The sequence below is a fragment of the Somniosus microcephalus genome, chromosome 11, assembly GCF_052327205.1.
Source record: "Somniosus microcephalus isolate GS21.2 chromosome 11, FLI_Smic_1.0, whole genome shotgun sequence".
NCBI lineage: Eukaryota > Metazoa > Chordata > Chondrichthyes > Squaliformes > Somniosidae > Somniosus > Somniosus microcephalus.
The window spans coordinates 208617036-208761214 of NC_140997.1; the positions used below are offsets into that span (position 1 = coordinate 208617036).

General features: G+C 45.8%; 1 long non-coding RNA gene across 1 annotated transcript; it reads right to left on the bottom strand.

Moving 5' to 3' along the window:
- Window positions 1–23302: 23302 nt before the first annotated feature.
- Window positions 23303–60065, bottom strand: LOC147111167 (uncharacterized). The gene is made up of 4 exons (XR_015080054.1): window positions 59266–60065; window positions 40079–40193; window positions 28040–28147; window positions 23303–24659 (listed from the first exon to the last, which is right to left on the bottom strand). It is a non-coding gene; the product is annotated as an uncharacterized LOC147111167 (long non-coding RNA).
- Window positions 60066–144179: the final 84114 nt, after the last annotated feature.

A 144179-nucleotide genomic window follows, 5' to 3' on the forward strand; every position in this document is an offset into this window, starting at 1 on the left:
ATAGAAAGAAAAGAAAGAATTTGCATTTATATAGCACCTTCCACGACCTCAGAACATCCCAAACACTTCACAGCCAGTGAATTACCTTTGAAGCATAGTCACTGTTTGACTGTAGTGAAATGCAGCTGCAAATTTACACACAGCACAGGTTCCACAAACAGCAATGAGATAAATGATCAGTTCAACTGTTTTAGTGTTGTTGGTGGAGGGATGAATTTTGGCCAGGATACCAAGAGAACTCCCCTGCTCTTCTTCGAATAGTGCCATGAGATCTTTTACGGTCACTTGAGAGGGCAGATGAGGCCTTGGTTTAACATCTCATCCAAAAGACGGCACCTGTGACAGTGCAGCACTCCCTCAGCATGGCCCTGGAGTGTCAGCCGAGATTATATGCTCACGTATTAAAGTCCCTGTTTTGTTTTCATTAGATACATTCATTTTTTGCTCTGAGAACATAATTTTACTGTCATTTTCTCCTTGTCACATATTACATATATTTTTATTCACATATGCTTTATCATAATTTTAATGTTGCTGATGGAAATGTTCATGGTTATTTCTCATAGAGCAGCGCCGTCACAACCTTTGCTAAATTACACTAGAGGATATTACAGAAAGTGACTAAGCTATTTGATGCTGATTCTAATTGACTGAAGAAACATAGCTTAATAGTGTAAAACTCGTTCCACATTACTGGCATTTTTATAGTGGGCCATCTTAAAGTATCAGCAACAGAAAACTGTTGTCCAAACAATCCAATTACGAAAAGGCCACCAATTCTCCACACATCGAGCTTTCAGTCAGGTCATGGGCGCAGGTGCTGAGTGGAAGAATGGAACAAAAAGTAAACTTTGGGATACAAGGGGCTGGATTTTTCCAACCTCGGCGGGTCCGGGGCGGACAACGTCGGTGGCGTGGGGGAACCTTGCATCTGTGTCGATCCCGCCCTCTAACAAGATATTCCAATGATTGGCCTTGTTAAACCCGCCCTGCGAGGTTCCTGGCCAATTAATAGGAAGTGGGTCCGACGATGCCATTTGATGACGTGTCATCAGCCAGTTTCCTTAAAGGGGCCATGTCCAAATTGATCTTAACAGTTGTGCTGTCAGTATTCTACAGCATTGAGGTGCTGCAAACACTGACAAGCACTGCACAAAGGTCCACGGCTGCACCCAGGCTCTCCCATGACTCCCTCCATATGTTTATGGAGGGATCACAGCATGCAGGGAGGTTCTCTTCCCTTCCCATGGGCGGAAGAGACCTCCCCAGGAGATCAACGCAGCCTGGTTGCACATTGCACAGGAGGGAAGAAGCAGGGATGTGGTCAGGAGGACCAGTCTGTAGTGGCGCAAACCTTTCAATGATCTCAGTAGATCATGAAACGTTACTGCAAAGCCCCACTCAACCTCATCCTGCTGCGCCACTCATCACATCAGTATCACTCTGCCTTCCCTACCCTACTCCTGCACATCTTTACTCACACCAAGTTACCTTGTACCTCCACCCATCCCTCTCTATCTACATTATCACTTTCCTATCTCACTAGCCACCCCTCACACCAACCCTCAACCTACTGCAAGCATATGAACTAACAACACACAAGGGTAGGCACCTGGGTGGTTTCTATTAATGTGTTGGCAAACATTGAAATCTATATTTTCAACACTTTACCTTTTGGACAGATCTGTGCTCACCTTTGGAAGTGTCTTAGTGAGTTCCAGTGAATGTTGAGACATAACTTCCCCCCCGCCCCACCCCCAATTGTGATGAGTGTGAAAGGAATGGCTTGAACTTTGTAGGGATGCTTTATGATGCTGGTGTGGAGTGGTGGCAACCTGGCACATCATGTGGCAGCCAGGGTGTACAGCATCAAGTAATGTAAATCTGGCCATGGTGAGGCCATCGCTGGCCTCCCGGCCAGCAATGTTGTTGGGTGCTGATGCACTGTGTCCTATGCAGCATCAGGTGATTGCGGAGAAGGTTGGTGTTGTTGTTGGTGATGTTGGTGTGCCTGGTGATGTTGGTGTTGGGGCTGATCGTGGAGGGATTCAGAGGACCAAGGTGAGATTTTTTTCAAGGGCACCGATGTTGCTGGAATAGATGGCAGCTGAAGTTGAGATGGCAGAAGCGATCTGGCAATGGTGAGAGAGCTTGCTCCAAGGGGGTGACAGTGGAGAGAGAGTTTACTCCAAACACTTCCAAACTGCATTAAGCTCAAAAGTGTCTTCCAAGTCCTGAAGACTCAAGCTTCTGACATTGGAAAGTGAACAGCTGTGAAATGGTAGCTTTCATACCACTTTTGCAGCTGTCACCTATTCACAGCCATGGGGAGATATAGAGAACCCAACCTACTTACCTGACATGATCTCTGAACGACGTGAACCCCGTTAAAAAGATGGTAAGTAGAAATAGGCTGGCAAAATAGTAGTTAACAAGCGTTTAACAAGCATTTAACTATCTTAAATGCCTCCCTCGCCGCTTGGTGTCGGGTCTGTTCTGAAACCGCAGACCCGACACTTTGGAAACTTACATGGAGGTGGGTTCGGTTTTGATTCTAACAGCAGACCCGCCTCCAAACCCGCCCTCTAAGCACCGGCAAAATCGCAGCCAAGAAGTTTCGCCCAGTTTTATGCACCTTCAACTCAGTTAGAGACTGCCATTGACAAAGGTTTGGGAGCAGGTTGTGTCTTCTTATTCAATCAACAAAGAGTGCTTCCACGGGGCAGAACGGGATGTTACCAAATAATAACATAACATATATTCAATTTTAAGGTGTCACAATTTTATTTTCAGCTACATATTTGAATGTTTTTCTCCATATAAAATGTGTTTTTCACATCATTCCCCGTCAAGCGGGGTAGTCAAGTGCCTGATCCCGGGGCTCTCCAGTGCTGCTGTTGAGCAAGTTGTTGGGATGCATTTGTGAGTGGCCAAAGGTCGCACCATTAAAGGTTAACAGTGCTATAGCGGCGTCTTCTCTATGATAAAGGAAGATTACACCTTCTGCAACACCATTTTTCATTTTGGAAGTTCCAAGAAAAAGCACTTTCTCGACGTCATTTACTAGAACAGTGACAGCTGTTTTCTTTGACAAAATTCACTTGTGGGAACGTTTTGTACAATGATGAACATTGTGCCATTTATTTCCATACTGCGCATTTCAAATATAAATTTAAAATAATATAAAAGCAGTAGCATTTTTAAGAAACCTTTCAATTGGATGTTTTGTGAATAAAATCACACTATTGTGGCGGAGCCACCAAAGGACTCAGAGCGGTTGTACATAATTCCTTTAACAGCAATGTAGTTACTGTCTGTGCCTGTACCTTTAATTACACTGTTTGACTGTACAATGTCTAGTTACCTTTATATAGTGTATGTACCTTTAAGGGGAGAACTACTTTTTACAGCTCCTGTATACTGTAGTACCGGCAGTGACCACACCTGTATATAAACCCTGAGTAGGGATCTGTATAGTTAGTTTTAGAGTAACCCTCATCCAGTAAACACCTGTTGATTGTTCCCTGCAGTCTCTTGTCTCATTATTGAAGGAAATACAACATCAAGATACACGGATCTAACAGTGGCGACGAGGCGATTCAAACCTACCTGCAACTCTGCATCACCTCCCAGGGATTTGCTCCTGGAGAACAGTGAAAGAAGAAGGCCGAGTCCAGAAGCACGGGCGTCGACCATCCAGCGGAGATTTGAGCATCGCAGGGGAGGCTGTTGAGAGCTGGGCTTGGTTCTCCAGTCACGGTGGTCCAGCTAAACGGGCTGGCAGCAGGTACGGCGCAGACCCTTCCCGGACAGCGGCGGCTAGAGCCGACCGACGGCACAGAAAAGGCCGAGCAGCGTCGACGGGAGAAGAGAGAGGGTAGAGCGCACAGGGCGCAGCCGGTGTTCAGGACCGAGCGGCGTCGACAGGAGAAGAGAGAGGGTAGAGCGCACAGAGCGCAGCCGCTGTTCAAGGGCCGAGCAGCGGCAAAGAGAGAGAGAGGCGCACAGGAAAACGCGCAGAGCGCAGCCGGTGTTCAAGGGCCGAGCCGCAGCAGAGAAGAAGGGAGAGCGCGGGAGACGCCATTAAGAAGGCAGAGCGCGGGAGACGCCATTTTGAGCCGCAGCAGAGAAGAAGGGAGAGCGCGGGAGATGCCATTTTGAGCCGCAGCGGAGAAGAAGGGAGAGCGCAGGAGATGCCATTTTGAGCCAGTCTAACCACACCCAAAAATGCCAAAGAGTGGCAGTATCACAGCATTCGACAATGAAGTCGAAGATTGGACGACATATGTCGAACGCATTGAAGTATACTGCAAGGCGAATGAAGTGCCAGATGACAAGAAAGCGCTGGTATTGTTGAATTCAATGGGTGCAAAAACGTATGGCTTACTGCGAAACCTGGTAACCCCAGAGAAACCAGCGGAAAAGAATTTTGAAAACATAGTGTCAATCCTACGGGACCACTTAAACCCCACACCGCTGCTGATAGCAGAAAGATTTAAGTTTTACAAAAGGAACCAGCATAAAGATGAAAGTAATGCTGAGTATTTAACAGAACTGCGCAAGCTATCGAAACACTGTCAGTTTGGAACGGGACTAGCAGATACTTTAAGGGACAAGTTCATGTGTGGGCTTCAAAGTGAATGAACCCAGAAACGGCTTCTATCAGAAAAGGATCTTACGCTGGACAAGGCTTTCAGCATGGCAGTATCACACGAAGCAGCAGCACGGGGCGTGGCTGAGATACAACGGAGACCGCAAGAATATGGCACAAATGAAATGGCATACGGAACAGTGAAGTGCTATCGCTGTGGCAGAACAACACACGACCATAAGGATTGCTGGTTCAAGGGCCAAGTGTGCAGACAGTGTGGAAAAGTAGGACACATAGCAAGAGTCTGCAGGTCGGAAAAGAAAACCAGCAGCAAGAAATCTCCACAGGAGAAGTACAAGAAGGTACATAAGGTGACGCAGAGTAGTTCAGACGAACAGAAAAGGGATACAGACTCCGGAAGTAAGGAGCTGGGTTGTCTGAAACTGCATAATATGATCAAAACGGAGGATCACCAATATATCTGGGTCACGCTCAAGATAGCCGGAGTCCAAGTGAAAATGGAATTGGACACAGGATCAGCCCTAACAATTATAAACCGAAGGGACTACAAGCGGCTATTCTCACATATACCCTTGAGAGATACAGAGATCGTCTTGAAGACGTACACGGGGTAAAAAGTCTACCCCAAAGGAAAAATAAGGATGAACGTTATATATAACGGCAAGGAAACACCAAAAATGGACCTATATGTATTGCCAGATGGAGGACCACCACTACTAGGACATGAATGGATCCAGAAGATACAGCTAGATTGGCATTCCATACAAGCACTGACTGTAGATGCCAAAAAGGATGACGACATCACACCTGGACGACTGTCAAAAATGCTAACTGATGCACAAGAAGTGTTCCAGGAGGAACTCGGAACACTAAAAGGCATAACAGCGATGATCAAAATAGAGGAAAATGCAAGCCCAAAGTTTTTTAAGGCCAGACCGGTGCCTTATGCGATCCGTCCAGCCGTCGAAGCAGAGCTGGAAGGTTTGGAACGATCAGGAGTACTGTCCAAAGTGGACTGGAGCGAGTGGGCTACACCCATCGTTCCTGTAATGAAGAGGTCATTGAGTAATACGCCTGGGGAACCAAAGAAGGTTCGCATCTATGGGGACTTTAAGGTGACAGTGAACCCAGTCCTTCACACGGTACAATATCCGCTTCCGCGGATTGAAGATATTTTCGCCTCGCTATCTGGAGGGAAACGCTTCACTAAGATTGATCTGGCCCAGGCGTACCTGCAAATGGAGGTAGAAGAAGCCTTGAAATAGTACCTCACGATCAACACTCATAAAGGTCTCTACCAATACAACCGGCTGGTGTTCGGGGTAGCATCAGCTCCGGCTATTTGGCAAAGGGCAATGGATCAAGTCCTGCAAGGGATTCCAGGGACCCAGTGTTATTTGGATGACATCCTGGTCACGGGCGAAAATGACAGTGATCACCTCGCCAACCTGGAGCAGGTGCTCACTAGATTGAAGGAATATGGGCTCCGAGCTAATCGCCACAAATGCGAGTTTTTCCAGAAGCAGACCTCGTATTGTGGCCACGTTATTGATGAAGAGGGGTTACATAAGTCCCCTGAAAAGATTGAGGCAGTAGTCAAGGCTCCAGCACAAGAAAATGTGTCACAACTGAGGTCGTTCCTCGGGCTGGTGAACTACTACCATAAGTTCTTGCCAAATTTGTCTACCGTACTACACCCACTGAACACCCTACTGCAAACGGGGGTACCATGGAAGTGGAATGACGAATGTAAACGAGCTTTCCAGAAAAGCAAAGAATTGATCACATCAAAAGAGGTGTTGGCTCATTTCAACCCAGCACTACCTGTAGTGGCGCTTCTTAGTTTCCAAACAGGCAGGCCACTGGGCTGTGGGGCTTTTAACATCGAGTAGACGCGTGTCGAAATAAAACGTTCCCAAACGTAGCTTTGTCTTTTAAACGGTTTACTATAATACTTAACAAACAGAATTACAAAGCAAACACGTATAAACGAACATGGTCAAAAACTGTACTGCTCCAAACCTCACAGCTTCTGCCTCTTTCACCACGTGCAGTTTAAAACTGTAAGATGGCTGCACCCATGTGTGGCTTAGGGACTGTTCTATTGTGGCAAGAATGAAGGGGGTGTCGGACTATACTACTGGAGCGAGAAAATAGGGGGTTTCTTAATACAATAAGTCGTTCAGGTAAATTAACTGTATTATGCCATTTAGCCACTATTTTAAAGTATTTTCTTAAGCTTTTATGGCTCTTACATTCCGGCCCCTAATTGACTAGGCACATGAAGCATATCAATTACTCAAACATTAAGAGTCATAAACTAATGAGTTCAACATATTTACAATACAAGTGTCCACTTTTTTCTTTCGTTCAGGAGCTTTTCACGCTGCTTCTTGTAGCAGGCAGAGCTTTGTGATCGGTCTCTCCAGGGTACTGGTCTTGGTTTGCAAACAGACGCGACGAACGACGCCTCTGGCGTCTGGCATGGTCTTAATTATTTTTCCCATCAACCAAGAATTTCTAGGGGCTGAATCATCCACAATTAAGACAATGTCTCCGACGATGAAGTTCCTCTTTATTTTGGACCATTTTTGACGCTCCTGTAGCAGAGGTAAGTATTCTCTTGTCCATCTGGTCCAGAAGAGGTCTGACATATACTGAACTTGCCTCCACTTCCGACGGGCATACAGATCTTCCTTTTTGAAGACTCCCGGGGGCATGGCTGGCTGTGTTTTCAACAACAACAGGTGGTTCGGAGTCAGGGCTTCGAGGTCATTGGGATCATCTGATGTCTTAGTTATCGGTCGGTCATTAATGATGGCTTCGACCTCGCACAGAACGGTTTGGAGTCCCTCGCCGTCCAGCGCTTGCTGCTTCAGTACAGAACTGAGTAGTTTTCTTACGGTGCGTATCTGTCTTTCCCAGACACCTCCGTGGTGGGATGCAGCCGGAGGATTGAAGATCCACTTAATTCCTGTTGGCATCATGGCTTCCTGTATTTTAAGCTGATTCCAACCTTCAATAGCTTCCCGTAGTTCTCTCTCCGCTCCGACGAAATTAGTGCCATTATCAGAACGCATAATGGACACCTGTCCTCTTCTACAGACAAAGCGCCGCAAGGCGTTAATACAGGAATCAGTGTCAAGCGTGTGTGCCACCTCAATATGAACTGCTCTGATGGTCAAACAAGTGAAAAGCACACCATATCTCTTGACAAGGCTCCGTCCTCGCTTTACCTCGAAAGGCCCGAAATAGTCCACCCCTACGTTTGTAAATGGGGGCTTGTCTGGTAACAAACGGTCTTCAGGCAGGTCTGCCATTTTCTGCTCCCCAGCTCTAGCGTGTAACCGTCTGCAAACAATACATTCAGAGAGTATTTTTCTTATTACGGAATTAGCTCCTGGAATCCAGTATCTTTGTCTTAGCTTCGCAAGCACGTGATTCCTCCCACTGTGTCCAATACTCTGGTGTATATGCTGAAGAATGAGAGTAGCAACCCGGAGGTCCTTAGAAAGGATAGCAGGATGCTTGGCCTCCTCTGGCATAGCAGATTTGTTTAGTCTCCCTCCCACCCTCAGTACTCCATCTTGCAGTGTAGGGTCCAGCTTGTAGATATGACTACCTTTCTTGATTGGAGTATTTTGCTGTAGAGCTTCGGTTTCTTCTGGGTATCTTTGTCTTTGACTGAAGCAAACTATCTCCTTCTCAGCCTTGGCCAAATCCTCCACGGTCAATGAATTCTTGCTCAATGTGGTCTTGTGCTGATGCATATACTGCTGTAGAAGCATTCTCTGCTTATCAGGGTTACTTTCAGACTGACTGATAGTGGCTCGGTACTCTTTTCTCTTACCGCTCAGGTGTAGCAGCAACTCTTTCAACCTTAGAAACCATGCAACTGCTTTCCTCAACTGGTGCCATCCTGAGAAATGGTTAACAAGCTTGTTCACTGTGTCAAAGTTCTCTTTCGTAGTTATGAAATTTACTGTGACTGATCTCTTGACTTCGACGTCGTCTTCAGTAATCTGACTTGGCATATCTGGTCTTTCTGGCCATGATCTCTCTGTTTCCAGCAGATAACTTGGGCCTTGTATCCAAGTTTCACTCCTCATGAAGTTTTCAGCCTTCAATCCCCGTGAGGCTTGATCTGCTGGGTTTAATGAGGTGTTTACATACCTCCATTGAGATGGTTGTGTAGCTTCTCTAATGGATGAGATTCTGTTTGCTACGAAGGTCTTGAAGCGTATCTTCTCATTCTCTATATACTTCAGCACCGTCATGCTATCCGTCCAGAAGACAGATTCTTCTAATGGGAGCTGTAACTCTTTACGCATCACCTGGTCAACTTTAACTGCAACAACCGCTGCCGTCAATTCCAGTCTCGGGATGGTGACCTGCTTCAGCGGAGCCACCCTGGATTTTCCCATGAGGAGGACACAATGTTTCTGGCCCTGTTGATTTGTCAGCAAGAGGTAGGTAGCCGTGCCATAGCCGTCCTCACTGGCGTCCGAGAAATGATGTAGTTGAGCCGTCTTTGTAACTCCAAAACTCGCGGGCTTGATGCATCTACTGACGTTGAAGCTAGAAAGTTGTTGCAAATCTGTCAGCCATCTGTGCCATCTCTGAGCTTGACCTTCTGGGATATCTTCATCCCATCCTCTCTTGTCTCTACACAGCTCTCGTAGCATCAGCTTCACCGGCAGAATGAGTGGTGCCAGGAATCCGAGAGGGTCGTAGATGGAACTGACCACGGAGAGAATCCCTCGTCTTGTGGATGGTCTTTCGTTCACCATTATCCTGAAGTTGAACGTGTCTGACTCGATGCACCATTGTACACCAAGAGCTCTCTCGATAGGAAGGACATCGTGGCTCAGGTCCAGATCTTTGACTTCAGTGGCTCTTTCCTTTTCTGGGATAGAAGCTAGAACTGCTCTGCTGTTGCTTATCCGCTTAGTCAGATGGAATCCTCCATTCGAACACAGAGTTCTAAGGTCTCTTGACAGTGCAATGGCATCGTCTTCTGTTGACACGGACTTCAGACAGTCATCGACATAAAAGTTTCTGAAGATTGTCTCCACAGCCTCGGATGGTGCTTTGCCCTTGCCATCTTCTGCAGTTTTTCTGAGAGCGTAGCTTGCACAGCTGGGAGATGATGTGGCTCCAAACAGGTGTACGGCCATTCTACATTCCACCATCGCTTCACTAACGTCGCCATCTGGCCACCGAAGGAAACGCAGAAGATCAGCATCTTCGTCAGGGATTCTGACTTGGTAGAACATTGATTCTATGTCTGCCATCATGGCAACGAGCTCTTGTCTAAACCTAGTCAAGACGCCAATGAGGGTATTAGTAAGATCAGGACCTTGAAGCAGCTGGTCATTCAATGAAGTTCCTCTGAATGAGGCGGCGCAGTCAAACACTACACGGATCTTTTTCTTCTTTGGGTGATACACCCCGTGATGAGGAATGTACCAGACCCTTCCATCGTCTCTGTTCAACTGTTCTTCGGGCACTTTTACAGCATAGCCTTTCGCTATGATGTTTCTCATGAAGTCTTTGTAGTCTTCGTGAAAGTCGGGGTTCTTGTTCAGCTTCCTCTTTAGATTGATGGCGCGTTGCTCTGCTATGCAGCGATTGTTCGGCATCTTCGCGGTCTGTCTTCTCAGTGGCAAACCAATGTGATAGTGGCCATCAATGAACTGTGTAGACCTTGTCATCAAACCCATGAACTGATGGTCTTCTTGTGACATCTCTGTCTTTTCCTCACAGCTGCGTTCTGAGAAGTCTGCGTTGAACTGCTGTATCAACAGCTCTTCAATGCTTGCGATAGAGATGCGATTAACTGTGACGTTTTGTCGTTCCTCCTTGTTCGACTTGTGGCCATCATCTCTCCTTACCGGTCCATTGATTACCCATCCAAGGGCTGTCCTGACGGCGTAGGGTCCGTCATCCTTGCTGTTTATCACCTGCCATGGCTCCATAGTTTTGTAGGCATTGGTTCCAATTAATAGGCCAATTTCTGCTTCAATGTATGGGAGACGCACCTTTTCTAGGTAGGGCCATCTATCCACATCCTTCTGCAGGGCTAGGTTCCCTATTCTAACAGGAATCTCCCTCTGTGTGAAAACATTAGGCAGGTCTATGAAGTCCTTCTCTTCAAGTCCACACACTTCTAGGTCTGACAGGATATAACTTTGCATTGACTTCTCATGACCCATGGTGCGTAATAGGATTTCTGTTCTTCTGCCTCTAACGTTCAGCTGTCGCATGAGTGATTCTGTGCAGAACGTTGCTGAACTACCTGGATCCATGAAGGCGTAAGTCTCCACAACCTTCTCACTCCTCTTAGACTTGATCCTTACTGGTACGATGGCAAGGATACAGTCACTGTCACCGGCCCCAGTGAGTCCACAAGTCTCTGGTTCTAGCGACACCAGAGCACTTGAAACAACCTTCTCGTCGGTATTGTTTTCTTCACTCTTCTTAGGGACTTGTTCTTCTTTATGGATATGCAGCAGACTGGGATGTTTCCGAGTGCACTCTCTGCATGTTGTTCTTTGCTTACAGTTTCTACTCAGGTGCCCCTGAGAGAGACATCCAAAACATAGGCCGTTGTACTTCAGGAATTCGATTCTGTCCTTATGTGGCTGTGCTTTGATGTCGCTGCAGAAATCCAATGTATGATTCTTCTGGCAGAATAAGCATGGCTTCTGAAAGGCATTAGCAGGCGTCACTGTGCTGCTCTTTTTGGGAGATGAGTTCTGGGGCCTTTCTTCCTCGGCCTGAGTGACGATAGTTGCAAAGCTGCTTCCCCTGGAACCACCTTTCCTGAGAGTCTTTGATTCAGCAGGCTTGGCTTTCACTCTTCCATCGGTGGTCGGGCTGACATCCTGGATGTTTCCAAACAATGGGTCCCTAGCAATTTTAGCCTGTTTGTCTATGAAATTCACTAAGTCTGCAAACCTGGCTCTACTTTTCCGTCTCTCCATTATCTCAAAGGCTGTTCTTCTCCATTGTTCTCTCATCCTGTAAGGAAGCTTAGAGATGACGATTCTCATAGTCGTAGGATTGTCCATCTCTTCCATGAATTCAACATCCTCCATGGTGTTGCGACATCCTATGAGGAAGAGAACATATGCGTTCAATGCCTCTCTGTCTTCCGATCTGATCTGTGGCCACTTGGTAGCCTTTTCGATATATGCAGTGGCTATCTTCAGCTCGTTACCATAGTGCTCCTGCAGCAACTTCCTGGCTTCTATGTATCCCCGGTCCGGTCTCATGTGTTCACAGCTTCTGACCAGGTCTTGTGGTTTACCACTGGTGTACTGTCCCAGGTAGTACAACTTATCACTGCTGCTCTCTGTCTTGGAGTCAATGGCTTGTTCAAAGGATCTGATGAAGGGCTTATACTTGAGTGGGTCGCCTTGGAACACTGGTATGTCTCTTTGAGGGAGTCGAAACAGATTCTGTTGTTTTACAAGCATCTCTGTAATTTCGTTCTGACGTTGCATCACTCGGTATAGGCTTCTCCCTGTGTCTTCAGGCCTCTGGTGGTCATCAGCAGGGTCTAGTCTAGACCGTCTGACGTCTGGGGTAGCATCACGTGCTCCTGTTAGTGGAGAGGCCACTCTTCCACGCTGTAATGCCGGGGAATTGCTTTCGGGCTCTGTTGTAACTCTTGAAGGTGCCCTGGATCCAACTCTATGTGGCAACGTTGACTGGCAGTGGCTCCCGCCGTCCCGTGAGCCTTCATAATCTTCGTACGCACTCAACCTGGCATCTGAGACCTCGATAGCTGTTTTCATCTCCAGCCGTTCTTTCTTTGCCTGCACCTGGGCCCGCTGGGCCTGCACTTGGGCCTGTTGGGCCTGCACTTGGGCCTGCAGTTGGGCCTGTTGGGCCTGCAGTTGAGCCTGCAGTTGGGCCTGTTGGGCCTGCAGTTGGGCCTGCAGTTGGGCCTCTTGGACCTGCAGTTGGGCCTCTTCCCGTTCAAGAGCTTGCTTCTCATCTAAAGATGCTGCGCGCGCCATCAACGCCGCCCGTTCAGCCTCCGCTCTCATGCGTCGCGCCGAGCTTGTGGTAGAAGCGACTGACCTGCGTCCAGAAACAGAGCTACCTTCTTTTCGATTTTTGCTCGGTCTGGCGGAAGTCTCTGAAATGCTATCGTCTGGTCCGACTTCATCGTCAACCTTATCTTTCTCTGCTGTATCAGCATCTTGACGAATTTTTAACATCCACTGCTCCGTGGCCTTGATATAGTCCTTAATGCTGGTTGATTTAAGATCAAACCAGTCGTGCTGATCAGTGTTTCCCTCTTCTTCAGACAGAAGTGCTAATACATCTTCATTGAGTATATTAAATTCTTCATGCAGCTTGGAGAAATCGTAATACATCATGTCTTCAGCTTTCTTAATATTACCATTATCTTCCATGAGACGATCAATTATCTTCATTTTTCCAGTTATCTGAACTAATTTAGCCTTCCTTGCACCTATGCTTCTATGTAACTTCTCTTCCCTTGCCTTTGGGGTGAGCTTTATTTCCCTCTTTTGGCCAGCAATCCTTCTGGCTGGGGGAAGCTCCTGGCTCCTTAAGGCCTCGGCCATTTTACCCGCAGCTCTTATTTAGCTTCTCAACAGAATGAACAAAGCAAGTAACAGTCACTGTACCTTCGCTTTCTTAAATTGTCGTCTGGCTCCGTGACCATTCATGTATACGTTCGCCGACGATTCCGTCCCTTCCTTCTTAGGGAGCTAGTTTTTGACTAATGTAGTGGCGCTTCTTAGTTTCCAAACAGGCAGGCCACTGGGCTGTGGGGCTTTTAACATCGAGTAGACGCGTGTCGAAATAAAACGTTCCCAAACGTAGCTTTGTCTTTTAAACGGTTTACTATAATACTTAACAAACAGAATTACAAAGCAAACACGTATAAACGAACACGGTCAAAAACTGTACTGCTCCAAACCTCACAGCTTCTGCCTCTTTCACCACGTGCAGTTTAAAACTGTAAGATGGCTGCACCCATGTGTGGCTTAGGGACTGTTCCATTGTGGCAAGAATGAAGGGGGTGTCGGACTATACTACTGGAGCGAGAAAATAGGGGGTTTCTTAATACAATAAGTCGTTCAGGTAAATTAACTGTATTATGCCATTTAGCCACTATTTTAAAGTATTTTCTTAAGCTTTTATGGCTCTTACACTACCAATTCGGTTGGCGTGTGATGCATCACCCTATGGCATTGGAGCGGTGCTGTCACACAAATTCTCAGACGGCTCAGAGAGGCCAATAGCCTTTGCGTCACGATCACTAACCTCAGCCGAGCGTAACTACGCCCAGATTGACAGGGAGGCCCTCAGCCTAGTGTGGGGAGTGAAAAAGTTCAACCACTATCTGCACGGGCAGAAGTTCACCTTGCTGACTGACCACCAACCACTCGTCTCCATCTTTAATCCAAAGAAGGGCGTTCCGGTGATGACGGCGCAACGGCTACAAAGATGGTCCCTTTTTCTAGGGGCGAACCAATATGAAATCGAGTATAAGGGCACGAAACAGCATGGAAACGCTGATGGGCTATCACGCCTGCCACTGCCTACTGCGGAGGAAGCACCAGCAGTGGACCCTGTCGAAATATTTCATTCGACTATAATTGAATGCTTGCCTGTAACTAACGCTGAGATAGAGAAGGAGACCCGAAATGACCCGACACTGTCTCGGGTATATGACTTGAAGGTGGAGGGATGGCCAACACATGGCGACTCACTGTTGCCAGCATTCTCATCCAGAAGAGAACAGCTGTCAGTATGCCAGGGGACCTTGATGTGTGGATCCCGAGTGGTAATTCCACCCAAGTCAAGGGAGAGAGTGCTCAATGAGCTTCATGAAGGCCATCTGGGAGGGGTGAAAATGAAAAGCCTTGCTAGGGCTTATGTGTGGCGGCCGGGGATCGATCAGCAAATCGAGGACCTGACAAATAGCTGCTCAGGATGCCAGAAGGTCCAAAATGCACCACCACATGCCCCTCTACACCCATGGGAGTGGCCCTCATCTCCATGGCAACGGGTGCATATTGATTTTGTTGGTCCATTCATGGACTCAATGTTTTTAATAGCCGTGGATGCGCACTCGAAATGGCCTGAGGTGATCAAAATGTCCTCCACCACCACGGAGAAAACTATTGCAGTCCTACAGACCATATTTGCCAGGAACGGCTTGCCAGAGCAGATTTGCTGTGATAACGGACCACAGTTTGTGTCCGAGGAGTTTCGAAGATTTATGAAGAGGAATGGGGTAAAGCATTACACATCCGCCCCGTATCATCCAGCCACAAGTGGATTGGCTGAGAGGTTCGTACAAACCTTTAAGAAAGCAGTAAGGGCATGTGCGATGACGACATTCCACTACAGCACAAGGTGGACAATTTCCTGTTAGCCTACAGAAATGCGACACATGCAGTCACCAACCAGACCCCGGCCATGATGTTCTTTAACCGAAGGTTGAGATCTCGTATGGATTTGCTCAGACCAAATGTACAAAGAGATGTTGAGAATAAGCAATTCCAGCACATCAATGAGAAGCTTCAATGTAGGGCAACCAGTCTTGGCCCGCGACTACCAAACAGAGAAATGGCAACCAGGAACGATATGCACACGGCAGGGGCCACTAATGTACACAGTGGATGTTGGGGAGAACATGGTGAGACGCCATGTTGACCAGATCCTAGAGTCTCAGGAACGAGTCAACCCCATGTCTCACCCATATGTACCTGGTGATGAACCCGACATACCGGTAACATCTACCCCAGAAACAGTAGCATCGGAAGCTGATGAACCAACCGACGACAGGGGGCCAGAATCGCCTCCGCACCAAGAGCAAGACACTCAGGAAAGGCGCTATCCAGAAAGGACCAGGAAGCCTCCCCAAAGACTGAATTTATAAATAGACTATTTTCAGTTAATGTTGCATGTTAAAAGTGTTAATTGTAATTTGTTGATATTTAATTGTTAAATGAATGTTATGGTACTGTTAATCTAAAAAGGGAGGAATTGTAGTATATGTACCTTTAAGGGGAGAACTACTTTTTACAGCTCCTGTATACTGTAGTACCAGCAGTGACCACACCTGTATATAAACCCTGAGTAGGGATCTGTATAATTAGTTTTAGAGTAACCCTCATCCAGTAAACACCTGTTGATTGTTCCCTGCAGTCTCTTGTCTCATTATTGAAGGAAATACAACATTAAGATACACGGATCTAACACTTTACAGCGCGGTTTCAACGTGATGACGTCATGCCGTTAGTCACGTGATGCCCCAATGGCGAGAAGAACGTGATGACGTCATGACGTCAGTCTTCTGACCAGAGGATCAGTCCTCGTGGAGCCCTCAAGGAGAGCAGACCTGTAGTTGATGTATTCCAGCAGTTTCCAGTTAAAACCTGTTTTGTTCCATTAAAGTTCATCGTTTTAATTGCCTGAGTCAAACTCAGTCTTTTTGATAGGAACCTCCGTTCCTACATTGGTGACCCCGAATTCTACGAACAACTTTAGTGGAAGATTCATCATGGACACAAACGCCGTCACGCTGAAACTGCCACAGTTCTGGGAGCAACAACCAGACGCCTGGTTTATCCAGGCTGAAGCCCAGTTCGCCATTAGGAACATCGTCGCGGATCAGACCCGTTATTATTACGTGGTCTCCGCCCTCGACAGCACAACCGCCTCACGGATCATCAGCCTCATCGGTAGTCCTCCTACTGACAGCAAGTATGATGCGATTAAGGCGCGGTTGCTTCAGGTTTTCGGGCTCTCAAAGTCGGAGTGCGCTCGTCGGCTCATCACGCTGCCCGGCCTCGGGGTCTCCAAACCGTCCGAGCTCATGAGCCAAATGCTCACGCTCTTGGGTGCCGAACCGGAATGCTTCCTCTTCCGGGAGCTTTTCCTCTATCAAATGCCTGAACAGGTTCAGGCTGCCCTAGCCAGATCCGACATTACAGGCTGCGCCGAGCTTGCGGCTGAAGCCGATAAGATTTTCACGGTAACCCAGCAGTGCTGCGCGGCCACGAGGCGCCCATCCCCCACAGATGCGGTTCCAGCTCCTCCTACAGCGGGCTGGTGCTCCTACCACACCCGTTTTGGCGCGAAAGCACGATGCTGCCGTTCCCCCTGCAGTTTTTCGCCCAAAAACAAAACACCAACAAAGCGCCGGAGGCGTCCCTGGTGAAGGAGGACCGGGTCTAACGGGCGCTCCGTGGTGGCAATGGCCGTTGGATCTAAGGGGAAACGCCTTTATATCACCGATTCCCTATCGAGCCGCCGTGTTCTTTATGACACCGGGGCGCAGTGTAGCATTCTACCTGCGTCGAAGCTCGACATGCAGACTGGGAACCTCGTTTTTTCCCTCGTAGCGGCTAATGACGCAGCAATTCGAACTTTCCGAAAGCGGCGGGTCGAAGTTTGTTTCGGCGGTCAGCGCTTCTTCTGGGAATTCGTCACGGCCACAGTCTCACAGGCCATCCTAGGGGGGGATTTTCTGTGTGCCAACAGCCTCCTCATCGATGTCCGGCACCGCCGGCTGATCAATGCGGCCACCTTCCACTCGATTCCATGCTACCATGGTACCTCCGTGTCGTGCTCTATTGCCTGCGCATTCCCTCCTCCGGATGACTTCACGCGGCTCCTCGGGGAGTTTCCGGAGCTGACAAGGTCCACTTTCTCCTCTTCGGCAATGAAGCATGGTGTTGAACATCATATCACCACTACTGGCTCCCCGGTTTATGCGCTGGCTAGAAGGCTCGAACCCAGCAAGCTCGCGGCTGCGAAGGCGGAGTTCGACACGATGGACCGGCTCGGGATCATTCGGCGATCCAATAGTCCCTGGTCCTCGCCTCTCCACATTGTGCCGAAACCAGGTGGCAGCTGGCGGCCATGCGGTGACTACCGACGCCTGAACAACGCCACCACTCCAGATCGGTACCCGATTCCGCATATCCAGGATTTCTCGGCCCATTTGGCAGGAAATTTTTTCTTCTCTAAAGTCGACCTCGTCCGTGGATATCACCAGGTTCCAGTGCACCCACACGACGTCCCGAAAACCGCAGTCATCACCCCTTTTGGCCTCTTTGATTTCCTGCGGATGCCGTTTGGCTTAAAGAACGCAGCACAGGCGTTCCAGCGTTTAATGGACTCCGTTCTTCAAGACCTGCGCTTCATCTTCGTCTACCTTGACGACATTCTCATCGCCAGTGCCAGCAAGGAGGAGCACATCTCCCATTTGCATTCCCTCTTTACGCGCCTCAGCCAACACGGTTTAATCATCAACCCGGCCAAGTGCCAGTTCGGCCTGCAACAGATCGATTTCCTGGGACACCGCATAACATCGGACAGCGCCGTCCCCTTAATGACGAAGGTGGAAGCGGTTACCTCTTTCCCGCGGCCGTCGACAGTCAAGGCCTTGCAGGAGTTCCTGAGGATGGTCAACTTCTACCACCGTTTTGTCCCCAAGGCAGCTCAACTTATGCAACTTTTGTTCGGGGCCCTCAAGGGCAAGTCCGGTAAGGATCCAATCAGCTGGACGGCCGAGATGGTCCAGGCGTTCGGCAGCACCAAGAGCGCTTTGGCCAACGCAACCATGCTGGCACACCCACTTCCAGGTGCCACCATCGCCCTTACCACCGACGCGTCAGACTACGCCATCGGTGCAGTGCAAGAACAGTGGGTCAACGGCACGTGGCAACCGCTGGCATTTTTCAGCCGTCAACTACGGCAGAATGAAAAAAAGTACAGCACCTTCCATCGGGAGCTACTGGCCCTTTTCCTCGCCATTTGCCATTTTCGGTTCTTATTGGAAGGGCGTCCCTTCACGGCTTTTGTCGACCACAAACCCCTTACGTTCGTCATGGCCAAGACCGCCGAACCGTGGTCCGCTCGTCAACAACGTCACTTGACGTTCATTTCCGAATTTACCACGGACATTCAACATATGTCTGGTAAGGACAGCCTGGTGGCGGATTGCCTCTCCCGTGTGACGGTCCACGCGGTGCACCTGGGGATCGACTACGCCCTCATGGCTGCAGATCAGGCCTCGGACTCTGAGGTCCAATCATATAGAACCGTTCCCTCTACCTTCCAAGCAACCGACGTCACTTTCCAGGCTGCAGGTGCCGTGCTCCTTTGCGACGTCTCCATGGGCTTTCCACGACCTATCGTGCCAGTCGCATGGCGCCGGAAGGTTTTTGATGCCATACACGGGTTGTCGCACCCTGGGATGAAGGCTTCACAATGGCTTATGTCGGCGAAGTTCGTCTGGAAAGGTATGCACCTCGATTTCCGTGACTGGGCTAATACCTGCGTCGTCTGCCAGAAGGCCAAAGTCCAGCGTCATGTTAAAGCTCCAGTGGCTGCGTTCGCTGTTCCAGAGCGTCGTTTCGACCACGTGCATGTGGACCTTGTGGGGCCACTTCCGCCTTCTCAGGGTTATACTCATCTCCTCACCATGGTGGACCGCACCACTAGGTGGCCAGAGGCAATTCCTTTGGTTTCCACCGCTTCGGCAGACGTTGCTAGAGCTTTCATCTCCTGTTGGGATGCCCGTTTCGGGGTACCGGCGGACATTTCTTCTGACCGCGGGCCACAATTTTCCTTGGAGCTTTGGAACGCTGTGGCTCAGGGGCTCGGCACCAAACTTCATCGCACCACCGCCTATCATCCACAGGCGAACGGCCTTTGCGAGCGATTCCACAGGTCGCTTAAAGCCTCTCTTCGGGCCAGTCTTCAAGGTGCAGGATGGGTGGACAGACTTCCATGGGTCCTTTTGGGTCTTCGTACGGCACCCAAAGACGACCTGCAATCGTCTTCAGCTGAACTCGTCTATGGCCAGCCGCTCCGAGTACCAGGGGATTTCCTCCCTTCTCCCACAGAGCCATGGTCCGCCTCCCAGCAACTCGTTCGCCACCAGGAAGCAGCCAGATGCTTCGCTCCGGTGCCTACATCCAATCACGGTTTTGATGTGCCAAATAACTGCCCGAATCCGTGAAGTTAAAGCTTAAGACTGAAGCCTTTTATTAAGTAAGAATCATGGTAGAGTTAACAGAGTTCATCATTGACCGAGCCCTTGGTAGAACATACCAGAAGAGGGGCGGGGCCAGGGAGGAGCATTAGTGGTTCCCCCTGGTGGAACATTCCAGACATTACAAGTACAAGTACAAATATCAGAACACAGTTATTTCATCACATTCACCCCCTGCTATAGATTCAGTCTGTCAGGAGGTCTGATAATCCTCTGGGAACGACGTAACTCTTGCTGAGGCTCCTCCCAGAGTACTAACTCTGGTTCATTCGAATTCCCAGAATCATCAGTATTTTCCACACTGAGGGTTTGTGTCTCTGAAGGTCCAATACTACGATTGAAAACTCTACTCTCAGAGTCGAACTCTTTTCGAGCTCCAGCAGGTGCAAGATCTTTAATAGAGACCGTATCCTCTCGCCCATCCGAATATTGAATATACGCATACTGGGGATTAGCATGGAGGAGTTGTACTTCCTCCACCAGTGGATCAGTCTTGTGGCCTCTCACATGTCTGCGCAACAACACAGGGCCCGTGGTCGTCAACCATGTGGGTAACGATACTCCATTAGTAGCTTTTCTTGGAAAACTAAACATCCTTTCATGAGGGGTGGCATTCGTCGCTGTACACAAAAGAGATCTTATGGAATGCAGCATGTCTGGCAGGACATCCTGCCAGCGAGAGGTCGGCAGGCCTCGTGACTTCAGAGACAGTACGATGGCCTTCCACACTGTCGCATTTTCTTTCTCGACCTGCCCATTACCACGAGGGTTATAGCTGGTAGTTCTACTCGTTGCAATCCCCTTCGATAGCAAAAACTGTCATAATTCTTCGCTCATAAAGGAAGAACCCCTATCACTATGTATATAGTTAGGCATGCCGAACAAAGAAAACAGTTGGCAGAGGCATTTAATTACAACAGCACTAGTCACATCTGGACAGGGGATAACAAAAGGGAACCGAGAGTACTCGTCTATAATATTAAGAAAATAGACATTACGGCCGCTCAATGGAAGGGGACCTTTAAAATCGAGACTCAAACACTCAAATGGTCGAGTTGCTTTAATAAGATGAGCTGGCTCGGACGGCTTATCGAAGCGGGGTTTGCATTCAGCACAAACATGACAGGTTCTGGTCATTGTCCGGACCTCCTCAATAGAGTAGGGTAGATTGTGGGACTTAATGAAGTGGTTCATTCTGGTAACCCCAGGGTGGCAGAGTGCGTCGTGGAGACTTTGAAGCTTATCTGTACCTAGACTAGCACATACTCCTCGTGACAAAGCATCCGATGGCTCATTAAATACTCCAGGCCTGTACTGAATATCATAGTCATATGTTGACAGTTCTATTCGCCATCTTAAAATCTTATCATTTTTGATCTTGCCTCTCTGCTTAGTGTTGAACATAAAGGCCACAGATCGCTGGTCAGTAATGAGCGTAAACCGTTGGCCAGCGAGATAATGTCTCCAATACCTGACTGCTTCAATAATTGCCTGTGCCTCCTTTTCCACTGAAGAATGTCGAACTTCTGGTCCTTGCAATGTACGAGAGGAGAAAGCTACTGGTCTACCAGCTTGGTTAAGAGTTGCTGCCAACGCAAAATCAGATGCATCACTTTCCACTTGAAATGGGATCTTCTCATCCATGGCACATACCACTGCCTTCTCAATGTCCCATTTTATATTAAGGAACGCCTCCTGAGCTTCCGCCGATAGCGGAAAAGACGTCGACTTAATAAGAGGTCGGACTTTGTCTGAGTAGCTAGCCACCCACTGGGCATAGTACGAGAAGAATCCCAGACACCTTCTTAAAGCTTTTACAGTGTGAGGTAAAGGTAATTCCTTAAGTGGGCGTAATCTTTCAGGGTCTGGCCCGATTACCCCATTCTCCACAATGCAACCAAGAATACACAAACGTGTAGTATTGAAGGTACACTTGTTTTCGTTGTAGGTCAGGTTTAACCTCTTTGCAGTCTCTAGGAACTTCGCAAGATTTTGATCATGCTCCCGTTGGTCACGCCCACAGATGGTAACATTGTCCAGGTACGGGAATGTTGCTTCCAACACGTATTCATCCACCATACGATCCATCTCCCGTTGGAAGACGGATACCCCATTCGTCACTCCAAAGGGCACCCGAAGGAATTGGTACAGGCGCCCATTAGCTTCGAAGGCCGTATAAGGTTGGTCTTCTATTTTGATGGGGAGTTGATGGTAGGCAGACTTTAAATCAATGGTGGAGAACACGCGGTACTGAGCTATCTGGTTCACCATCTCAGAAATACGAGGCAAAGGATAGGCATCTAATTGGGTATACAAGTTTATAGTCTGGCTATAATCGACCACAAGTCTTTTCTTCTCATTAGTTTTAACCACCACCACCTGGGCACGCCACGGGCTACCACTGTGTTCAATGATTCCCTCCCGTCCCGTTGAAGTCTTTCCACTTCCTCTTTTATAAATGTTTTATCTTCTGAACTATACCGTCAACTCTTAGTCGCTATAGGTCTACAATTAGGAGCAAGGTTCGCAAACAAAGAAGGCGGACTTACGTTTAAAGTAGAAAGGCCACAGACTGTGAGCGGAGGCTGAGATCCACCATACTTAAGGGTAACGCTCTCATGCTGACACTGGAAGTCCAAGCCTAATATTAAGTTCACACACAACTGAGGTAATATGAGGAGTTTAAAGTCCTTATACTCCGTATCCTTAACGGTCAATGTGACTTTACAATATCCAGTTACCTCCGAAGTAAGGGATTTGGACGCCATCACAATTTCACTTCGAGTAGGATACACCTTCAATGAACAGGAGTTAACAAGGTTGGGGTGTATAAAACTTTCAGTACTGCCACAGTCTATCAAACACCCAGTAGGGCGACCATTAATCTTAATGCCCATCATAGATTTTGACAAGGAACACGGTATGGTCTGGTCAACCGTAGCCGAGGCTAGAGTAAAACGATAGGCGGCAGCAGAGAAGACATCGGGTACAGGATTACCCTTACACACTTTACTAAAATGTCCCCGTTTCTTACATTTAAAACAGGTAGCCACTCTGGCTGGGCAACTTTGCCTGGGGTGTTTAGGTTGGCCACAAAAATAACACTTAGACCTACGGGGCACAGCCGCAACAATAGGATTAAGTGGGGGCTCCATTGGTGTTATGGATGCCTCCATACTCGGAACACACGAGGCTGAGAGAGATGCATGGGCTGATGCATACACTTCTGAATTCTTCTGGGCTACATCTAACGATCGAGCAGCAGCGACGACCGTTTTTAAAACTAACGAGTCGTTCTCGAGGAGTCTCTGTCTAATATAATTAGATCGGAGGCCAGATATGAAAGAATCGTGGATGGCTTCTTCCTGATACACTATGGCAGAGACAGCCTTGTAGTTGCAACCCTTAGCCAAAGCCTTAAGGTCCTGCAGGAAATCATCCAGAGATTCCTCGGGTAATTGCCTGCGAGTAGACAGGAGATACCTGGCGTATACTTCGTTAACCGACTTAAGGTACTGGGCTTTAAGAGCTGCGAGGGCCTCTTCATATGTAGTAATATCTTCAATTATAGAGTAAGTTTGATGACTTACCAAGTTGGTTAGAAGACCCAACTTGTTAACCGTCGGATCGGTCGATGAAGCGATGAAGTGTTCAAAACATCGGAGCCAATGCGTAAATTTCTTCGACGCATCTGCCGAATGGGGATCGATATCCAGACGCTCTGGTTTCAAAAATCGATCCATCTTCCAAAAGTTGTTACTTAATAAAATTGATGTGCCAAATAACTGCCCGAATCCGTGAAGTTAAAGCTTAAGACTGAAGCCTTTTATTAAGTAAGAATCATGGCAGAGTTAACAGAGTTCATCATCGACCGAGCCCTTGGTAGAACATACCAGAAGAGGGGCGGGGCCAGAGAGGAGCATTAGTGGTTCTCCCCGGTGGAACATTCCAGACATTACAAGTACAAGTACAAATATCAGAACACAGTTATTTCATCACAGGTTTGCAGAACTCCTACATTTCGCCGGGACTGAAGAATGCGGAGTATGTATTCATCCGACATGACGCTCACCGGGATCCGCTCAAGCCCCCTTACACTGGTCCTTTCCGCATCATCGAACCAGGAGACAAATCCTTTTCGGTCGACGTCAGAGGGAAGCCGGATCACATCTCGGTGGATCGATTGAAGCCGGCTCACCTGGACCTGGACCACCCTGTCATAGTCGCTCAACCACCCAAACGAGGCCGACCGCCCGCAGCCGCCGCACCAGATCAACCAAAGCCGCCCGCCAACTCGACCACGCTCGCCACGCCTGCTCAACCACAACCGACTGCCAACTCGACCACTGGTCATCAACTTCCTCTACCAGGGTATCGAAGTTGGTCGGACAGACTTGTCAGACCTCCTCCTCGTCTTACTTTTTCTGTTAAAGACAATTCTGGGGGGGTGCATGTGGCGGAGCCACCAAAGGACTCAGAGCGGTTGTACATAATTCCTTTAACAGCAATGTAGTTACTGTCTGTGCCTGTACCTTTAATTACACTGTTTGACTGTACAATGTCTAGTTACCTTTACAGCACGGTTTCAACGTGATGACGCCATGCCGTTAGTCACGTGATGCCCCAATGGCGGGAAGAACGTGATGACGTCATGACGTCAGTCTTCTGACCAGAGGATCAGTCCTCGTGGAGCCCTCAAGGAGAGCAGACTTGTAGTTGATGTATTCCAGCAGTTTCCAGTTAAAACCTGTTTTGTTCCATTAAAGTTCATTGTTTTAATTGCCTGAGTCGAACTCAGTCTTTTTGATAGGAACCTCCGCCCCTACACTATCATGATTTCCGCTGCAATAACTGAAACTGATTCACCCATAGTGGAATGGTCTGCACAAATTGGAGAAGTCCAAAGTCCTGCTATGTAGAAATGATTCGTTTTGCACTTTATTCTGGTTTCCTGAATTCTTTTCCCTCCTTAGATGTTCCACCAACCTGCGTACAATGTGAACATTTATATAAAGAAACTGAATTTGCCAGTTATGAGTCACAAATGAATACAGTATATTAATGAATACAACATTATTATTAAGGAATGCACATTTTACAGAACTATGGCGACAGTTCTGACTCCCAGTGTTGTTGGGTGATACTCGAATGTAACATAGAGGAATTCTTCAGGTTTCAGATGGCAAACATGTTGCTTTTTCATTTTAATTTACTTTTTGTTTATTTTGGTGTGCCCCAAGATAAGGTACATCAGTGTTCTAACACAGGAAATGTCCTGTCTTGCAGATTAAGAACATAAGAACATAAGAAATAGGAGCAGGAATAGGCCACTTGGCCTCTCGAGTCTGCTCCGCCATTCAATAAGATCATGGCTGCTCTAGGGCTCAAAGCCACTTCCCTGCCCACTCCCCATAACCCTTCACTCCCTTATCTTGCAAAAATTTGTCTATCTCCACCTTAAATGTATTTAATGACCCAGCCTCCACAGCTCTCTGGGGCAGAGAATTCCACAGATTTATGACCCTCTGAGAGAAGAAATTCCTCCTCATCTCAATTCTAAAAGAGTGACCCTTTATTCTAAAACTGTGCCCCCGCATTCTAGATTTCCCCACGAGGGGAAACATCCTCTCTGCATCTACCTTGTCGTGCCCCCTCAGTATCTTATATATTTCAATAAGATCACCTCTCATTCTTCTAAGTTCCAATGAGTATAGGCCCAGCCTGCTCAACCTTTCCTCATAAGTCAAACCCCTCATCTCTGGAATTAACCTAGTGAATCGTCCCTGAACTGCCTCCAATGCAAGTATATCCTTCCTTAAATAAGGAGACAAAAACTGTACGTAGTACTCAAGGTGTGGTCTCACCAATACCCTGTACAGTTGTAGCAGGACTTCCCTGCTTTTATACTCCAACCCCTTTGAAATAAAGGCCAACATTCCATTTCCCTTTTTGATTACTTGCTGTACCTGAATGCTAACTTTTTGTATTTCATGCACAAGGACCCCTAGGTCACTCTGAACTGTAGCATTTTGTAATCTCTCTCCATTTAAATAATAATTTGCTTTTTTATTTTTCCTGCCAAAGTGTATAACCTTGCACTTCCCACATTATACTCCATCTGCCAAATGTTTGCCCACTCACTTAGCCTCTCTATATCCCTTTGCAGGTTCTTTGAGTCCTCTGCACAACTTGCTTTCCCACCCATCTTTGTATCATCCACAAACTTGGCTACATTACACTCGGTCCCTTCATCCAAGTCATTAATGTAGATTGTAAATAGTTGAGGCCCCAGCACCAATCTCTGTGGCACCCCACTAGTTACTGTTTGCCAACCGGAAAATGACCCATTTATCCCGACTCTCTGTTTTCTGTTAGTTAGCCAGTTCTCTATCCATGCTAATATAATACCCCCAATTCCGTGAGCTCTTATCTTATGCAGTAACCTTTTATGTGGCACCTTATCGAATGCCTTCTGGAAATCCAAATACACCACATCCACTGGCTCACCTTTGTCTACCCTGCTTGTTACATCCTCAAAGAACTCCAGCAAGTTTGTTAAACATGATTTCCCTTTCCTAAAACCATGCTGACTCTGTTTGACTGCATTATGATTTTCCAAATGCCCTGCTACTGCTTCCTTAATGAAGGACTCCAGCATTCTCCCAATGACAGATGTTAGGCTAACTGATCTATAGTTTCGTGCTTTCTGTCTCCCTCCTTTCTTAAATAGGGGTGTTATATTTGCGGTTTTCCAATCCGCTGGGACCTCTCCAGAGTCCAGGGAATTTTGGTATATTGCAGCCAATGCATCCACTATCTCAGCAGCCACTTCTCTTAAGACCCTGGGATGCAGGCCATCTGGTCCAGGGGGCTTGTCATCTTTTAATCCCATTATTTTACCAAGTACTATTTCCTTAGTGATAGTGATTGTCTTTAGTTCCCCCCTCCCTGTGGCCCCTTGATTATCCATTATTGGGATGTTGCTAGTGTCTTCTACCATGAAAACAGATACAAAATATTTGTTCAGAGTCTCTGCTATCTCCCCGTTCCCCATTATTAATTCCCCAGTCTCATCCTCTAAGGGACCAATGTTTACTTTAGCTACCCTCTTCCTTTTTATATACCTGTAGAAGCTCTTACTATCTGTTTTAATGTTTCTTGCCAGTTTACTTTCATAATTCATCTTCTCTCTCATTATTTTTTTAGTCATCCTTTGCTGGTTTTTAAAAATTTCCTAATCCTCTGGTCTCCCACCAATCTTGGCAACATTGTATGCCTTCGTTTTCAATTTGATACCATCCTTTACTTCCTTAGTTAGCCACGGATGGTGCTCCCTTCTCTTAAAATCTTTCTTTCTCACTGGAATATATTTTTGTTGAGAGTTATGAAATATCTCCTTAAATGTCCGCCACTGCATTTCAACTGTCTTACCCTTTAATTTATGTTTCCAGCCCACTTTAGCCAATTCTCCCCTCATGCCACTGTAATTGCCTTTGTTTAAGATCAGGACACTGGTTTGAGAAACAACTTTCTCACCCTCCAACTGAATTTGAAATTCAACCATGCTATGATCACTCTTTCCTAGAGGATCCTTTACTATGAGATCATTTATTAATTCTGTCTCATTTCATAGTACCAGATCCAAGATAGCCTGCTCCCTGGTTGGTTCCATTACATACTGTTCTAGGAACCCATCCTGGATTGACGGAAGTAGTACACGTTTAGGAACATCGTTAGCCCTGGGCTGTCTTACTAAGATGTACACTCCCAGATCTCGAGGAGCGCAGTCCTTTCGAGAAGAATCTGGTTCAACCTTTGATGGAGAAGCAGTGATTAGAAAGCCTGAACTGTCATAGGCATTTCCCCTCCTTCTCCAATTTTCTGACAAACACCTGGAGAGGCCATCAGACAGAAGAGGAGGTGAGATTAAAATGAAATCTTGAAAAATCATCAGAATGGTCACCAGAAAAACTTTGCTTTGTATACTGGCTCATTGGGAATAATGGAAACAGGTTTAAGAAATTCTCTTTAAGGAAGACCATCGTTAATACATATCTGTAGTGTGTCCAACATGATACTAAATTACAAACCAAAAAGCACGGCAAAGAATGATCATTTTAACAGATGTACTATAATCTTTAAATCATAGCCTCAGTGGAGCTTAACTCTTAACTGGAAATATCATCACAACAAGACCTCGACCCAACTCCAACTCCAGCCCATCACTCTCCTCACTAATCTACCAGGGATCAGATATATATTCATCCAGGAATACAAAGAATTCGATTTTGCTCAACCTGCATTAGATTGGCATCTGGTATATAGTTTTATTTTCAAGAAAGGTGAGTAAATAAATATGAATTTACCTTTGACTTTGGTGCTTTAACTGTTAATGGCAGTTATTTGCCCACTGGAGACAAGTTAGAGGTTTGCATGTGCAGACAGACTGCTTCTTTTGTGCCAGTTCATTACTCCTGTGGGGCAGAAGAACAAATTATTGCCTTCCCAGTATGAGATCAAGTTCCAGGGAATTTCAGCAAACCCTTTTGCTCTAATTCGAACCGTGACGTTGTTGCCTTGAAGCAAAAAATGAAAGGCTGATTTCAGCAGCTATTTGGGGCCCACTACGTTATAACTAAATCGAAATTTGAGATGGAAGACCAAAAACTGAGACAGGCTAACAACAAAGAAAGTCAAAAATATGTAAACACACCGATGGGAGAAATAAAAAAGGAAAGAAATGAGAGAGTCAGCTATGTTAACCTTACATTCAGTTCTCTGATTAGTGTGTGAAGCAACACGCACTCTTGTACAGGCTAATAGTTGAGTTGGGGCCAAATTATATAACACTCATCATCATTTGCCATTGCATTGTAAGAGAAGTAGTACGAAAAAAGGAATTCGAATACGCCCACACAGTAACCAAAGCTGAAATAAGTTTTGGCAACAAATATAATTTGTACAGCTAAAGGGGTTTGAGGAAGCATCTAAAACATGTCAAAGGTCCAAAAACAACAAATGGCTTTGTTTAATTATGTCATTTATCGAGAGACTAGATGACTGGCTGAAATATAATTTCATAAACAGAAAAAAATCTCAATTTCAACAGCTTGAAGTGGTTAGACAATAATGAATAATGAAGATTTCATTGAATTTCATTCTATTGCCCAACTGAAAGACTTGGAAAATTACATTCTGTTTACAAAGAGAGATACCCTAATGTTACAGAGTATTCAATAGCAATTAAATTTTATCATTTAAAAAAAGTACCAAACACCACCCTCCCCACCCCCCACAAATTTTCACTGGGTCTGGCACAATCAATACAGGTACCCAGAGTCTTACTTTTCGAATATAGCATCACAAAGGCTCATGGGTGGTGCAGTGTCAAGCCTACAAATTGTCATTCATTTGGAATTTGCCTTAAAAATATAATCTATTCCGATGTATCTCGTACAGAAAAATAGACACCACTGAATGGAGTGGATTTTTGTCTTCACAGCCCAGGCGTTAAGCATCACCTAGGCTGGAGGGCCAGGAGGAAAGTCGAGTGGAGAGGATCACAGCCCAGAACAGAGCCCAAATGGAAGGAAAATGGGGTGGGCTAATTTACAGGTCTGAATCCCCTCCCCTCTGCCCAGGCAATGCTTAATGCCCAGGCAGTAAGGATGAAAATATACCCAAATATTTTGAAATTGGTTTGCAATCTGTCTGTTTGATATATATTCAATGTTGACATTAGTAGAATAGTAGTTTGGTTTCCCGTATTTCCTACACTGTTGATTTTTGGTTTTAACTAGGTCATCAGTGAATAATCACTGAGCAGATACAAGGCATTTTATTCACATGGAAGCGTAAGAAAACATCAGGGCTTCAAACGGAATTAAGAACTTAAGAACTTAAGAAATAGGAGCAGGAGTAGGCCATTCAGTCGTTCGAGCCAGCTTCACCATTCAACAAGATCGTGACTGATCTTTTACCTCAACTCCAATTTTCCACCCTATCCCTATATCCCTTGATTTCCTAAGTATCCAAAAATCTATCGATCTCTGTCTTGAATATACTCAACGACTGAGCATCTACATCCCTCTGGGGTAGAGAATTCCAAAGATTCACAACCCTTTGAGTGAAGAAATTTCTCCTCATCTCAGTCCTAAATGGCCGACCCCTTATTCTGAGACTGCGACCCTGAGTTCTAGACTCCCCAGCCAGGGGAAACATCCTCCCTGCATCAACCCTGTCAAGCCCTGTAAGAATTTTATATGTTTCAATGAGATCATCTCTCATTCTTCTAAATTATAGGGACTATAGGCCTCATCTCCTCACTCTCTCTTCATAGGACAATCCCCCCATTTCGGGAATCAGTCTGGTGAACCTTAGTTGCACTCCCTCTAAAGCAAGTAAGGATACCAAGACAGTACACAGTATTCTAGGTGTGGTCTCACCAAGGCCCTATAGCATTGCAGTAAGACTTCTTTACTCTTATACTCCAATCCTTTTTGTAATAAAGGCCAACATACCATTTGCTTTCCTAATTGCTCGCTGTTCCTGCATGTTAACTTTCAGTGATTCGTGAACAAGGACACCCAGGTCCCTTTGAATACCAAAATTTCCCAATCTTTCACCATTTAAAAAAATATTCTGTTTTTCTATTTTTCCTACCAAAGTGGATAACTTCCTCCACATTATATTTCATCTGCCATATTCTTGCCCATTCACTTAATCTGTTTATATCCCATTACAGCCTCTTTGTGTCCTCCTCACAACTTACTTTCCGACCTACCTTTGTATCATTACACTAGGTCCCCACATCGAAGTCAATGATGTGGAATTGCACTTCGATAACTCTTAACAGCCAATGTTGACATTGATAGAGACCTTCATGGTTGGGAACAGGTGTGCGGTGTGGGACACTATAAATAATGAAAGAAGATTCTAAGCAATGCAAGAGTGCCGCACGGTACTTGGAAATAAAGAGCAAATACTCTACTACTTAATTTTCAAAAGGGAGGTCAGGTGAGACTTGGCTTGTGAAAAACACAGCTCACATAGTGAACATTCACACCACCCCAACTTGCCAGGTGTGTGATTCAAGCCTGCTGTCACACTCAGATATTAATTGCCACTCCTATTTTTGGCAGCAGTACTGGAATAAGCTTCTCAGAGTGCTGCTAAACACTAACATCTCAGAGTGCTGCTGAACACTAATATCTCAGGGTGCTGCTAAACATTATCATGCAATCCTACTGGGTATTTTGTATCAAAATGACTGACTTATCAAGACTTGAAATTTGAACTGGAATTATACAGATGAATGAGGTGAATGTGCTGGGCTATCTGGGTGCTATCAAAGTTCACTCTGTGCAGTGTTTGAGCACACACCAATGAAAGGTGCTATGGAGCGACGGGATGCAGTCTCCAGAGAAGTTTGGGGCCCCCACTCCACAGAGTTCCTGATCTCAGCTGTGTCACTGTGGGGGAAGTATGCACAAGGCCACAGAGAGAATGGGTCCTTATCACATTGCTTTTGTAACCTCCTGGCAGCTGGTTCAAGACTGACACTAGCAGAAGCCTGGGAACAGCCGGTGGCCCCCCAACCCACAGTCCTCTCGATGTAGGAAGTACATTGTCCGAGTAGATCATTCAAAAAATTAGAGGGAAACATCAAAAATAAAAATGTTGATATTTCTTCAATGTATCTATAAAGAGCATTTAGCTTTTTATTCTCATTCACCTTTATATTGTTTAGCATCATCATTTTTTCCCTTTATTGGACCTCTGCATTCTTACATGCTGGACATGCTGCTCTGGCCAGCTGGGAGAATCTTGTGTAACTTTCTGCTTGTGAACAAAACACGTAATAACTTGAAATGCTGGTTGACCTACCTTGCAACTGTACCAAGCAACTGTTGGCTATTTACAGTCTCCCCCTCACATAAAAAAAATTAACTAAACAAAGTAAAAGCTCAAAACCTTTGAAATCAGCAATTCTTGTAACAGGCAATTCTGCCTGCTTCCACTTGTTGTTTGGAGGTATTCCAATTGTCTGTGGTTAAAATGTATGAAAGTCTATCAGTCATGAGCGCCCACTAGGTTATACATGCCAAAAACAATGGGTTCTCACAAGACCTCACGAAGTTTACAAGTCAAGCACCCAAGCAACTGGAGGGATAAGTGTTGACAAATGGTTTGCATTCAGTGGAGTGCCAGGGAAATGTAAAATCCAATGGGTTTATTTGAAGATTTAAAACCAGATTGGTGCATGTTACCCTGTTGGTGGACTCCTCTGAGTGGTGACACAGTTGTGACCTTCTGATTCTCTCAACCACTAAGTAGATTATTCTACATTGCAGTGATGTGCTGTACCCCCTCTTTTACTAAGTTCTTGCCAACAGCACAAAGACGTTCTGCATCACTGATAATTTCCAAACGGAATGAATAAAGACGCAAACTTGCAATTAATGGCCACCTTCTTTACAGAAACATTGCTTAAGCAAGGTTTGGCAGAATCTATAGTAGAAACAGTTTGGACAAGTCACTATTTTATAGCCACAAGTGCTGCAAGTGATCGATTAACTAAATTAACAAATGTAAGTACAGAAGCAAAAATAATATCAGAGTTTTATTGGTGTGTAGTGTGTAGCATTTGTAATGGACATAGAATAATTGTTAGGAATAGAGAGATCAGCGTAACACATTAATCTACATAAAAGACTTGAGCTTTGCTCTTGTAGCTTATGACAGCTTTTGAACCAATCAGTTGTATTTCTACCTTGTAATTCCCTCTTTTCCTATCCATTATTCTATATACATTCTATTCTGCCTCACAGTGGGGTGATTTATAGTGATGGTGCACAGGCCATAATGTCATTTCAAAATTTAAACAATGACAAAATTATAATATTCAGTAAAACTGGCAACCCACGGACATAGTTGGTGTTAAATATGTAAGAATGCAGAGGTTACTGAAAGTTCCATTCAAGTTCTAGTGCTCGGTTTCCACAGGCTCCTTTGTTAACTGTCTGACATTGCTGCCCTGCCTTTATGTGCCACTGAACTGTGAATTGTTGCATTAATTCTGGCACTATGCCATTCAGTGGGATGCTGTGTGTAATCAAGCCCTTGTGTTGCCCATATAGTAAGCTGAGGACTGGAAACAGTTGCATTCACTCTCGAGGCAGGAGCTAAAATGTAATTCTAAGAAGGAAAGAAAAGATGACATCAATCATTCAAGCTTCCTTCTGCTGTGGCTCCTGAAGCAGCATTGCTAGAATGTGAAGAGTTCAGGTGGGCTTGTGCCAGCAGACTACTGTAACCTGCAGATGCTTGTTAGTTCACCGCAGCCACACATTCCCCTGTATCATATCATATTGACGTTCTCAGTGGTTCATTAGGCATGAACTTATAGCTGAAAGTTTAGAGTTCTTTGGCTGCTTGTCAAGTGTGGATCTGGTTAGCGACAGGAGTCTACAGCAGTTAACCCTATGTACCATTCCAATTTGATCGCTAAGTGGCCTGGTGAAGTGATGGTAACATATAAACATGTTGTTGTTTTTTTTCTGTTTTTCATACAGACCCCAGCATCTGCAACATTTGACCCCTTGTGACCCCACCTCATTGTTCTTTGATGTAATGTTTTCCTGACTGACCTGTTTGGACACCATTCACACCGTTGATTGCTGTGATTATCTCTCTGCCAAGGTGTGATAAAGGGCAGTTAGAAAGATTACCTGTAATCATCTGGCAGTTTTCTCTGACTATATATGCTGTGCCTGTAAGCTTCTCTCCACTTCACCTGATGAAGGAGCAGCGCTCCGAAAGCTTGTGATTTCAAATAAAGCTGTTGGACTATAACCTGGTGTTGTGTGACTTCCTACATTTGTCCACCCCAGTCCAACACCGGCATCTCAACATCATAACATATAAACCAGCTGACAATGAAGGTCGAGATCAACAACAAGTCCCACATGTTAAGAGACAATGTACTGTTGAGACCTTTAACACTGTGGGCAGATTGTAGCTTAGGTGTGAGGTTAATTCAGCGATATCCCAAACACCCGAAACATTGTACAGAGTGCACCAATGGTTTCAAAAGCATATCGGAATTGTTACATGGAGTTGGAACATTTTCTTCATATGAAATGAACATATGTCCATGTAAAAGGTCGATGGAGCTGTTTTATTTGTTGGATTGCCGGCAGCTGAGGGAAGTTAAACCTGGTACTTTCCACCTTGACTGAAAACAATGCAAGTCAGAATGCTTGTCCCTCCCAGGAGGTGGTTTTCCTGCCTTTTATGCTTTTGTTGTTTGCCAGTGGCCCTGGGTAATGTCTTTTATTCCTTAACTCTGCCTTAGTGCCAAACTTTCTAGAGGGCTAGAAATTCGGTGCCTTAGCTCCTCCCATTAGCGCCTCTGGGGGGGCGACAACGGGGTGCTAAGGACTTACCGCCCGGGCGCGGCGATGTTACCGTTGCCCGTGAAATTCACCTGGCGGTTTGCGGTGGCGATGACCCCTAGCGCTACGTTCTGCTGCGCCCGGAGATCGTGACGGCATCCAGCAGCGCATCGCCCCGGTAGTGCCCCGGACCCAAAATTAATTTCCGCCCCCTGCAGCATCGTCGGGCGATGACACCGGCAGCTGCAGGAGGCGTTGATCGGGAGGCTGAGCGCTTCGGGGGCAATACTTCTTCTCTTCTTCTTAGGCAGTCCCTTGGAACTGAGGATAACTTGCTTCCACATTAAAAATGAGTTCGCCGGTGACTGATGAGTCCAATGCGGGACCTACAGTCTCTGTCACAGGTGGGGCAGACAGTGGTTGAAGGGGCGGGTGGGTGGGGTGTGACATGAATCTTGTCATTCATGTGGAAATGACTTATGAAATAATACTGGGCGGCCTGCTGGTGGCGCTGTCCAGGGAGTGTATAAATAATCGGGCAGGGGCCCAGCTTGCTCAGGACATTCTTTTATAGGAACTAGTGAAGGTCACAACTAGAACTCCATGTTGTAAAACAGTTGATTAAAGCTTTGTTTAACACTTAGACCAAGTGCCTAGTAGTTTTCTTACGTCAGGGTGCTTGGGTTGACAAGCACTCCTTCTGCTGCCTGCGCTTGGCTTCTGCTTGCTCCCAGCAAAGAGACTCAAGGTGTTTGGCGCCTTCCCGGATGCTTCTCCTCCACTTTGTGCGGTCTTGGGCCAGGGATTTCCAGGTGTCGGTGGGGATGTTACACTTTTTCAAGGAGGCTTTGAGGGTGTCCTTGAAGCATTTCCTCTGCCCACCTGGGACTCTCTTGCCGTGCCGGAGCTCCAAGTAGAGCGCTTGTTTTGGGAGTCTCGTATCGGGCATGTGGACAATGTGACCCGTCCATCGGAGCTGATTGAGCGTGGTCAGAGCTTCGATGCTGGGGATGTTGGCCTGAGCAAGAACACTGATGTTGGTGCGCCTATCCTGCCAATGGATTTGCAGGATCTTGCGGAGGCAACGTTGCTGGTACCTCTCCAGTGCTTTGAGGTGCCTGCTGTACATGGTCCATGTCTCTGAAGCATACAGCAGGGCTGGTATCACTGCTGCTCTGTAGACCATGAACTTAGTGCCGGGTTTGAGGTCCTGGTCTTCAAACACTCTCTTCCTCAGGCGACCGAAGGCTGCACTGGCACACTGAAGGCGGTGTTGGACTTAAAGGCGAGGTGGCTGAGGTAGGTTAAAACAAAATCTGAAATGCTCTTTGCGTTTTTATTTGTTTCATCACCACCCATCAATCAGCCCGGCACTCTGTTGCAGTGCATCGGGCTGATCGGGCTGGATCGTGGCTGCCGTCGGGGACCAGGTGAGTTTTTTTTGCAGAGCCTGCAACGTGGCAGCGCTGCTCGGGCCCAGTATGCAGCGCTGCTCCATTTACTGCCCCACCTGCTGCCTTTTGTGCTCCAGGAAGGAAGTGGAGCGCTTGAGTTAGGGCTCCACTTCCTTCCCGGAGCGCAAAACCAAATTTTTTTAAAAGTTTAGAAACATTAGCGCCTGCCGTTAATTTTCTCAACTTTTAAAAGTTAGCGTCCCAAACAGGGCTATAATGAATTTCTCCCCCTCTGCCACTTAACAGGAGAGTTAAGTCATGATAACTATACTGCATAACCTCCTGATCCATAAAAAAAATTTTGTTCACTATCGCAAGGGTCAACAGAGAATTATTGAGCAGATGAATAGTTTACCAGTTTTATCAAAGGCTATAGTTTTGGTAGTTTCAAATTAGTATCGGTAATGTGAGAAATTGTGGTATTAAAATTTAATAACCACCTTAGAACATAACAAATATATTCATTACCATAACTAATGCACAGCTTCTAAGCCTCAAATTAAGTCTTTACTGACAGTTAATGACACTCATGTTATTCTGTATAACTATAGGATTTAACCCTTATGGGGTAATGGTTTCAATATGTACAAGTTCCTTTCAATTAATCATAATTTCATTCATTTTCTCTGGATTGCTTCTTCAATTGTTCGTTCCTGTCTGATGGGGAATTCTTTTTACTTAAAGCTGTGAAATGTCACCAATTAATTTACAAACCATGAAGGCAAGTTTTCTGGCCCGGGGCTCAGTCCTGTCGGTGCGGAAGATGTGTACAAGGTCAAGGGAGGGACAGCAATCCTCTCACCGGATCACTGCCAAGTTAGCGCCATCTTCAAGCCACAATGTTTAATTTTAATATGGTAATATATGATAGTAGTCCCTAACATAATCTCCCATTCTCTGAAGTGTATGCAGCTGTGCTGGTGCCTACAAACAGTGGTCAGTGGGATGCAGGGTGCTGTTAGATGCTGTTTTGTTACAGGCCATTAGCAGTGCTGGTAGGTATCTCTCTCAGGCCCTTAATGACAGAAAAGGAACAAATGTTAAGAGGCTGGCTCTAAGACACACCTTCAGGCATTGGAAGGAAATAAAAAGCATCCAGTTATTATTTAAAATCTAATCAAACACTTTAATATTATGATTGATGGTGGCTGTGGTAGTGTCAGCTGTACAACACAAACCACATTTTTACATAGAATTACATAGAATCTGCAGCATAGAAACAGGCCAGACAGCCCAACTGGTCTATGCTGCTGTTTATGCTCCACACGAGCCTCCTCCCACCCATCTGCATCTAAGTGTCAGCATATCCCTCTATCCCTTTCTCCCTCATGTGCTTATCTAGCTTCCCCTTAAATGCATCTTGACATGAATCAGTCGTTCATGAAAGAAAGGCTTATGAAACAATACTGAGCAGCCTGCGAGTGGCGCTGTCCAGGGAGAGTATAAATACTCGGGCACGGGCCCAGCTTGCGCAGGACATTCTTAACAGGAACTAGTGAAGGACACAACTAGACCTCCATGTTGTAACACAGTTGATTAAAGCTTTGTTTAATGCTTAGACCAAGTGCCTAGTAGTTTTCTTACATCACATCTATGCTATTCCCCTCAACCACTCCTTCCGGTAGCGAGTTCCACATTCTCACCACTCTTTGGGTAAAGAAGTTACTCCTGATTTCCCTATTGGATTTATGGGTGACTATCTTATATTTACGGCCCCTAGTTTTGGTCTCCCCCACAAGTGGAAACATTTTCTCTGTGTCTACCCTACCAAACGCCTCATAGTTTTAAAGACCTCTATTAGGTCACCCCTCAGACTTCTCTTTTCTAGAGAAAAGAGGCCCAGCCTGTTCAGCCTTTCCTGATAAGTATATCCCCTCTCAGTTCTGGTATCATGTTTGTGAATCTTTTTTGCACCTTCTCCAGTGCCTCTATATCCTTTTTCATAATATGGAGACCAGAACTGTGCACAGTACTCGAAGTTTGATCTAACCAAGGTTCTATACAAGTTTAATATATCTTCTCAATTCTATCCCTCTAGCAATGAAACTAATAAAAAATGTTTTGGACAGCAGATGTTGTTCCCAGCACTACCGAAATCCACATTTTCTGAGGATTGAACATGTAATTTGTTGCATTGCAAGAGTCTGAATGTGATGTTTGTGTGGCTGTGTGGGTGAATGGGTGAGAAGAGGAACAAAACATAATGGGCTGTAACTTGCAGCCTCTACGTATGAGGTGCGCTGATGCCCGTAAGGGCCGCGCAAGTTCCGGGTTTAGGCATGCGCTGCGCAAGCACTGAAACCCAGAACTTGCGATCTGTCAAGAATTTCCTTGACAGATCATCCACATCCCCGAGAAAAGGGCCTCCGCGGGTGGAAAGTTGGGCCATTTGTCCAACTTCTGCCCAGCAAATGCCCATGAAATTCTTACGCCTGGTATAAGCAGATGTAAGGCCTACTTTTACCAGCGTAAGAGTTTTAAAAAACAGAAAAATAAAATTTTAGCAATAATTTATACATTTAAAAACCTGTGACATAAAGTAAGTTTATTTTAGCCCCTTTAAAACATGTACATTTATTTTTCAAAAATTAAATTTTTGTTTTAAATATTTAATTAAATGCCATTTTAATTAATTTTAAATATGTGACTTAAAAAAAAAATTATTTGAAGTGTAGAGGTATTTTTGGGGGTATTCCCATTCATACTTATGGGGATTCCCTTCTTTCATTCGTTGGGCCAGCCCACGTGATCCCCGGGGCGCTTGCGGTCCGCCTGCGCCCCAGGGATACGCAGGCCTTTCCCCGCTGGTACCCAGAGAGGCCCAGGACTGTGAGTCTCCGTACCTCCCAGACCACCAGGTAGGAGCGGATTTTATTTCCGGATCGGTGGCATTTCCCCGCGGGAAGCCTCCGACCGCAAATTCAGGGCCAATGAGGGTAGGATGGCACTAGCACTAAATTTGGAGAATGGTTCCAGCTTCACTTTCCCCATGCCCCAATATTCTTAAAGGCTACAGGTAGCCTTCTCAAAGGCCCTTCTCCAGTTTGGGTCTATTCCGTTGTACTGGGCACCATCTCGTCAATCATGCATAGAAGTAGATTAGAGAGGTAAGTTGAAGGAGCATTTGGAGTGTCCAACCATAAACTCATCCTGTAGTTGACCATGTATGATGCAGTTAGGTTGTGTTATAGCGTTTTGCTATGTTAAGCCTTTTTTACATGTCAGTGTGCCAATACTATCAGTTGCAAGTTGCAGCTTAATGTATTCCCTGCTGCAGTATAGTTATACCTGGTAAGCAATTAAAGGCTTCTAGGTTTAACTGAGGCAGGCAATATTTTCCAACATGCATACTTAAGTGTTGGCCTTGGCTCCCTCCTCCTACCAGGCGGCATGCTGTATTACTGTCCTCTGGGCAGGATGCCCTGTAATATCAAATAGAAAAATATGCCTCACACATGCTTCATGCAGCAGTGCCTCCACTTTGCCATCCACCAAGCAGGGCATTTTGGTATTGCTTGCCTGTAGACTCCAATTCCTGCCTCCAAACCTGTTTTACCAGCCATTGGTTTTTGACAGTAAATCCTTTTGGTCCCCAAAGCCTTTGAGCAGACAGCAAAACATTTTTGAACCTGCACAGCCTTTGTAATGGCTGCTAAAATATTTTGACCCTACATGTGGCCACTTACCTTTAAGAAGCTACATCCCTTTAAATCCCAGCTACAGTTCTTTAAGACCTGCAGCTGCGCCAGATATTGTACCCAATCCCTGTTATGAGCTCATTTTGGGAGGCATAAACCAGTCCGGCAACACATTTCACGTATCTAATTAATGCTATTCCTCAAAGATTCATTAGGGTTAGCCGTTTCTAATGCAGACGAGCTTAAACTTGCAGTCCCACAGCCTACATGTCGGGATCATAAAATATAGCTCATCAGCTCAAATAGACACTAACAAACATGACAGAGGAAGACAGTCTGAATCATTAACACAAACTTGGCAACTCTCCTTCTAGCTAGAACAATGTGTCTTTTAGATTAGAAGATGCAAGGCTTTGGTCCCAGGTGCTCAGAGTCAAGTCTGTTCTAGTTAAAAGATCCAGGAATGCCTTTCATAACACATAGGTAGTGCAAAAATGCAATTAATCTGAGCAATTCCCTGTACTACAATGAATCATTTCCTCCCACCAGCAGATGTTAGCTATCTAAAAAGGGAGACGACCCCTTTGTGAAACACTGGTCCAATTTTATTCCATGTTCCTCTTCGAAAATAAAAACAGGGACACACACATGAAAAGGACCTGCTTCAAATAGTAACTAACCAAACAATATAAACAGTGGATTCCCCTGTCCTTGTCTCCATTGTCTCCATTGAAGACTGAAGTAAACTAAAAGTATTTACTTATATTACCTTTTCCTGTTTTTTCATAGTTCCTGAAAATAGTCCAATTAAAAATAAAGTACAGTATTATGAATACTTACAAAATGTATTGAAAACAATGATTTTTGAGATCTAACCAGGTCCAACAAATAAGTGATGAGGACTGAAAAATACTTACCCATATACTTCACAATCTGTAAGTTAGAGCATTTCCTTGCCAGTGGCATCGCAAAAATGATGAGAGCTTTGAGATAATACATGGTACGCCCACCCCATTCTTTGTTTTGCAAGATCTGGAAAACATATTTGGCTTCAGACAGGAAGATAAAATGACTGTATTTTAATCTGGACTGGGAACGCAATAATAAAATCAGAACACCTTTATAGCAAGCCTTGATCATCCACTGGTCATTAAGTTTGTACTGTGCATCTCCCTCAGCGTTCACTATTTGCATTTTGTTGGTTAATGATATTATGATCACTGCAGTGCAAGCCTGAACTGAAACCTACGCAAGCCTTAAAACAGAATCTTTTATACCTAGATATGGATCTATTTGACATACAGTACAAATGAGACATGAACGCCTACTGAATTCTAAACCGGCAGAGGCTATTTTCAGGTTTGGGCAACAAAAATCTGAAACTGCCTCATTTGAAGAGAAAGAAATAGCATTTATGCACAGTTGTTTTTGTGTTTTTCCATCAGGTACTGACCTCCGTGGTGGGTGAGCAACAGAAACAGTGCAATTTTTCTTTAACAAAAAAGCATTTTGTTTGTACCAGTCTAGTGAAGGGAGATCCGTTGGGGCATCCGGTGTCTGGTATTCCAGTCATAGAATAAGCATCTGTTTCCCAAGATGATTGTGAAAATGTCCAATCCTCGTTGGTTTAGAGGTGATTATGCATTCATTTTTTTTAATAAGCCTAATGGGGGAAATATGCAATATCTGCTGGTTCAGTTGCAATCATTTTGACTTGGTGGCCTTGAGAGGATGAAGGCAGAGGAGATGTGATTGTTTATCGTGCTGTTGATGCGGGGATTCTGCATCTAGTTCCTCAGCATTATAGAGGTCAAAATACATTCACAATCTCGAGGGAATCGGGACGGAGTAAGGGAGGGCAGCCAAAGGAGGCATCTATTTCACCCAGTAGAATTGGAGCTTCGGTTTAGGTGTTACGAAAGCTCAAATTTCATGAACTGAAACAGGAGCTGAATTCCTCCACACCACCTCCTCCCAAACAAATAATAGGTTGTTCATAACGCGACCTGATATTTTTGCTCATAAACATGGTAACTTTGAACAACATTTACAAATATAGTCATTTGCACCACATTTCAAGGTATAATCAGTTCACAGATTGTTTGTTAGGTAATTATTGGTGCAGGAAAAGAGATGCAAATATCAGAATATAATCAGATTGACTATATTTGTAGTGATCTACAGTAAAAGAAAACAATTATTCCAATCAGTGACTCGGTATTGTTTTTTGTCAGGAGATTCTCTCTATCTCTATCTCTGCTGGCAAGCCATAAATGGACTGTAGAAACACAAATAGCGGCAGATCTCCATAAGCAGCACAGGTAAGTTGCAAATAACTGCAGCGCCATATTTTCAGATTACCAATATTCTACAAGCTTTTTTCATTATATATCTAATACTGTGTTCACTGGAAAAGTGACATTAAAGCAGTAAGTATTTACCCAAAATCAAGATGCTTAAGATCTATGCTGGAGATCAGCACCATCCTCTTCTAAGTTCTCTCCTCCGTCATCCAGCTGGGTGGGACTGCACTCGCCTGGTTCCATTCTTATCTATCCAGTTGTAGCCAGAGAATCGCTTGCAGTGGCTTCTCTTGCCGCTCCCACACTGTTACCTCTGGTGTCCCCCAAGGATCTGTCCTTGGCCCCCCTCCTATTTCTCAGCTACATGCTGCCCCTCAGCGACATCATCCGAAAGCACATCAGGTTCTACATGTATGCTGACGCCACCCAGCTCTACAACCCTCTGAGATCTCTGCACTCCTCCAATTCTGACTGCTTGAGCATCCCCGATTTTAATCGCTCCACCATTGGTGGCCGCGTCTTCAGCTGCCTAGACCCTAAGCTCTAGAGCTCCCTCCCTCAATCTTTCCGCCTCTCTACCTCTCTCTCCTTCTTTAAGACACTCATTATAACCTACCTCATCTGTCATAATACCTCCTTATGTGGCTCAGTGCCAAATTCTGTTGGATAACGCTCCTGTGAAGCGTCTTGGGATGTTTTACTATGTTAAAGGTGCCATATAAATGCACATTGTTGTTGTTGTAAATCCCTTACCACCGAAGCTCACGAGTCAATGCCCCCAGGCATGGTGTGTGTCGGGGGGGGGGAGGCACTTAAAATGGGCAGAACAATGTTAAACTGAAAAAGATTTGAATTCCATTTTGCGTTTATTCCCTTTGAGGCTACCAAGTGAAGATTTATATTGACGATGGCTTGAGCTCCACATTCTAATGTAGCTTTGAGTCCAATAGATGGGATACAGCGCCGAGATATTATTTCCCCAAGGCAGGGAAATGCTAGCAAAAAACAAAATACTGCGGAGGCTGGAAATCGGAAACAAAAGCAGAAAACGCTGGAAATGCTCAGTGGGTCAATCCACATCTGTGAAGAGTCAATGCTTTGGTTGCATAGAAGTTCATCAGAACCAGTAAATGTTATGCACTGAAACAAAGATAAACTGGAGTTTTCTAAGAAGAAACTCCAGCTTCTGTACAACCCAAGTGCTAAAACCTGATCCACAAGCTTACGCTAAATCAGTGGCTGGCCCAGCGCACATTGCTCTCCTATTACTTTACGGCATAGATTTTACATACATCACAGATGTAAGAGGACCTGATTGTGACTTCCGCAGTTTTTTAAAAGAATTATCTGATGTTGGCATCAGCTGACCTTGTCCTTTCAAATAAAGCCAAGGTTAATATCGATAACGGGTTTGTAATCTCTTGTTACTTTGAGATTTACAACATTTCAAGATTAAGGCATTTAACTTTACTGGCACAATGAAGCCTATACTCTGACTTTGTGGAGGGTGGTGAGGGTCCGGAACTCACTGCCTGAAAGGTCGGTAGAGGCAGAAACCCTCATCACATTTAAAAAGTACTTGGATATGCGCTTAAGTGCTGTAACCTACAAGGCTACGGGCACAAGTGCTGAAAAGTGGGAATAGACTGGATAGTTCTTTTTCAGCTGGATAGACACGATGGGCCGAATGGCCGCCTTCTGTGGTGTAAATTTCTATGATTCTATGGGCTGGATTTTATCAATGGGGACGCGGTGGGGGCGGGACTGCTGGTTGTCGGGTTTTGGTCCCGCCCCCAACGACATCCGGCCAACCCACGCTATTTTCCCTTGATTGACCTTGCTAAGCCCGCCCTGCAGGCTTAACTGGCCAATTAAGGGAAAGCTGGTGACAGAGGACGTCAGTGTATGACATTTCATCTGTCAAAAATTTTTGACAGATGACTTGTCAGAAACACTGACAATCTCTGTTCTAAGGTAAGCCCTTGGACTGAAGACTCACCAAACCTCTCTCCTTAGCAGAAAGCAGATGGTTGCTGCATCTGAGCATGCAGCAGCCATTCTGTCATCTCTGCCGTTGAGATGAGGCACCTCCGGATCCCCAAGGGTTGAAGCCTGCAGGAAGAAGCAAAGGTAAGTAAACTTTTTCTAACACTTTACACTCACCTCTCATACTTACCTCTCCACACTTGCACCCATCACTCACCTCCACCGCGCACGTTTCGATCCCTCTCACCCACGCAGACCCACTGCTCGCCTCGCTGACCCTGGCGAGGTTTGCAGTCGTCAGGAAGCCCGCACTTGTGTGGGTAAAATGGGGAGAAATCTCAAAACTGCCTGTTAACAAGCAGTTAAGTGGCTGTAATCTCCTTCCCGCCTCGAGGAGACGGGTCCCTGCGCGCGTCGGGGACCCGCCTCCCAGGAAGATGACACGAAGGCGGGTTGGGAGCGGGGTTGGTACCATTTTCCCGGCAGTCCCGCCTCCATACCCGCCTCCCCAGGGCTGGCAGAATTCCCCCCAATGATTCCACCTTCAAAGGCCGGAGCTGCCCGAGAAGAATATTGATTGATTGATCTGAAGAACTGATTCCTTTAAAGTAAGGGTGCTTTATAACCATCTTTTTTTAATCAGAACATTAAGCCTAGTTACCTGCAAAAAGTACTTGAATTTCCCCCGTTATTAGTAGATAATCCACAAAGAAGATTCCAAGTGACTTGAGGGTCATGGCTGGAATGTTGCAGCTGCAAACATCCATAAGACAAAGGTCCTCTACCAACCTGCCCCCGCCACAAAGTACTGCCCCCCGATGATCAAAATCCACGACGAGGCCTTGAACAACATGGACCACTTTCCATACCTCGGGAGCCTACTGTCAACAAGGGCAGACGTCGATGACGAAGTCTAACACCGCCTTGAATGTGCCAGTGCAGCCTTCAATCGCCTGAGGAAGAGAGTGTTTGAAGACCAGGATCTCAAACCCCACCCTGCTGTATGCCTCAGAGACATGGACCATGTACAGCATGTACCTCAAAGCACTGGAGAGGTACCACCAACGCTGCCTCCACAAGATCCTGTACAGCCATTGGCAGGATAGGCACACCAACGACTCAGGCCAAGATCCCCAGCATCGAAGCTTTGACCATGCTCGATCAGCTCCGATGGATGGGTCACATCGTCTGCATGCCCGATACGATACTCCCAAAACAAGCGCTCTACTCGGAGCTCCGACACAGCAAGAAAGCCCCAGGTGGGCAGAGGAAACGCTTCAAGGACACCCTCAAAGCCTCCTGACACCTGGGAATCCCTGGCCCAAGACCGCACAAAGTGTAGGAGAAGCAGCCGGGAAGGCGCCGAACACCTGGAGTCTCTTCACCGGGAGCAAGCGGAAGCCAAGCGCAAGCAGCGCACGTCAACCCAAGCACTCCACCCACCCGCCCCTTCAACCACCATCTGCCCCACCTGTGACAGAGACTGTAGGTCCCGGATTGGACTCATCAGTCACCTGAGAACTTGTTTTTAATGTGGAAGCAAGTCATCCTCGGTTCCGCGGGACTACCTAAGAGAGAGAAGAATTGCAGCAAGGAATCCTGAAACATTTGGCTTTTTCCTACTGCCCTCGCTGGTTTCCTGAAGTGGTCACTTAGATCTGGTAATGTAAGAGACTCTTTAAAGCACCTTAGGCAAACTGTTTTCACCTCGGATAGCAGAAAGCTCTCCATTAGAAGAACTAGCTGCCCACTGGGGTCAACGCTGGGTAGCTTACAGGTTCCACTTGTGATTCTGAAAAACGTTTGAGCATTTCTTCAACCTGATACCCAAGGGAGGGACAATATCACATTTTGATGGGAAGTCTCATCTCTTAAGCCATTTGCTGAGAGCGGTTTTGATTTTGGCCATTAAACAATTGGTGCAAATGTACCAGGTGAAGGGTGAGGGGGGAAGCAGGCAGTTTTGAAGATGTATTTTGCTCCTCAACTAAAAATGGTACCGTGAGGGAATTTATAACTACAACACACAGTTTGAACCTATACGCGCTAATTGCTGATACAAACACTTCAGGTTTATTTCAGACACTAAGGAACACCCACACATCCAGACTGATCCGAGCATGCATTAACCACATGTTTTCGTACTGCTGGATATTTGCTTGCTGATTTACCATCATTTTAGTTACCGATTCCATGGTTTCATCGCTGACAAATACATTACAGTTCTCACTTGGAATGATGTCTGACTCTGCACATGTGTAAGTCACACAGAGAGAATGGCTCCCTCTTAAAAATCATCTGCAATGAGATCACATTCAATTTTTTTTAACGTTGCTTTTAAAATGGTATTCCTAGAAGCAGGTCTTAAGTGGAGCTAGTTTAACAATCTGTTTTGCTCTTATGGATGCTGTAATTTTTGTTAAATTACATAGAATGTACCGCACAGAAACAGGCCAGTCTGCCCAACGGGCCCATGCTGGTGTTTATGCTCCACACGAGCCTCCTCCCACTCCTCTTCAACTAATTCTATCAGCGTAACCTTCTATTCCTTTCTCCCTCATGTGTTTGTCTAGCTTCCCCTTATATATATAATATCAGAATTCATTTAAGTGTCATTTAAGGTGCTAGGAAAGTGGACAGAGACCTCCTGCATGATACACCACTGATCATCACACACCAATTGTACATAACAGAGTGGAAGTCCTGGCAATTCATCAAGACAGTCGTGTTGTGTGAAGCAGCCTGCAGGGCAACATGGGTGCAGTCAATGGGGGCAATTTTAACCCCCAATGACGGGTGGGAGGGAAAAAATATTTAAATCTCAAACCCGACCCCAAACTGCCTCCAACCCGTTCACTTCCAGTTTTAACGGAGGCGGGTCGAGGGGTGGCAACCAATCCGCTCTCAGGAGGCGTGTCAGTCACTGAAATATTTTAAGGCGGCTGCATGCCACCATTTTAACCCATGGAGGTCGGGTTTCCCGGGGCTTGGGAAACCCAGCAGGTAAAAGAAGGCGAGAAGGACCAGATCCATGAGGTCAGTGCATTTACAGCACTGCGTGTGGACCAAGAGGAGCAGCGGTGCTCCTCCTGGCCCACCAAGCTTACCTCTCTCCCGACTCCGCGATCTCTGACACCCCCTCTCTCCCCCTCCGTGATCCTGGAGTGCTCACCTCTAATCTCAGATTCCCCCCAACCTCCCCCCCCCCAACGAACCTTGGGTGCTCACCCACCCTGATCCCCAGCTCCTCCCCCTTCCACCCTCACTTGTGCGAACTCCAGCTTCCCCCGTCCCCCACCCCGCCGATCTCTGCTTCTCCCGCCCCCCCGCCCCCACCCCCATCATCACCACACTCACGCGATCTCTGAATGCTCACCCCCGATCTGCGGCTTCTCCACCCCCTGCGATCTCTGAGGGCTCACCCCCAGAATCTCCGACTCCCCCACCCCCGACCTCCGGCTCCCCCCACGATCTGAGTGCTCACCCCCAATCTCCAGCAACCCCTCCCCTGCCGCGACCTCCTACTTACCTGACCTCCGCTCCCCGGCTGCTTTCCCGCCCGACAGGCAGGCAGCCAGCCAGTCAGGCTGGCTGTCAGACGGGAAACCTGTTCAGAAAATTTAAAAGACGACCTTCGGTTAATTTCAGCAGGATGTCCGGGAAACCCATAGTTCCGGGTTTCCCGTCTGGAAATCCTCCCCCACCCTGCTCTCTTCACAGCCTCGAGTAAATATGGGGGCCAATGGCACCTTGGACTTGGGAGAATCCTGCAGTCAGTGCGAAACCCAGAGCCCTATCTTGCTGCATCCAGATGTCAATGGGGAAAGTGACAAATCCATTTGCTCTAGCAAACAAGTTATCAGTCATCTGTTTAACACAAGCATAAGCTGCAGATTGACCAATGTGACTGATATTCCCTGCACAGCCTGGAAGGAGCTGGAGGCAAAGAAGTTCAGGGCTGCTGCAACCTTGACTCCAACAGATGATGCTATACTAGCGGTTGCAGTTGGCTGCGGATCTTCTCACAGGATGTGACGTAACTCTGTCAATACCTCCCTGGAGAAGCGAAGCCTCCTTATGTACTGTTCCTCAGAGGCCTGCAGGTTTGTTGTTCTGGGCTTATAACTGCTGTTGGGAGGGTAAGGATTTTTCTGAGCACACATCCATTATACTTGCTCTCCCTCCAGCTGCAGCTCTGTTCACTCCTTCCTCCTCCTCTTCCTCCCCCTCCTCCTCCCCCAGAGTGGGATTCCTAGAAATACCCCCGTGAAGAAACAAATTCAATGCCCTAAAAGCTGCTTTATAGTTCAGAGCCTACAATAGTGACTAAAAAAATTTACGGTCAAAATACATAGGGGGGAATTTTCCAGGGGGTCAGCGGGCGCGATCGGTGGTGGGTTGGGTGGGAAAATGGTATTTTTTGACAGTGGGTCGAGACCCTGCTGTCAACCTGCCACCACATGCCTTTCCTAAATGTCAGGTCTGTCAGCACTGAGCAGACGTGACACGCAGCGGCGGGGGAGGCAATTCAGGTCACTATGACATTGTTAACAGAGCATTAAGAACTATTTTCAGCTCAGCTTCAGAGTTTACCAGGTCGCCCACAAGGTCTACGCTGCTCGGGGGTCACGTCAGATAAGCAGGTCAGGAGTTGAATGGCCATGGCATCATCTCATTACTTGACAGCTGCAAATGTGCTATAAAAGCTCCCATCTCACAGCTGTTCGCTTTCCAAACTCAGAAGCTGTTGCTTACTGCATTTGGAAGACAGATTGAGCTTTATGCAGGTTGCAAGTGTTTGGAGCAAACTCTCCATCCAGTGTTACCTCACTGGAACAACGTCGCTTACCATTGGCAGATTGGGCTGGATTTTGTCAATGGAGGCGACTTGGAGGCGGGACTGCTGCTTGTCGTGTCAATGTCCCGCCTCCATCCTCGCCTGACCATTCAGAGGGATTTTCCCGATTGGCGGGCTCAGAAAGCCAATTAGGGAAGAAGTCACTGACAGATCACGTCAACGTCAGACGTGCTATCTGTCAACACTTCTTGAAAGAAGAAATGACAGCATTTGACAGCTCTGTGAAGCTGTCAAACACTGACATTCTCTTGAGTGTGATTCATTTTTGTGGTGAGGGCTGAAAAAACATTGTAAAAAAGTAAATTTCAGATGTCTGATGGATCGGAGGGTCTATCAGCCATTACCTGAAATTGACAAGGTGGATGTCCGCTCTCCCGATCCAGCATGGCTAAAGGCTACAAAAGTAAAACAAGGTAAGTGCACACTTTTTTTTAACTTATCACTCACCTTACATACTTACTACTCCACACTTGCACCCATCACTCACCTCTACACCTTACTTCCAGGTGTCTCCGACTGCCGCAGAACTCCTCCACGTCTCCTCCAACCCGGCGGGGTTCTCCGAGGTCGGGAATGTAATGTATATACCTTTAAGGGGGGAACTATCTTTTACAGCTCATGTATACTGCAGTACAGGCAGTGACCACACCTGTATATAGCACTAAGTAGTAATCTGTACAGATCAGTTCCCGTGTGAGCCACGTTGAGTAAACACCTGTTATACCGTTCTCCTGCAGTCTGTGTCTTATTATACACAGACACAACATTGGCGACGAGGCAAGTTCGAACCTGCCTGCAACTCTGCATCACCTCCCGGGGATTCGTTCCTGGAGATCAGCGGATTGGAGGTCAAGGCCAGAGACTCGGGCGTCGACCACGGGCAACCACCCAGTCATCCAGCAGAGACTCGAGAATTGCGGGGGAGGCTGTCGAGAGCCAGGCTTGGCTTTCCAGTTGAGGTGGTCCAGCAAAACGGGCTGGCAACAGGTAGTGCGCAGACCCTTCCCAGACAGCGGCGGGCTAGAGCCCGACCGAGCGGCACAGCAAAGGGCCGAGCAGCGTCGACGGGGGAGAGAGAGAGAGGGCAGAGTGCACAGGGCGCAGCCGGTGTTCAGGGGACGAGCAGCGTCGAAGAGAGGGAGAGAGAGACACGCAGAAACCTGCGAGGCACCGCCATTGCCATGAGAACCGCCGGGAGCGGCGTTGGCAGCAGCGGGGGAGGAAGGAAAGCGCGGGAGACGCCATTTTAAGCCATTGGGAGACGCCATTTTAAACCACACCCAAAATGCCGAAGAGTGGCAGTATCACCACATTTGACAATGAAGTCGAAGATTGGACTACATATGTCGAACGAATAGAGGTATACTGCCAGGCAAATGAGGTGTCAGATGACAAGAAAGTGTCGGTATTGTTAAATTAATGGGTGCAAAGACGTATGGGTTATTACGAAATCTAGTAACCCCAACGAAGCCAATGGAAAAGAGTTTTGAAGACATAGTAACGATACTACAGGAACATTTAAACCCCACACCGCTGCTGATAGCAGAAAGATTCCAGTTTCACAAACGGAACCAGCATAAGGATGAAAGCAATGCTGATTATTTAACAGAACTGCGGAAACTATCGAAACACTGCCAGTTTGGAGCGGGACTGGCAGATACCTTAAGGGACAAGTTTGTGTGTAGGCTTCAAAGTGAAGGAACCCAGAAACGGCTTTTATCTGAAAAGGACCTTACGCTGGAAAAGGCTTTCAGCATTGCGGTATCATATGAAGCAGCAGCACGGAGCGCTGCAGAGATACAACAGAGACCGCAAGAATATGGCACAAACGAAATGTCATATAGAACAGAGAAGTGCTATCGCTGCGGCAGAACAACACATGACCAGAATGATTGCTGGTTCAAAGACAAAGTGTGCAGACAGTGTGGAAAAGTAGGACACATAGCACAAGTCTGCAGGTCAGGAAAGAAAACCAGCAATAAGAAACCTACCAAAGGAAAGTACAAGAAGGTACATAAGATGACGGACAATAGTTCAGACGAACAAAAGAGTGATAACGACTCCGAAAGCAGGGAACTGAGTTGTCTGAAACTACATAATGTGATCACAACAGAGGATCACCGAAACATTTGGGTCACTCTCAAGATAGCAGGAGTCCAGGTAAAGATGGAATGGGACACAGGATCAGCCCTAACAGTCATAAACCGATGGGACTACGAGCGGCTATTCTCACACATACCCTTGAGAGACACAAAAATTATTTTGAAGATGTACACGGGGCAAAAAGTCTACCCCAAAGGAAAAATAAGGGTGACCGTTAAATATAACAGTAAGGAAACACCAAAACTAGACCTGTATGTATTGCAAGATGGAGGACCACCATTACTGGGACGTGAATGGTTCCGGAAAATACAACTGGATTGGCATTCCATACAGGCACTGACTGTGGCTGACAAAAAGGATGACGACGTCACACCTGGGCGACTGTCAAAGGTCCTAACTGACGCGAAAGAAGTGTTCCAGCAAGGACTCGGAACACTAAAAGGCATGACAGCGACGATTAAAATTGAAGAAAACGCAAGCCCAAAATTGTTTTAGGGCCAGACCGGTACCTTATGCGATCCACCCAGCCGTCGAAGCAGAGCTGGAGAGTCTGGAACATTCAGGTGTACTGTCCAAGGTAGACTGGAGCGAGTGGGCTACACCCATCATCCCTGTGATGAAAAAGTCATTGAGCAGCACGCCTGGGGAACCAAGGAAGGTTCGCATCTGTGGGGACTTGAAGGTAACGGTGAACCCAGTCCTTCACACCGTACAATATCCACTTCCGCGGATTGAAGATACTTTCGCCTCGCTATCTGGAGGGAAACGCTTCACTAAGATTGATCTGGCCCAGGCGTATCTGCAAATGGAGGTAGAAGAAGCATCAAAAAAAAACCTCACAATCAACACCCACAAAGGTCTCTACCAATTCAATCGGCTGGTATTCAGGGTAGCATCTGCTCCGGCTATTTGGCAGAGGGCAATGGAACAAGTCCTACAAGGGATCCCAGGGACCCAGTGTTATTTGGACGACATCCTGGTCATGGATGAAAATGACAGTGATCACCTTGCCAACCTGGAGCAGGTGCTCACTAGATTGCAAGAATATGGGCTCTGAGCTAACCGCCCCAAATGCGAGTTTTTTAGAAAACAGATCTCGTATTGTGGCCACGATATCGATAAAGAGGGGTTACATAAGTCCCCAGAGAAGGTTGAGGCAGTAGTCAAGGCTCCAGCACCGGAAAATGTGTCACAACTGAGGTCGTTCCTCGGGCTGGTAAACTACTACCATAAGTTCTTGCCAAATTTGTCTACAATACTACACCCACTGAACACCCTACTGCAAACTGGGGTGCCATGGAAGTGGAGTGACGAATGTAGACGAGCTTTCTAGAAGAGCAAAACACTAATCACATCGAAAGAGGTATTGGCCCATTACAACCCGGCATTACCAATTCGGTTGGCATGTGATGCGTCACCCTACGGCATTGGAGCGGTGCTGTCGCACAAATTCTCGGACGGCTCAGAGAGGCCAATAGCCTTTGCGTCACGATCACTAACCTCAGCTGAGCGTAACTAGGCCCAGATTCACAGGGAGGCCCTCAGCCTAGTGTGGGGAGTGAAAAAGTTCAATCACTATCTGCACTGGCAGAAATTCACCTTGCTGACTGATCACCAGCCTCTTGTCTCCATTTTTAATCCGAAGAAGGGCGTTCCGGTGATGAGTGCGCAACGACTACAAAGATGGTAACTTTTTCTAGGGGCGCACCACTATGAGATTGAATATAAGGGCACGAAACAGCATGGAAATGCTGATGGACTATCACGCCTGCCACTGCCTACTGCGGAGGAAGCACCAGCAGTGGATCCTGTCGAAATATTCCATTCGACTATAGTTGAAAACCTACCAGTAACTAACGCTTGTATCGAAAAGGAAACCCGAAATGACCCGACACTGTCTCGGGTATATGATTTGACGGTGAAGGGATGGCCAGCACATGGCAACTCACTGTTGCCAGCATTCTCGACAAGGAGAGAACAGCTGTCAGTGTGCCGGGGGCCCTTGATGTGTGGATCCTGAGTGGTAATTCCACCTAAGTTAAGGGATAGAGTGCTCAATGAGCTTCATGAGGGTCATCTGGGAGGGGTAAAAATGAAAAGCCTAGCCAGGGCTTATGTGTGGTGGCCGGGAATCGATAAACAAATCAAGGACCTGACCAAGAGCTGCTCAGGATGCCAGAAAGTCCAAAATGCACCACCACATGCCCCTCTACACCCATGGGAGTGGCCCTCATCTCCATGGCAACGGGTGCATATTGATTTTGCTGGTCCATTCATGGACTCAATGTTTTTAATAGCCGTGGATGCGCACTCGAAATGGCCTGAGGTCATCAAAATGTCCTCCACCACCACGGAGAAAACTATTGCAGTCCTACGGACCATTTTTGCCAGGAATGGCTTGCCAGAACAGATTTGCTCCGACAACGGACCACAGTTTGTGTCCGAAGAGTTCCGGAGGTTCTTGAAAAAGAATGGGGTAAGGCATTACACATCCGCCCCGTATCATCCAGCCACAAATGGATTGGCTGAGAGGTTCGTACAAACCTTTAAGAAGGCAATAAAGGCTATGTACAATGACAACATTCCGCTGCAGCACAAGGTGGACAATTTCCTGTTCGCCTACCGGAATGCGACACATGCAGTCACCAACCAGGCCCCAGCCATGATGTTCTTTAACCGAAGGTTAAGATCTCGCCTGGATTTGCTCAGGCCAAACGTACGAAGAGATGTTGAGAGTAAGCAATTCCAGCACATCCATGAGAAGCCAACAAGGAGCTTCAATATAGGGCAACCAGTCTTGGCCCGCGACTACCGAACAGAAAAATGGCAGCCAGGAACGATATGCACACGGCAGGGCCCACTAATGTACACAGTGGACGTTGGGGAGAGCATCGCGAGACGCCATGCTGACCAGATCCTAGAGTCACAGGAACAAGTCAACCCCATGCCTCGCCCATACGTACCTGGTGATGAACCCGACGTACAGGTCACATCCACCCCAGAAACAGTAGCATCGGAAGCTGATGAACCAACTGACGACAGGGGGCCAGAATCGCCTCCGCACCAAGAGCAAGACACTCAGGAAAGGCGCTATCCAGAAAGGATCAGGAAGCCTCCCCAAAGACTGAATATATAAATAGACTATTATCCGCTAATGTTGCATGTTAAAAGTGTTAATTGTAATTAGTTTGATATTTAATTGTTAAATGAGTGTTATGGTACTGTTAATCTAAAAGGGGAGGAATTGTAATGTATATACCTTTAAGGGGGGAACTATCTTTTACAGCTCATGTATACTGCAGTACCGGCAGTGACCACACCTGTATATAGCACTGAGTAGTAATCTGTACAGATCAGTTCCCGTGTGAGCCACGTTGAGTAAACACCTGTTGTACCGTTCTCCTGCAGTCTGTGTCTTATTATACACAGACACAACAGGGAAGCCTTCACCTGTGAAGGTAAAATGGCACTAATCCCTTTTTCTGCCTGTTAACTACCTGTTAACAGGCAATTAAAAGGATTAAAAGCCTTTCCCGCCTCCAGGAGACGGGAGCTGAAGCTGCACATCTTCCCGCCTCCTGGCAAAAGGGCACGGAGGCGGGTTGGGGGCAGGTTTGCCATCCGCCCCCAATTTCTCTGATTTTACGTGCTGTCCCGCCTCCATGCCCGCCTCCTCGGGGCTTGGAAAATCGAACCCATCGTTTCTGTCATCTCAAGTTCACCTGCCATCTATTACATCAGAATGGGTACCCTTTATACTCTCTCATCTTGGTCCTCAGAATCTGACCACGATCAGCCACAATACCAGCAGAACCAGGCACAACAGCAGCACCAACAACAAGGCCACCAACCTTCTCCGCAATCATCTGATGCTGCACAGGACAGAGGGCATCAGCACCCAATCACATTGCTGGCCGGGATGCCAAGGATGGCCTCACCATGGCAAGGTTTACTTCACTTGATGCTGTACACCTTGGCTACCACAATGATGCGCCAGGTTGGCACCACCCCACACCAACACCATAAAGCATCCCTACAATGTCCAAGCCATTTCTTTCACACTCATGGCCATTGCGGAGGCTACTGTTATGTCTCACCATTCACTGCAACTCACTAAGCCACTTCCAAAGGTGCACACAGATCTGTCCAAGAATGCAAAGTGTTCAAAATAAAGGTTTCAATGTTTGACAGCACATTACCAGAAACTTCACATGAACATTGCATAAAACACTAAAGTGCCTGCCATTGTGTGTTGTTAGTTGGTATGATTGGACTAGGATGAGGGTGAGTATGAGGGGTGGCTAGTGAGATGGGGAAGTGATCATGTAGATAGAGAGGGATGGGTGGAGGTGCAAGGTAAGTTGGTGTGAGTAAAGATGTGCAGGAGTAGGGTAGGGAAGGCAGAGTGATGGGGATATGATGTTTGGCACAGCAGGATGAGGTTGAGTGTGGTTTTGCAGTAACGTTTCGTGATCTACTGAGATCATTGAAGGGTTTGCGCCACTGCAGCCTGGTCCTCCTGACAGCATCCCTGCTTGTGCCCTCCTGTGCAATGTGCAAAGGCTGCGTTGGTGTCCTGGGGAGGTCTCTTCCGCCCATTGGAAGGGAAGAGAACCTCCCTGCATGCTGTGACTCCCTCCGTAAGCTGTGCAGTGCTTGTCAGTGTTTGCAGCACCTCAATGCCGTAGAACACTGACAGCACAAATGTTAAAATCAATTTGCACATGGTCCCTTTAAGGAAACCGGCTGATGACACGTCATTAAGTGATGTCATCAGACCCGCTTCCTTCATTTGGCCGGGAAATGCACTGGGCGGGCTTAACAAGCCCAATCATGGCAAAAATCATTTTGGATAGTGGGCTGGAGCCAGCAGCGAGTCCGGGACCCGCCACCAACGTCGCCCACCATGGACCCACTGAGGTTGGTAAAATCCAGCCCCTACAAGCAAGAAAAATGGATTCAAATGCTCCATACAGCTTTCCCTGAGAGCAGAGAGGATCCCTTTAAAGAGTATTGAAGTGGCTGCCTCAGGACTTGGTTTGTGGCCGGCAGCTGGAAGTGGCATTAGACTGGTGGCAAGGTCGGGAAATCACATCAGCGTCATAATGACAGCACAAAAGCCCAATTTGCATGAGATTCCCGCCTATTTCATAAGAACATAAGAATTAGGAGCAGGAGTAGGCCATATGGCCCTTCGAGCCTGCTCCACCATTGAATAAGATAATGGTTGATCTTTAACCTCAACTCCTCTTTCCCACCCGATCCCCATATCCCTTGATTCCCCTAGAGTTCAAAAATCTACCTCAGCCTTGAATATACTCAACAACGCAGCATCCACAGCCCATTGGGGTAGAGAATTCCAAAGATTACCAACCCTATGAGTGAAGAAATTCCTCCTCATCTCAGTCTTGAATGGGTGACCCCTTATCCTGAGACTATGCCCCCTAGTTCTAGACTCTCCAGCCAGGGGAAACAACCTCCCAGCATCTACCCTGTCAATCCCCCTCAGTATATTGCATGTTTCAATGAGATCACCTCTCATTCTTCTAAACTCCAGAGAGTATAGGCCCAATCTATAATACAATTTCACACGGGAGCTCTAGATGGCAGGAATTATTGGAACACCACCACCACCACCCCCAACCCCACCCCACCCCACCATAAGAAAATCAGGCAGTCTAAGGATAAGGGGTAGGTCATTTAGGACAGAAATGAGGAGGAATTTCTTCACCCAGAGAGTGGTGAACCTGTGGAATTCTCTACCACAGAAGGCAGTAGAGGCCAATACATTAAATGTATTCAAGAAGGAGTTGGATATATTTCTTAAGGCTAAAGGGATCAAGGGATATGGGGAGAAAGCAGGGACCGGGTACTGAATTTGGATGATCAGCCATGATCGCATTGAATGGCGGAGCAGGTTCGAGGGGCCGAATGGCCTACTACTGCTCCTATCTTCTATGTTTCTATGTTTGCACAAATTGGGCAGGAGAAACTAACAATCCATTTTCCACCCATTACCATTTCGGAGCAACAACAGGGCAGTGAAGTGATCAAAATCACCACTGTTGCCTTTTTTTCGACTTGATCTAAGCCCTTAGCTTCCTTTAGGGTGCAGTTACAATGCATATTGTGGTCTGAGACTAGTCACATGGATCTGAACTTTATAATCACTCATGGATATAAATGTTTCAGTGATTCCGTAGCTGTTTCTCTGCTCCTTGATGTGCACAGGAGCGCCGTGAACTTTAACATATTAACACATTTTCACTTTGTGCGTGCCTGTGCACATCACACTAAATGCATGCAGTGAAAGTGAAAGTGAAAGCTGAATTAAGAGGATTTTAGTCAACACATAACAATTAATTTTTAACTTTTTTTTTATTCATTGATGGGATGTGGGTGTCGCTGGCTAGGCCTGCATTTCATGCCCATCCCTAATTGCCCTTGAGAAGATGGTGGTGAGCCGCCTTCTTGAACTGCTGCAGTCCATATGGTGTAGGTACACCCACAATGCTGTTAGGAAGGGAGTTCCAGGATTTTGGCCCAGCGACAGTGAAGGAACGGCGATACAGGTCCAAGTCAGGATGGTGTGTGGTTTGGAGGGGAACTTGTAGGTGGTGATGTTCCCATGCGTCTGCTGCCCTTGTCCTTCTAAGTGGTAGAGGTCGCGGGTTTGGAAGGTGCTGTTGAAGGAGCTTTGGCGAGTTGTTGCAGTGCATCTTGTAGATGGTACACACTGCAGCCACAGTGCGCCGGTGGTGGAGGGAGTAAATGTTGAAGGTGGATGGAGTGCCAATCAAGTGGGCTGCTTTATCCGGAATGGTGTCGAGCTTCTTGAGTGTTGTTGGAGCTGCACTCATCCAGGCAAGTGGAGAGTATTCCATCACACTCCTGACTTGTGCCTTGTAGATAGTGGAAAGGCTTTGGGGAGTCAGGAGGTGAGACACTCGCCGCAGAATTCCCAGCCTCTGGCCTGCTCTTGTAGCCACAGTATTTATATGGCTGGTCCAGTTCAGTTTCTGATCAATGGTAGCCCCCAGGATGTTGATAGTGGGGGATTCAGCGATGGTAATGCCATTGAATGTCAAGGGGAGATGGTTAGAGTCTCGCTTGTTGGAGATGGTCATTGCCTGGCACTTGTGTGGTGCGAATATTACTTGCCACTTGTCAGCCCAAGTCTGAATGTTGTCCAGGTCTTGCTGCATATGGACACGGACTGCATCAGTATCTGACGAGTCTCGAATGGTGCTGAACAGTGTGCAATCATCAGCAAACATCCCCACTTCTGATCTTATGATGGAGGGAAGGTCATTGATGAAACAGCTGAAGATGGTTGGGCTTAGGACACTGTCCTGAGGAACTCCTGCAGTGATGTCATGTGATTGAGATGAATGACCTCCAACAACCACAGCCAACTTCCTTTGTGCTAGGTATGATTCCAACCAATGTAGAGTTTTCCCTTTGATTCCCATTGACTTCAGTTTTGCTAGGGCTCCTTGATGCCACACTCGATCAAATGCTGCCTTGATGTCAAGGGCAGTCACTCTCACCTCACCTCTTGAGTTCAGCTCTTTTGTCCATGTTTGGACCAAGGCTGTAATGAGGTCAGGAGCTGAGTGGCCCTGGCGGAACTCAAACTGGGCGTCAGTTAGCAGGTTATTGCTGAGTAAGTGCCGCTTGATAGCACTGTCGATGACACCTTCCATCACTTTGCTGATGATTGAGAGTAGACTGATGGGACGGTAATTGTCCGGGTCGGATTTGTCGTGCTTTTTGTAGACAGGACATACTTGGGCAATTTTCCACTTGCTGGGGGATACTTCTTGCACTGCATATGCTCAATCCTCCAGTGTCTTACAGTGCCCCTGAATTATGGAATCCCAGAATTTTACTGCTGGTTGTGAATTGGGGTTTGGGTTTGGGTTTGCGACCCCACACCGCTGAAGGTTTCAATCCTCCTATCATATTTCACTACACAGTCAGATCGCCAGTCTGACTTGAGTTATCTACAAGGACAGGTTGGAGAAGCTGGATTTGTTTTCATTAGAGTATAGGAGGTTGAGGAGTGATTTGATAGAGGTGTACAAGATTATGACGGATTTGGATAGGCTAGACGGGGAAAGGCTGTTCCCACTAGTTGATGGTACAAGGACTAGGGGACACAGATTTAAGGTTTTGGGCAAGAAATACAGGGGGTACGTGAGGAAAAACTTTTTTACGCAGCGAGTGGTGAGGATCTGGAACTAGCTGCCGACGGAAGTGGTGACACTCAATGTTTTCAAGGGGAGACTGGATAGGCACTTGAGGGAAATAAACTTGCAGGGCTACGGGGATAGAGCGGGGGAACGGGACTGACTGGATTGCTCTGCAGAGAGCCGGCGCGGACTCGATGGGCCGAATGGCCGCCTTCTGTGCCGTTATGACTCTATGACTATACTGCCACTCTTCCATCACTGTCTAGCCATTCCTGCTTCATAGCAACACAAAGGTGACAGTATAACTGCAGTCTTAACATGGTGTAACACTGCTTCCTATACGAATGATGAAGTCATTTTCACCGTGGACTCGTCACTTTTAGGTACTCAGTCCAAAAGTTCACAACTGTCAGGAATTGATAGTGACAGGGCCGTATTGCAATAGTGTGTGGTTTTATTGAAACCTTCAGGGCGAACTACTTCACAATTATTCCCGAGAAAGCAAGAGTTGGCTTTTACAATTAACATTCAGATTAATCCAGGTTTCATGTTTGACTTTGGATGACCCAAAATGTTTCAGTCCTCTGAAGCCGAGGTCAAAGATCAATACTTTGTACTAATAATGTTATCACTAGAATAGCCCATATAGTTTAACTTACAGACTTTTTCTAAGATCCTTTATTCCGATTCCAAACACCTCCCTCACACCGAGTGGAATACTGAGCTCCAGCCAGACAGACCTGGAAAGTATAGATCCAGTTCCTTCAGCTGCAGACCTTTGATACGGATGCTCTGATGTGAAGAATAGCTGGTCAAAGATGTCTGTCTTTAGTAGATCCAAAAGCCTTCATGAGTGGTCCACATTTTCATGGATTCTGAAGGATCATTCCTTCCTTAAAGAATGCAAGCGCACCGCAATACCATTGGCAGACAAAGTGAAAAGGAACCTTGATCCATTTGTTAATTTGGATCCAATTACGAATTTGCACAGCCAGCAGTATAACTCAGAGCTGCTGACTTGCATTGCTCTAAACGCAGGTACCGCTCTCAAACAGGTTCTGGAGAAAACCAACATCATCAAAGACAAATCTGTCATTTCTGTGTATTATTAGTGTTACATACAGTATATCAAGATATTCCACCAAAATACCAATTACAATGAGTAACCATTTAAAATTATTTTGTTTATCAATAGCCAGGCACTTTAGCATCAGCGTTTCATTAATTGCTCCTCAGCATTTTCCAGCAGCAATGCATAATTAAAAAGCAGATTTTGTGCAATAATTGAATGAATGTAAAATAAATAAAATTGAAAATCACACCCTGTCAGAAGGTTAAACAGTCCAACGTGGCTATTAACTCTCCTTCTCACATTTGTACAATTGATGTTTGGCCATTTAGCTCAGTACAGAGAAGCATTATGCAATTACAATGGCATTTTTTGAACAAGACAAGAGAAAAAAGCCAAATGAAAAACTATATATATATATAAAATGTAACTGCACAACATCCTGGTAACAGTGCTATAAGAAAAACACCAGCTTCAACAAACTGGGCCAGAGGAACAACCTGCCTACATAAATTTACACTTGCGATTAATCTTCATTAAACTAGTTTAATTATATGAGTCTCTGATCTATTAAAATATATATATACGGTAACATTTATTGCCAATGAACTGTGCTGATGATACTATATATTCATGGAACAATTATAATAATAAATTAGATTAAAAGGTATGGTGATATTGGAGCACTGTGACTTCTAAAATAGGACACTAATTATATTTTCAACTGGGCATGTGCAGTATCGCTTCCTATTGGTGTTTTAAAACCTGCAAATCTTTTTAATCAGCCATTATTTGCATCGTGCATGGCAGACGAAGTGGCTACAGATGGTGTTTACATGGTACCTCCAGTGATTGGCTAGCATGCAGCTGAGATTATTAGATTCAAATGATTCGAATGTCTTGTGCATAACTAAACGTGACCAGCAGCAAGTCAGGTGAATAATCTCTTCGATAAGTTCAAGGTAGGAAATAGGGAGGGAACAGGGATTGGCTTATTTTCAGCCTTTCCTACCGCAGGAGCAAGAATGGATTGATCAGCGTCAAAGCTAATGGGGGAATGGTAGGCACAAACACAAGCTAATCTTCAGCACACAAAGCACAACTGTACGACAGTATGAGATGTTATATTACATTCAAAAGGATGTAAAAGTTTTTCTGTGAGGAACAGAAACAGAATTTGAATCACTTGGTTCCCAAAAGATTGAGGAAGCTCTTGAAAGTGTTTTAGACTGTCTTGGCAGTACAAAACAATAATGCAGATCACTCCAAGTACAGGAAACTCTCTTTTTACCGGCACCTAAATAACCGGAAATCTCTCTTAACCGGCAAAATTCAGGAGTGGGTTCAGGTAAGTTTTACTTCATATTAGTGGCCGTGTAACCGGGGTTCCTGCACCTGTTGCCATGCAACAGGGATGCCTGGATCTGTGGCCGTGTACGGGGCTCTCGTACCTTAGTAACTATACCTCTCTGTAATCTGGACTTTTTGATCAACCGGCACCACGCCAGTCCCGTCGGTGCCGGATAAAAAAGAGTTTCCTGTACGTTGCTTATTCTTGGAGCATTTGGGTGCCTCCCACTGCGCAAATGATGCAGGCTAAAGTATTTTTTTAGGGTGGGCCAAAGAATGATAGAGAAAACATTTTCTAAATTGTAAAAGAAAGACAAATAAAACATATTGTCCTCTGGAAGCCATCTGAAGAAAGGAGTCATGAATTTGGAGACCGCTCTGTATACTGTATCACCTCAGCACCCTGCACTTTGTTGCTGAACATGTAGGGTTGCCAACGTTGGTTGGGCCTATTCCTGGAGGCTCGGTCACATGACGTTCACTGCAGTCTGCAAACGTTATTGCATTTACTTAATAGTTTGATAACTGCTCTCTCAAAGCTATGTGTTCCAAGGGATGCTCATGGACAGGTTGGTCTTGGCAAATTGCCCACTGCTCAGGCGCAATGTAATTGTACCATGATGTCAGGCCATTACCTCATGCCATTATCACGAGACAGGCAGGCATGTGCTAAAGCAGTTAAAATGTATGTGCGGGAGAAGCTTGGGCGATGTGTTTCAAATCTACAAAGAGCTCGTTGCCACTGATGCAGTGCTTTTACAGACCACAGTTAAGCCAGCGACAGGCACTGAGATCAAGGGGGGAAAATGGGTCTTCCTGGCCAGCTGCCTAACAAAATTGCCAGTTTTACTGTCCATCCGGCCGTCGACTGCAGGTGACCAGAGCGGCATGGGTCAGCAGTCAAAGGTCAATGTGAAAGAAGCTATAGTTTTCCTCCATGTATAAGATCCATTACATTTTCAGAACATACATAATAAATATGTATAACAAGTTTGCAGACGACACAAAGCTGGGTGGGCGTGTGTGCTGTGAGGAGGATGCCGAGAAACTCCAGTATGATTTCGACAGGTTGGGTGATTGGGCAGAAGCATGGCAGATGCAATATAACATGGATAAATGCAAGGTTATCCACTTTGGTGTCAAAAACAGGGAGGCAAAGCATTATCTGAATGGCAATAGATTGGGAGAAGGGGAAGTGCAACGAGACCTGGGCGTCCTTGTGCACCAGTCGCTGAAAGTAAGCATGCAGGTGCAGCAGGCGGTTAAGAAGGCAAATGGTATGTTGGCCTTCGTAGCGAGAGGGTTTGAGTACAGGAACAAGGATGTCTTGCTCCAGTTGTACAGGGCCTTGGTGAGACCACATCTTGAGTATTGTGTGCAGTTTTGGTTGCCTTATCTGAGGAAGGATGTTCTTGCCATGGAAGGAGTGCAGCGAAGATTCACCAGACTGATACCTGGGATGGCAGGAATGACGTACGAGGAGAGATTGGGATGATTGGGCTTGTACTCGCTGGAATTTAGAAGAATGAGAGGGGATCTCATCGAAACTTATAAAATTCTGTCAGGCCTGGACAGACCAGATGCTGGAAGGATGTTCCTGATGGTCGGGGAGTCCAGAACCAGGGGTCACAGTCTAAGGATAAGGGGTAAGCCATTTAGGACAGAGATGAGGAGGAATTTCTTCACCCAGAGAGTGGTGAACCTGTGGAATTCTCTACCACAGAAGGCAGTTGAGGCCAATTCATTAAATATATTCAAGGAGGAGTTGGATATATTTCTTAAGGCTAAAGGGATCAAGGGATATGGAGAGAAGGCAGGGACAGGGTACTAAATTTGGATGATCAGCCATGATCTCATCGAATGGCGGAGCAGGCTCGAGGGGCCGAATGGCCTACTCCTGCTCCTATCTTCTATGTTTCTATGTATTAGTAGCATTGAGCTGATATTACTAAGTTCAAATGAAATTAGAGGACTTGCAGCACCTTACCTCTTGCCTCTTTTTAATTGATCCAGAAAAAGATGATGCCTCAGTGTCGTCAACAGAGAAACAAATTTGCACGTGCCCCTTTGATGTTTTAATAATAGAATTGAAACATAAATTCTGATTTTAACAGAACTTAAAATAAACTTATAAAACTAAATGGTAATGGCCCAGATTGTGCGGTGGTAATGACAGTGAAACTGTCAGCGTTCACCGTCATTACCCCTGTGAAACTGACCCTAACATCAGGATATACAGTAGTGCCTGCGCAGATAAAAGCGGAAATCCTGAAGTTGCGGTCAGTCATTCCCTGCTCCGCCCCAGGCTGCACTGTGGAACTCACCATAGCCAGCAATCAGTGAAATCACTTCAACTGATGAAAACTTCCCCTTTTCCACTCTAATATCACTGTTAAACACCCCATAAAAAGTTAAGCCTTGTTGAAAGCGGTGTAACTGGGGTTTTAACGGCATATTGACTGCTAAACAACCGTTCTGGCCCTGAAAAACGAATTTTATATTTGTGAAATGCCAAAGTTCTACATTATGATAAAAAATACTAGCTAGAGCTAGAAATTCCGTGCCTTAGCGCCTCCCGTTATTGCCTCCAGGGGGCGATAATGGGGCGCTATTGTCTTACTGCCCGGGCGCGGTGATATTACCGCCGCCTGCGAAATTCACCTGCCGGTTTGCGATGGTGGTAACCCTTATCGCTACGCCCGCCTGTGGCTGGAGATCGTGACGTCATCCGGCCGCGCATCACCCCAGACCCGAAATTCATTTCCGCCCCCTGAAGAATCACTGGGTGAAAACAACGCCAGCTTCAGGGGAGGTGCATTGGGCAACCGGCCGCTTCGGGGGGCGATGCTTAAAGGCGAGGTGGCCAAGGTGCGTAAAAAAAAACTTACCTTTTTTGATCCGTTTTGTTCCGTGGGTTCCTGCCCACGATCGATCAGCCCGGCACTCTGAGTGGGTGCCGGGCTGATTGCGCGGGTTCGCCGCTCCCTTGGTGGTCCAGGTAGGAGCCCTTTCTTTTGCAGAGCCTGCAGCGATGGCCCTTCCCTTTAAGAGGGGGAAGCAGCCTTTCAATGCAGCAGCGCTGCACGGCCCAGTGTGCAGTGCCGCCGAACTCACCGCCGCGCCTGCTGCCGATCGTGCTCCAAGAGGGAAGTGGAGTGCTTGATTTAGTGCTCCACCTCCCTCTTGGAGCAAGAAAACCAAATTTTTCAAAAGTTAGGAAAACATAGCGCCTGGCGCTAATTTTTCAAACTCTTAAAAGTTATTGCCCAAATTTCACCTCCCAGATTTTTTTAATAATTAAAAAAAATTAAAGTTTGTTTTATGATATTTCAGCTTCTACCTTAACCCCATGTGTATGTCCCAATCTTTATTTTGCTCTTTGTTAAAAAAAAATTAAATTATAATCTGTGCATTTTACTTCCTGGTTTGTTGTCTGTGAGAATTCTTCAATGTGATTGGCTGCTTAGACATCTTGTTGACATCACTGTGACTGTACGCTGGAGATCCTCTTTTGACAGCGCTACAATCAAATTAACATTGAGAAAGCTAAAATTTTCACCACAGAGATCGCAAGATCTTTGTGGGCAGCTTTCTTCAAGGTCAGCAATGAGTGCCATCGCTTCACCGCTGACCGCAAATTCTGGGCCAGTGTTATTGCTTGTGTCTAGACACTTTGGGCTGGATTTTTATAGCCCTGAGGAGGTGGCTTTGGAGGCGGGTCATCTGCGAAAATTGGAAAAAATGGCTTCAGACACCCATACCGCCTCCATTCCGCCCCCACCTGCTTTTCATGAGTGTCGGGTCAGCCGGTCTCAAACTGACCTGACTCCAACCAGTGGGAAAGGTAGTTAAGGCAGTTTAGAGCCTGTTAACTGCCTTGATAATCCTATTTTGATCGAGGTTTCCCATTTTCGTGCCTCCGGCTCCTGTTTCCCGTCTTGTCAGAAACAGTCCAGCTGCAAGGAGACGAGCTGCTGGAGGACATGATCTGTAGTCATTATTGGTGCAGAACTTTAAATGCGCTCCTGTAACATGGCTGGCATTCAAATGCAACAACTTTGTTGTTGGAGGTTTGGGTTAAGATTTTGCAAATCTACTGACCTTGTGTCAAGCTAACACACATCTGCTGTTTGAACTGATTGGAATAATTTCAGGCCACTTTGAGTGTGCGTTTGCAAGCTTCTTGCCTCAACTGAAATCTATAACAATGGGATGGGAACCATTTACATCCTCTCATCCTGGTCGTCAGATTCGGAGGAAGAGCAGTGCGGCTTAGGACGAGGAAGAGGAGGACAAGGAAGAGGACAAGGAGGGCAACAGGGAGTGACACCTTGCGGGGCCGGATGTGGCCAATCCAGCAGCAGGTGACCACATCGATGGCCGTCAGGCAAGGGATGCACTCATCCATGCCAGATTCGCGTAAGCTAATGCTTCAACCACAGGTGGCTGGCACATGGAGATGAATATAAGTCCGACAGTCTCAAACCCCAGGCATCATCTGTCCAATAAACAGTGGTTTGCGCTCAGTGTCACCACCATCATTCTACATGGAAGTCGCCCTGAGCCCTCACTCTTGAACTTCCATTTCCCAGAACAGAAAGGCCACACCTTAGGTGATCTCAGCAGATCATTAAACCTTTTTCTACACTGAACCCATGTGCGTCTACACACAGATCTCGAGCTCACTGCCTCAGCAATTTGCAGCCAAGCTGCCTTGGTTTGCTGAGGAGGCCTCCTCCTTCCATTTCCAGGGAAGAGGAGCTCCTGACGTCCTCTAACTCCTTCCACATGAGCATGGAGAGAGCCCTCATTGAACCTGGGTGCAGCCTTAGTTATTGGGGCTGCCGTTCCTGCAGCTCCCAGCACCTTTAAAAGGAAAAAGCATTAATATTACGAAACCAATGATTGGAACACATCTGGCATCTTTTTCATTTCATAGTCAGATAATAAAGTCATATATCAAAAAATCATGAATCTCTTTCTGGAATAATATGACCAGCAATACCATTCATTAAATTTTGCTCAGAACAGACGCTGTCAACTCCCCTTTCAAGATAATACAGCACCAAGCCATCCCAATGACATGTGTATGCAAAGGGGACGTGGCCCCTTTAAATTTTCAAACAAACGCGTCATCAGACGTGAGAAATTGACATCCTGCAAGCAATTGCCTGGAGGGACCCGCACGTCGGATGTAACGAGGCCAATGGAGCCAAAATCGGAAGTGCTGGGAGGCGGCAGCCAGGTGCGGGTCTGAAAGCTGCCAAGCAGCGGGTCCGCCCTCAACCCGCCTCGCTATTAAACTCGAGCCCTTTACTCCTTGCGGTGCCCAACGGTGGCAGGAGGCCTCAAGCGTACCCGTGGACACTGCATGCTCACACTCCAGGGCCACCCAGGCAGGGAAAAGGCTGCGGAAGAGAGGCAGGCAGGCAGAGAGATCCTGTGGGTCGAGTCCTTCCTGGATCCGTCAATTGTCCTTACCTTCTGAAAGTGCGGTCACAAGAACATTCAATAGATTTTACACATGGCTCAAGTTCGGCCCATCAGATGCGCGAACCGGAACGCAGAAGTACTTTTCTCTGGCTCGCGGCAGCGCTCGGGAGATCGAGCGTCCATTCCGGGAGACTCCCGGGTAATCCAGGAGGGCCGTTAAAAGATGACACAGCAAAGAATTAAAATAAATGTAGGTCACCTTCATTGAATTATTCAGTTTCCCTTAAAAAGTTTTTTGTCTCTTTCTTATTTTTCGCCAAAATGGCTGACGAATGCATTGTGCTTTTCCTCTGACTGTACTAAATGTTCTTAAGCGGAAAGTCGCAACAAGCCGAACATTTACCAACATTTCTCTGTTTTAGTGATTTTGTATAAAATAAATGTAACCCTTATCTCTTTTCAATTTGTCAGAAGCGAGGGACAATTCTGTCCGAAGAGAGTCTTTAGAGACAGTGAACAATTTCAGTTACCTATTAACCATTGGCTTACTTTGCCATTTCAGGGACAGAAATGCCATACAGAAGAAGAAGAAGAAGAAAAGAAGAAGGGACAGAGAGAGGCTAGACGACCAATGTGTTCATTTTATTACAATGGCGGCGTGAATAAGTAGCACAGTCCCCAATTTCTGACACAAGTAAAGTAATTGTGCTGTACTTTTACAAACAGTAGGGGAAAAGCCGGCCTAATAACTTTAACTACGGCAACAATAACTCTTCAATTACTTAAATGGGGACATGAAACAGAAATGATAAACTAGCGCTGACAACAAGCTGTGAAATGACAGTCGGAAAAAAGCAGTGAAAAGAAATGTTGATCTTTCTTTTGTTGATGGCGAAATATAAACACTTTGAAATTACTTTAAAATATGAGATAAAAGTGAACAGAACAAAGGATACAGAATTACCATCTTTCGCAAAAGCTCCAGAACACTACTTCTGCTCACCTAAATGTAAATAGTAAAAAAATGAACATTATTTAATATACAAGGACTGTACATGAAGTGCTCACATCCATTTCTCAAATGCTCCATGCACTCTCGTTAAAATGATGAAAAATATGGATGACCCCTGACAATTCTTCTCGCTAAGATGATGTACTTTTATCAGGCAATTAAATAAATCACCTGATAATGCTTTGCTGGTTTAAAGAAAATGTTGGCCAGGGTACCGGGAGAACTCGCCTGCTATTCTTCGAAAAGTGCATGGGATCTTTTACGTCCACTTGAGAGGGTAAATGGGGCCTCAGTTTAATACAAATAAAAACAGAAAATGCTGGAAATACTCAGCAGGTCAGGCAGCATCTGTGGAGAGAGAAACAGAGTTAATGGCCTAGATTTTCAGTGTGCCGTGAGGCGGGCTTTTAGGTGGGCGGGGGGCAAAAATCCCGAATTCAGGGGTCCTGACACCATCCCGCCCAAAACCCGCCTCCACGTAAGTTTCAGAGGAGGCGGGTACCCGCCCCGCACTGGGACCCGCCGACCCGAGGTGGGAAGGGATTAGTGCCAATTAACTGCCTGTTAACAGGTAGCTAACAGGCAGTTTTTAGCCTAATCCCTATTTTGAGGGGTGTCGTGTGGGATTCCCAACGGCTCCAAACCACGCCAGGTTAGAGCAGGCAGGCCGTCAGGTTGAAGGACTTGGAGGGGTCGCGCTGTCAGTGTTCAGGTGAGTGATGGGTGCATGAGTGCAAAGGTAAGTGTGTTTGGTGTGTCTAAAGTGTGTAAAGAAGTTTAAATTACCTGTGCTTACCTTAACAGCCTTTCTTCCTGTAGGCGTCGGGAGTCCATCACTCAGCCGGCACTGAAAGCTGAATGGCTGCGATCTGTCAAAAGTGACAGCCTTCAGCTTTTAGTGCCAGTGTGAGTTCTAACTGAGTCTGTGTAGAAGGACTCAGGTTAGAAGTCAGACTGTCAGTGTTTCAAACAGCTGTGAAACACTGATATTTCATCTGTCAAGACCTCTTGACAGATGAAATTTCAGTCTGTGACGTCACCTGTTGCCGGGTGGCCCTTAATTGGCCTGCTGAGCCCGCTGGGCGAGCTCAACAAGGTCAATCAAGGGAAAATCGTGTGGATTGGCCGGACGCCGATGTAGGCGGGACTAAAACCCGAAAGTTGTAGTCCCGCCTCCTTCCCGACAGCTTAATGAAAATCGACCCCAACGTGTCAGGTCGATGACACTTCGCCAGAACTGGAATAATTTAGAGATGTAACAGATTTTAAGCAAGTGCAGGGGGCAGGGAAAGGCGGGAGGGGAGGAAAGAACAAAAGGGAATGTCTGTGACAGGGTGGAAGGCAGGAGAGATTAAATGACAAAAGGTATGATTGCACAGAGCAAAAGGAGATGGTAATGGGGTTTAACATCTCATTCGAAAGATGGCACCTCCGATAGTGCAGCATTACCTCAGCACTGCACTTGAGTGTCAGATGAGATTATGTGCTCAAGTCTCTGGAGTGGCACTTCTGAGTCACAGCTTTCTGACTCAGAGACGAGAGTGCTACCACTGATCCAAGGCTGATACCTAATCACATTCATGAGATCAACCTCCTGCTCCCTTAACCAATTCCCACTAAACTGGTGAGCACCGGACTTCCATTCCTGGCCCCATGCTAGCTGACATTGTTAATGGCTTTCAATACCAGTGTCATCACCCCCTCTTCAAAAAAAAACACCCTCAACACCTGCCCTTGTAAACTACAGCTCCACCTCCAATCACCCCTTCCTCTGCAAAGTCTTTGAACATGTTGCTGTCTCTGTAGTGTATGTGCCTTTAAGTCAGAACTACTTTTTACAGCTCCTGTATACTGTAGTACCGGCAGTGACCACACCGGTATATAAGCTGTGCGCATGCCTCTGTACCCCAGTCTAGAGATTACCCTCCTCCAGTAAAGACCTGTTATTTGTTAATGTACAGCATCCGTGTGATTATTTATCCACTGAACCACGGATCTAACAGTGGCGATGAGTGTCGATTCGAATCTACCTGCAACATAAAAAAAAATTAAAAAATTGTCGAGGCCAGGAACACGGGCGTCGACCACGAGCAACCGCCCAGCAGTCAGGCAGAGATCCAACTTCGCTGGGGAGGCTGTGGAGAGCCGGGCTTGGTTCCCCAGCCACAACGAGCAGTAAGAGACCGACGACAGGTCCAGAGCAGACCCTTCCCGAGCAGCGGCGGCTGGAGCCGACCGACGGCAGAGAGAGAGCCGAGCAGCGTCGACGGGGTAAGAAAGAGGGTGAAGAGCGCAGGGCGCAGCCGGGGGTTGAACACCGAGCGGCGTCGAGGAAAAATACTGCAAACCGGAGAGAGAGAGGGTAAGAAACAGTCGGGTTCTAGACTGAGCGGCGTCGACAAATATCAAGAGAAGAATGCACAGAGCACAGCCAGGGATCACGGGCTGATCAGGGTCCGCGGGGCGAAGCAAGGGGAGGCGCCATTGAGCTGCGGAGAAGCAGGGAGAGCGCGGGAGACGCCATTGAGCCGCGGAGAAGCAGGGAGAGCGCGGGAGGCGCCATTGAGCCGCGGAGAAGAAGGAAGAGCGCAGGAGACGCCATTCTGAGAAGCCACAGCGGAGAAGAAGGGCGAGCGCGGGAAGGAAGAAAAGCGTGGGAGACGCCATTTTGTGCGAGCGGAGAAGAAGGGGAAGCGCGGGAGGCGCCATTGGTGATAGTTCACGCACAACCAAGGATGCCGAAGAGTGGCAGTATCTCTACGTTCGACAATGAAGTCGAAGATTGGGCGACATATGTGGAATGTATTGAGGTGTACTGCAGGGCGAATGAAGTGCCAGATGCTAATAAAGCACTGGTTCTGTTAAATTCCATGGGTGCAAAAACTTATGGGTTACTGCGAAATCTAATAACCCCAGAGAAGCCGGTAAACAAGAATTTTGAAAGCATAGTAGAAATCCTACAGGACCACTTAAACCCCACACCGCTGCTGATAGCAGAACGATTTAAGTTCCATAAAAGGAACCAACACAAAGACAAAAGCAATGCTGAGTACCTAATGGAAATGCGCAAGCTATCGAAATACTGCCAGTTTGGAACGGGACTAGCAGACACGTTAAGGGACAAGTTTGTGTGTGGGCTACAAAGTGAAGGAACCCAGAAACGGCTTCTATCAGAAAAGGACCTTATGCTGGACAAAGCTTTCAGTATGGCAGTATCACATGAAGCAGCCGCAAGGGGCGCTGCAGAGATACAACGGAGACCGCAAGAATATGGCACCAACGAAATGACCTATGGAACAGGGAAGTGCTATCGCTGTGGCAGAACAACACATGACCAGAAAGATTGTTGGTTCAAGGACCAAGTGTGCAGACAGTGTGGGAAAGCAGGACACATAGCAAGAGTCTGCAGGTCTGGGTAGAAAACCAACAGTAAGAAATCTCCACAGGAGAAGTACAAAAAGGTACACCAGGTGATGGACAGTGGTTCAGACGAACAGAAAAGTGACACAGGCTCCGGAAGCAAGGAGCTGGGTTGTCTGAAACTACATAATGTAACCGAAATGGAGGATCACCAGACTATCTGGGTTACACTCAAGATAGACGGAGTCCAAGTGGAAATGGAATTGGACACAGGGTCAGCTCTAACAGTCATAAATCAAAGAGACTACAAGCGGCTATTTTCACACATACCCTTGAAAGCTACAGAAATTGTCTTGAAGACGTATACGGGGCAAAAAGTCTACCCCAAAGGAAAAATAAGGGTGAAAGTGACATATAAAGGCCAGGAAATACCTAAAATGGATATATATGTATTGCCAAATGGAGGACCACCACTGCTAGGACGTGAATGGATCCGGAAGATACAATTAGATTGGCATTCCATACAGGCACTGAAGGTTGAGGCCAAAAAGGATGACGACGTCACACCTGGACGACTGTCAAAAATGCTAACTGACGCAAAAGAAGTGTTCCAGGAGGGACTAGGAACACTAAACGGAATAACAGCAACAATTAAAATAGAGGAAAATGCAAGCCCAATGTTTCTGAAGGCCATACCAGTGCCTTATGCGATCAGACCAGCTGTTGAAGCAGAGCTGGAAGGGTTGGAACGTTCAGGAGTACTGTCCAAAGTAGACTGGAGCGAGTGGGCTACACCCATCGTTCCTGTAATGAAGAGGTCGTTGAGTAATACGCCTGGGGAACCAAAGAAGGTCCGCATCTGTGGGGATTTTAAGGTGACAGTGAACCCAGTCCTTCACACGGTGCAATATCCGCTTCCACGAATTGAGGATATTTTCGCCTCGCTATCTGGTGGTAAACGCTTCACCAAAATTGATCTAGCCCAGGTGTACTTGCAAATGTAGGTAGAAGAAGCTTCGAAACATTACCTTACGATCAACACTCATAAAGGTCTCTATCAATACAACCGGCTGGTATTTGGAGTAGCCTCGGCTCTGGCTATCTGGCAAAGGGCGATGGATCAGGTCCTGCAAGGGATTCCAGGGACCCAGTGTTATTTGGACGACATCTTGGTCACGGGCAAAAATGACGGTGATCACCTCGCTAACTTGGAGAAGGTGCTCACCAGATTAAAGGAGTATGGGCTACGAGCTAATCGCCACAAGTGCGAGTTTTTCCAGAAACAGATCTCGTATTGCGGCCACGTCATCGATGAAGAGGGTTTACATAAGTCCCCTGACAAGATTGAGGCGGTAGTCAAGGCTCCAGCACCGGAAAATGTGTCACAACTGAGGTTGTTCCTTGGGCTGGTAAACTATTACCACAAGTTCTAACCAAATTTGTCTACGGTATTACACCCGCTGAACACCCTACTGCAAACAGGGGTACCATGGAAGTGGGATGACGAACGTAGACGAGCTTTCCAGAAGTGTAAAGAATTGATCACATCAAAAGAGGTGTTGGCCCATTTCAACCCAGCACTACCAATTCGTTTGGCATGTGATGCATCACCCTACGGCATTGGAGCGGTGCTGTCGCACAAATTCCCAGACGGGTTGGAGAGGCCAGTAGCCTTTGCGTCTCGGTCACTAACCTCAGCCGAGCGCAACTACGCCCAGATTGACAGGGAGGCCCTCAGCCTAGTGTGGGGAGTAAAAAAATTCAACCATTATCTGCATGGGCAGAAGTTCACCTTGCTGACTGACCACCAACCACTTGTCTCCATCTTTAATCCTAAGAAGGGCGTGCCAGTAATGACTGCACAGCGGTTACAAAGATGGTCCCTGTTTCTAGGGGCGAATCAATATGAAATACAATATAAAGGCACGAAACAGCATGGGAACGCTGATGGGCTATCGTGCCTGCCACTGCCTACTGTGGAGGAAACACCAGCAGTGGACCCTATCAAGATATTTTATTCGTCGATAATTGAACGATTGCCAGTAACAAACGCGGATATAGAGGAGACCCGCAATGATCCGACGCTGTCACGGGTATATGAATTGACGGTGAGGGGATGGCCAACACATGGCGACTCACTGTTGCCAGCATTCTCATCCAGAAGAGAACAGCTGTCAGTATGCCAGGGGACAGTGATGTGTGGATCCAGAGTGGTGATTCCACCCAAGTTAAGGGAGAGAGTGCTAAATGAGCTATATGAAGGTCATCTGGGGGGAGTGAAAATGAAAAGCCTTGCTAGGGCTTTTGTGTGGTGGCCGGGAATCGAGCAACAAATCGAAGACCTAACTAAGAGCTGCTTAGGATGCCAGAAGGTCCAAAATGCACCACCACATGCCCCTCTACACCCATGGGAGTGGCCCTCCTCTCCATGGCAACGGGTGCACATTGATTTTGCTGGTCCATTCATGGACTCAATGTTCTTAATAGCAGTGGATGCTCATTCAAAGTGGCCTGAGGTGATAAAGATGTCTTCAACCACTACAGAGAAAACGATTGCAGTCCTACAGACCATATTTGCCAGAAACGGTTTGCCAGAGCAGATCTGCTCTGATAATGGACCACAGTTTGTGTCCGACGAGTTCCAAAAATTCATGAAAAGGAATGGGGTAAGGCATTACACATCCGCCCCGTATCATCCAGCCACCAATGGATTGGCTGAGAGGTTCGTACAAACCTTTAAGAAGGCGATAAAGGCCATGTGCGACGAGGAAATTCCACTACAGCATAAGATGGACAATTTCTTATTCGCCTACCGAAACGCGACACATGCAGTTACCAACCAGACCCCGGCCATGACGTTCTTTAACCGAAGGTTGAGATCGCGTCTGGACTTGCTCAGGCCAAATGTGCGAAGAAATGTTGAGGACAAACAATTCCAGCACATCAATGAGAAGCCGACAAGGAGCTTCAATGTAGGGCAACCAGTCTTGGCCCGTGACTATCGAACAGAGAAGTGGCAACCCGGAACGATATGTACAAGGCAGGGGCCATTAATGTACACAGTGGATGTCGGGGAGAACATTGTAAGACGCCACGTTGATCAGATCTTAGCGTCACAGGAACGCGTCAACCCCATGTCTCGAGTACCTGGGGATGAACCCGACATAACGGTAGCATCTACGTCAGACCCAGTTGCAGTGGAACCCGATGAACTACCCGATGAAAGGGGTCAGAATCGCCTCTGCACCAAGAACAAGAACCTCTGGAAAGGCGCTATCCCGAAAGGGTCAGGAAGCCGCCCCAAAGACTGAATCTATAAATGGACTTTTGTTATTTAATGTACTTGTAAAAATGTAATTGTTATTTGAATATTAAGGGGGTATTATTTATCTAAAAGGGGAGGAATTGTAGTGTATGTGCCTTTAAGTCAGAACTACGTTTTACAGCTCCTGTATACTGTAGTACCGGCAGTGACCACACCGATATATAAGCTGTGCACATGCCTCTGTACCCCAGTCTAGAGATTACCCTCCTCCAGTAAAGACCTGTTATTTGTTAATGTACAGCATCCGTGTGATTATTTATCCACTGAACCACGGATCTAACAGTCTCCTGTGCCCATCTCTCCCGTAACTCCTTGTTTTGATCTCTCCAATAAGTTTTCCACACCTCCCACAGCATCAAAATGGCCCTAACCAAAGTCCCAAATGTATTTCTCTGTGACTGTGATCATGGTATCCTTCTTTGTACTCCTTGACCTCTCAGCGGCCTTTGAAACTGTTGATCACGCCAATGCCTCTGCTCCGTTATCCAGCTCAGTGAGACTGCGCTCACTTGGTTCCACTCTTGCCTATCCAAATTTGCGTCTCCAGTAATGGCTTCCCTTCCAGCCCTCACACTCTCACCTTGGGAGTCACCCAAGGATCGATGCTTGGCCCCTTTCTCTTCCTCATCTGCATGCTGCCTCTTAGCAACATCATCCGCAGACATGTGGTCAGCTCCTACGTGTACGCTGATGACACTCAGCTCTATCTCTCTCAACCCGTCACTGCATTTGTGCTGTTAGACTGCTTTTCTCATTTCCTCCCTGCCGTCAGCTGCCTAGACCCCATGCATTGGAATTCCCTCACTAAACTCTTACACCTCTCCAACTCCCTCTCCTCCTTTAAGGCTCTCCTTAAAACCCACTTCTTCGAGCAAGATTTCAGTCATCCCTAATAGGATCTATTTCTTTGACTTAATGTCCACTTTATTTTAATGATTACACTTTCATGAAGCGTTTTTCTACATTAAAGGTGCTATATAAATGCATATTATTATTGTTATTGATAAGAGTAGAAGAGAAATGATAAATCAAAATGTAGCGAGATGTCCAAACTAAAGCCTACTGTCTGGTCCACAAAAACTTGAAAATTCAATTTTCTACTTGTGCTCATATTTCTTATTCCACTGGTTTGCCCTGTTTAAATTTCACAAGCTCAAAGCTTTGGAAAGGTCTGTTCTTAATGTTCCACCATCATTGGTTTAACTCTTAAATCTAAATACATCTTACAATCAACAACTTGAGGTACAAATTAACAGGAACATCCATTTAAACTTGCTACGTGGCCCACAAAACTCCAGGTTTTGCATCTAACTGACCCATAAGATTTGAATGATCCTATGGTTTGTAGTAGGAAGGGAAAATTGAGGGGGGTAAGAAGTTCCACAGTTTGGAGATCCTGGGAACTAATGAGTTAAAGCTGGAGACAGAGTGATGAGTCTTAATTATTATTCTTGAATTTTTAGATTTAGGTAAAAATGATATACGCAAATTGACAGTGGGGCTGAGGTGTGTGTTAAAAGAACATGTCATGCAAATCCATTACAATTGTGCACCGCTGACCTAGAATACATGTTAATATGTAAAGAGAGATATTGTGAGGTATTAAAGCTGGCTTGTCCATTGTCCTCAGCTGATAGCTATATAGTAAAGTACCCTCTTTTGAGGATTTATTTTTAAGGCTTGCAATGCGTGCTTCGTTTTTCTTTTTCAGGCCTCCTGAGCAAACCCACAAGTCCTGTTGATTCTGGCAGGCAAAGCCACAATTCTTTTAGCAGATGCCCATGCATTTATTGGAGGTAAAATTAAAACCGTGGCTGCTAAAAATTGAAATAAGAACAGAGAATTCAGTAAACAAACAGCATGTTAGCAGCAGTACCTGAAGAGAACAATTTGGTTGATTTCTATTTGATGCTGTACTCTTAAGTGCGATGCATTTAAAGAGGCAACACTTTCTCGGCAAAGCGTGCTTTTTGGTTGGCCAGAAATGCCATACATCAATTTCATCGCAATGATGTCGCACAACATCATTGAAATCCAAGATATCAATGAGCCACTTCCTGCCAGTGAAGCCTTTAGCATTGAGTTACAGAAACTAATCCTCTAAGGTTAATCGGGCGGCATCATTCACTTTTAATGCGTGATATGTTTCCATATGATTCATTTCACTGCATGTTAGGCTTCCAGACAAAAATAGATTTGCTAAACACTTGTTCGTAAAAATGATGCCTCTTCAATATGGTAACCTTTATTTGAAAGCATCTACGCAACTAATTTTGCAGAAATTCCAAAGCCCTTGTCATGCACACATCTAGAAGCCAATGAACTTCAGGGCAAAGTTATGTCATGGAGACCCCCCTCTTCCTTAGATCACAGAAATGTAATACAAACACGCTGCATGGGACAATGCAACTTAAGTACAGACTCCAGTTGACTTGTCCAACCTGTTTCCACTGCCTTCTATTGGAGGGAATTGCAGGTTTCCACTGGAGAACTGCCCAGCCACTTCATTTGGTGATCCAAGTTTAAGAGAAGACTTGCATTTTCCTGAAGTTATGAGTGGCTGGATTTCCGATTAATTCAGAAACTGTATTGAGTTGTGTGCTCCTCCCCCACTTAAGACATCGTTACGTATTGATAATCATGCTGGATGACTCAGAAAATGCATTTCATATACACCGAAATGGATACTACTACCCTGTGAAACAAATCAACCATCTGCAGCATAAATCGCAAACATTACTTCAATAATTGGTCTGCAGATATTCTATATCCAGTCCCTGCATGTTATTTTAATAATTAAGCCATCCAATGTGGGCTGCACACTGAGGAATCAGTGCAAAAAGCTAACTCTGATTAAATTAGAAACAGACGCTAATGGATGTCACAAAATGTATTAAGTCAGTTAACATCTGATACAATTTAATAAAGCATTGTTTGCGACCCACTAGGAATAAGTGATTATGGGATTTGCAGCCCATTAAGAGTGTACGATGCAGCCCGATTTCCCTCTGAGAATTATTTTCTGCAGCATAGTACTAAGGGCCTCACTGGCAGGAAATGGCTTGTTGACATCTTGAATTTTAATGATGTTGCTATTTTCAGAGTGAATTCAAGAACCTGATACCAACAGCAAGAATTACAGAAAGGATTACTGCAACATCAATATGACACCAAGGAAGTAAGGAATCAATATACAGTAGTAAATGGATAAGACTGTGTTACAAGGTGGTCGGGTTTCATTTGAACCCCGATATGTTGAGGGCTAGATTTTATTTGTGCAATTTGCATCACCACTAAGAGTGATGCTGAGTGTAATTCTGTGCGTTATGGCACAAAAAAATCATTTTGTTCAACACTGCAAAGCGTAGGTTAGTTACATTCCTGTTAAAATTGCAGTTGAGTACTGGAGAGCAAATCTGTTGACAGAGCTCAGGAATTTAAAGGGCTATGTTTTCCCCAGCGACAGCACAGGAAAGAAAATGTTCTTAAACAAAATGACACTAAACCTATTGGGGGGCCCCTGCTCTTTCAGGATCGTACAGTGCTCTGATTTTCTATTTTTTGTGCATTTCTAATGAGAATGGTGGCAGAATGCTTCGAGCAGGTTCATATTGTTGCTATATAAGGCACTGGTTAGAGCCTGCCTGAAATAGTGTGCGTGTAGTTCTAGTCATCTAATCATAGAAAGGGTATTATTGACTTTGAACACGTACAGGCATGAGCAACAAATATGATTTTGGGTATCAGGAATTAAATTATGCAGAAAGGGTGAGCTAAGTTGAGCTTGCTTTATTTGTAAAAGGAGAGACCGTAAAGTCATCTGATTCAAGTTTTCAAAGCTATAACAGGGATTGACAAAGCTGATCCAATCAAATTGTTCAGTGTGGTGAAGTGCTCCAATACCAATTAACACAAATCAAAAATTAGGAAGTTATATATGAAAAGAGAAATTAGGTAAGAAAAATGTTTTTACACAAAGGCCAATCAGATTATAGAATAAATGAACAGAAGGCTATTGAATTAGACAATATAAATGATGCAATTCTGGAGAGCAAGGGGATTGAGGGATAAGGTGCGAAGATGGATAGACCTATCAGAAATAGTCAGGGTTGTTGGGCCTAACCATTTTTTCCTGTTCCTAGTAACTCTTGCCTCCGTAGTGTAACTACTGGCAGTGTAAAGCCGCTGCTGACCACTACCACAAAAATAATTCTACATTACCATAATCTCAATACATCTTCATTGCCTGACACTGTTTTGTGAAGGGACATTGTAGAAGCCCCCTTTGCTGCAGACACGTAAGGGAAAAATTCGGCATATGTTTGGTCTGCATGCAGCCAAACTGTGTTAACACAATTGCCAGTTGCCACCAATGCACTTTAGTAGCGCTGCAGCAATACTAAAAGTTCAACCCAGATGGTCTTTCTGGTACTCAAGTCTACAGTTATTTGACATTTTTTGAACAGTGTGAGGATGTAATGTGCGTGCTCGTAATCTCCTGTGGTACCACTCACAGGGAACGTGCTGTTTTCTAAGGGAAGGAGCATTATAGCATGGAACTGACAATGTATTATTCTGTTGCTAACATGTGTCTGCGTGTAACATAATGGCCTTGAACTTCCTCCATATTTGCTCCCAGAGCTACGAGTAAATGGGGAGCAAATCAAATACGTGTTCTAAAAGATTGCAGAATTTTGGACGTAAGTGAGTTACAGACGCAAGCGCAATACACCCAAATCTCCTCGATCCTTTAGGGCCATCTATCGATCCCTCCGCCCCAACGCATCTCCGTCCCTAAAGCTGGCTCCATCCCCTGGGTTACAGAGCCTCATATACGAGTTTCCTGCAATCGCACTTGCTCAGAGGTGCTCTTTAATTTACGACCAGATTTTCAGGCGCAGCAGGAAATAAAATCATTTTTCTGGTGTTTTAATGCAGTTTTTAGAGCATTTTAAAATAAAAGTTATCCTCACCGAGACCTTCTGTTTCTTTGAATGCATTTTCATGGCATAATTATAAGTCACATTAATAATTGAAAAGCTTCCCCATTTGTAGGTTCTTAAACATGCTGTACCTGATGTTGAAGAATGGATTGTTAAACGAATTGGAACTTTAATTTTCATATTTAAAGAAGAGAAATATATGGTGAGTGTTCGGCGCTTTCCTTGGGCCCCAATTGTTTACGTTCATTTATGCCCAGTTTACATTTGGACATATTCTCATGAGATTTGCAGGAAATTTGATCCGCAAGAAATTTGATCGTAACTTGACCTCGGCGTTGAATGGGTGCACGAATGGGCGGAGTTTCAGGTCTAACTTCCAGGTTACGCCCACGGAGGAAATTCCAGGCCAGTGTGTCCCTTTTAAGGCAGCAAGGTGTAGTCCTGGGTCAGATCGAGCCTCATTGTTCTTAGACATCATTGGTGTCAATGGAACAGAAACTCAGGAGAAGTGCTGCCGGGTTGCTATCACCTTTCTTTCACCGACGATAAACGTGAAAATTACCTTCCCCGTGTGCAACATCTGTGGAGACTGACTAAAGATGCTGTACTATAAATATATATTTCATAAACCCCTGTAGTTAATACAGTTTGCATGCAAGGGCAACCTCATGTTGCTGGGAGGCTTGTCAATTGATTCCCTGCACTCATGTTAACAGGGTCATTCTGTAGTCACACCTGGAATGCAGAAGTGCAACTTTAGGCAGCTAAAAAAGGAAGAAAAATGTTCTTTTGACTTCAAAGTGATTCATATTTTTTTTAAATTGTAACATTATGATTAATGCATTTCTGTGACCAAACCACATCTCCACATGTAAACAGATATAGCTCCTGGCAGGCATTACTGTACTCTCCAGCACTCCTACAGTCAGGAAGTAAAGCCAGGCTCCTCACAAACGATGTACCAATATGTAAAAGACAAGGGCCCAAGAGACTGCTGAAGCAATCAGAGGAAGGCCCAGCTTAAAGCACTCCAATTTCTTTTTAAACGCTGTACTGTAAATTAAATGCTATACTGTAAATTACATTCAACCGAACTGCATCTAAGCAGGCAGAGATACATATAACGGAGCCCTTGTAGCCAAGCTTTCTTGGCAGGACACTTCATTAAGTTTAATGACATTTTGTTTATATTTTTCTGATTATGCCCGTGAAGTGCCTTGGGATGTTTTACTGCCTTAAAGGCGCTCTCTCTTCTCTTAGGCAGTCCCTCGGATCCAAGGATGACTTGCTTCCACGCTAAAAATGAGTTCTCAGATGACTGATGAGTCCAATGCGGGACCTACAGTCTCTGTCACAGGTGGGGCAGATGGTGGTTGAAGGGGCGGGTGGGTGGGGTGCTTGGGTTGATGTGCTCTCCTCCTGCTGTTTACGCTTGGCTTCCACTTGCTCACGACGAAGAGACTCCAGGTGTTCGGCACCTTTCCGGATGCTCCTCTTCCACTTTGAGCAGTCTTGGGCCAGGGATTCCCAGGTGTCGGTGGGGATGTTGCACTTTTTTAAGGAGGCTTTGAGGGTGTCCTTGAAGCGTTTCCTCTGCCCACCTGGGGCTCTCTTGCCGTGCCGGAGTGCAGAGTAGAGCGCTTGTTTGGGAGTCTCGTATCGGGCATGCGGACAATGTGACCCATCCATCGGAGTTGATTGAGCGTGGTCAAAGCTTCGATGCTGGGGGTGTTGGCCAGAGCAAGAACACTGACGTTGGTGCGCCTATCCTGCCAGTGGATTTGCAGGATCTTGCGGAGGCAGCATTGGTGGTACCTCTCCAGTGCTTTGAGGTGCCTGCTGTACATGGTCCATGACTCTGAGGCATACAGCAGGGCGGGGTATCACTACTGCTCTGTAGACCATAAGCTTAGTGCCGGGTTTGAGGTCCTGGTCTTCAAACACTCTCTTCCTCAGGTGACCGAAGGCTGTACTGGCACACTGAAGGCGGTGTTGGACTTAGTCATCGACGTCTGCCCTTGTTGACAGTAGGCCCCCGAGGTATGGAAAGTGGTCCACGTTGTCCAAGGCCTTGTCATGGATTTTGATAACCGGGGGGGGGGCAGTACTGTGCGGCGCGAGCTGGTTGGTAGAGAACCTTTGTCTTGCGGATGTTTAGTGTAAGGCCCATGCTCTCGTACGCTTTGGTGAAGGTGTTGACAATGGTTTGGAGTTCGACCTCAGTGTGTGCGCAGACACTATATAAATGCAAGTTGTTGTTGTTTTAAAAAAAACAGTCCAGTCTTTTACTTGAGTAGCAAATCTTTTCTATACCTTTCTTGGCTAAAAATTCTTTACAGCTGTTTCAATACATTGGCCCCCGATATTTACTGGGGTGGGGTTTCGGAGCAGGTGGGAGGAGTTATGGTTGGGAAACCCAGAAGTGTGGTTTCTCCTGAATGCTGTGGAGGCTGTGTGAGATTTTTTTCCCCCAGGTTCCCCGCCCGGATGCCAGCCTGATTGACAGGCTTGGCTGCCTGTCGGATGTGAAAGGATCCAGAAAAGGCCACAGCTGAGGAGCAGGTAAGTTTAATGGTGGCGGTCGGGGTAGAGGTTGCGAAGGGGGTGGGTAGAGTGTGGTTGGTGGGGGGGGTGGTCAGGGGGTGATCACGGGAGGAGTCGGGATAGCTGACAGATCACAGGGGGGAGATCACGGGCGGGTCGGGGTGTGGTGTCGGTGATAGGGGGGGTGTCGGGAAGAGATCGTGGAGGTGGGGGGAGGTTTTACAGGTTTGCTTGTTGGGCCTGGAGGAAACACTTCTGCTCCTCCTGGCCCACAAGCAGTTCTGTAAAGGCACTTACCTTATGGATACAGGCTTTCTCGCTTCCATTTACCTGCCGAGTTTCCCGAGGCCTGGGAAACCTGGATGACAGCAGTAAAAAATACAAATCTTGTTAAAATGGAGGCACACCACCTCCTGAGAGCAGATTGGTTATCCGCCCCTTGTCTCGCCTCTGTTAAAACCGGAAGTAGGCGGGTCTGAGCCCGGTTGGGTTCCTGTTTGAAATTTTTAACCTTTTTAACTTCTTACCCGGCCCAAACCCACCTGTTTCTGGGTGTTAAAATTAACATCATCATTTTTTGTAATAGCTTTGTGCTCCAATTAAGATTGTTTTAAGATGTTTTATCCTATGTGACCAAAGCCACAAGCCAACCAAGTGACAAGCTACAGTTTACTAATCCTCATTATTTCTTCTACCTAGATATGCACAATTTGTTGAAACTAAGTGAACTTCAATCAGTATTGAATATTTGAGACGTCAACGTGAATATGGAGACAGAATATGTCACAATTCATGTGAGAGCATTAAAACTAACAAATATAATACCCACTATCTGTCGTTATTTCAAAAGGGGAAGGAGATTTCTTATATTTGCTCTTTATTGCAAAATTGCACATGCATCCTTTATGCACATGTTTATGATTTTGCTAGTGATGTCACATCTTAAAATATAGGTTAAAGCTTTAGCTGTTTACTTCATTACTGAGAATACAAAACAATGAAATGGATTACTTCATGTATTATTTAAAGAGTATGGTTTTCAGAAAAGGGTGAATGGCAAGCCTGTTTCTGTTAGCAAACATATGATTACATTGTTTTAGTCATGAACATTTGGGATGTCTTTGAGTCTTTACGAATGAAAGGTTTAAGTATCTGGCTGCTTTTATACATACTGGATAGCTGTGACTTTGCAATAAGGAAGCAATTTACATTGTAATAACTATCAGGCAGTGTGTATAGACAACGATGAAATTATGTAAGTCATGGCAAAACCAGTGGATTACTTGCTCATTATGACATTATGATAAAAATGAGAGGTTCTATTTTGCCCCATGCAGCCAGCATATCTCCAGCAATGACTTCTCTTCCCGCCTCCATAAGTTCACCTTTGGAGTTCCCCAGGGATCTATCCTTGACCCCCTGCTCTTCCTCGTCTACATGCTGCCCCTTGGTAACATATCTGCAGCCTTCTGATGTACGTTGATAACACCCAGATGTGCCTCTCCTTCACTTCCCTTAATTGGATTATAAATGAATTCGGATAGCTTGGGGACATGGGCCCCAAGTCTGGCAAAAGTGTTTCAATGTAGAAAAGTGCACATAGGTTCTAAAAAATGAGAGCATTGAATATGACGTGTGGGTGTTGGGTAAAGGTAACTGTGAGAGAGGGAAAGATTGTGGAGTGATGATAGACCACTCCCTCAAGGCTCAAGTTCAGTATCTGTTGGCTCGACCCAAAGTAAACAGTGTCATGGGTTATATTGCTCAGATTATTCTTTAAAGAGTTAGGACTACAATAATAGGGTTATAAAAGATTTTGGTATAATCTTATTTTTAATACTGTCCCCAGTTTTTGTCCCCCCACCACACGCCACAACCTCAGCAAGAGCACTGTGACTTTGGAAAGAGTGCAGCAACAGACATCAAGATCATTCCCAGCCTGAGAAATACAAGGCTAAATTTGAGGCCTTGAGTTTGTATTCAGTGGACAGGCAGAGGTTTAAAGGGGATCTGATCCAGGTACTTAATTATTAAGACATGGACATCATGCAAGTCTCGGGCTTGATGTGATGGGGTTGGCTAGAACTGAAGTTAGATGTCCAGAGGTTTTACTTTTCTCAGAGGTGATCAACTTGTGGAACAGGAGGTAGTAAACACTTTTTTTTTTTACAGTCCTTGAAGAAGGCATTAGATGGATTTCTAGAAATCAAAGCAATCACTTCATATGGAAGGTAAATCATTCATGGAGAATAAACGGTGGGTTTCCTGGGGCTTGCCTCGTCACCTATGAGGGAGCAAAGAAAACTTTTTTCCCCCCCAGAGGATTCCTGATGTCTATGTTCTTCCAGGAGTGGGAGGTCTGGTGAGCAGGGATTAAATCATCTGAAGAGTAGAGGTGACCACTTATAAAGAAAGACTTGCATTTATATAGCGCCTTTCACGAACACCAGACATCTCAAAGCACTTTACAGCCAATGAAGCACTTTTGCTTTGACATGTAGTCACTGTTGTAATGTGGGAAACGTGGCAGCCAATTTGCACACAGCAAGTTCCCACAAACAGCAATGTGATAATGACCAGATAATCTGTTTTTGTTATGTTGATTGAGGGATAAATATTGGCCAGGTCACTGGGGAAATAGTGCCATGGGACCTTTTACATCCACTTGAGAGAGCAGACAGGGCCTCGGTTTAATGTCTCATCCAAAAGACAGCACCTCCGACAGTGCAGTGTCAGCCTAGATTTTTGTGCTCAAGTTGCTGGAGTGGGACTTGAACCCACAACCTTCTGACTCAGAAGGATAGTGTGCTACCCACAGAGCCACAGCTGACACTATATGGGCCTGATAGCTTTTCCTTGTCTTGAAAGCATAAACATACCACATGGTTTTAGCCACAATAATATTGGGTTGCACATGCAGAGACTGACCTTCACTTAGCCACTTAGAATTTATTTTAAGCTATCGTATTATTTTGGAATTAGCATACAAGTGCTCAGGGAAAGGAGATCTGCTTCATAGCATTTGAGATGCAACAGAAGCGCATGTTGGACTGGTACAGAATCCGGTAATTCCACAGTAGGCTTCCTGAGGAACATGTGACCCCCCTCGCTACAGCAGAGGTATTGCCTTAAGTGAGATAGAATACCCTAATAATTGCAGATCCAGCATTTTGTTTTCTATTTTCTTTTAGGCCTGATCTTTTTTGTTACTGTTGCCACGGTAGTAAGATGGCTAATTTTATGACTTGCATTTATTGCTACATTCGTATTCTGTTGCAATTTCCTTGCTTCATGCCCTGTTAGTTTTGTATATTGCAAAACCCCCCAATAAACATTGAAAAAAAGAGAAGCAACCTTAAATTTACTGGTGGCTCTTATTATGCTTTACAACTGTTATTTGGAAGCACACTGGAAGCAATCTTTTTGTGATGCTCCACTCCAGTGACGTGATGCTCCACTCCAGTGACGTGATGCTCCACTCCAGTGACGTGATGCTCCACTCCAGTGACGTGATGCTCCACTCCAGTGACATTATAAATGAAAAACTCTATCCAAGAGTCATTATTCCCAATTTTGATGCTATTGGAGCAGAACGTCATGATGCCACGTGCAGGTGAGTGTTGGAGTTATACTCAAAATGTTTGCTAATCGGCTACCATGAAGCCATAGTTTCAAAACGTGGTAATAAGGAATGACAGAGATGCTGGGAAATATTCAGGTATGTAACAATTCAGCAGAATATACTTCCTCTTTAAATATATGGTTGATGTTCGCCCAGAGCCACACTCCCACAGAGCAAACAGAATATGTCACCACTGGCAGTGAGCTCCAATTATTCTCTACATTTTGTGAAAGATTGCCAAATAATTGGTCTTGCACATTCATGAAAGGAACTTCTCTAACTCACTGTCACTGGTGAGCTATCCCTCATTTAATCCACAAGTGTATGCATGTTTAGTAAGTAAGTGGCTGACTAGAAAATCATTTTTGAATATTATAAATAGGGTTTCTTTGCAAATTAGAAATTGTCATTAAAAAAATCTATGATCTTTGAGTAAAACCCCATGTTCTTTTTAATTGGTTGAGCTTTGTTTCAAGAAAACAGATATGAGCATTCCTGATCAAAAGACCGAACAATATATGGACCAAAAACAAAAGACATCACCAAACCGCAATCACTGCTGGTAACTAGACAGCAACTAACCCTTAAAATACCTATCAGCACAATTCTAAAACGATCCTTTCAATTATAAATCAAAATAGTCGTTTTTGAGAGCTCATCAGTTTGGTGGATGAGAATGGGGGTGGGGGGAGAACAAAGTATTTTTCCTTAATGGCAGTGTCAAGTTCTCCCTTGTAAATTCCAAATTTGCCATCAAAATGTCAGATGATATAGTCTAAACACTTGACATAAGATGAATGCTCATCCATGATGCCGAACAAGGTCAATGGAGTAAAGTTAACTGGAACTGCTTGTTTGAAACCAACTCTGGTATTATCATTTAGTTTTAAGCCTCTATCTGCACTGTGGGGTTTCTGTGATTCTGTGATTCTGTGAAAAATAATATACTATCAACACAGAAAGGTCCTTATAGTCAGTCTGAATTAGGCATATGTGTCTTTGCAATAAACCTAGACCATGAAGATCTGAAATCCAAAATTTATCTAAAACTGGTCAACTTGGTACAGCCAAGTTAAAAACAATTTGCTTAGGATAGGATTCTAACTAACCTGATGGAGAACACTTGAAAGTATGGGCTAAGATTTTGCCATTCAGAACATCAAGCCTGTTCCTCAAGAGTGTGAAGAATGTGTGGAACAACAGTCCAGGGAAACACTGGAGCCAGAGCGTTGACAAATTCAAAGGGAATTAGATAGTTTTTTGTTGTAAGAAGTGAATGAGGAATATAAGTGGGGGTGAAACTGGACGTGGCCAGGGTCGCAAAACAGGCTGAATCGAATTTGCTGATGGTTATCCGATATTGAGTTCTATTGAAGTCAATGGAACTAAAGGCCAGGCAGAGCCTTTCATGATATCACCTGTTTTGTGACCCCATGTCAAATTTCATACCCAGTGTACGTTGTGGTATTTTTTTGAAATTTGGGACTGGCCAGATGAAGCACAAAGGTCTTGTACGTTCCTTTGTTCCTGATAGGATACATACATGCATGTTGATAAGGAATGGAATCCCCAAAATTATTTCAACTCATGGTAGAGATAAATATCCGCAGATATCAAATCCAAAAATGGATTTTTTAATTTCTTCCCGATCTGTGAAAACAAAGCAAAAAAAATCCTCCATGATATCAACCCAGCATTATTAAACCTTTGCTTGCATTCCACAGATGACATAGAATAAAATGTTGAAAATAATGACTGGTTAAATCAAGCTTGGAGCTGAGCCAAGTTCTCACTTTGCTTTTGGGGGCAGTAAGTTTAACGGTTCACATTTGGCTCTGACTTCAGGAGAGGCCAGTGAATCACCAGAAAGAGGAAGTGCTTTTGTCATTAACATCAACAGACGAGACACATTTTTTTCTCCTGAAATGAGAGGTCCCCCATTCTTGAGCTTCCACTATGGCAAAGTGAAGAAGCAGTGTCAGGCCTCACTTTAAAACGTGATGAATAGCAGCATTATCCTCGAATGGGACTATAGCTGTGTAAAGCTAGCATCTTAATAAACGTGCCGCAAGTCATTTTATTTTACAAACATAGCCCCTGACTGTAGATCCATGTTCACATCATTCTTTCCATTTGCATTATTATACAGAAGTAACAGACGTTGTGCATCTTATTGAATTTCAAATTAGCAACAATAAACTCCACCCACAATTGTTGGTACTCAAAGTTCTATGAAATTATAAAAAATAATATTGATGTAGGTTTGCTTCAACATCTCCCAGTTATTCTTTACCCCACTGAAATCAAGATAAAATAATTTACTTAGGGGGCATGAAAGCAATAAAGGCAATATTTTTTATTAAAATCAATAGTAGTGGTATGCAAACTTCATCATTTTCTGTATGTCAGTGCTTTTTATCCCCTTCCCACTCCATTTGACAAATGAGCAATGTCACACCAAGAGGAGTAGACCACTCTGATGAGACGATACTAGGTAATGAGGAACAATAGGGTCAAAGTATCATAGGCGCAAAATCGTAATGGATATCTGGCATGAGAAAGTGAAAAACGAATAGAAAGAAAATGCATGCAGTGTGCCGTATCAACTAAGGATAGTTAAATAAACTGCAAAAAATCTTTATCTTCTTTGCTGAAAAATCTTGTGACCTAGTTTCTCCTCTGCAGTAAATGGGTGGTACAGTCGGCAGTGTTTACTTTTACTAAATGAAAATCAGTCAATTGACACAGTGGGGGGAAGAGTTGTTCTGGGGTGAAGCGTAGCAACATCATAAACATGTCTTTTTGAATGTATTTGCACACTGACCAGTGCAATTATTCGCCTTCCCCCCTCCATGTGTTGTCTTTAGTAAAACTATTATACAACTTTATAAAAAGAATTTAATGTCCACTTTCATTCATCTGAATATATAGGATGTTCATCTAGCATCAAACCACATACACCAAACATGAGTTAAATGGTCGTTTCCCCAGTGATACAGTAGAATTCTTGAACTCGTTGCATTAAATATTTATTCCCATTCATTTCACTGCCCCGCTATCTAAATGCCATTAAAAGGGTTCACAAGGTCATCAAATATACTTTTTCTACCACAGAAGGCAGTAGAGGCCAATTCATTAAATATATTCAAGAAGGAGTTGGATATATTTCTTAAGGCTAAAAGGATCAAGGGGTATGGGGAGAAAGCAGGGCCCGGGTACTGAAATTGGATGATCAGCCATGATCGCATTGAATGGCAGAGCAGGCTCGAGGGGCCGAATGGCCTACTCCTGCTCCTATCTTCTATGTTTCTATGTTTAGTGAAAGCCAAGCACCTGCGTTTCCAATTTCAGGCCAAAACATATTTAGGTTGGCCATTCTCATTCAAATTGACACCAAGTATTAGGGTTTTTTATCTACCATGTTTGAAGGCCATTGGTGCATTCAATATCTACCATCAACATTGGCACTACATAGCACCAATGGCTTCAATGTCAAAGGCATCAAGGTGACTACAGGAATGGCACAATTAATTAGCAACAGAAGTGAGATATCTCATTTCAAACAGTAGGCTACTGTTGAATCCGTGTGTTAATGGAGACACGGAATGCAGGAGTTGATTTAACAAGTGTTTACTGAACAAAGTCTGGAGGTGAACTAACTATACAAGACGCTATACAGGCTTATATACCCGAGTGGTCACTACCGGTACTACAGTACACAGGGGCTTCAAAAAACATAGTTCCTCTTAAAGGTACATACACTACAATTCCTCCCCTTTTAGATAAATAGTACATAACATTTTAAGTAATCATTAATTAACATTTTTACAAGAACAATAATCTACACATTTGCTGAAGTTAATCAATTACAAATTCAGTCTCTCTGGAGGCTTCCTGACTCGGTCCGGATAACGCCTCGGTGGTGTAGTAGGTTTCAGTGGTGTAGTAGGTTCTTTTGGCAAGGTCGATTCGGCTTGAATGCCAGTGTCGGGTTCATCTGGTTCCAGTATCACTGGATCGGAGGTAGATACTATGGGTATCTCTGCTTCATCATTAGGCGTATAGAGTTGTGGTGTAGGTTGTCCCTTTTCGGATGACTCTATGATTTGGTCAGCATGGCGCCTTATTATGCTTTCTCCAATGTCCACGGTATACATCAGTGGTCCTAGTCGTGTGCAAATAGTTCCAGGCTGCCATTTCTCGGTACGGTAGTCCCGGGCCAAAACTTGTTGACCTATCTGGAAGGTCCTAGTTGGCCTTTCATTCATGCCTTGAAATTGCCGGTTCTCTACGTCCCTTCTGATGTTTGGCTTGATCAAATCCAGCCGGCATCTTAGTCTTCTATTGAAAAACATCATGGCGGGGGTTTGGTTTGTAACCACATGTGTTGCATTCCTGTACGCAAACAAGAAGTTATCTACCTTATGTTGTAGATTTATGTCTTCATTACCCATGGCCTTTATGGCCTTCTTGAAGGTCTGGACAAACCTTTCAGCTAATCCATTGGTGGCGGGATGGTATGGGGCGGACGTGTAGTGCTTAACCGCATTGTTTTTTAAGAACTTCCTGAATTCTTCGGATACAAATTGCGGTCCATTATCAGAACAGATCTGTTCAGGCAGCCCATTCCTGGCGAATATGGTCCTTAATACTGTGATGGTTTTTTCCGTGGTGGTGGAGGACATCTTTATTACCTCCGGCCACTTGGAGTGTGCATCAGCCGCGATTAAGAACATTGAGTCCATAAATGGGCCAGCAAAGTCGATATGTACCCTTTGCCATGGAGATGAGGGCCACTCCCATGGATGTAGAGGGGCTTGTGGTGGGGAGTTTTGGATCTTCTGGCATCCTAGACAGCTCTTGGTCATTTCTTCGATGTCTCCATCGATACCTGGCCACCACACAAACGCTCTGGCTAAGTTCTTCATTTTCACTCCACCCAGATGCCCCTCGTGAAGCTCCTTTAGCACTTTATCCTGGAGTTTGGGTGGAATCACCACTCTGGATCCACACATCAAGGTTCCTCAGCACACTGACAGCTGTTCTCTTCTTTGCGAGAATGCTGGCAACAGTGGTTCGCCATGTGCTGGCCATCCCTTCACCGTTAAATCGTAGACTCGTGAGAGAGTCGGGTCATTTCTCGTTTCCTTTTCAATGGTAGAATTTGTCACTGGTAGACATTCCACTATGGTTGAGTGGAACATCTCCACTGGGTCCACTGTAGGTGCCTCTTCTACCGTTGGCAACGGTAGGCGCGATAAACAGTCAGCATTCCCATGCTGTTTTGTTCCTTTGTATTCTATGTCATATTGGTGTGCCCCTAGGAAAAGGGACCACCTCTGTAGCCTTTGCGCTGTCATAATGGGAACGTCCTTTTTAGGGTTGAATATGGAGACGAGGGGTTGATGGTCAGTCAACAAGGTAAATTTTTGTCCGGGTAGGTAATGGTTGAATTTCTTCACCCCCCACACCAGGCTGAGTGCCTCCTTGTCGATCTGGGCATAGTTACGCTCAGCTGAGTTCAATGAGTGTGACGCAAAAGCTATCGGCCGCTCCGAGCCATCAGGGAATCTATGCAATAATACCACTCCCACGCCGTAAGGGGATGCATCGCACACCAGTCTGATTGGCAGTGATGGGTTGTAATGAGCCAACACTTCCTTGGACGTGATCAAGCCTCTGCATTTATGGAAGGCACATTTACAGTCTTCGCTCCATTTCCAAATTACTCCCGTTTGTAGCAGTGCGTTAAGAGGGTGCAGAACCGTTGACAAGTTCGGTAAAAATTTATGATAGTAATTTATTAATCCCAGAAACAACCTTAATTGTGAGACATTTTCAGGCGCTGGGGCTTTTACGACTGCTTCAATTTTTTCAGGTGACTTATGCAACCCTTCTTCGTTAATGACATGGCCACAATATGATATTTGTTTCTGGAAAAATTCGCACTTGGGGCGATTTGCTCGTAGGCCCCGTTCTCTCAGCCTCGTGAGCACCTGCTCCAAATTGACAAGGTGCTCGTTGTCGTTTTCTCCTGTTACAAGGATGTCGTCTAGGTAGCATTGAGTCCCCGGAATCCCTTGCAGGACTTGCTCCATAGCTCTTTGCCAGATAGCTGGAGCTGATGCTACTCCGAAAACCAGTTGATTGTACTGGTACAGGCCTTTGTGTGTGTTTATCATGAGATACTTTTTAGAGGCCTCCTCAACCTCCATCTGTAGATATGCCTGTGCCAAGTCAATTTTAGTGAAACGTTTCCCTCCGGATAGTGAGGCGAAAATATCTTCTATCCTCGGAAGAGGATACTGTACCATGTGAAGGACCGGGTTTACAGTCACCTTGAAGTCCCCACAGATGCGAATTTTTCTCTGTTCTTCAGATTTATCATTATTCAACGTTTTCTTCATGACCGGGACGATGGGTGTTGCCCACTCGCTCCAATCTACCTTGGATAACACGCCTGCTTTTTCCAAATTCTCCAGCTCTGCCTCGACTGCTGGACGAATTGCATATGGCACCGGCCTTGCCTTAAAAAACTTGGGAATTGCCGCATCTTCCACTTTTATTGAGGCGGTGGCACCTTTCAGGGTTCCTAGTTCCTGTTGAAACACTTCTTTGGCGTTAGCCAAGATTTCTTTTAATCGTCCAGGTATGACGTCATCATCATTTTTTTTCTTACTGGTCACCGTCAGTGCCTGAATGGAGTGCCAGTCTAAACGTATCTTTCTGATCCATTCACATCCCAACAACGGTGGACCACCATCTTGCAGAACGTATAAATACAACTTCTGTATTTCCTTGCCGTTGTATACAACAGGCACCCTTATTTTCCCTTTGGGGTATACTTTCTGCCCCGTATATGTCTTCAAGATAATGGATGTGTCTTTCAAAGGTATATGCGGAAATAGCCGCTCGGAATCCCGTCGACTTATGACGGTCAGAGCTGATCCTGTATCTAGCTCCATTTTAACTGGGGACCCCGCTATCGTGAGGGTAACCCAAATGGTCTGGTAATCTTCTTTGGCAATTACATTATGTAATTTGAGACAGCTTAGTCTCTTGTTTCCGGAGTCGCTATCGCTCTTCTGGTCTTCGGAGCTACTGTCCGTCATCATTTGTACCTTTCTGTACTTTTCCTTATTGACCTTTTTACTGTCAGCGGATTTTTTTCCAGATCGGCATACACGTGCAATGTGTCCCATCTTTCCGCATTGCCTGCATGCTTTGTCCTTGAACCAGCAGTCCTTCTGGTCATGGGTGGATCTGCCGCAGCGATAACATCTCTCGAAACCCCGTGTTATTTCATGGGTGCCAAAGTCCTGTGGCTTTTGCAGTATCTCTGCAGCTCCTCTTGCTGCTGCTTCGTATGATACAGCCATACTGAAAGCCTTGTCCAGTGTCAAATCTTTCTCAGAAAGTAGTCTTTTTTGTGTTCCTTTGCTTAGGAGACCGCAGACGAATTTGTCTCGTAGAGAATCTGCCAGTCCTGCCCCGAATTGGCAGTGCTTTGACAGCTTTCGTAATTCGGTGAGGTAATCAGCGTTACTTTCATTCTTGTGCTGGTTCCTCCTGAAGAATTTGAATCGTTCCGCTATCAGCAGTGGTGTTGGGTTTAAGTGCTCCTGTAGGGTATCAACAATCTCCTTAAAATTCTTGTCCATCGGTTTGGCTGGAGTGATCAAGTTTCGTAACAGCCCGTATGTCCTTGCGCCCATTAGATTTAGAAGTACCGATGCCTTTTTATCATCCGCTACTTCATTCGCCTTGCAATATACCTCCACTCTTTCCACATATGTGGTCCAATCCTCTATATCACTATCGAAAGCAGTAATATTGCCAGTCTTAGGCATCCTGAAAATCAAAAATGGCGCCTCCCGCGCTTTTCCTTCTTCCCTGCCGAGTCAAGATGGCGCCTCCCGTGCTTTCCCGCCGCTGCCAACGCTGTTCTCCACGGTTCCCGTTGCGACCTGCAGCTTTTCGCGGTATTTCTATTTTTTATTTTTTTTATTTACACATATATTTTAAACAGTTTCTCCGTCACTTGGAGAATCGTTCCCGTCGGACCCTCTGGGACTTTCCCCTCCCTCTGCTCGTTCCGAACGCCGACCTGCTTTGCAGCGCCAGCCGTCTCCCGAGTGCTCCACCCTCTGTCTCTGTTTGCTTCTGCTTTCCGACTCGCTGCCCGGCCCCGCTGCAGAGCCACCCGATCGAGCCCCAGCCCGCCGTCCAGGAAGGATCAGTGCACTACCTGCCACCAGCCCGTTTAGCTGGTGAAACCACAGTTTCTTGTTTTTTTTCTTGGACCTTCGTCTGAGGAATCGATCTCCTTGAGGTGCTGCCGAATTGCAGGTAAGTTCGTTTCTAACTCGTCGCCACTGTTGAATCCGTGTGTTAATGGAGACATGGAATGCAGGAGTTGATTTAACAAGTGTTTACTGAACAAAGTCTGGAGGTGAACTAACTATACAAAACGCTATACAGGCTTATATACCCGAGTGGTCACTACCGGTACTACAGTACACAGGGGCTTCAAAAAAACATAGTTCCTCTTAAAGGTACATACACTACAGCTACTATGGAGAAAATGATAATTATACAAAACAGTGCCCCAAAAACTGCAATAGAAGGAACTCCAGTAAATGGAAAGGCCTTCCTGCAACAATCAATTTGTATATAATACTATGGTATGTATCTGGTGTGTGCTCCATGGTTGGAGGATAACATTTCTTTCCCAAAATCCCTAAATTTCCCTTTATAAAGGAATCCTCAGAGTCACATGAGACATAGTGGGTCATTTTAACTCCTCAGGGCACATGGGGGGTTAATAATAAATAAATGAGCAACCCAACACCTCCCCACCTCCAACCCGCCCACGGCCGGTTTTAACAGATGCGGATCGGGGGGGGGGGGGGCAATCAACGGGCTCTCAGGAGGCGGGTCAGTCATTGAAATATTTTAAGGAGGCTGCGTGCCTCCATTTTAACATCACTTTTTCTATTAACACCTGCAGGCCGTGTTCCCCATGCTTTGGGAAACCCTGCAGCTGAAGGGGGACTTGAAGGGCCGGATCCCTAAGGTAAGTGCCTTTACAGCACTGCTTGTGGGCCAGGAGGAGCAGAAGTGTTTTCTCCAGGCCCAACAAGCAAACCTGACCCACCCGGCGATATGATTGACCCCACCCCCAAACCCCCGGCGGTGTGACTGACCACCCCGCGATCTGATCGAACCAACGCCACCCCCCACCCCCCGTGCACGACCTGACCGATCTCCTCTCCTCGCCCCCGGCACGAACTGAGCAACCCACCCCCCCTCACAATCAGATCGACTGCCCCCCCACCCCCACCCCCACACCCATGCCCCTCAAGCTCCAAAACCCGGTGCTCGAGCTCCTCCAGCTGACGACACTTCCTGCACTCGTGGTTGTCCAGGACACTGGAAGCTTCCTGGAGTTCCCACATGGCACAGGATGTGCATGCCGCTGGGCCGAGCTGCCCTGCCATGCCTTTATTTATTCAACTGTTAACTAACTTCTTTTTTTTAAGTAACTTAACAGAAATAAACTTAAGACTTAAAAAAATTAATCACCAACTACTCACCAATCAGCTGCTTCCCTTGTGCGGACGTCACCTACCTCGCTCCCTGACACTCGTGCTCCCTCCGGGCTCTCGGGCCTACCTTTATCTGCGGCCGCTCCTCTCACTCTCCCGCAGGTCTGCTCTCGTGTCTATTAACTTAGAGACCTTGGGTTCTGTGGCTCTAGGTCTGAAGACTCAGCTTCTAGGATGAGACTGAATGGATGCCGGTGCCTGAGGTGCAATTGTACATGCTCCTGTTCCCTCTACTTGAACTCCTCTTCCTCCTCCACATCTATCACTGTTGCTGGAATGCCCACTGGAATTCCCAACTGTGATTGCTTCTAATGAAGCAGCAGCTGTCAGCAACAGCGTCGAGGTAAAATATATCTGCAAAAGGAATGGTTGCAGTGCACAAATGCAGCAGCAAACAGTCCACCAAAGTTAATGCAAATACAGCTATTAAAATGCAAAAAAAAACACGACTTGAAACACAATACTAAACTGTTATCACACATTTCAGGATCAAACCTGTAAAGGCTGGAACAGGAAATACCAGCAGTGCATGTTTTAAATAGGTGAATAACACTGAAAGAGAGAACAGGTGAAAAAGATTGAGACCAATTTACAAACAATTGTAAGGTGCAGAGTTCTCAAAATTCCCGCACTCCCCAAGTTATGGATCAAGGGACCCTGTTTTGGACAAGTTATTAAAAACGGCACCCAAAATGGCTTCTGTAAACCTCGTGACCAACATTGACAGGATTTTTAAAAGCAAGGCTCTGCCAACAAGCAGGCCTGGAGACGGAACATTAAAATGCAGGAATCTGTGTACAGGAACTCTCGAGAACCAGCCAGACAAAGTAAACACAGAATACGCATTTATTCGATTTGAGTCAAATCAAATTAGAATGGGCCTATGATTGTGGCCATTAGCTTTCTGCATGTTTAATCGATAACAGCTCACAGTAGCCATCAAGGTAGGATGGGGACAATCAAGTCTTATCCATGACAAAGCAACCAGGACATCGGGGCCGTTAGACCCAGAGATAACCACTCCTAAAGTAGTTAAAATAAATGGTTGTAATCATTTAAAACAGCCCGCCAAAAGTGAAACAATGGACTGACCTGATTTGGTGCGCAGATAAGGAGTTGGAGAAACGGGTATAATTGTGGGCCCATCAGTAGCATTCGCTCTCTTCCCTTGACTCTTGTCCGTGGTCTTGGCCTGCTGCCGCTCATACTCGTGCCCTGGCCTCATGGCGGGTTCTCTTCTCGCTCCCCGCACCGCTCAACAACCAAGGACGCCCATTACACCAGGACCAAACGCGGGAGGAGAACGAGACCCGAGTCCAAAGTCATACAGGACACACAGGCCACAAAAAGGGCAGACGAAACGAGACAAGACGAGACAAATAAGAAGGTAAAACCCGACAAGAGCAGAGAAGGGCAGCAGAAGACGTATTGGTAAAAACCAAACGCTTAGTTATAAGCTGGCGTTTGGGGAAGAAATTAGCAGTGTATGTATGGACAGTGAGAATAAGTTGGCAATTGAACACTGCGAATAAGCTGGCGTTAGATGCGGGTGTCCACGCCCGCAACGAATATGCTGGCGTTTGACACTTGGGTAGTAAAATCAAATAAGCAGTAAAGACCGCCAACCGCCCCGTTACTGCCGACGACCGCCCGAGGGAGAAGAAGAAGAGAACCCATCGCGACGAGACGATGATGGTAGCTGAGAAGAGGGAAGGTGTGTCGCATCAACAGCTCCAGCACCGCGCCCTGAGACCACATGGCGACGGGGTACCCCAAAGGACAGAAGACCAAACCTCAAAACTCACAACTGTTAAAGCAACCGGTTTTGGATTGGTGAGCATGAATTCCTGGCCCACTCATAGCTTAATCTAGTTAGGTATAGGGGGTGGGATAAGGATAAGGGGATTGTTAATGTAGTTGTTTTTCCCTCGATGTGCCGTGTGTTCCCCATTCCCATATAAGTATAACTGTTTATGCCTGTATTTTTCATACCAGTTATTTTCCATAAGACTGTGTTTTATTCTGTTTTAATAAAATCTTGGTTTTCTTACACCAAACCACTTGTGTACTCGATTTTCTGCATCGCCGCCTGTACCCAAGTCCGGTGTCTAGATCCCAGGGGTGTGGGAGCGATTCGAGCCGCTCAAGGGACAGTCAGAGGTGAAGCTGACTGGGCGCACGCCACCCCCTACACAATTGACAACAACTTGCAATTTAATGTCTAAAAAAAGTCCCAATGCGCTTTACAAAAGTGGAAGGAACAAATGGTCACTGGGCCAGTGAAGGAGTTATTAAGAAGGGTAACCAAAAGTTTGGACCAAGAGGCGGGTTTTAAGGAGGAGAGGATGGTCGAGATGTGGAAATGCTTAGGGAGGGAATTTCAGAGTGTGGGACCTCGGTGGATGAAGGCACAGTTGCCAATGATGAGATGAAGAATGCACTAGATGCCTATTGAGATTCATGCACACGCTGTGTGACCCTTCCAAAAGCTGGGAAACTTTGCAGGTTGCTGTATTTGGCCACCTGCAAAAACAAGCATGCTTGCCCAATTCTGCCAGCCACACTCCTGGAATGTGAAGGTTCACTCTGTGAACACACTGTGCCAGAGTGCGTTCCATCAGTATGACTCTGATTTCAGTGATGGCCAAAAAGTAGAATGCTAAATTTCAAAAGGGGCTTCCTCAACAAAAAAGTTGGGCCTGTGTTTTAGAGCTGTATACAGCTGCAGACCAAAGCACCACAAAGATTATCCCTGGGACCAGGTTTCCTGGTTTCAGCCCAAGTTCTCTCTCCTCCCGTCTTCCATACCTCGTCATGTGCCAGGTTGGCTCCCCTGTTCCAAAGCTAACCTGATTGCCTACTTCTAATCCAATACTTGGCCACTTGCTACAGTAAGAAGACGTTACAAATAAAGGGGATCCATGCTCGAAGGTGGCCACTATAGCGTGATCTTTGGCACCCAGCTCAGGTAAAGCCTGACTTCTGCCCCCAAAATACTTGGGGTATCATACACTGCATACAGCCTTCCCAGGATAAAAAAACAACAAAGCCATCAATGAACCCAGGAGACCATTTAAAGCAAGGAAAGCCTGAGACCAGATCAAGAGAGAAAGCTGCCCAAAGGATTAGTCAGTAAATCTACAGGCACAGTAACAAGGGAAACACTGGGATAGTGATTGGGCAACCTACCCACAAGCATGTCCATATTAATAGTCTCCAGCATTTTCCACCAGCAGGGAACCTAGTTTTAGAGCCTAAAAACAGCAACAGTGGAGGAAAGCCATGTGCGGTAGTGCTAGCACAGCCAGACCCAATAACGCTAGTCAAATCAACCACTGTGCCTGCCCTGCAGTGCTCTGAAAACCTTTGTGAGCCACAGACGAGCCCAAACTCTGCCATTGGTGAAACCTAGGCTAAGGATCTTTGCTCCATTTGTAAACTGTCTAAGGCACAGGGCATCAAACAGCACAATAGCTGAGAGCCGATTACTGCGACATATACAGGTTTCATATTTTGTGCTGGTAAGTGTAGCTGCATGGGGTTAGTGTGAACTGGGTCTGTAGCACGCCATCGTTGATCAATGATGCTGTCAGATATTCATCAGAAAAAATATCATTGCCACCAGTACTTCCAACTCTGTCCATCGTTTAATCCCGAGTGTAGCATTGCTCTTGGCACATTGTCACAATTCTACTGATTTTTAAAGCATTTTTAAGTCATATGAAAATTAGCCACATTGAATCATGCTCAGTAGTAATAAGTAAATTTGTACTCTTCCGCCTTGTAAATCATGTTTTGCAGTACTGCTGCAAAATAACGTGAATAAAATGTATCTATGTCACTAACTGCAGCAAGACAATAGTGCCTGCCTGTTCCTAAAAGCTTGTGACAGGATACAGATGACGTGTAATCCGTCATTTACTTATGGAATAAGAATGTTTACATAGCTATTGCGTGTCACAAACTGCAATGATTTATCCAGGTCTGGGACCCAGTGAAACTTCAAACAGAATACACAGCCTGACTAATAACCACTCTGCATTGTGTGTATGCGATTGATCTTTAAAAATAAATTAGAATCATAGAATGGTTACAGCACAGAAGGCGGCCATTCAGCCCGTCGAGCCCGTGCCGACCCTCAGCTAGTCCCACTCCCCCGCCCTTTCCCCGTAGCCCTGCAAATTTTTTTCCTTCAGATACTTATCCAACTCTCTTTTGAAAGGTAAGATTGAGTCTGCCTCCATCATCCTTTCAGGCAGTGCAGTCCAGATCTTAACTACTCGCTGCATTAAAAAGTTTTTTCTTACGTCACCTTTGGTTCTTTTGCCAATTACCTTAAATCTGTGTCCTCTGGTTCTCGACCCTTCTGCCAACGGGAACAGTTTCTCTCTATCTACTCTGTCTAGACCCGTCATGATTTTGACCACCTCTATCAAATCTCCTCTCAACCTTCTCTGCTCCAAGGAGAACAACCCCAGCTTCAACATAACTGATGTCCCTCATTCCTGGAATCATTCTCGTAAATCTTTTCTGTCCCTTCTCTAAGGCCTTCACATCCTTCCTAAAGTGTGAGGCCCAGAAATGGACACAGTACACCAGTTGGGGCCGAACCAGTGTTTTATACAGGTTCATCATAATTTCCACATTTTTGTACTCTATGGGCTGGATTTTGTGAATGGAGGGGAGTTGGAGGCGGGGCTGCTGCCTGTCATGTCAATGTCCCGCCTCCATCCTCGCCTGACCATTCAGAGGGATTTTCCCCTGATTGAGCTTGTTAAGCCCACCCTGCGGGCTCAGCAGGCCAATTAGGGGGAAGTCACTGACAGATCACGTCAGCGTCAGACGTGCTATCTGTCAAGACTTCTGTGAAGCTGTCAAACACTGCCATTCTCTTTAGTTTGATGAGTCTTTGAGGTGAGGACTCATCAAAAATTGCAAGTTTTTAAATTTCAGATGTCTGATGGATTGGAGGGTCCATCAGTCATTACCTGAAATTGACAATCAGGATGTCGGCTCTCCCGATCCTCCGTGGCTAAAGGCTATGGAAGGAAAACAAGGTAAGTGTACACTTTTTTAAACTTATCACTCACCTTGCATACTTACCACTCCACACTTGCACCCATCACTCACCTCTACACTTTACTTCCAGGTGCCTCCGACCACTGCAGACCTCCTCCACGTCTCCTCCAACCCGGCGGGGTTCTCCGAGGCCGGGAAGCCTTCACCTGTGAAGGTAAAATGGCACTAATCCTTTTTTCTGCCTATTAAGTACCTGTTAACAGTTTATCCACAGAAACCAGTGGGTTTGCCATCCGTCCCCAGTTTCTCCGAGTTTACCGGCTGTCCCACCTCCGTACCCGCTTCCTCGGGGCTTGGAAAATCGAGCCCTATACCTCTATTTATGAAGCCCAGGATCTTGTAATTTAACTGCTTTCTCAACCTGCCCTGCCACCTTCAACGATTTGTGCACACATACCCCCAGGTCTCTGTTCGTGCATCCCCTTTAGGATTGTGCCATTTAGTTTATTATTTCATTTTTATTTCACTTGGTTGAAAAAATATTGGCACAATTAAGTATCGAGGATGTAAATGATATTTGTGCAATTGCAGCACGAGAATTCCCTGCTATCCTATGCAGTCAGGTTATGGATTTTACAATTCCATCTTTAACATGCCCAAGAATATAAGTGAGAGATTCCTTTTATGTTATTTATCCTGCTATAGCATCACCCTTACTGGCTGCCATCCGCCAACACATTCACTGGAACAAATGCCAATTTTCCCATTTATTTCCTCCTCAGTGTACACCCACACAACACTACTGCTTAGTGAATTCAGTCACGACGCGCTGAAACTACACAGAAAATGTACAGTAATTATAATGGCCTGGCTCTGGTCTAGTTTTATTAACAGCATGACTGCTGCAACTTGTTATAATACCAAAAGTCTGTCGTGCTAAACCTGGCAACATAATGAGACCTCGCTATAATTAAAAATCGTTGGGAAAAATGAGTAGAGAAATATAAGGAAATGTACATTCAAATAAAAATTCCCTCATCATTATTTTTAGAAAACACTGGGCAATTGAAAGATGATAACAGAGCTGATTCATTTGACAAGACACCCCGCAGTTCTTAGTAGGGTTAATAAGTAAATCTACTGTAAGTGGGAGGTGGATTTCACTGGCAAACATTGCCTAAAATAGGAAAGGGTCTAATGCGGTAAAGCCCTTGGTAGATGACTTTTAGTCGGGATGGACACAACTGTGAATTGCGAAGCACAGTTGTCATAACAAACGGAAGAGCAATTAACTGGGATTTAAAAGATAAAGTGCTGTAATCTCTGGGATAATGTACCTTGTTTATCCACAGAAATCAGTGGCAGTCTAAAGCCTGCGTACATTAGACACAAGATGAGTAACATTATTTGAACTCTCTCCACCAGCTCCAGTTGCAAACAGAATTGAATTTCTTCCATTGTCCAGCTAATCCCCGTGTAGAAGTGGATTAATGTGAGTCATCTGTTTCAAAGCAAGTGCACATTAGCAGCAATTAAAAGCAGGAAGGATCCTTTCCTATCTCTCATTGCTCTCAACAACACTCACTGCTGTTGGTGTGGAGAGGTGCAGTCACCGAATCGAAGCACCTCCTCTGTCTCTTTCTAATTTTGGCAGCGCACCAGCTGTAAACTTGAGGTGGTGAGCAAGAACAGTCCCAGTCGCTTTTAATCTACTACGTGCATTAATAAATAGAAACAGCTAAAAAGCTGGTGCATTCACAAAGCAAGAGATTGCTTGTTTTAAAGCACCAGGGAACACCCCCAATAAAAGCATTCCTCGTTTGGCAATTGTGCCACAGGTATTTTAAGACTGAACAAAGCAGATACTCTTGAGGATAAAGCCAACCTCTTTAACTGCTGTCAAAAGAATTTACATAGAATTTACAGCACAAAAACAGGCCATTCGGCCCAACTGATTTATGCTCCACACGAGCTTCCTCCCACCTTACTTCATCTCACTCTGTCAGCATATCCTTCTATTCCTTTCTCCCTCATGTACTTATCTAGCTTCCCCTTGTATTGATTTCTTTGTGGGTTCAATGACGAGACATTTATGAAAGAGAATGTCTTTTAATCTAAAGTCTGTTCAACTCTTTATACAGCATTTACAGGAGACATCATGCTAGTGATGCATCTAGAATGAAACTGAAACTAAACTAAACTGCCTTGCTTGTCTCTGTCACATGCCCTCTGCTGGTCAGGCACAAGCAATCAATACATGCAAACATGCTGGCAAGGCATCATAATCAAACAGGCAAATACCATCTCTATTTGCTGATATCATTACATCTCCTTTTCTTAAAACAAAAGTATTTTACTTTTAACTAACAACATGTTTTCTTTGTATTAATCTGCATTTTAACTGTAACACTTAATGAACTTACATTATCATGATCAAGGTTTTTTAACCTTGCTTTGTGTGTTCACATGAAATATGTCAATACACTAGAACTTGAAGAATGAATAAGACACCATGTATTGATTTCTTTGTAGGTTCAATGATGAGACATTTATGAAAGAGAATGTCTTTTAATCTAAAGTCTGTTCAACTCTTTATACAGCATTTACAGGAGACATCATGCTAGTGATGCATCTAGAACGAAACTGAAACTAAACTAAACTGCCTTGCTTGTCTCTGTCACATGCCCTCTGCTGGTCAGGCACAAGCAATCAATACATGCAAACATGCTGGTAAGGCATCATAATCAAACAGGCAAATACCATCTCTATTTGCTGATATCATTACACCCCTTAAATACATCTATGCTATTCGCCTCAACTATTCCATGTGGTAGCAAATTCTAATCACTCTCTGGATAAAGAAGTTTCTCCTCAATTCCTTATTGAGGTTATTCGTGACTATCTTATATTTATGTCCCCTACTTTTGGACTCCCCCACAAGTAGAAACATCTTCACTTCACCCTATCAAACCTCTTCACAATTGTAAAGACCTCTATTAGGTCACTCCTCAGCCTTATCTTTTCTAGAGGAAAGAACCCCAGTCTGTTCAGTCTTTCCTGATAGTTAAAACCTCTCAGTGCTGATAGCATCCTTGTAAAATTTTGAACATACTACAGCTTTAAATTTGAGCTGAACTTCATGGGAAGCTTTAAAGGTGACAACCATATCTCTTATGTGATTAATGGGGAATGTTAGCATAGTTAACTAGTAATCCAGAGGCCTAGGCTAATAATCTGGACACGTGAGTTCAAATCCCACCATGGCAGCTGGGGGGGGGGGGGGGGTATTTAAATACAGTTAATTAAATAAATCTGGAATTAAAAAGCTAGTGACCATGAAACTACCAGATTGTCTGGAAAAAACCCAACTGGTTCACTAATGTCCCTTTAGGGAAGGAAACCTGCCATCCTTACCCGGTCTGGCCTGTATGTGGCTCCAGACCCACAGCAATGTGGTTGACTCTTAACTGCCCTCTGAAATGGCCTAGCAAGCCACTCAGTTGTACCAAACTGCAGGGACTGCAGTGGTTCATAGAAGATGGGCTAAAATGCCAGCCATGCTGGTGACACCTACATCCGGTGAATGAATTTAAAAAATGGAAACAGACAGTAGCATTCCTCGACCTGTTTCTCTTTTACAAAGTGGGCTGGGCCAAGGAATAATTTCATTAACTAGTCCAGCAGCAGTAGGTTTAATGCTGGACAAAAATCTAAATGCAGAATAATCTTGATTTGAAAGGTCTGTCCCTTTAAAACCCTCTTGCCCAGACAGACAATTATCAGCTGTTAGAGGCACATCAATTTCTGAATGACAGACATTGGATAAACCTGTACTGTTTTAGAGATTCATCCAAGTTCAGAGATCCCAGATTTATGATCAGAATTTTCCAATAGATTACCCATGAAATTCATGGAAAAGTTTATTGTTTCCTGTATTTTTCCACAAAGGTGAAAGTACACCAAGAAAAGTCAGAACAATGTAATTGTTATACTTTGATAAATAGTAAAGAAACGCAATAATAACACTTGATTCAAACTGACATTTAACTCACAAGTGCCACTTCCACAGTGAGCCCACGCATTGAGAATTGCTCGTTTGATGTTGCCTGGTTATGTCTCATGGAAGTTGCGCAAAGGCTGCCTGTTTTCAGATGAGAGGTGCTTTCCTAATTTTAAAATAACTACAGTCCATCAATAGGGCACAGAATGACTCATTGCCCATAAATTACCAGCATTTCTTATTTTCCTTCCCTGATTTCCAAAATGGTAGGAATTCCCAAGGATAATGTTGCACTGCATGTTCCCCAGTTACAGTCTGTATCCGTACTCGTTTGTAATCTGGTGGAGGGAGATATTTGCCATTGAGGAAGCTCAAAGATGGTTTGACTCTCTCCTCAGTTATGAGCTGGATCTTTTCCAAAAACAAACTTCACAATATCCGAATGTCAGGTGTTTAAGAGCCTGAAGCAATTCAGGTGTTGATCTCCGTTGCTGAACATCTCACTCAAGTTAAGTGATCCAGAATACTTGTGTTCACTGAGTTCATGACATTATTTTCCAGTAGTGTACTGAAGACACACAAGGACTGGATTCCAAATGGTCAAACTAAAGAGCCCACATAACTTTATTAATCCAAGTTCCATAAAGTTATGAAAGCCATGATAAGTTCACCAAAATTAAATAAAAAGCAGCTTAATATAAAGTTCTCTTGTGTTTTGTGTATTTATCACCCGAATTGACCTCCCTGCATTATTGACAAAAAGCAGTGTTGCATCAGGGGGAACGAACTGCCTAGATGAGTAACCTATTAGTAATGAAGAATAAGGAATTTGGGATGTCAGATTCAGTATCATAACGGATGTCTGATGCAGGAAAAAAAAAAGAAAAAACTCGAATTTCACATCCTCAGGATTTCACAAATTGTTTTAAGCCAGTGAATTATGAAGTGCAGTCATTTTTGTTCTGTAAGCAAACATGGTCGTTTGCACACAGCAATGTCACACAAGCAGCAAATGAAACAAACAGCCATTGTTAACCTCTTTTTGTGGCGTTGGTTGAGGGATCACTATTGGCCAGGACGCCGGGAGAACTCCCCTGCTCTTCTCTGAATTGTGCCATGCGAATTTTTTACAGCCACCTGAAAAGGCAGATGGGACTTCAGTTTAACAATTTCACTTAAAAGACAGCATCATTGCTAATGCAGCAATCCCGCATTACTGCACTGGAGTGTCAGCCTGGATTACATTGCTCAAATCCTGAAGCAAACCCACAACTTTATGACTCAGAGGCAAGAGTGCTACCACTAATCCCAACTGACACTAGGAAGTGCAAAATGAGTGGACAGCAATAGATGCAAGGTAATTTGTCTTCAAGATATTTTCTGAAAATTACATTCAAGCAAACGATGTGCCACACTCTGTCAGAATGTATAGATTAGTTTCTATAAATTTAAATGTATCAGGCAGCCATTGTGTGGTCACATTGTTCAACAACAACAACAACAACTTGTATTTGTGTAGCACCTTTAACGTAGTAAAACGTCCCAAGGTGCTTCACAGGAATATTAAAAGGCAAGAAATTTGACACCGAGCCACATAAGGAGAAATTAGGGCAGGTGACCAAAAGCTTGGTCAAAGAGGTAGGTTTTACGGAGCGTCTTAAAAGGAGGAAAGAGAGGTAGTGAGGCGGAAAGGTTTAGGCAGGGAATTCCAGAGCTTAGGCCCTAGGCAACAGAAGGTACGGCCACCAATGGTGGAGCAATTATAATCAGGGATGTTCAAGAGGGCATAATTAGAGGAGCGTAGATATCTCGGGGGGTTGTGGGGCTGAAGGAGATTACAGAGATAGGGAGAGACGAGGCCATGGAGGGATTTGAAAACAAGGATGAGAATTTTGAAATCAAGGTGTTGCTTAACCGGGAGCCAATGTAGGTCAGCGAGCACAGGGGTGAGGGGTGAACGGGACTTGGTGCGAGTTAGGACACAGGCAGCCAAGTTTTGGATGACCTCAAGTTTATGCAAGGTAGAACGTGGGAGGCCAGCCAGGAGTGCGTTGGAATAGTCAAGTCTAGAGGTAACAAAGGCATGAATGAGGGTTTCAGCAGCGGATAAGCTGAGGCAAGGGCGGAGATGGGCGATGTTAAGGAGGTGGAAATAGGTGGTCTTAATAATGCTGCGGATATGTGGTCGGAAGCTCATGTCAGGGTCAAATTTGACACCAAGGTCATTATACTTGGCTTCTCTACCTCAGACCTTTTTCTGTGTATGAAAAAACCTCTAAATATTATGGAAAAATGGTTGAGGAATTTATTACAAATGTGTATGGACATTCTGGGCTTATATTTGTATTGCTAGCAACACCCATGGACGCATCAAAACCAGCTCATGACCTTACACATTTGCATGCAATTCACAATATTCTGCACATAGCCTAAAAATTATGACGCAAGAACCTATAAATTATTATATAATCAGCAAACACAGAGCAGTAAAAGAATTATCTAGATAATAGTTTAATATAATTCAAATATAATTTGCTGATACAGACTTCTCCTCTGTAGCAAATGGCTGGTGCTTATGGTAGTCACTGTTTACTCTTACTGATAAAGTATAAAGAAAGTATAAAGAAATTGGCCAATTGACATAATGTGTTATCTATTATTCAACTTACATAAAAGAGGCAACATTCCTTTTCATTGGTCTGTAACGATCGGATGTTCAGCTGTCAACAGATCAACCACACCCAGCCTGTGCCTAGTGATTACATTCTGGATGTTTAACTTCCGTCATAGACAAGAATAGTTGTCCTGCCGAGTGTCGATGTCATTAGTGCATTGAATAAATAGTCTGACTTCAACTGGAATTTTTTTTAAAGAGAACCTATGCAAAATTTTGATTTTTTTAAAAATCAGCTATGAAATAATGTCTGTGGAAGCTGCTTAAAAAAAAGGCACCTTTAATAGGCAGCTAATGATGGGAATGATACAGAACTGGAGCTGACTTCACAGAGGAAGAGGCCAGTATCTAAATCACCAAGTGGAAGAAGGTGTCAGCAGCATGGGATTAGTTGCTACCTTCTCCTTGCACAAGATTAGCACGCACTATGCAAGCCTATGATTCTCTTGCCCTGTTTTATTTAAAGAATTTTATCCAGCAGTAGCAGTGATCACCATGCAAATCCACTTTCACAAGGTCTAACAAGGCAAGGGAATACACAATGAATGGTAAGACCCTAGGAAAGACAGAGGATCAGAAGGACCTTGGTGTGCATGTACATAGATCCCTGAAGGCAGCAGAACAGGTGGATAAGGTGGTTAAAAAGGCATATGGGATACTTGCTTTCATTAGCCGAGGCATAGAATATAACAGCAGGGAGGTTATGATGGAGCTGTACAAAACGTTGGTAAGGCCACAGCTGGAGTACTGTGTGCAGTTCTGGTCGCCACACTATAGGAAGGATGTGATTGCTTTGGAGAGGGTGCAGAGGAGATTTACCAGGATGTTACCTGGGCTGGAGCGCTTCAGCTATGAAGAAAGACTGGACAGGCTGGGGTTGTTTTCCTTGGAGCAGAGAAAGCTGAGGGGGGACCTGATTGAGGTATACAAAATTATGAGGGGCATAGATAGGGTGGATAGAAAGGAACTTTTCCCCTTAGTAGAGGGGTCAAATAACAAGGGGGCATAGATTCAAGGTAAGGGGCAGGAGGTTTAGAGGGGATTTGAGGAAAAACTTTTTCACCCAGAGGGTGGTTGGAATCTGGAACTCACTGTCTGAAAGGGTGGTAGAGGCAGGAAACCTCACAACATTCAAGAAGCATTTGGATGAGCACTTGAAATGCCATAGCATACAAGGCTACGGACCAAATGCTGGAAAATGGGATTAGATTAGACAGGGCTTGATGGCCGGCACGGACGCGATGGGCCGAAGGGCCTCTTTCTGTGCTGTATAACTCTATGACTCTATGTCTCTAGGTCGGAGATAAAGTACTATGAAGCAGGGTGGTGGATTTAATCATCTCCTTCGAACTTGACTTTTTTTTTTAAATCATTGGCGATAAAGTCAAACAGAAGTTGGCTTTATTTCTACACTGTTGAGTTACCTTTGTTTCTTCTTAAAAACGTGGCTGTCTCCTTTTTCAGATATGGCTTGGCTCCTGTTCTCACTGCGGTAGGGCTCCAGCCACGTGTTCAAACACCATGAGGGAAGGTCATTGCGACAAAGGAGTTTATCATTTTGGGATAGAGAGGCCTTTCGCAATATATCCCATACTTAGCGGCGGCTTGGATTTCCTAACTTCTCTTCTCTATCAGTGGTGGCTGTGCTTCTGGCCTAAACAGTAGCTTAATATTCTTAAATAGCCATGTGAATCCTTTTTTTTTTAATACCAATGCTGGAAAAATAAATGTGCTCAGATTTACTGCAGGCTGTAAGAACATCCAGGCCATCATGCTTTAGAGCATACATTACTGGATGCTAAACTATATTGAACATGCATTAAGAATTCTATCCTATTCTGCGAGTCAACTAATTATAGTCCTGTCATCAGAGCAGGTACTTACAAACAGCCCTGCATTCATTTTTGGAATGCAAGGGCTTGGCTTATTTTGACGTGACTGAGTGTTGCTGTGAAACCCAGGTGTTCGCCTATGTCTTTAGGAAAGGACTGTACAATTTGCATTGCTTTTGCATCATGTTACAGTGAGTCATAAAGCCGGAGTTCAGGCAGAATTCCACAGCTGAAGCATTTCTGGAGAGGCTGCTTCATCAGTTTATCAATTATTCATGCATTCTGTCTGAGTGCTGTGAATGAGCACACACTCTTCATTCACAAGATATATTCTGCACAGGTGAGGCGAAGTGTGGAGTTAAGAATGGAAATTACAAGTACCATTCTTTGGCTTCAATGTATCTTTCAGCACCTGTTACTTTGAGAAAAGTAAAAGCAAATGCTGATTTTTAAAAGCAAATGATTTGTGTTACAAATAAATAACTTACAGTACATGATTTGACTAGTGAAAATGTAATTATATTGAATATTTTGATGGATTGTTTCACATAAGAACATAAGATATAGGAGCAGGAGTAGGCCATTTGGCCCTTCGAGCCTGCTCTGCCATTCAATAAGATCATGGCTGATCTTCTACCTCATTTCCACTTCCCTGCACTATCCCCATATCCCTTGATTCCCTTAATATTCAAAAATCTATCGATCTCTGTCTTGAATATACTCCACAGCCCTCTGGGGTAGAGAATTCCAAAGATTCACTACCCTCTGAGTGAAGAAATTTCTCCTCATCTCAGTCCTAAATGGCCGACCCCATATTCTGAGGCTGTGACCCCTGGTTCTAGACTCCCCAGCCAGGGGAAACATCCTCCCTGCATCTACCTTGTCAAGTCCTGTAAGAATTTTGTATGTTTCAATGAAATCACTTCTCATTCTTAGAACTCTAGAGAATATAGGCCTAGTCTACTCAATCTCTCCTCATAGGACAATCACTCCATCCCAGGAACCAATCTGGTGAACCTTCTGTGCACTCCCTCTATGGCAAGTATATCTTTCCTTAGGTAAGAAGACCAAAACTGTACACAATACTCCAGGTGTGGTCTCACCAGGGCCCTATATAGTTGCAGTAAGACATCTTTACTCTTGTACTCAAATCCTCTTGTAATAAAGGCCAACATACCATTTGCTTTCCTAATTGCTTGCTGTACTTGCATGTTAACTTTCAGTGATTCTTGTACAAGGACACCTAGGTCCCTCTGAACACCAACATTTCCCAATCTCTCACCATTTAAAAAAATACTCTGCTTTTCTATTTTTCCTACCAAAGTGGATAATTTCACATTTCTCCACATTATATTCCATTTGCCATGTTCTTGCCCACTCATTTAGCCTGTCTATATCCCCTTGAAGCCTCCTTGTATCCTCCTCACAACTTACATTCCCACCCAGCTTTGTATCATCAGCAAATTTGGATATATTACATTTGGTCCCCTCATCCAAATCATTGATGTAGATTGTGAATAGCTGAGGCCCAAACATTGATCCTTGCGATACCCCACTAGTTACAGCCTGCCAACCCGAAAATGACCCGTTTATTCCTACTCTCTGTTTTCTGTCCGTTAACCAATCCTCAATCCATGCTAGTATATTACCCCCATCACATGAGCCCTAATTTTGTTTAAATAACCTCTTGTGTGGCACCTTATCGAATGCCTTCTGAAAATCCAAATACACCACATCCACTGGTTCCCCCTTATCTATTCTGCTAGTTACAACCTCAAAAAGCTCTAACAGATTCGTCAAACACGATTTCCCTTTCATAAATCCGTGTTGACTCTGCCCAATCCTTTTATTATTTTCTAAGTGCCCTTTTACCACATCCTTAATAATAGATTCTAACATTTTCCCAACTACTGATGTCAGGCTAACTGGTCTGTAGTTCCCCATTTTCTCTCTCCCTCCTTTCTTAAATAGTGGGGTTACATTTGCCACCTTCCAATCTGCAGGAACCGTTCTAGAATCTATGGAATTTTGGAAAATGACAATCAATGCATCCACTGTCTCTATAGCCACTTCTTTCAAAACCCTAGGATGCAGGCCATCAGGTCCAGGAGATTTATTTGCTTTTAGTCCCATTAATTTCTCCAGTACTATTGTTTTAATAATACTAATTTCTTTCAGTTCCTCATTCTCGCTAGAGCCTTGAATCTCCACTATTTCCAGAAAGTCTTTTGCCTCTATTTCCGTGAAGACAGACACAAAGGGCTCGATTTTTCGGTTCGAGGCGGCTTGGGGGCGGGACAGCTGCCTTCCAGGTTCCAGTCCCGCCCCAACGACATCAGATGCACAAACGTGATTTTGCGTCAATTGGCCTTGCTAAGCCCGTCAGTTGATTATGCGTGATCTGCCGGTTTTCTTAAAGGGGCCACGCACATTTTATTTTGACAGCTGATTTCTCAGCGTTTGACAGTATTGAGGTGCTGCAAACACTGACAATCACTGTACAATGGTGAGCTCTTGCACCCAGGCTCTCCAGTGACTCCCCCCTTGGCTAGAACAGATGGCAGCTGCAGGTGAGGTTACAGAAGTGATCTGTCACTGGTGAGAGAGGTTCTCCCAATGAGGTGGGACTACACATACAAATCAAAACTTGTTACCTACAGAAAAGTCTAAATGCATTAAAAATGATTTTCCCAACATTTTCTTACCTCTGAAACTCACTAGTGCACCATTGGATCCTTCACACCATTTCTGCAGCTGTCATCAATGCAGAAACATTACAGTAGACCCATAGCACACCACACGTACCTAGCGTGATGTCCAGATGTCGGGAAGCCTGCAGTAGACCTGTCAAAATTGTAAAAATCATCTTACCTGCCTGTTAACAAGCAGTTAAGTGTCTATAATCCTCTTCCTGCCGCTAAGTGTCGGGTCCATGTGCAAATCAGGGACTCGACACTTGGAAAGATTAATTGGAGGCGGGCTGACAGCGGGTTTCCAACCTGCTATCAATCTTTGCGATTTTGCCGGATGTCCCACCTCCAAACCCGCTGGCAAAATTCTGACCAAAGTATTTGTTTAATTTCTCTGCCATTTCCTTATTCCCCATTATAATTTCTCCTGTCTCAGCCTGTAAGGGACCCACATTTACTTTCACTAATTTTTCTTTTTTACATACCTATCTAGAGCAGTTTCTCTGTGATACTGAATTTTTATTTTAAGGCAACAATCCCTTTTTAAAAAAAAAAAAGCAGTGTACTTCTTTCTCTCTGACTTTTTTGGATGTCTCCATGTTAAAACCATAAATGGTCGAGAGGGAAAGAAAGCAAACTCCAAGGCTTAGCAGGAAGTGCACCAGAGCACAAGCTCAGGATAACCCAAACCCCACCCATGCCACTGGGTTTTCCTACACTTCTGAAGTGCTTGACTGCCACTCAATGGCTTGGAGAATTGTGAGAGCCTGCATCCTATCACTCTGTGGCTCAAGCAGTCTCAGCTGTCTTACACTGTACCATCGCAACGCGTATGAGTAATTTGAGACATGACATGTGGTAAGTGCAGCATGCTTGGGAGGAACAGGTGATTTTTGACCTATGATTCCCACCACTGGAGTTTTCCTCGCATCATGTCTGGATCTGTTGTCGACTAATTGATAGAGATTGATGGCTATTAGTCAACAACTCCATTATCGTTGTATCATGTGACTGCCAGGATGGCAGAAGGCGAACTAGATGGGCCTTGGTACTTTTTCGTCTAGCAATGCACATGTTCCTATGTACTGCATTTGGTTTCACACAATTTGGGGGTTGCTGGTTTATGGAGCAGTGAACTTGAAATGTCAATAATCTGTGTACTCTCTCTTGCAGTGCAGTGATACAACATTGAATAAGTCAAGAGATGGTATTCATCTTTGTTGTGCAAACTCCATATTTTAAAAAGTTTCGAGTTACACAAACCTTTGCTTCATGTTATCTCAGCCCATTTCTGTATAAGAACATATACTGAACATATTCCATCCCCCTCGCCTCTCATTTAAAATCCTTGTTCTCTACCGCCCACCCAAGCACCACGCCAAATTTCGCAAAGAGATATCTTCACTGTTTTCCTCCCTCAGCCTCTGCACCGAGCGACTTCTCATCCTCGGTGATTTTAACCTCCATCTCAATTCATCACGCTCTCTCTCTCCTGAGTTCACTGCCCTCCTATCCTCCCTTAATCTCTCCATCCAACCTATATTCACGACCACTCCCTTGACCTTGCCATCTCACGTGGCTTCGCTACTCCCATCGTGTCAATCACAGAAAAGGCCATCTCTGATCACTTCCTTGTATTGCACTCGACTCACCTCCCCCTTTCCCCTCCCAACTCCACTACCTTCTGTGTCCGCCCCTGGAAAAAAACTCTCTCCCAAGTCACTTACAACGGCACTTTCAAATTCCCAACTGTCTCGCCTTTGGCTTTCCATTCACCACGAGCTTTCTGTAGCTATTGATCTGCTCAATCACACCCTCACCTCCACCTTTGATACCCTAGTCCTCATTAAAACCATTACTCTCTCTCACCCTGGTTGTTCCCCCTGGTATGGCCCTCATCTCTGCTCCCTTAAGTCCAAGGGACGCAGACTTGAACGTTTATGGTGGACAACTGGTTTAGCCATTCATCGCCAGATCTGGCTGGACCACATAAAACTGCTCACTATTCCAGGATCATCCTGGATTGCAAAGATAATGTCCGGCTTCTCTTCTCCACTACAAACAGTTTCCTTAAACCTCTCTCCACTACCTTCACAACTAATAACAAGTGCGAGGAGCTCATGGTCTTCTTTGTCAACAGATGAGACCATCTGTTCAGCTGCCTCTGTCACTTCCCCCCCTTCCCCTAACCCACTGGGCCTAACTGCCTCTAAGGTTCTCCCCTGCCCTAGCATCTTCCTCTGGTTTCTCTATCTCCCCTCATGCCCTCTCCAAGCTCATCTTGTCCATGAGACCCACCTCCCGTTCCCATGACCCTATTCCTACCAAACTGCAGACCACCCAACTTCCCTTCCTGGCCCCCATGTTAGCCGATACTGTTAATGGTTCTCTCTCCTCAGTTACTGTCTCCCTCCCCTTCAAATTTGCCGTCATCACCCCCTCTCCTCAAAAAATCCACCCTGTGTCCTTGCAAACTACCACCCCATCTCCAACCTTCTTTTTCTCTCTTGAACGTGCCGTCGCCTCCCAAATCCATGCCCATCTTTCCTGCAACTCATTGTTTGAATCCCTCCAATCAGGCTTCTGCCCCTGCCACAGTACTGAAACAGTACTGGCGGTTAGGATCAGATCAGCCATGATCTTATTGAATGGCGGAGCAGGCTCGAGGGGCCGATTGGCCTACTCCTGCTCCTATTTCTTATGTTCTTATGTTCTTATCAAAGTCACAAATAATATCCTATGTGACTATGACTGTGGTAAACTGTATCTCCTCACCTGTCTGCACCCTTTGACATGGTTGACCACACCATTCTCCTCAAAGGCCTCTGCTCCGTTGTCCAGCTGGATGGGACTGCACTCGTCTGGTTCCATTCTTATCTCTCCAGTCGTAGACAAAGAATGGCTTCTCTTCCCACTCCCGCACCGTTACCTCTTGAGTCCCCCAAGGATCTATCCTTGGCCCCTCCTATTTCTCATGTTGCCCCTCAGCGACATCGTCCAAAAACACGTCAGGTTCCACATGTACACTGATGACACCCACCTCTACCTCACCGCCACCCCTCTCCACCCCTCCACTGTCTCTAAATTGTCAGACTGCTTGTCCGACATCCAGTACTGGATGAGTAGAAATTTCCTTCAACTAAATATTGCGTAGAACAAAGCCATTGTCTTTGGTCCCCGCCACAAACTCCGTTCCCTAGCCACCGACTCCATCCCTCTCCCTGGCAACTACTTGAGGCTGAACCAGACTGTTTGCAACCTTGGTGTCGTACTTGACCCTGAGATGAGCTTACGACCACATATCCGCACCATCACCAAGACCACCTACTTCTGCCTCTGAAATATCACCCGAGTCAACTCATCTGCTGCTGAAACCCTCAGCTATGCCTTTGTTACCTCTAGACTTGACTATTCCAATCCTCCCTTTGCCAGCCTCCCATCTTCCACCCAACATAAACTCATCCAAAACTCTGCTGCCCATATCTTAACTTGCACCAAGTTTCGTTCACCCATCACCCCTGTGCTTGCTGATCTACACTGGTTCCCGGCCAGACAGCGCTTCTGTTTTAAAATTCTCATCCTTGTTTTCATCTTGCACATCCCCTATTTTAAATCGTTCCACCATTGGCAGCTATGCTTTCAGCTGTCTAGGCCCTAACCTCTGGAATTCCCTCCCTAAACCTCTCCACCTCTGCCTCCTCCTTTAAGACGCTCTTTAAAACCTACCTCTTTGACCAAGCCTTTGTTCATCTGTCCTTATATCTCCTCATGTGGTTGGGCGTCAAATTTTGTTTGATAACGCTCCTGTGAAGCGCCTTGGGACATTTTATGACGTTAAAGGTGCTATATAAATGCAAGCTGTTGTTGTTGTTTATAAGCAAGCAGGAAAAGTCATGTAGTTCCGTTTGCTTGCTGTCATTCAAGTGTGAGTTTGGGATTTCTTCAGACCATTTCCATCTCTCTCCCACATTAGGCATCAAACCTATGTCCATCCACTTGCTGTTTCAGCAGGGGTTTGTCCATTTCATTTTGGTTGTTCCTATTGAGTTCACTACATAACAATCTTCTGCATAATTTATCAAATCAAAGCAGGAAGTCCCCGGATCAATCCCTTGCCTTTGCTGAGTCAACTGATCTCAAACAGGCCAAAGATAAAAATACTACAATTGTCCTTAATGTCCCTGGTTAGTGTGGGTGGTGAAGGGGGAGAGAGAAATCAGGCATTGTTCCTGCTCTTGAGTGCGAGCTAGTGCCCCTTGCTGGTAATGGGTGCTGTGAACTTTGGGTGAGGACAGAAACAGGTGTACATAGGATTACATAGGATATACGGCACAGAAACAGGCCATTCGGCCCAACCAGTCTATGCCGGCGTTTATGCTCCACTCGAGCCTCCTCCCGTCTTTCCTCATCTAAATCTATCAGCATAACCCTCTATTCCCTTTTCCCTCATATGCTTGTCTAGCCTCCCCTTAAATGCATCTATACTATTCGCTTTAACTACTCCCTGTGGTAGCGAGTTCCACATTCTCACCACTCTCTGGAGAAAGAAGTTTCTTCTGAATTCCATAATTTTATAGACCTCTATTAGGTTACCCCTCAGCCTTCTTTTTTCAAGAGAAAAGAGACCAGCCCACTCATCCTTTCCTGATTTGTATACCCTCGCATTTCTGGTATCATCCTTGTAAATCTTCTCTGCACCCTCTCCAGTGCCTCTATATCCTTTTTATAATATGGCGACCAGAACTGTACGCAGTGCTCCAAGTGTGGTCTAATCAAGGTTCGATACAGATTTAGCATAACTTCCCTACTTTTCAATTCTATCCCTCTAGAAATAAACCATAGTGCTTGGTTTGCTTTTTTTATGGCCTTGCTAACCTGTGTCGCAACTTTTAATGATTTGTATATTTGTACTCCTAGATCCCTTTGTTCCTCTACCCCACCTAGACTCGCACCCTCCAAGTGATAAGTGACCTCCTTACCAAAATGTAATACCATACCTCTGTGTTCAATTTCATTTGCCAATTATAGGCTTGGCTGTGATGCCTTTCATGATTGAATACCTCCCATCGCAACATTTAGGTTCATATCAGAGAATTTATGGCCTAGAAATTCGATGCGGACCAAAAACAGGCTTGGAGATCACGATGCGTGACCAGCCCGCACCCGCTGAAAGGAGTTCAGGGAACACATAAAATTCATGCTGCCTTCTACTCTGCATGATTGCAGTGCACAGGCCAGCGCTGGATGTGCTGTTGACAGGCTGTGCGCTCAGCGGGGGGCTGAAATTCGCACGAGGCTAGCTTTACTTAAAGGTAATCTGCACTTCGTAAAGGTGAACTGCCTTCTGGTGATCAAAAATTTTAAAACTGCTTCAGCCCAAATTAAAATGGCTCAACAGGCCAGGGAAAGGGCTCCCAGGGTCTTGAACGCAGCACTCGAGGCCTTTGGGCAGGAGGCGAACACTCGAAGAGAGGTCCATTACCCACATGGGGCCAGGAGACCCTCCAGAAACACTGAAAGAAGGATGTGGGACCAAATCGCCGAAGCGGTTGCTGCCAGCAATGTTGCCCCAGGACATGGCAAGAAATGTAATGACCTCAGACATGTGGTCAAGGTCAGTGAATGCATCTTCAAAAGCCGTCTCCTACCAACTTCACCACTAGCCTCACACACTGCTCAATGCACAACACCCACCTACCAACAATTTCTACCAAACACAAGGCATACCTCACATTCCTGGCTTCACCTCACGCTCACACACTTACCACTGCTGCAAGCCTCACATCCACATCTCACAGCTTGAACACACTGTCAGTTATTCAACCACATCACCCAAATACATTACACCATACTCACTGACACACTTCCCAGGAATATGTCGAGGAACCAACTAGAGATCAGGCCATCTTAGACTGGGTATTATGTAATGAGAAAGGATTAATTAACAATCTTGTGCGAGACCCCTTGAGGAGGAGCGATCATAATATGATCAAATTCTTCATTAAGATGGAGAGTGAAGTAGTTGACTCAGAGACTAGGGTCCTGAATTTAAATAAAGGAAACTACGATGGTATGAGGCACAAGTTGGCTAGGATGGATTGGGGAACGTTACTGGAAGGGTTGACGGTGGATAGGCAAAGGCAAACATTTAAAGATCGCATGGATGAATTACAGAATTTGTTCATTCCTGTGGCATAAAAATAAAACAAAAAGGTGACTCAACCATGGATAACAAGGGAAATTAGGGATAGCATAAGATCCAAGGAGAGGACATATAATTTGGCCAGAAAAAGCAGCAAACTAGAGGATTGGGAGCAGTTTAGGATTCAGCAAAGGAGGACAAATGGATTATTCAAGAGGGGGAAAATAGAATGTGAGAGTAAGCTTGCCGGGAACATAAAAACTGACTGCAAAAGCTTCTATAGATGATATGTGAAGAGAAAAAGATTGGTGGAGTAGGTCCCTTGCAGTCAGAATCAGGGGAATTTATAATGGGGAACAAAGAAATGGCAGACCAATTAAATACATACTTTGGTTCTGTCTTCACAAAGGAGGACACAAATAACCTCCCAGAGATGTCAGGGAACATAGGGTCTAATGAGAGGGAGGAACTGAATGAAATCAGTATTTGTAGGGAAATGATGTTAAGAAAATTGATGGGATTGAAGGCCAATAAATCCCCAGGGCCTGATAATCTACACCCTAGGGTACTTAAGGTAGTGGCCCTGGAAATAGTAGATACATTGCTGGTCATCTTCCAAAATTCTACAGACTCTGGAACAGTTCCCATGGATTGGAGGATAGCTAATGTAACTCCACTATTTAAAAAAGGTGGTAGAGAGAAAATGGGGAATTATAGACCGGTAAGCCTGACATCGGTAGTGGGGAAAATGCTAGAGTCCATTATAAAAGATTTAATAGCAGAGCACTTGGAAAACAGTGACAGGATCGGACAAAGTCAACATGGATTTACTAAAGGTAAATTATGCTTGACTAATCCACTGGAAGTTTTTGAGGATGTAACTGGTAGAGTAGATAAGGGAGAACCAGTGGATGTGGTGTATTTGGACTTTCAGAAGGCTTTCAATAAGGTCCCACATAAGAGATTAGTGTGCAAAGTTAAAGCACATGGGATTGGGGGTAAGGTACTGACTTGGATAGAGAACTGGTTGGCAGACAGGAAGCAAAGATTTGGAATAAACAGGTCTTTTTCCGAGTGGGGTACCGCAGGAATCGGTGCTAGGACCCCAGCTATTCACAATATATATTAATGATCTAGACGAGGGAACTAGATGTAATATCTCCAAGTTTGCAGACGACACAAAGCTGGGTGGGCGTGTGTGCTGTGAAGAGGATGCAGAGAAACTCCAGTATGATTTGGACAGGTTGGGTGATTGGGCAAATGCATGGCAGATGCAGTATAATGTGAATAAATGCGAGGTTATCCACTTCGGTGGCAAAAACAGGAAGACAGATTATTATCTGAACGGCAATAGATTGGGAAAAGGGGAAGTGCAACGAGACCTGGGTGTCCTCGTGCACCAGTCGCTGAAGGTAATCATGCAGGTGCAGCAGGTGGTTCAGAAGGCAAATGGTATGTTGACCTTCATAGCGAGAGGATTCGAGTACAGGAACAAGGATGTCTTGCTGCAGTTGTACAGGGCCTTGGTGAGACCAAACCTTGAGTAGTGTGTGCAGTTTGGTTGCCTTATCTGAGGAAGGATGTTCTTGCCATGGAGGGAGTGCAGCGAAGATTCACCAGACTGATACCTGGGATGGCAGGAATGACGTATGAGGAGAGATTGGATCGATTGGGCTTATATTCGCTAGAGTTTAAAAGAATAGGAGGGGATCTCATTGAAACTTATAAAATTCTAAAAAGACTAGGCAGACTAGACGCAAGAAGGATGTTCCTGATGACGGGGGAGTTCAAAACCAGGGGTCACAGTCTAAGGATAAGGGGTAATCCATTTAGGACTGAGATGAGGAGGAATTTCTTCACCCAGAAAGTGGTGAACCTGTGGAATTCTCTACCACAGAAGGCAGTTGAGGCCAATTAATTAAATATATTCAAGAAGGAGTTAGATATATTTCTTAAGGCTAAAGGGATCAAGAGATATGGGGAGAAGGCAGGGACAGGGTACTGAATTTGGATGATCAGCCATGATCTCATTAAATGGTGGAACAGGCTCAAGGGGCCGAATGGCCTACTCCTGCTCCTATCTTCTATGTTTCTATGTTTCTATGAAAGACGACAGCAGACCTTAACCGGCTGGGGACAGGCTCGCCTTCATCACCTCACCCCTTTGGAGGAGATGGTGCTGGCCATTCTTGGCGGGGCATGTTGAGTTTGTGGCCAGTGGCGGGGCTGCAAGAATACACATCCCATTTCCTCCTCATACCACAATCTCTTCTGATTTACAATCTGCACCTCTTGCTTTCCCCCCTACCACAACCCTATCTTTGTGCCTTTCTCATTTCAGACACCCAAGAAATGCAGCCTGCCAGCAAGTGGGTCAACAAGAAGAGGGAGAGGAGAATGAAGAAGAAGAAGAAACACTGTCACTTGATTTCACACTCCCAGCCAGCCAGCCCAGAATGCTGTCACCCATGCCAAGGTGGTGCAGTCTGAAGCTGAGCCTACTAGGCCCAAAGCTCCTCGAGGTTGTCCTGCAAGGCCATCTGCAGTCTCTGCACTGAAAGTCAGCAGCCTTCCAGCAGCCATGCTGCAGCCACTGGGGTAGCACTGCATAGGAGCACTAAGATAGGCAAAGGCACATGCAAGACAGTCCCTAAAGGAATGCACTAGGGTGATTAGTTGAGTTTTCAATGCAATAATGGTTACAGATATGGATAAAGCTGGATTGGAAAGTTTGCTTTGTGGTGGCTTTTATTTCAGCATTGTGACCAAGAGGACGCTGTGATGGTCAGTAACAGAGGGAAGGTAAGGTGTGGGACTAATGTTGAATGGCGAATTGGGGTTGTGTTCACTGGTACCACAGGCGGATGATTTGACCCTGGATATCCCGGTCTGAAAGGGGATATCTGGGTTGCCTCCTTCCCTCTGCTTCCTTCTCCTCCTCTTCCTCCCCCTCTTCTGCTTCCTCCTACTCCTCTTGCTCCTTCTCCTCCCTCTGCAAGCAGCTTGTCCCCTTTGCTGCCTCTGCTCCATCTCCATGTTATGCTGCAGCCCAAGGGGGAACTGCAACTAGAGCCCCCAGGATTGGGAGCAAGTGGTGTTCTCACAGGCCTTCCTTTAAGAGCCAAAGCCTTGCAAACATCCAGCAGCACTCCCTGCACACTTTAACAACTTACACCAAGCCACTGCTCAAATAAACTGTACAGGAACCAGTACAAAAGCAAAAAACAACTTACCTCAAAGTTGCGTGTGTTCCTTTAAGTAGCGCTGGTGGGGGCTCCGTCATGCAGCTGAACACATGTTCAGCTGTGTGCACTTTGGAGAGGGCAAAAAGTCGAGTGGCGACGTCCAACATAGCAGGTCGTGTGCCAAAACAGCGTTGCACACCAATTAACGTCATGATCAGCCTCATTACCATTCTTCTGGTGAATGCAGGCAATGGTCGCTCTACCGACCTGCCCAAAATGGCGGCCGTCGTGGCCCGCGCTGGAAGTGGTCAGAAGCGAGGCGGCTGCCATTTTATTGCCGAAACCGGCCTTAACAGCCAGAGCTAAGGTGTCGAATTTCATGGCCATAAAATCATAGAATGATGCAGCACAGAAGGAGTCCATTCAGCCCATTGTGCCTGTGCCAGCTCTTTGAAAGAGTTATCCAATTAGTCCCACTCCCCTGCCCTTTCCCCGTAGCCCCGCAGATTAATCCCCTTCAAGTATTTATCCAATACGTGAAGAATTGTCACTTTGGTGAGTACAGGAGCTGGTAGCTGGGGATTTTCAAGCATTTTCTCTCATTTTTCTCACTGGAGACAAAACAAGCAACAACTGTAGAGCCAGAGCTGTTCCAACAGTCATAGTGTAATGAAAGATCTCTATTACATCTATACAACCTACTGTTTTAATAAAGAGCCTTCATTACTTCCATGAATGCTGGGATAACACACCTCCATAATTATTTCTTGTTGTTTTTCTTTCAGTTAAGAATAATGCCAGGAATTATCAGCAATAGTACTTACATGTGGGAATGCAGGAGATCGTGAGAAGCTTGCTCTCTTGAATTGTTTCTTTTATAATAGACTTCAGTATTCATCTCCAACTAAATGTCAAGCCAGAAAGCCTATAATTCTCAGCATCACGACTATGAACGATTGTCATACGAGAATTCTGCCTCCTTCTCTCCCTTACACACAACCTGTCTTAAAAAACAAGAGATTATTTAACCTGTCGAAAGGCAGATATACATTACTTTTCTATACAGATAGAGTTTGTCAACTCACAATTGCTAAGTGTCTATATACCCCCAAGCAATATTTTTCTCTCAAAACAATGTTGTGTCATCAGCAGGTATTCTACCACAATACCTTTATTTGAGACAGTTGAATACTATTAATAGCGAGGGTCTCATGATTCTTTCTTGACAGGCTCCATCAGTCACAGCTGTCCTATTACAGCTATTACCATTGATTATGACCTTCGGTTTCCTATTATCCAATTAAAAAGCCAATTCACAACTTCATCTTGGACCCCATGAGTTTTCATTTCAGCAATAAATCTTCTTTGAGGTACCTCACTAAATGTTTTTCTAAATATAAAATATCCATCACCTTGTCCTTACCCGCCAACTGCTACATCCTCCAAAAATTCTAATAGATTTGTTCATCATAGCCTTCCTACCTTAAGCTTGCATTAGCCTGGATCTGCTGCCTTTTCTCTCAATAGAAGCTCTTGAATTATTTCTTGTATAACAGATTCACTATTTTTCTTACTATAGATAATAAGACTATAATGCCCAAGAACATGCTTGCAAAAGATTGTTTATACTGACAACCCTGCCCCTTCCTATTCCGCAAACACAACGCATTTCAAGAGACTAGGCAAGCTTAATAGATCTTTCAAAAGATTCTACAAGCATGCTGCAGAATGCAGTTGCATTACTGTTGTCAATGCAATCATTCAAACAAATCCATGGAATCATACAATGAGGGTCAAATTACAAAATGAATGCTCCTTTCTGGTCACAATTACTGGGTAGATCACCTTAACACATGCACTACCTCACAGGATGAGAACTCACGGAGTCACAGGTTGCGATCCACTCTAGAACAGTTACATTGTGCATTTTGCCGTCCTTAACTTTTACTGGCAATTACTGATTCCTTAATGCATCCCAGTTTTAAAGTATTTGACAGAGCCAGTGCTGCACTTGTATCGGTGAGTCATTCATGAAAAATGTACACAAACAGAATGGGCCAATACATTTTTCATTCTACTCTGTCACTGTTCACTTCATAAAACAGGGCTAAACTAGATATGGGTGGCAGCACACATAGTTATTTTAACTCTCTCAGATCGACAGTAACATTTTTAGAATTGCATTAAGACAAAATAAGGCCAGCAAATTTTTGGGCGGGTGAAGATCGGTAACTATTTTTATTAATTGTTTGTTTTAGTGAAAATATGCATCCTTTGAAATAGTTGCGGATTACCATAGACCAAGAAATCATATTATATTCATTTAGGCTTTTCAGTCAACGCATTTCTAAAAGAAGATAAGGTGGATACAGTTGGTAGTGCAATAGTATTAGTAAAATTTAAAAAACTGCTAGAAACTAAAAGAAAAACTAAAACGTGGAGCCCACAGTCCCAAAATGGAAAGCCTACATTCCAATAATTGTTCCAGCAGAAAACTCCACAATGAAACCTCACAAGAAGGTGTGTGGTGCACCCACAGTTACACCGGCAGTGGGAGGATTTTGGTTCTTCCCTTTGATTCCACGGCTAGTAGGTTCTTAGGGGGAAAAATTCAGTTGTTTGCGCCTCCCGTTAGCGCCTTAAGAGGGCGCCAATTGGGGCGCAAAGCAACTAGAGGCCGGGTGCGGCAATGTTTGTGCCGCTCGCGAAATTAACTAGACATTTTGCGGCAGCGCTAAACACTGCCACCACGATCTCCTGCGCTGGCAGATTGTGACGTCAGTCGAGTGCGCAATGCCCCATTAGCGCCCTGGACCGGATATTGAGTTGCACCCCCTGCCTTACCGCCTGCCACTAGCAACAACAGGTTGAGGGGAACGTTATGCTGTCAGAAAGGGACTAGGGGAGCGCTATTTAAAGGCGACCGCTTCCTGCCTTTTTTTGTTGGTGACATTTTTCACCACGCATTCTGAAAGAGAGAGAGAGAGACTTCTGGAGAGATTCAACGCTGTGTGAAGGAGTTTTGAGTACTGAGCAGCACTTTGCTGGTTTATTTTGATTTGCCCTTCCTTGCTTCGCCAGCACTCTGAGGTAGCGCCTCGCTCCTCGGCCTTTGCGCCTTAAGACAAGTGTGAAGCGCCTGATTTAGCGCTCCAATCACCTCCAGGGGCGATAAAAGCCAAGTTTGCTGTCGAAGGCGATAATTAGCGCCAGGCGCTAAACTTTGCGCTCGGCCGATAACGGCGCCCCAAATGGGGCGATACCGAATTTTTCCCCCTTAGTCTCCACTTGGCTGGCTAGGAGGTGTTCAATGGAGGTGAACTGCTTCCCCCGAGAGAGGGGGAATAGAGAATAATCAGAAAGTGAGTCTCATATAGACTTACTGCCTACAAGTTTAAGAATTGCTTCAGGACCATCCTGAGAAACAGTGGTTATCTACATAGGATATACGGCATAGAAACAGGCCATTCGGCCCAACCAGTCTATGCCGGCGTTTATGCTCCACTCGAGCCTCCTCCCGTCTTTCCTCATCTAAATCTATCAGCATAATCCTCTATTCCCTTTTCCCTCATATATGCCTGTCTAGCCTCCCCTTAAATGCATCTATACTATTCACTTCAACCACTCCCTGTGGTAGCGAGTTCCACATTCTCACCACTCTTTGGGTAAAGAAGTTTCTTCTGAATTCCCTATTGGATTTCTTGGTGACTCTCTTATATTGATGGCCTAGAGTTATGCTATGGGAATGATTGCCGAAAAATACCTCAAATGGAAAAGAAAAAATACAGATGGGGGAGGGTAAGATAAAGAAATTAAATATATATATTGCAGTATGATGACATTATTGCTGGAATGTCCTGAATATCCAGTAAGATTAATGAACACCTATTTCTTCATCACAGTTTTATACAGCAACAGCTTTAGGACAGCAAGTTATCAGTTTACTAGTTTCTTCTTCACAGTTACAAACTCTTTATTAGTGTTATTTCTCTGATGAATATTTCTTTCATTCTGATGTATTCATTAATTTTATAAACACATGAACTCCTGCTAGAAAAAAAATCTTCCCTGGTACTTTGGGTTTTATTCATCTGGACAGAATCATCACATACAAAGATCTCCTGCTCCTCCTCATTTTACATTTGTGAATTAATGTTAATCCTCTATTGTCAATGCCTTGAAATCCATTACTGAGATGGCCTGGCAGTGCTAATGGCTTTAGCAATGATTCATAGGATTAACTATAATCCTTATACAGCAGGAAATGAAAGGAAATATGACTGGATAGTTACCTACACACAATATTTTTAGCAAATATTAAATCTCCAATATTATTTTCCAGGCATTTGAAAAAATGCTGGTTTAAAAATATATTTTGTTTTGTTGATCATTAAAATATCTCAAACATGGATACACAATTTCTTCTTTTATCATTGTATGTTTAAATCATTAGTATTCTCAATTGTAAATATGATATTTTTGTTACTATCTTTTTTAAATGGTTTCCTTCCCTTCCCTCCTTACTTCTCCTAATGACTTTAACCCCCGCACTAGGGTATGGTTCCTGCTACTCGGAGCAAGTGGCCACTATTTTATGTGAGCCTTGACAGTGAGTGCTGGCAGCTATTTGACTATGGAGGACATCACACCTGAGCCTCATCCTGTTTCAGCACAGAAAGAGACCTTTTGTCCCATCAAGTCTGTGCCTACTTTTCTCCACATGAGCCACCTTGGCTAATCCCTGCTCGCTTCCTATACCCGTTAATATTCTTTTTCAAGCAACCATCTAATTCTCTTTTAAAAGTAGTCTTGAGATGTTGGCCTAGAAATTCATCTCGGGGGGTGGTGGCGCAAATCGGGCGGTATCGGATTGGCCACCGTTATCCGCAGCGCCAGATATTCGGCTCCACTGTAGTCAATGCAACTGAATATCCGGCGCTGCGTGTAACGGGCGGCCGATCCGATACCGCCTGTTTTGCGCCACCGCCCGAGACGAATTTCTAGCCCGATAAGTTTCAAAAGGACAATCAGGTGTGGGGACCCTGGTGAATTGTCCCTGCTCTAAATCCTGGCACCTTGGCCATTGTAACAGCTCTACTGCCACCCCAGCAGAATCGACCCAAGTCAGTATATACCAGAGAAAGTCAGACAAAACTGGAGTTCTATTCGTTATAACAGAGAATGTCAAAGGGTGATCTGACAAAGGTGTTTAAAATTCAAATTGGTTTCGATAAGTTAAATAGGGAAAACTATTTCCACTGGTCAGTGAGTCAGTAGCCTGAGGGCATAAATTTAAAATAATCACAAAAGGAATGAAGGAAGGGACTGCGGGATTTTTTTTTAACCTATACTACAACTGTGGTAAATGGTGTCCTGGGATCTTTTACATCCACCTGAGAGGACAGATAGGGCCTTGGTTTAACAACTAATCTGAAAAATGGCACCTCCAACAGTGTAGCACTCCATCGGTATGTATTTTGGACTCTTCTGGTCTGTACGTCTCAGAAATAGAATGTGTACAACAGTGACTGCACTTCAAAAAGTACTTCATTGGCTGCAAAGCGCTTTGGGACGTCCGGTGGTCGTGAAAGGCGCTATATAAATGCAAGCCTTTCTTTCTTTCCATTAAACTTCTATAGAACCTTGGTTAGACCACACTTGGAGTACTGTGCACAGTTCTGATCTCCATATTACAAAAAGGATATAGAAGCACATATAGGGAGTAGGTGCAAAAAAGATTCACAAGAATTATACCAGAATTGAGAAGTTATAACTATCAGGAAGGAATCAACAGGCTGGGGCTCTTTTCTCTAGAATAGATAAGGCTGAGGGGTGACCTGACAGAGGTCTTTAAAATTATGAAGGGGTTCGATAGGGTAGATGTAGAGAAGATGTTTCCACTTGTGGAGGAGACCAAAATTAAGGGCCATAAATATAAGATAGTCACTAATAAATCCAATAAGGAGTTCAGGAGAAATTTCTTTACCCAAAGAGTGGTAAGAATGTGGAACGCGCTACCACAAGGAGTAGATTAGGTGATTGGCATGGATGCATTTAAGGGAAAGCTAGATAAGTACACGAGGGGGAAAGGAATAGAAGGATATGCTGATAGGGTGAGATGAGGTAAGGTGGGAGGAGGCTCATGTGGCCATAAACAGCGGCATAGACCAGTTGGCTGAATGGGTGTTTCTGTGCTGCAAATGTATTGGCCCCGATTTTCTGCCAGCTGTCGGGTGGCTTTTCAGGCGGCCGGGGGCCGAAAATCGCCGAAAAAGCGGGTCGCGACCCCCACCCCCGCCTGATTCCCCGCCCCGTCCGACTTTTGGACCGTCGTTTCTCCGCGACCCACTTCAGTCCCACCCGCCGCTGGTGGGACTGGCCGTCGGAACACTAATGAGCAATTATTACCTTGTTTAAGTCGATTTTCAGGGGCTGTTGTGATTTTGGGGCTTTCCCCACATCAAACACGCCTGCGGGGAACCCCGCTGATGAAACCTGGCGTGAAGCTTGCCGGCTTGCTTGCTGTCAGCTGCAGGTCAATCGGAGAAGCTGCGATTTAAAGGGACAGTACTTGTATGTTGAAATACCTTGTTGTTGCAGGTTTGGGGCTACTTCTTCAAGGCTTAGGCACAGCTGTGGAAGGTTGGAGCCTCACACACTTCTCCAATGCGATCTCCTGGGAAGCCCCTCTCGCCACCCTCACTCAGCGCTTCCTCAGCGGAGGCATCTACGAGAAGCATGGGACGCCTTTTTTCCCTTCCCTTCTTGCCATTAGAGGATCTCCAGTAGCAGAGGCAGCAGCAGCAGAATGATGAGCACCAGGAGCACCAGGCTGCTGCTCACTCACCTGAAGCTGCACAGGCCAGAAGGGGCCAGCGCTTGGAAGTGGCTTGAGAGCACTTTGCTGCGCTTTAGGGGGTCATGGGGACCTGTTTCTGCACTGGCAGTCCTACTCAGAAGGACTTCCATGAAGGTCTGGTTTCTCTGTTCAATAGATGGCCAACGTTCTTCAAGAGATATCATTCTCTTATGAGCACTCACCATGTTTTCCGTACCCTGGCGAGTTATCTCCTCCATGGAGGTTGCCAACCTTTCCATGGTGATGCGTTCATGCGCCAATGACTCCACAAAGGCTCTGCTCATGGTCGCTATGGACTCCTCCATTCGCTCCACACTCGCAGCGACCCTGGAGACAAAACCTGCCAGAGACTCCTGCATCTGTGCATGGAGATCCATTACCTCTTCTCTTGCGGATGGACCCAGAGGCAGAGGGTCGACATGCAGTGCAGCTGAGCTGAGCTGGCAGAGTCCTGCACCCTCCGACGAGGACTCTCCACTGCTGTCCCTGTCTCCAGAATCTGCTGAGGCTCACTTGTGAGCTGTGAAACACCAGGTGACAACACTACTCTATGTCCCGAAGGTCCCCCCGAGGTGTGAGTGTCTGCGCTGGTGCTGGGTGCGCTTACTTCTGCTGACGCTGCGCCCTCAGAGGTTGGAGCTTCCTCTGAAGAGTCTGGCTGCACAGCCTCTTCCTCCTCCACAGTGAGGACGGGGGCTCTGGATGGTACTGTGGGGGAGTAAAGGAAGGAGTTAGAGATGTAATGCCAAGGTTCTTCTGATGACTCCCAGCGAGTTGGCATCTGCTGACACCTGCATCCATGCAGCATTGGTCTCAGTGGGAGGCCCCTTCCTCCCTGACCTAAGGAAGAGGACCTCCCTGTGGGCCCTAACCCCATCCAATAATGCCTGCAGTGAAGCCTCGTCGAATTTGAAGGCAGCTCGGGGTCTGGCACTGGCCACAGCTACTGCAGGCTCCTCTGCCATCCTGTATGGTTCGTTTGGAAGCCTTCAGAGGATGCAGTGCTTGCTATGGACCTTGAAAGCACCACGAATGATGACACCATACTGTGAGGCTTTCTGACTAGAAATGGACAATTAGCAAGGCTGCCCACATGCTGGGAATTAATTGGCCACTTGAGGGAAAATTGCGTGGAGCTGGCTGACACGTTTTTTTGTGTGTCAGAACCCCACATTCGGGGGAATCCGACCACACAAGCCACAAAATCGGGCCCTTATAGTTCAGATGAGACTTGGCTCAGCAGTAGCTCTCATGTCCCTAAGTCTGGTTCAAGCCCAACTCCAGAAAATTGAGTATATAATCTAAGCTGACACTTCAGTGCAATACTGACAGAGTGTTACTTACTGAATCTCTTCAGCACACTCTCCACAGCCTTGACATCTTCCTTAACGTAGGACACCCGCAACTGCACACAATATTCTAACAGGTGGATAACTGTGGTAAACCACTGTTGTTAGTATTGTTGTTCACCACTGTTGTTAGTACTGTTGTTCACTGTTAGTACTGTTGTTCACTCTTGCATATTGTTGTACTTGTCTGTGCATGCCTCAGCTGACTCCGCCCCTGGCTCCACCCTCATGGCTGGATATAAAGGTGGCTGCTCGGCAGCCCCCGGCCCTTTTGGATACCAGGCAACCACAAGAGGCATGCTCTGTTCTTTGGTAATAAAAGCCTGTCTGTTACTTTCTCAACTTCCAGTCTTTTGTAGCAATTGATAGTGCATCAATTTTATTACCAAAGTTAAATGTTGGCTGCGAATGCTGATCAACCGATGGCGCAAAACGCTGAGCAGCAGGCGCTGCTGCGAGCCCTCAGACCAACATGCCTGGACCTAGACCCCCAAGAAGCGGGTTCGTCGACTAAATTCGCACAATGGCTGCGTTACTTTGAGGCGTATCTGGAAGCCTCGAACGTGACTCTTGATGAAAATAAACTGAAAATCCTGGCCTCGAAGGTGAGCCACCAAGTCTATACTTAGTCCAAGATGCGACGACATACGCGGCGGCTATCGACCTACTGAAAGGGCAGTATGCACACCCGGTTAACACGGTCTATGCCAGGCACCTTTTAAGATCTCGCAGACAGCAGCCCGGGGAATTGGTGGAGGCCTTCCTACAGGCACTGCAGGTACTCGGACGCGGCTGCGACTGCAAGGAAGTATCGGCCGCGGCACATGCGGAGGGACTGATACGAGACGCTTTCGTTGCGGGTCTAAGGTCCGACTACTGGGGCAGCACGGTGGCATAGTGGTTAGCACTGTTGCCTCACAGTGCCAGGGACCCGGGTTCGAATCCGGCCTCGGGTGACTGTCTGTGTGGAGTTTGCACATTCTCCCCGTGTTTGCGTGGGTTTCCTCCGGGTGCTCCGGTTTCCTCCCACAGTCCAAAGATGTGCGGGTTAGGTTGATTGGCTATGATAAAAATTGACCCTTAGTGTTAGGGGGATTAAATAAGTGGGGTTACTGGGATAGGGTGGGATATGTGTTGGTGTAGGGGTTGCGGGGATCGGGTGGGATATGTGTCGGTGCAGGCTCGATGGGCCGAAATGGCCTCTATCTGCACTGTGGGGTTTCTGTGATTCTGTGATACTCCCGGCAGAGGCTGCTGGAGAAGGGTGAAATAGACCTGACAAAGGCAGTGTCCCTCGCGCTCTCGCTCGACGCGGCCCACAGAAATATGGACGCTTTCTCCCCTAATCGCCCCGCGCCGTGGACGCCGCAATCTTGGGCCATGGGACCGCCACCTCCGACTGCTGCAGCGATGTCCAAGGCACAAAAATGCTATTTTTGTGGCCAAGCTAAACACCCTAGAGCACGCTGCCCCGCGAAGAATGCTACCTGCTCTGGCTGCGGGAAGAAAGGTCACTACGTTAGCGCCTGCAAAGGGAAGACCGCTAACGCCAGCAGCGCCGCGTGCGAACCGTGGGCGCAGCCATCTTGCCCGCCATCTTGGGCTCCCCCAGCCGCGTGGGGATCGGGACCGTGGGCGCCGCCATTTTGTCCGCCATCTTGGACGCCTCCGACTTCGGTTACGGGGGACCCGGACTCCACCACCGCCTCATCGGACGACCGCATTGACGCGCTTGAACATACGCTGGCTTCCGTGACGCTGGATCAATCTCTCCCGCATCAACTGTCCAGGTCCATGATGGACATTACGGTAAACGGCCGCGCCACTACCTGCCTTTTTGACAGCGGGAGCACGGAGAGTTTTATACACCCCGACACGGTGCGCAGTTACTCTCTCCCGGTCCTGCCGACGCGTCATCGCATCTCTATGGCTTCCAAAGCCCAGTCAGCGGAAGTCGGTGGCTACTGTATGGTGACTCTTTCAGTGCGGGGTACTGAATACAAAAATTTTAAACTTCTGGTCCTGCCCGATCTCTGCGCTGCCGTCCTACTGGGGTTGGATTTTCAGTGCCACCTTAAGAGTGTCACTTTAGCGTACAGTGGACCCCTCCCCCCTCTCACGGTCTGCAGCCAGCAGTTTTTAAATCGCCCGCCGCGCGCCATTTGCAGCCTCTCCACCCTTAAAGTCCCCCCCCCTCCTTGTTCGCTAACCTCACCCGCGACTGTAAGCCCATCGCTACCAAAAGTAGGCGTTACAGTGCCGGGGATAGGGGTTTCATTAAATCCGAGGTAGCGAGACTCCTGAAGGAAGGGATTATCGAGAGCAGCAATAGCCCATGGCGAGCACAAGTGGTGGTGGTGAAGACTGGCGGAAAACAGCGCCTAGTTATTGACTACAGCCAGACGATCAATCGCTACACCCAGTTGGATGCATACCCACTCCCCCGCATATCTGACATGGTCAATCAGATAGCACAATACCGGGTGTTCTCGACGATTGATCTGAAGTCAGCATACCACCAGCTCCCCATCAGGGCTGAGGACCGCCAGTACACAGCTTTTGAAGCTGACGGTCGGCTCTATCACTTTCTCAGAGTTCCCTTCGGCGTCACCAATGGAGTTTCTGTCTTCCAACGGGAGATGGACCGGATGGTTGACCAGAACGCGCTCCAGGCCACTTTCCCATATCTAGACAACGTCACCATCTGCAGCCACGACCAGCAGGACCACGACGTTAATCTAGGGAAATTCCTCCGGACGGCCCAGCGGCTGAATCTCACATACAACAAAGACAAATGTATGTTTCGTACTAAGCGCCTTGCTATTCTTGGCTGCGTAGTGGAGAACGGAGTCATCGGCCCAGACCCCGATAGAATGCGCCCTCTTATGGAGCTCCCCCTCCCCCACTGCCAGAAAGCACTGAAGAGATGCCTGGGGTTTTTCTCTTACTATGCTCAGTGGGTGCCCAACTATGCGGATAAAGCCCGACCCCTCATCAAGTCCGCCTCCTTCCCCCTGACAGCAGAGGCCTGTGCAGCCTTCACTCTCATAAAAAGCGATATTGCGAAGGCCACAATGCATGCTGTGGATAAGTCCCTCCCTTTTCAAGTGGAAAGCGACGCATCCGACTTTGCCCTAGCTGCAACCCTTAACCAGGCGGGGAGACCCGTGGCCTTTTTCTCAAGGACCCTCCAGGGCCCCGAGATTCGACACTCCTCTGTCGAAAAGGAGGCCCAGGCCATTGTGGAAGCCGTGCGACATTGGCGGCATTACCTGGCCGGAAAACGATTTACCCTGCTCACTGACCAGCGTTCAGTAGCTTTTATGTTTCATAATAAGCAGCGGGGCAAAATCAAGAATGACAAGATATTAAGGTGGAGAATCGAACTCTCCACCTACAATTACGATATCTTGTACCGGCCCGGGAAACTCAATGAGCCCCCAGATGCCCTATCACGTGGTACGTGCGCCAACGCGCAGGTTGATAGATTACAGACCCTCCACAATGACCTCTGCCACCCGGGGGTCACCAGGTTCTTCCATTTTATCAAATCCCGTAACCTGCCCTACTCCATCGAGGAGGTCAGGACCATAACCAGGAACTGCCAGATCTGTGCCGAGTGCAAGCCGCATTTTTATAGGCCAGACAGAGCGAGCCTGATCAAAGCCACGCGCCCCTTCGAGCGGCTGAGCATCGATTTTAAAGGGCCCCTCCCCTCCTCTGACCGCAATGTGTACTTCCTCAATATAATTGATGAGTACTCCCGTTTCCCGTTTGCCATCCCTTGTTCGGACATGACCAGTACCACGGTCATTAAATGTCTGAATGACCTCTTCGCATTGTTCGGTTTCCCTAGCTATATCCATAGCGACAGGGGCTCATCTTTTATGAGCGACGAACTTCGGCAGTACCTGCTCGCGAGAGGCATTGCTACAAGCAGGACCACCAGCTACAACCCCCGGGGTAACGGCCAGGTGGAAAGGGAGAATGCGACAGTCTGGAAGGCAGTCCTTTTAAACTTAAAATCTAAGGGCCTTCCGACCTCCCGCTGGCAGGAGGTCCTCCCTGCGGCGCTCCATTCCATTCGGTCGCTGCTCTGTACACCCACCAATGCCACTCCTCACGAGAGAATGTTCTCCTTCCCCAGGAAGTCCACGTCGGGGATTTCGCTACCAACATGGCTGACTTCTCCAGGACCCGTCCTACTGCGGAAGCACGTGAGGACCCATAAGGCGGACCCCCTGGTCGAGAGGGTGAGCCTCCTCCACGCCAACCCGCAGTATGCTTACGTGGTGTACCCGGACGGGCGGGAGGACACAGTCTCCATTCGAGACCTCGCACCTGCGGGTGCTCCTGAAACACCCTCTTCGCCACCCACCGCTACTCATGCCTACCCCCAGGACACAGTCCCCGCACGAGACCTCGCACCTTCGGGTGCCTCTGAGAGACCACCATCGCTACCTCCCATTACCCGCGCTCTGACCCCTGTAGACGGCATGCAGCAGCCCCAGGGTCCGCCACCTGCTACACCTCCTCTGAACGAGACACCGGGTTCAACGTTGGATGCTGCACCATCACCGCCGCTGCTGCGACGCTCAGGACGGCTTACAAGGCCTCCTGATAGACTTCAGTACACGAATTTTTAGTGCACTTCACCCCGCCGGACTCAATTCTAAACAGGGGGTGAATGTGGTAAACCACTGTTGTTAGTATTGTTGTTCACCACTGTTGTTAGTACTGTTGTTCACTGTTAGTACGGTTGTTCACTCTTGCATATTGTTGTACTTGTCTGTGCATGCCTCAGCTGACTCCGCCCCTGGCTCCACCCTCATGGCTGGATATAAAGGTGGCTGCTCGGCAGCCCCCGGCCCTTTTGGATACCAGGCAACCACAAGAGGCATGCTCTGTTCTTTGGTAATAAAAGCCTGTCTGTTACTTTCTCAACTTCCAGTCTTTTGTAGCAATTGATAGTGCATCAATAACCAATGTTTTGTATAGGTCTAGCATTAAGCTCTTTGCTTTTGTAGGCTATGGCTCTATATATAAAGCCCAAGATCTCATATTTTTTAACAGGTTTATCGATTTGTCCTCTCACTTCCCTGCTTTTTCACATAAGTGGACCTCAGCGAAGCTGACAGGAGCGGAGGCAGCAGCATAAAGGGAGCAGTGGAGAAGGCCCAGGATAGAGCGCGGACCTGAGCGAAGCTGACAGGAGTGGAGGCGGCAGCATATAGGGAGCAGCGGAGAGGGCCCAGGACAGAGCAGGGACCTGAGCGAAGCTGGTAGGAGCGGAGGCGGCAGAATATATTTGGCGAAAGCAAAACAAAACAAAAAAATAAAGGAGGGAGGTCACAGGACAGCAATGATATTGGACACAAAGATGGGAGAGAAATGATATTGAGTCAAAGGGTCAGGATAGTGAAACAGTTTGGGTGGAGATAAGGAATAATAAGGGGAAAAAGTCACTAGTGGGCGTAGCCTATAGGCCTCCTAACAGTTGCAACTCTGTTGGTCGGAGAATAAATCAGGAAATAGTTGGGGCTTGTAATAAGGGAACAGCTATAATCATGGGGGATTTTAACTTTCGTATTGACTGGACAAATCAAATTGGGCAGGGCAGCCTTGAGGAAGAGCTCATAGAGTGCATTAGGGACGGGTTCCTTGAGCAGTATGTTACTGAACCAACCAGTGGGCAGGCAATCTTAGATCTGGTCCTGTGTAATGAGACAGGATTAATAAAAAATGTCCTAGTAAAGGATCCCCTTGGAATGAGTGACCATAACATGGTTGAATTCCAAATTCAGTTGGAGGGTGAGAGAGTTGGATCTCAAACCAGCGTACTAAGCTTAAATAAAGGAGACTATGAAGGTATGAGAGCAGAGTTGACTAAAGTGGACTGGGAAAATAGATTAAGGTGTAAGACGGTACATGAGCAGTGGTGTACATACAAGGAGATGTTTCACAACTTTCAAGAAAAATATATTCCACTGAGGAAAAAGGGGCGTAAAAGAAAAGACAGCCATCCGTGGCTAAGTAAAGTAATAAAGGATAGTATCCGACTGAAAAGAAGGGCATATAAAGTAGCCAAATCTAGTGGGAGGATAGAAGATTGGGAAGCATTTAAAAGCCAGCAAAGAATAACTAAAAGATTAATTAAGAAAGGGAAGATAGATTATGAAAGTAAACTAGCAAAAAATATAAAAACAGATAGCAAGAGTTTCTACAGTTATATAAAAAGAAAAAGGGTGGCTAAAGTGAATGTTGGTCCCTTAGAGGACGAGACCGGGAAATTAGTGGTGATGAACATGGAGATGGCAAAAACGCTGAACAAATATTTTGTATCAGTCTTTACAGTAGAGGACACTAAAAATATCCCAACACTGGACAAACAGGGGGCTATAGGGGGGGGGGGGGGAGCTAAACACGATTAAAATCACTAAGGAGATGGTACTCGGTAAGATAATGGGACTAAAGGCGTATAAATCCCTTGGACCTGATGGCTTACATCCTAGGGTCTTGAGAGAAGTAGCAGCAGGGATTGCGGATGCATTAGTGGTAATTTTCCAAAACTCCCTGGATTCAGGAAAGGTCCCAGCAGATTGGAAAACTGTTAATGTAACGCCCTTATTTAAAAAGGGAAGTAGACAAAAGGCTGGAAACTATAGACCAGTTAGCCTAACATCTGTGGTTGGTAAAATGTTGGAGTCCATTATTAAGGAAGCAGTAACAGGACATTTGGATAAGTATAATTTAATCGGACAGAGTCAGCATGGTTTTATGAAGGGGAAGTCATGTTTGACAAATTTGCTCGAATTCTTTGAGGACGTAACAAACAGGGTGGATAATGGGGAACCAGTGGATGTGGTGTATTTGGACTTCCAAAAGGCATTTGACAAGGTGCCACACAAAACATTACTGCACAAGATAAAAAATCACGGGATTGGGGGTAATATACTGGCATGGGTGGAAGATTGGCTATCTAACAGAAAACAGAGAGTTGGGATAAATGGTTCATTCTTGGGTTGGCAATCAGTGACTAGTAGTGTTCCGCAGGGGTCAGTGCTGGGACCCCAACACTTTACAATCTATATTAATGATTTGGAGGAAGGGACCGAGTGCAACGTATCCAAGTTTGCCGACGATACAAAGATGGGAGGGAAAGCAGTGAGTGAGGAGGACATAAAAAACCTGCAAAAGGACATAGACAGGCTAAGTGAGTGGGCAGAAATTTGGCAGATGGAATATAATGTTGGAAAGTGTGAGGTTATGTACTTTGGCAGAAAAAATCAAAGAGCAAGTTATTATCTAAATGGAGAGAAACTGCAAAGTGCTACAGTACAAAGGGATCTGTGGGTCCTGGTGCAGGGAACACAGAAGGTTAGTATGCAGGTACAGCAGGTGATCAGGAAGGCCAATGTAATCTTGGCTTTTATTGCAAGGGGGATGGAGTATAAAAGCAGGGAAGTCTTGCTTCAGTTACACAGGGTACTGGTGAGGCCACACCTGGAATACTGCGTACATTTTTGGTTTCCATATTTAAGAAAAGATATACTTGCTCTCGAGGCAGTTCAGAGAAGGTTCACTCGGTTGATTCCGGAGATGAGGGGGTTGACTATTGAGGAAAGGTTGAGTAGGTTGGGCCTCTACTCATTGGAATTCAGAAGAATGAGAGGCGATCTTATCGACACATATAAGATTGTGAGGGGGCTTGATCGGGTGGATGTGGTGAGGATGTTTCCACTGATGGGTGAGACTAGAACTAGGGGGCATAATCTTAGAATAAGGGGCTGCCCTTTCAAAACTGACATGAGGAGAAACTTCTTCATTCAGAGGGTAGTAAATCTATGGAATTTGCTACCTCAGAGAGTTGTGGAAGCTGCGACATTAAATAAATTAAAAACGGAGATAGACAGTTTCCAAGCTGATAAGGGAATTAGGGGTTACGGGGAGAGGGCAGGGAAGTGGACTTGAGTCTAGGATCGGATCAGCCGTGATCCTATTGAATGGCGGAGCAGGCCCGAGGGGCCGTATGGCATACTCCTGCTCCTACTTCTTATGTTCTTATGTACAGCAAGTAGGTGATTGGTTGGTGAGTATTACCTTTGTCTTTTTCTCTCTACGTGAAGTCATTGGGTTGCTAAGAAGTTTAGTTAGTAGTCTAGTAAATAGAGGCATTGCAGGCCACCGCACTCCCGTCGAATGCACATCCTGTGCCAAGTATTATGTCCGTGTATTATTGAGACACGGACAGCAGGAGTTGATTTAAACAAGTCTTTACTGAATGGAGTCAATTGGGAAACTGAAACTACAGAGGCTTGCTAGCACCTTTTATACAGGGGTGGTCACTGCCGGTACTGCAGTCTGAGACCAGTTATTCCCTTAAAGGTACATACACAACAATTCCTCCCCTTTTAGATAAACAGTACATAACATTCATTTAACAACTAAATGATAACTAATTACAATCACAATTACGGTTGCTAGATACATTGGTTGAGGTTAAGCAATTATAAGTTCAGTCTTTGAGGAGCCTTTCTGATTCTGTCTGGATAACGCCTCTTTGGAGTATCAGGTTCTTCTGGCAAGATTGAGTCTGGATCCATGTGGTTGTTTGGTTCATCTGCTTCCAATATCACCGATTCTGCGGTAGCTGCAATTGGTACGTCGATTTCATTGCCAGGTGTATCAGATCGTGGTGTGGAGTTGACGTTTTCCAGTGACTCTAGAATCTGGTCAGCATGGCGTCTTACAATGCTCTCTCCAACGTCCACGGTATACATGAGAGGTCCTTACCGTGTACAAATCGTTCCTGGCTGCCATTTCTCAGTGCGGTAGTCCCGGGCCAAAACTGGTTGACCTATCTTAAAACTCCTGGTCGGCCTTTCATTCATATTCTGAAACTGCCTGTTCTCCACATCTCTTCTGACGTTTGGCTTAACCAAATCCAAGCGGCATCGTAGTCTTCGATTGAAGAACATCATGGCTGGAGTTTGGTTGGTAACCGCATGTGTCGCATTCCGGTAGGCAAACAAGAAGTTGTCCACCTTGTGTTGTAGGGGTATATCTTCATTACACATTGCCTTGATAGCCTTCTTGAATGTTTGAACAAACCTCTCGGCCAATCCATTAGTGGCTGGATGATATGGGGCAGATGTGTAATGCTTAACACCATTGTTCTTTAAGAACCTCCGGAACTCTTCAGACACAAACTGTGGTCCATTGTCAGAGCAAATCTGTTCAGGCAGCCCATTCCTGGCGAATATAGTACATAAAACTGTGATAGTTTTTTCTGTGGTGGTTGAGGACATTTTTATTACCTCTGGCCACTTTGAATGTGCATCCACCGCAATTAAAAACATCGAGTCCATGAAGGGACCAGCAAAATCAATGTGCACCCTTTGCCATGGAGATGAGGGCCACTCCCATGGATGTAGAGGGGCTTGTGGTGGGGCGTTTTGGACCTTCTGGCATCCTGTACAGCTCTTGGTCATCTCTTCGATTTCTCTATCGATTCCCGGCCACCACACAAACGCTCTGGCTAAGTTCTTCATTTTTACCCCTCCCAGATGACCCTCATGAAGCTCATTGAGCACTCTATCCTGCAATTTGGGTGGAATTACTACTCTGGATCCACACATCAAGGTTCCTCTGCACACTGACAGCTGTTCTCTTCTCGGCGAGAATGCGGGCAGCAGTGGTTCGCCATGTGCTGGCCATCCCTTCACCGTTAAATCATAGACCCGGGATAGTGTCGGGTCATTTAATGTTTCCTTTTCTATGTTTGCATTCGTCACAGGGAGACATTCGACTATGGTCGAGTGGAATATCTCCATTGGATCCACTGCAAGGTCTTCTTCCACCGTCGGCAACGGTAGGCGCGACAATCCATCAGCATTCCCATGCTGTTTAGTTCCTTTGTACTCGATGTCATATTGGTGTGCCCCTAGGAAAAGGGACCACCTCTGCAGCCGTTGCGGTGTCATTATCGGTACGCCCTTCTGAGGGTTGAAAATGGAGACAAGAGGTTGATGATCAATTAGTAGAGTAAATTTTTGACCGTGCAGGTAGTGATTGAACTTCTTCACCCCCCACACTAGGCTGAGGGCCTCTCTGTCAATCTGGGCGTAGTTACGCTTGGCAGAAGTTAACGAGCGTGACGCAAAAGCTATCGGCCTCTCTAAACCATCAAGGAATTTATGTGATAGTACCGCCCCAATGCCGTAGGGAGACGCATCACACGCCAGTCTGATCGGCAGTGCTGGGTTGTAGTGAGCCAATACTTCTCTTGAAGTGATTAAGTCCTTACTCTTCTGAAAGGCCCGCTTACAATCATTGCTCCATTTCCATGCTACTCCCGTTCGTAGTAGGACGTTCAGTGGGTGCAGAATTGTGGACAAATTCGGTAAAAACTTACGGTAGTAATTCACCAATCCGAGGAATGACCTCAGTTGCGACACATTTTCAGGCGCTGGAGCCTTAACAACCACTTCAATTTTGTCAGGGGACTTATGTAACCCCTCTTCATCAATCACGTGGCCACAATACGATATCTGTTTCTTAAAAAACTCGCACTTGGGGCGGTTGGCTCGTAGCCCATGTTCCCGTAGTCCAGTGAGCACCTGTTCTAGGTTGTTAAGGTGTTCACTGTCATCTTCACTTGTCACAAGGATGTCGTCCAAGTAACACTGAGTCCCCAGAATCCCTTGCAGGACTTCTTCCATTGCTCTTTGCCATATCGCCGGAGCCGATGCTACTCCGAATACCAATCGATGATACTGGTAAAGACCTTTGTGAGCGTTTATCGTGAGATACTTCCTAGAGGATTCTTCAACCTCCATCTGCAAATATGCTTGTGCTAGGTCAATTTTTGTAAAACGCTTCCCTCCAGATAGTGAGGCGAAGATGTCTTCTATCCTTGGAAGAGGATATTGTACTGTGTGAAGGACTGGGTTCACCGTCACCTTGAAGTCCCCACAGATGCGAACCTTCCTTGGCTCCTCAGACTTATTGTTTAACGTTTTCTTCATGACAGGAACGATGGGTGTCACCCACTCGCTCCAGTCGACCTTAGACAACACGCCTGCCTTCTCCAGATTCTCCAGCTCTGCCTCGACGGCTGGGCGAATTGCATATGGTACCGGTCTTGCTTTGAAAAACTTGGGAATTGCATTCTCTTCTATTTTTATCGAGGCGGTTACACCTTTAAGAGTGCCCAGTTCTTGTTGAAATACCTCTTTGGCGTTAGCTAAGATTGTTGACAATCGTCCAGGAGTGACGTCTTCATCTTTTTTACCATCCACCGTCATTGCATGAATGGTGTGCCAATCTAAGCTTATCTTCCTGATCCATTCACGTCCCAATAACGGTGGTCCACCATTTTGCAGTATGTAGAGATACAATTTCCGTATTTTCTTGCCGTTGTATTCGACAGGTACCCTTATTTTTCCTCTGGGGTATACCTTTTGCCCCGTATACGTCGTCAAGACGATGGGTGTCTCTCTCAAGAGTATGTGTGAGAATAGCCGCTCGTAGTCTCGTCGATTCATGACGGTTAGAGCTGATCCTGTATCCAATTCCATTTTAACTTGGGACCCTGCTATCATGAGGGTGACCCAAATGGTTCGGTGATCCTCTTTTGCGATTACATTGTGAAGTTTGAGACAGCTTAGTCTCTTGTTCCCGGATTCACTATCGCTCATCTGGCCTTCGGAACTACTGTCCGTCATCTTTTGTACTTTCTTGTACGGTTCCTTAGTAGCCTTTTTGTTGTCACTGGTCTTCTTCCCAGACCTGCAAACTCGTGCAATGTGTCCCATCTTTCCGCATTGCCTGCATATTTTGTCCTTGGACCAGCAGTCCTTCTGGTCATGGTTAGTTCTGCCACAGCGATAACATTTTGCAAATCCCCGTGTCATTTTGTGGGTGCCGTATTCCTGTGGCTTTTGTTGTATTTCTGCAGCTCCCCTGGCTGCTGCTTCGTACGATACTGCCACGCTGAAAGCCTTATCTAGCGTCAGCTCTTTCTCTGAGAGTAACTTCTTCTGTGTTCCTTCACTCAGGAGTCCACAGACAAATTTGTCCCGTAGGGTATCTGCCAGTCCTGCACCGAACTGGCAGTGCTTTGATAGCTTGTGTAGTTCTGTAAGGTACTCAGCATTGCTCTCATCTTTATGCTGAGTTCTCCTGTGGAATTTAAATCTTTCTGCTATCAGCAGCGGTGCAGGGTTTAGGTGTTCCTGTAGGACAGCAGCAATTTCGTTAAAACTCTTCGCCTTCGGTTTGTCTGGAGTAATCAGGTCCCGCAATAGGCCGTACGTTCTAGCGCCCATTAAGTTTAGCAATACCGATGCCTTTTTCTCATCGGTTATTTCGTTTGCCTCGCAATATACCTCGACTCTTTCCACATACGTGGTCCAGTCCTCTATTGTATTATCAAAGGCAGTGATACAGCCAGTCTTCGGCATCTTGAAAATCTAAAATGGCACTTTGCCTTCTTCCCCGATTTAACAAAATGGCGCCTCCCGCGCTTTGCCTTCTTCCCCGCTGATTAAGATGGCGCCTCCCGCGCTTTGCCTTCTTCCCCACTGTTGCTAGCGCTGCTTTCCATGGTTTCCGTTGCAACCTGCAGCTCCTCGCGGTTTCCTGCGCATTTAATATTTCTTTTTAAAATTATTTTCCCGTCGTGGAACAACCCTGTGGGACTCTTGCCTCCCTCTTCTCGGGTCCGTACGCTGCCCGGCTTCGTAGCACCGGCCGCGCCCTGTGTGCTCCACCCTCTCTCTCTCTCCTCTTCCCGACAACGCTGCTCGGCCCCGTTGCAAGCCACCCGCTCAAGTTCGCGACCGCCGCAGCCCAGGAAGGGTCAGTGTACTACCTGCCACCAGCCCGATTAGCTGAAGCACCGTCAACAGGAACCAGGCCCCGCTCTCGACAGCTTCTCCAGTAATCTTCAACTCCGCTGACTCAGGGGTGGATGCCCACGGTCGACGCCCGTTTCTACTGCTTCTTTCTTCCTTCTGGCCTCGACTTCTGCTCACTTCGCTGCAGGAATGGATCCCAGGAGGTGGTGCAGACTGTAGGTAAGTTCGTATCTGCTCGTCACCAATATTATGTCCATGTATAATTGAGACACGGACAGCAGGAGTTGATTTAAACAAGTCTTTACTGAATGGAGTCAATAGGGAAACTGAAACTACAGAGGCTTGCTAGCGCCTTTTATACAGGGGTGGTCACTGCCGGTACTGCAGTCTGAGACCAGTTATTCCCTTAAAGGTACATACACAACACCAAGTGGGAAATCTTGGACGCTTCTCGTGTCCTGGACAACCACATGTGCAGGAAGTGTTGTCAGCTGGAGGAGCTCAAGCTCCCGGTTTCAGAGCTTGAGCAGCGGCTGGTGTCACTGCAGTGCATCCGGAAGGCTGAGAGCTTCATGGATAGCATGTTTCAGGAGGTGGTCACCACCACCCCCCCAGCTTAAGAATGTGCAGGCAGAGAGGGAATGGGTGACCGCCAGACAGACAAAGAGGACCAGGCAGGTAGTGCAGGAGTCCCCTGAGTGAATCCCACTCTCTAACCGCTATACTGGTGAGGGCGATGGTTCCTCTGGGGAGTGCAGCCAGAGCCAAGTCCATGGCACCACGGGTGGCTCAACTGTACAGGGGGGAGGAGGAAGGTCAATAATGCAATAGTGATAGTGGATTCAATAGTTAGGGGAGCAGACAGGCGTTTCTGCAGCTGCAGATGCGATTCCAGGAAAGTATGTTGCCTCCCTGGTACCAGGGTCAAGGATGTCACCGAGCGGCTGTAGGACATTCTGAGGGGGGAGGGTGAACAGCCAGAGGTCGTGGTCCATATTGGTACCAATGACATAGGTAAAAAGAGGGATGAGGTCCTGCAGGCAGAATTTAGGGAGCTAGGGAAAAGATTAGTAAGCAGGACCTCAAAGGTAGTAATCTCCGGATTACTCCCGGTGCCACGAGCAAGTGAGTATAGAAATAGAAGGATAGAGCAGATGAATGCGTGGCTGGAGAGAGGGAGCAGGAGGGAGGGCTTTAGATTCCTGAGGCATTGGGATCGGTTCTGGGGGAGGTGGGACCTGTACAAGGCGGATGGGTTGCACCTCAATAGAGCCGGAACCAATATTCTTACGGGGATGTTTGTTAGTGCTGTTGGGGAGGGTTTAAACTAGCTTGGCGGGGGATGGGAATCTGTGCGTAGATTTAGTAGGGAGAGAAGTAAAGCTGGAAATGGAAAGCAGTAAATTAGTAAGTGAGTTTGGAAGGCAGAGGAAGCAAGGCTAGAAAATAGACAACGAAGGAGTTTGGCAGTGCTTAATGGTATATACTTCAATGCAAGGAGTCTAATGAACAAGGCAGATGAGCTGAAGGCACAGATAGACACGTGGAAGTATGATGTCATAGCTATTACTGAAACATGGCTTAAAGAAGGACAAGAATGGCAGCTCAACAGTCCTGGTTACAGGATTTTCAGATGAGATAGAGAAGGGGATAAAAAGGGAGGGGGGTCATTGGTTAAGGAAACAATTACAGCTGTGAAGGGGGATGATTTGTTAAAAGGATCATTAAATGAGGCCATATGGGTTAAACTGAAGAACAAAAAAGGGGCAATCACAATGCTCGGAGTGTACTATAGATCCTAAAACAGTCGGAGATAGAAGAGCAAATATGGAGGCAAATTTCTGAGAAGTGTGAAAACAATAGGGCAGTAATAGTGGGGGATTTCAACTAACCTAATATTAACTGGGATAGAATTAGTGTAAAAGGAATAGAGAGCACAGAATTCTTAAAATGCATTCAGGAGAACCTTTTTAGCCAGTACGTAACAAGCCCAACAAGAGAGGGGGCACTTCTGGACTTAGTTTTAGGGAATGAAGCTGGGCAGGTGGAAGGGGTATCAGTGGGAGAGCATTTTAGTGGTAGTGATCATAATTCAGTTAGATGTAGCATAGTTATGGAAAAGGACAAAGATAGACCAGATGTAAAAGTTCTCGATTGGGGAAAGACCAATTTTACTAAGCCGAGATGTGATTTAGCAAAAATGGACTGGAAACAACTACTTGAAGGTAAGTCAGTGTCAGAGCAGTGGGAGGCATTCAAGGAGGAGACAGTGAGGGTTCAGAGCAAATATGTTCCCACAAAGAAAAAGTGTGGGACTCCCAAATCTAGAGCCCCCTGGATGTCAAGGAGCATACAGGGTATGATGAGGAAAAAAAGGGAAGCTTCTGTCAGATACTGAGGACTCAATACTCCAGAAAGCCTAGAGTAATGTAAAAAGTGCAGGGGTGAAATTAAAAAGGAAATTAGGAAAGCAAAGAGAGGGCATAAAATATATTGGCAAGTAACAGCAAGGAAAACCCAAAGATGGTTTATAAATACATAAAGAGCAAGAGAATAACAAAGGAAAGAGCAGGGCCTATAAGAGACCAAAAAGGTAACCTATAGCCGGAATTTTCCCTACCTAGGCGTGTCCAGTGCGGGCGGCCTCCATGGCGGATCGCGAGCCTGTTGCTGGTTCCATCCCGCTCCACAAAGTGA